This window comes from Taudactylus pleione, unplaced genomic scaffold (genome assembly GCF_031769625.1).
Source record: "Taudactylus pleione unplaced genomic scaffold, aTauple2 ptg000490l, whole genome shotgun sequence".
Classification (NCBI taxonomy): Eukaryota; Metazoa; Chordata; class Amphibia; order Anura; family Myobatrachidae; genus Taudactylus; species Taudactylus pleione.
The window spans coordinates 4,026,780-4,170,958 of record NW_028284892.1 but is presented as its reverse complement, the minus strand read 5'-3'; the positions used below and the strand labels follow the sequence as shown (position 1 = coordinate 4,170,958).

The 144,179-nt window shown below is 45.8% G+C and overlaps 2 protein-coding genes across 3 annotated transcripts in view; one reads left to right on the top strand and one right to left on the bottom strand.

Annotated features, from left to right (window-relative positions):
* The first annotated feature begins 68,182 nt into the window (after positions 1-68,182).
* CA14 (carbonic anhydrase 14) lies at positions 68,183-132,787 on the top strand. The gene is made up of 11 exons (XM_088449617.1): positions 68,183-68,368; positions 84,574-84,594; positions 91,502-91,681; positions 99,898-100,040; positions 106,306-106,401; positions 108,347-108,413; positions 122,518-122,675; positions 124,315-124,438; positions 127,011-127,028; positions 127,648-127,732; positions 131,516-132,787. The coding sequence occupies exons 1-11, from the start codon at positions 68,284-68,286 to the stop codon at positions 131,523-131,525; spliced, it is 987 nt and encodes a 328-aa protein (XP_088305743.1). The 5' UTR covers positions 68,183-68,283; the 3' UTR covers positions 131,526-132,787.
* Positions 132,788-141,184: 8,397 nt separating this feature from the next.
* Positions 141,185-144,179, bottom strand: part of APH1A (aph-1A gamma-secretase subunit) — an 11,765-nt gene continuing 8,770 nt past the window's right edge. Inside the window, exons 6-7 of one of the 2 annotated variants that reach the window (XM_088449674.1) lie at positions 144,116-144,179; positions 141,185-143,231 (exon numbers count right to left, since the gene is read on the bottom strand). The exon at positions 144,116-144,179 is cut by the window's right edge and continues 60 nt beyond it. In XM_088449674.1, the coding sequence (XP_088305800.1) occupies positions 143,167-143,231; positions 144,116-144,179 (129 nt within the window). In that variant the 3' untranslated portion in view covers positions 141,185-143,166. The remainder of the gene's footprint in view (positions 143,232-144,115) is intronic. The other variant, XM_088449675.1, reaches the window with a different exon arrangement.

Genomic DNA, 144,179 nt, shown 5'->3' with positions numbered 1-144,179 from the left:
AGACAGGGAGGGAGACTATGGGGTCAGTTCAATTAGATGCGATGACCTCGTGTGTGCGAGTCATCGCGGCAGTGGCTGCAGCCCCATAGGGCTCTGAGCAACTTGAATCCAGGCTCGGACCGGGTAGAGAAGGGTGCGAGATGCGGTGCCATTGCTGACGTTTAAACGCCGTTGCAACGGCACATCGCAGCCTTTGCACCTAATTGGATTGACCCCAAAGAGAGGAGGGAGGGAGGAGACAGAGAGTGAGACCGCTAGCACACACACTACCTGTAGCTACATTATGTTCCTGACAGGGGTGCCGCTATACTACATTGGTTGGCTGGGCAATGATTGACAATCTCTAAGCCCGGTGGGCATGTCACGGCATTAGGCCCCTCCCCCTACCCATACACCCGTGATTCGTGGCATTATCATTGTGGGAGGCGGCTGTTAGAGATCATCAGTCATTGCCCGGCCACCCACTGTAGTGTAGAGGCGGAGAAAAGCTGTCTCCCTCTGGAAAGACTTCAATCAAAAGTCTACCTGGTGAGTGACAGACTGTGATGCTGCCAGGAGCCGGAACAGGGAGGGTCCAGAGTGGTCCAGTTCAGTACAATGTTTTCTGAGTGTGGGGGCCCTCAATGTGTGGGGGCCCCTGGACGACCGCCCCATCCACCACGCCAATAATCTGGACCTGGCTGCAAGTGTACTTGGACCAAGTAATGTTGCCCTGTTTGTCACCTGAAGCCACTGACTTTCTAGATTCCCCATTCATGGATGAAGAACTGGATGTTGCACTTACTTATTTCCTAGCCTCCAAGGCTCCTGGTATTGATGGGGTATCAATTGAGGTTTATAAGAAATCCCGGCAATTGTTTGTTCCACGCCTCCTTGAAACATATAATGCTCTCATGGAAATTGGCTGTCTTCCTCCCTCCAAGTCTGAAGCCCTTATTGTAGTGCCTCCCAAGCCGGGATAGGATCCTTTGCTTCCAGAACAGGGCCGGCACTTCCATTAGGCAGCTTTAGGCAGCTACCTATGGGCGCCGTGTCCTGAGGGGCGGCTCTCTGAGGCTGGGAGACCAATTTAAGAGAGCCTTAGATGCTGCTGCTATACCCGCTCTTTCCCGTCCGAGGCCACCTCCCTCCCAAACCGTAGTCCGCGACATCCAGTGTGATGGATCTAACATCTGGCCGGCATAATAACAAACCATGGCTCAGAGGAGGGCTTCACTAGCCCTCCCTGCACGGCATACACATAGTTTCTCTGCGCTATGTGACGTCTTGGCCACCGGTCAGCGCCAAGAAGGAAGATACCCCCACGCTTCTTCGGTTTCAGTGAGGGCTGCTGCTCTCCTACCCAACTGTGCAGTGTGCTCTGAGGTGTAAGACTAAAGGTGCCCACACATATAGCGACATTTTACACGATTTGGCCGATTTCGACGAATCGTGACGTCGAATCGGGTAAAAAAAGTACAAATCGGGAGTTTATACTCATGAGCACGATGCAGATGCGCATCCCCGCTCGTCGTATATCGCATCTTCTGATCTGCCGTGCTGTAGGGCAGATTAGCCAACCATGAACACGATGGAAGCCGATCGTGAGGGTTTTTTTCCTCACGATGAATCGTACGATTAATCACACAATGCGGAATTTGACTGACAGAAGCCTGGACACGCCCCATCGCCATCTTGTGCAGCATCGTGTATGGAGCAAGACTTTGGGAGCCTGCACACTGGATGTTTGTTTTGTTGTATATTTGGTGAGTATTTGTACAGTTTGCAACCACACTGACCACCAATATGTGCTCCCCACTGCCCACCAATGTGTGCCCTCAGGTAATAAATGCATGACCCAGCCACCGCCCGCCGTATTGAGGCGGGCGGTGGCTGGGTCATGCATTAAGCTCCCCCACTGCCCACCAATGTGTGCCCCAGGTAATAAATGCATGACCCAGTCACCGCCCGCCGTAATGAGGTGGGCGGTGGCTGGGTCATGCATTAAGCTCCCCCACTGCCCACCAATGTGTGCAATACATCAAAAAAAAAAAAAAATAAACACGTATTTTACCAAAAAATCACCATACATTACATTTAAAAACACACATTATTTAAAGCTGGGGGTCTTCTACCTTTTGGTCTCCAGCTGTTGTGGAACTACAGATCCCAGGATGACCTGCCACCCACCTTTGAAACTGTTTTTAGGGCATCCTGGGATCTGTAGTTCTACCACAACGACAGGCCCAAAGGTGGAAAACCCATACTGTCAAACAAAGAAAAACATTATATTACCAAGCAATAAACACATAACATTCCTGTAAAAGAAAACATGATTAGAATACCATAACAAACCTTTAAAAACCTGTAAAAAAGAAAATATGAAAACATTAAAAATGTGAACTATAACATAACATTTAACAAAACTATATACACAAATATTTAAATGTCCTTTTTTTTCTTATTTATAGATAATGTCCATGGATTCGGAACGTGATTTCGTTACAGGATTCATTGAAATCCTGAACTCGAAAGAGTGTCTGTGGAAGATCAGTTCTCGGAAGTACCACAATAAGTCGCACAATGTGGCCGCACTAGAGGAACTGTTGGTGTATTCGAAAAAATACATATCTGATGCAGACCTGAAAACTGTACGGCAAAAGATTCAAAATCCCAGGACAGTGTACATCAAAGAAAAAAAGAAGGTGGATGACTCCAAAAAATCAGGAGCGGCTACAGATGAAATATATACTCCTGCGCTGTGGTACTACCAAATGATGTCATTCATCAGTGAACAAGAGCCTCAAAGGGAATCAATCATCTTGATGTCTGAGCGTGAGGGAGATGAGGAGGTTGCAGAAGTCTTGGTAAGTAGTGACACAGTTTAAACCAAAATCCTTAATGTTTTTGTTGTTAAATCCCAAATGTCCAATTTAGTCAGTAGTTCACAGACAGTCCCCCTGCCATGGTACAGCACCTGGTCCATTGAAATAGGTCATGTACTCCTCCCTCACTTCTTTGGCACGTGCGGTGGATGTTATTGTGGGTTGGTGGTGCAGACACAGATGTCAAATGTTCAATGTCCTCCAGGAGTCCTACATCTTCTGCTCTAGCTGGGACAGGTCCTCGTTGAGTAGATTTTCTTCGCAGAAAGTTGTGCAGCACACAGCACGCCATCACGACCCAGTCTATCTTCTCCACATGTAGATTGATGGTGGTGTGAAAAATGCGGAAGCGGTTGCTCATTATTCCAAACACATTTTCCACAATGCGCCGTGCCCGGGATAGACGGTAGTTGTAGATCCTTTTCTCTCTGGTCAGGCCCCTGTGTGCAAATGGCTTCATCACATGTTCATGTAATGCAAAAGCCTCGTCTGCAACGAAAACGTAATTTAGGCCGTGCTTTGTCTGGTCCAGTGAAGGCGGGTTGAGGGTTTTGTTGGCGAGTCTCTGGTAGAAAGCCGTCTTTTTGAAGGACCCACCATCCGAAGCACGGCCATTCTTGCCGACATCCACAAACAGAAATTCGTAGTTGGCATTCACCACTGCCATGAGAACGATGCTGAAGAATCCTTTGTAGTTGTAGTAGTATGATCCGGTGTTGGCAGGTGGGTTGATGCGGATGTGTTTCCCATCAATGGCTCCTACGCAGTTAGGGAAATTCCAACGTTGTTCAAAATCTTGCGCGATGCTGGTCCACTCCTCCTCGGTGTTAGAAAACTGTAAAAATAGTAAAAAAGGGGTTAAAACATGACTATAATATTTTTTATATCTTTTTTCCCAATATAGACTCCCACCCAAGACCCTGATTTAGCATCCACACCGGACCTCAGTCTGATCGGTGGTGACAGTGATCCGGAGAATAGCACACAAGTGGAAACTCAACTTCCACCTGGACCCTCATCTTCTCAACAACCTCAAAAAAAGAAAAAAAAACAAGGCAGAAAGGAGAATGCAGGATAGAATGCAGGTAGGTAGCACACACTTGCAGGTAGAATAAACTTTGTATAAGGCAAGCCAAATACAAAGAGCACAGTAGCAATGTACAGGATTCAGCAGGAATACACCTAGCCTCATCTAGTAGCAGAGCAGAATGTACACAGAGTTTAAAGGGTCCCTGCTGTTTATACTCCCTAGATAGCCCCTCCCATTGTTATGGCTATTTAAATTTCCCACCAATAGTCAAGAGCCTGTTTTATTTTTTTTTTAAACTCACGATTTGTTATGGCCAATCTCACGATGCGTACGATCCGATAGAACGTGAGATCGTAAGACAGATTGGGTGTATTTTTTCCAAAATCGTGATCACGACGGCAAGGGAGCTCCTGTGAAAGTTCATGAGGAAATTGGCCATAAAATCGTATCGTGAGCACATCGGTATGTATGTGGGCACCTTTACACTGCCGGCTGCTGCTGGTCGGGGCCACAGCGCACAGGAAACAGAGAGAAATTCTTGCAAGACAGGCGAGTAGGAGGGTATAGTGGTGCCCAGTGGGGTGTCAGATTGGCAACAACACGCACTGGCTGTTGAAATTATATTATACACACAATATATATATATATATATATGTGTGTGTGTATATGTATATATATATATAATGTATGTGTGTGTATATATATATATATATATATATATATATATATATATATATATAGTGTATGTATATATATATATAATATGTATGGATGTGTATATACTATGTACATATGGATGAGTGTATACTGTATATGTAATTATATATATATGGACGCACGGTCAGCACTGCACTTATCGGAGCTGCCGGTCATGCTGCCTCTGAGTGACATAATGCACAGGGTGCATTGTGCCATGTTACGGGTCTGTATATATATATATATATATATATATATACAAAGCCATACCAGGGCACAATTCATCCTGCTCATTATGTCACTCATAGGGAGCATGACCACATATATACACGCATATATGTAGTGTTCACTCTATAAGGCCCTCATTCAGAGCCGTTCGTTAGCATCAGTACGCTCGTTGCGTTCCGATGTTGTGAAACCGCGCATGCGCCGGTGTAACACTGCGCATGTGCGTATGGCAGATTGCGAGCTTTTTTTGTCTCGTTCGTCAAATTGCGAACAGGAAGTGACATGTGAAATGTGATTGATAGAACAGGCCGTTTTTGGGCGTTGACGGGGGTGGAGATGGGAAAACGCAGGCGTTGCGAGGCATTTTTGGGGCATACATAAATTAGCTCATGCGAACGTCAAATGTGTTCGGACCAAGTTATACGTCACTGGCTGATCCTCTTTCCGTTCAAACTGCTCGCACAGCTTGGGGTGTGGATTACTCGACCACAATGTCGATGGGCTTGTCCTCCGGTCCGGGCCTTCTCGATGTTTCATCGATTTATCACGGCTTGTCAGAAAAACAATCAACTTTGAATTGAAAACCAGCTTGTAATGTGTTTTGAAAATAGTTTTTTGGGTTAGCACAAAACCGTACGCAGGTGAAAATCTCAGCTGCTAATTTCTGGATTACACAATCAATTAGCGTACATTTTTAGGAATGTTCTTTCCAATTTTTGGGGGGTTTTGTGATATTGTAACAATAATGTCATCATGCTTGTGTGTATTTTACCATTTTGCTTTGGCCCGGAGAATTTGCATCCTTTTGTTCCTTAAAGAACCCCTTTTTTTTTAAACCTTTGGTTTTTTTTTTGGTTTTCGTTTTTGGCTTGTGGGCCAGGATTAACTCTAAACCATTTTTCAAATAATGTCACAATACAATTACATTAGTCAAATTTTTTATTTCATCAACACATTTTTAAAGTTTTCATGTGCATTTGGAAATTATAGTTTTTGGTCATTGTTTGCCAATAATAACGGAAAGAATTATGCAAAACATATTGCCAGTTTTGGCAAACTTAAAAAAACACATTAAAAACAATTCACAAGAAAGGAGAGGGAAGTTTTGGCCCTAAAGGAATATGGGGCAAGCACAGAAGGAGTGTGGGAAAAGTAGCCAGTGCTGTCATCGTTTTTTTCCCCATTTGGCTGGGGTAGGGTGGGCGCCAGACCGGGTCCGGGATATCCTCTGGCTGGCCTGTCCAGAGGCAGATGTTGTGGCCTCTGGACTAGGCACAGGGCTAGGCACATTTGGAGGAATGGCTGTTGTTGGGCCAGAGGTGGAGGATCCTGATGTTCCGGCAGGAAGGGAGGTCGGCTCCACCATGTGCTGGCGAACGAGCTGCTCCAGGGCATTGGCTATTCTGATGTTGGCCCTGGTATTTTCAGCCAGGGCTTGACCAATGGTCACGTTGGCCGCAGCATTTTGCTCCAGGGCCTCAGCCACCCGTAGCAGACTGGCGTCCATCCTCTGCAGAATCTCCGTATGGTAATCCGATTTAAAATTGAGTTCTGTGAGGAGTGCCACTGCCTACGAGGGGGATTGCCCTGGACTGGCTTCTGCAGGGTGCTCAGCCGGATGTACTGGTTCCTCCCCTGCAGAGCCAGCAGAAATTCTGCAGCCAAGGCTCCCCTCTGGAGCAGACTCATCCGCCTGTGTCTCTGTGAGAAAAAAGAGAAAAGAGTCACATTAGAATCTACATATTGTCACAAAAACATTTCAGAGTTGGTTACATCACAACAATTACCTGGGACAACATGAGGAGCCGCAAAGTCTGGCATGTCCGTATCCATGTTGGACACGCCAAACACCTCCACATCCTGCACACACCCCTGTGCCAGCTCTTCCAAATCAGTCAGCTCCAATGACACAGGGGTGGGACCCCCACCTGTCCCCATTGCATGCCTAGCCCTGTCAGCCAGTTTTTGCTTCAGGCGATATTTGAAGTCTTGCCATCTGTGGGTGAAAAAGTTGGCATTATTCCTGCATTATTTGGCCCTGTATCCACTTTTTCTTTTTTTTATACTTACCGGCATTTGACATCCCGGGCTAGATGGACATAATCACCCACCCTATTGACAGCACTGGCTATCTCCTCCCACATTCTCCACTTCTGGCTTACACCCATATTCCTGTCTGCCTGTGGCAGGATGTCCACACACTTCTGAACCAAAACCTCCATCTCCTTTCTTGTGAATTGTGGCTGCCTTTTCTTTTTGCCAGCTTTGGCCGGAATATTGGGCCCAGCAGCCTCTTCCATGTCATCCTCAACACCTATTTACATTAAATTAATTAAAATTTAGATGTCAATCTTTCACTATATTCTGGTTCTAAATAATCCTTGAATAGAAAAGAGAGAAATACTTACCGGCCGCCTCTTGGCCATTGTTTGGCTGGTCTGTAGCCATTTTGCAAGAAAAAACTTGAACTACACCAGACCGTTTGTGTTTTTCCGTGACGTATTTATACATGCGTCCTTATTATTCGACCGCATCATTGATTGTGCGTTCCTATGATCCGTCCTTAATTTGAGCGGGAAACTAAACACTATTTATGGCTTTTGGCGACTCGAGTCGAGGTGGCGGGTGTGGTTTGTTGGAGGTTTCGTGGTTAGGAGTGTATTGTTGGAGGGAGTAGTGTTTGGAGGTGGATTTTTGGAGTTGGTTCGAGGCGTTTTTTTAAAAAAAATTTCCGTTCGCATTTTTTGGTGTGGTTATTTTATTGGTTGTTTATTTTTGGAGTAAGTTTTCTCCCGCCATCCTTGTTTAAATTATGGATCTACAAAATAGTTTATTTTTTTCTTAAAATATTATGTATGTTTTTTTTGTAGTTTTTTTTTGGCTGTGCCCCAATGACGTTTTTGGACTGTGACTTATTTTTTTTTTTTTAAATCTCTTTATTTATTAAAAGGTAGATAACAGGTAAATACAAAAAGAAAAAAAGAAATAATACTAACATACAGCCAATAAAAAAGAAACAGAGCAATTATAACAGCAAAACTACCATATTTTCTTGCTTTTGATATTGAAAAAATGAAACATAAAGAAAAAAACAAAAAACAAACAACAATAGCATCTAAAAGATATAATTAAGAGTGTAAAATAAAAAAAACTGATATAACAGGGGGGAGGGGGACACCAGGCAGCAGAGTTGAACAAAAGAGAAGGCAAAAAAATAAATAAATAAATACAGAAAATAAATAAAAGAGGCTCCAAGAATTCAAAAATGAAGGTCAAACTAGACCTGGAAGGGTCCTATTAAAGTAAGAATACCAGGGGTTCCATACTTCATGAAATTTTGGTATTTTGTTATGGAGAAGAGCAGTGATATATTCCATGGAAGCAGTGTACCAGATTCTATTGAGTAATGCAGGCATGGGGGGAGAATATATTTTTTTCCAATTAATTGCAATCAAAATTTTAGCAGCGTTAAATACATGACCACATAGTCTGTTGTAGGGTTTAGAAGTGCCAGGAAATGGTTTACATAGCAAGACATGTAATGGATCTTTAATAGGTGCAGAATTGAAGATATTGCCTAGAAGCGATAAAACTTCGTCCCAGTACGTTGAAATCAGTGGACAGTCCCACCATATGTGGAAGTAGGAACTTTTATTTCCACACTGACGCCAACAAAGATCTGATGTCAATGGGTAGATGGAATTAAGTTTTTCAGGAACCATATACCATCTGATATAAAGTTTATAAACCGTTTCTTTAAGGTTGGTGTTAATAGATGTCTTAGAGACCAACTGACGAATATCTGACCACTCCTCATCATCTAGATTCCTACCCAGGTCAGTCTCCCATGCTAGTTCAAATGGTTCCTTGAATTCAGTGGGAGACCCAGATAATAGAGAATATAAAATGGAAATAGCTCCTTTACGAGCAGGGTTGTAAATACAGAGTCGCTCAAAGGAGCTGAGTTCCCTGAAGGATCGTATTTACTGAGGGAATTGATAAAACTAATTATCTGTAAATATGCAAAATAGTAATTCGGTTGCAAGCCATATTTCTCGCACAGTTCCTCAAAAGTATGAGGGGCAAAATCCCCAACAACATGTAAAACTCTAGTGATACCCACCGCTACCCAGGGTAGCGAGTAGGGACCTACACAACCCAAGGGAAACTGAGGGTGTCTCCAAAGGGGTGTCAAGGGGGATGGGTACGAGGCTAAGTCTAATCGTTTATTCACTCTGTCCCAAATACTCAAAGTGGCCTTGACACATGGAACCTTATGCACCGAGGCTGGTCTCAGATGTGGAGGGAGCCATGGGAGAAAGCCCACCCTCTGGTCCCCAATCAAATCGCTTTCAATATCCACCCATTTTTTATGTCCAGGGTTTAGATGCCAAGACATAATGTGACTAAGCTGTGCAGCAAAATAATAACGTTCAAAGATAGGGAGGCCTAAACCACCGTTAATGGAGGTCTTAGCTAAACAATTTCTGCGAGTACGAGGTTTTTTACCCTGCCAAATGAAAGTACCACATAGCGACTGAATGGTGCGTAGAAATTTAGTCGGTATAGCGATTGGGATCGTTTGGAATAAATAAAGCAGTCTGGGCAAAACATTCATTTTGATAGAATTGATACGTCCAGTCCAGGAAACACAGAGGGGAGCCCATCTGGCCAAATCCGCTTTGATGGATTGCAAGATAGGGGTATAGTGAGCTGCATACAACTGGTCATACAGTTTGGTTATCTGGATACCAAGGTAAGTAAGAGACTTCGGTCGCCAGAGATAACCAAAATTAAGTTCCAGTAAATTAGAAGCGGAAGGGGGAAGGTGAAGTGCCAATGCCTCCGATTTTGATCCATTTATTTTATAGCCTGAATATGTACCGTACAAGACTACTTCAGCCTCCAAATTGGGAAGTGAGGTCAGAGGAGAGGAAAGAGTCAGCAATACGTCGTCCGCAAATAGTGATAATTTTTATTCCTTATTTGAAATAGAGATACCTTTAATATCAGGGTTTTCCCGTATCTTGGCCGCCAGGGGTTCGATGCTTAAGGCGTAAAGTAAGGGGGAGAGGGGGCAGCCCTGTCTGGTTCCATTATTTATTTTGAATGTCGGGGATGAGAGTCCATTAGTGGATACTATTGCAGTTGGATTGATATACAATGCTTGACCTGCCTGCAGGAAACCACCACTGAGACCATACGCCTGTAACGCCTGGAACATAAAAGGCCAGGACAGCCTATCAAAGGCTTTCTCTGCATCCAATGATAACAATACTGCAGGTGTTTTAAATCTATTAATATATGTGATCAGATTAACTGTACGCCGAGTATTGTCCAGAGCTTGTCTGGTAGGCACAAAGCCAACCTGATCTATATCAATGAGCTGCTGAAGGTACAAATTAAGTCTGTTGGCCAGTATTTTAGAAAACAATTTAAGGTCATTGTTAATCAAAGAGATTGGTCGGTAATTAGCACAACAGGTAGGGTCTTTTGTGGCTTTGGAATTACAATAATAACCGATTTAAGGGTATCTCTATGAAAACTTTCCCCCTGTAAAATTTTATTAAAAAGAGTGAACAAATGGGACGACAATACACCTGAGAAAGATTTGTAGTAAGAAGCAGGAAGGCCATCTGGGCCAGGGGCTTTAGAAGGTTTTTGGCTGTTCAGGGCGGTGGTTAGTTCTTCAATTGAAATTGGGGAATTCAGTTTAGATATACAGGAACTACTCAGTTTGGGGAGGTTACAAGAATCTAAATAGGCCTGTAAATCAAGCGAATTTGGTACAGGTATATGGTCACCATCTTGCAAGTTGTACAGGGATTTGTAGAAAGAATAGAAAGACTCATTAATAATTACTGGATCATAGCTAATAGTACCCTTTTTATTCCTAATGGATGTAATTGTTTGGGTCGCTCGTTTAGCACGCAAGCGAGCCGCTAACAACGTATCAGATTTATTTCCTTTCTCATAAAATCTCTGATTCAACCATCTAAGAGATCTTTCTGTCTGTTCAGCCAGTAAGGACTGGAGCTCCCCCCGTACAGCCTGGATCTGGACATATACAGAATGAGAATGGGTAGATTTATGAACACTTTCAAGCTGTTCTAACTTGGCGTTAAGTTCAACAATCTTTTCAGAATTTTGTTTCTTTCTATGGGAAGCATATTTAATCACTGCACTTCTCACTACTGCCTTGTGTGCTTCCCAAACTGTGGGGAAACTAACATCTGGGGTAATATTCAATTGAAAATAATCCTCAATCTGAGCCCGGAGATACTCTTTAAATTTAGGGATACGAAGAAGCGCTTCATTCAGTCTCCATGAGGGACGGCCCTGGGAGATTGGAAGGGGTCAAACTGTGCTACTACTATAGAATGATCTGACCATACATTAGAAACCAAATCTACATTAGTCAGAGCCTTTAAAACCTCACTACAACCCATTAACATATCAATGCGAGAGTAGGATCCATGAGGATGCGAGTAGAAAGTATAATCCCGAGAGGATGGGTGACGCGCCCGCCATGTGTCAAAGAGACCAGCCTCGGCCATGTGTCTACGTAAAGCACCTGATGGGTGACGTTGAGGAAAAGCTCTACGTGGACCTGATCTATCTAACTCAGGAGATAAAATAGTGTTAAAATCCCCTCCTAGAATTACCATACCTCTGCGCGTCTTTTGTAAATCAGAGAAGAGCGCACGGAAAAATCCTGCTTGACCTGTGTTAGGAGTATATAAATTAACTAAGGTTACAATTTGGTGGCCAATTTGACCTACCAATATGATATAGCGTCCCTCATTGTCACTTTTAGTAGAGAAAATTTGGAGAGGAACAGAGGAGCGAACCAATATGGCTACCCCATTTCTTTTAGTAGAGTGTGAAGAATATTCAACAATTGGGAATCTACGAGATATCAATGAGGGGTGAGAGTCTCTTGTAAGAAAATAAAGTCCCCCCGATGAGCACTAATCATTTTGTACATAAGTGAGCGTTTTTGAGGAGTGTTGAGGCCCTTCACATTAAGCGAGAGCACGGTTAGAGACATAATGAAAGGTAACAAGGGGTAAACAGTAGACCACAAATAAAACAATCAGTAACAACGCTGCCAATTAAATAAAATAAAAGTGAATTGGTGGTTAGGGGAATGTGGACAGATCACTCCCCAACAGGGAGATCAAGGTTCACAGTAGAAGAGCCCTTTAGGGGAAAAAGGAAAGATCCGTCTCAGTAAGAGAATGGATCCAATGGGCTCGGGAATTTGGGAGATTTTGGGAGAAAAAAGCTACGGAGGAACTCTCACTAGTCCCACTGAGTACAAAGGGGTTGGCAGAGAAGGACGGTCTACATACCGGCCACTCGGAAACATTAAAACAAATATGACCCATATAATAGGTCACTATACCTGTAACATTTCAAACTAAACTCAAAAAATGGCCATAAAACATTATGGGAAGGAGATAATGGCAGATAACCCTGAAATAAAAAAACAGTAGTAAACTACAGAAAGGGCAGTGCAGATAAAAAAACAGTGTTACCATATGCATACATATATAGATTTCAAGTAGGAGAGATATCTTGACTACGAGAAGAGGGAGGTGGAGCAGAGACAGTAATCTTCAGCCTATGTATGAGTTCTTTACCCTCTTCAGGGTCTCGTACCGACACCGAACGATCTCCGACATCCACGATCAAACGGAAAGGGAAGCCCCACTTGTATTTATAGCCATTGTCCCGTTGGGCCTTGGTGACTTCCCGCAGGTCCCGGCGTTTGAGAATGGTAGAGGGTGCTAAGTCCTGAAAGATCTGCAAATGACTATTTTCAAAAAAAATATGAGGCGACTGCCTACTAACAGAGACAATCAAATCCTTAGTTTTGAATGACAAAAAATTTAGAATGACATCTCTAGGTGGATCACCATCTTTAGGCTTAGGACGAAGAGCTCTATGGGCTCTCTCAATGAGGAGAGATTGTTCTGTAAGGGTAGGAACCATCATCAGAAAGAGTCTATGCAAGTAAGGCTCCAATTGTTGAGAGGAAACAGACTCAGGGATATAACGAATCCTAAGATTGTTCCTTCGTTCTCTGTTTTCCAGGTCTTCATTTTTATCACGTAGAAAAGCAAGCTCCTTGTATAGAAAGTCTGTGTCCTGAGATATTTCTCTTAGGCCTCTGGTGTTAGATTCAACTTTAGTCTCCACCTCAGAAATGCGTCCGTTAAGTGTAGCGATCTCATTTTTAAGGTCCACAGATAGTTAGTGGAAATTTGCGGTAAGAGATTTACTGAGGTCAGCAATCATGGATTGGATGCCACTTTTAGTAGCAAAAGTGTGTCCAGGTGAGAGATCAGGGCCTTGAGAGCCTGCGGGAGAGGCCGGAGGAGATTCCGACAGTTGACGTGAGTCAGAACGAGGGAAGTGTTTTTTGATACCTTGTTGGGTACTTTTTTTACCTCCTTTAGCTGAAGACTTATGCATGGTATAGGGCAAACACAAAAAAACAGACAAAAAAAACAAAACAAACAATACAGGTATAGTGAGGTATATTCCGGGTGAGCAGGTTATGAATAAACTAATCCATGAGCACTGGTACTAAAACAGCAAAAAAATCCAGCATAGGAGAAAGGAATATCAGAGTTATATTATAACAAGTGCACACAAAGTCCCGCAAATCCACCAGATGGCGATATTACTTCAAAAAATATGGAAAGCAAGAGCTGTTGCTGTATAATATATATATGTAAGTTAATCCTACATCAACAAAGTCTTCAAAAAATACAAATGGATGCAAAAATAGTGGTCTTCTATTTGATAATGAGGGTAGCCAGAGTCAGTGGCAACTTATGCAGACCCTTAAATATTGTTATAAGAAAGTCCACAGGAGAAATGCTAGTAACTAGTAGGACACTGTATGCACATTAAACAACTCACAATACTGAGAGATGAAGGGAGCAATATATTTACTGCAGGGCCATATATATGTAGATGGCATAATCTTCAGCACCATGCTCGACTGTGTGCCTTGTGAGGAGACAGACCAACACACCTTATGCAGCCAGGGATCACAGTCTGGAAACAGAGACCGACTGCAGATTATACAGCCCAGCCTCTCACAACGGGGTTACTCAGCCCACTAACCAGGAGGGTATTCCAGGGGCACAACAGAGCACAGTACCTGAGATTGCTGCAGTAGAGGGTAGAACCCAGCAGCGTCTGCAGGGCGACCTCAGTACTGGGGTCCAGAATCTTAGCGCCGGGGCTGAGGAGCCTTAGTGAGTCAGCCGCCCAGCACAACAACCTGATCACAGGAGGCAGTAAGAGCAGCAGGTGGGAGACAGAATGTGGCTGTTCAGCGCGACGGAGAGGCAGAGTGCGGAGGTCCTCGGCATCAGGAGACGCTACACTGAAGAAGGAGGCCGGGACCCAGTGGCGGCTGCAAAACTAGCCCAGCGTCGGGGGAGCAGGATCCTAGCACAGAGGACCGGAAGCTGCCGCAGACAGTGCGGATAGACGGACGGCAGCAGGTAGGAGGCAGACAGGCAGCCAGCAAATGCCGTAAGCCAGGCTGCACATCGCGGTGTAGCGGTATGGTGCTTCCGGGTGGGGTGAATCCAGCGGCGTTGGCTTAGACCGCGTGTCAGGCCTGGGGCCGAAGATCGGTCAGGCAGGCACCAGGGAACCTCCAAATCAGGCACCTTCGTGTGCAGAAGTAGCTGCCCAGCATCAATGGAGCCCAAAACTTAGATAAAACCAGAGGATTGGTACTTTATAAATGTTGTAGAGCTGGAGCTATTCAGCAACGCGTCCTCTCAAGATGGCTGTTAAGCCACACCCCGGACTGTGACTTATTTATCGTGTATTGGTAAGTTTTGATTATAACTGGATTTTAAAATGTTCATGTATTGTTCTTCGCATATTTTGGACTCAGTAAGGTTTTTTTGGGGTTTTTTGGGGATGTTAAAAATGCGAACTATTTACCGCACTTTTGTTTGCTTCTTCCCCCTTGTAAAAATGCGAACTATTTACCGCACTTTTGTTTGCTTCTTCCCCCTTGTAAAAATGCTAACTATTTTGCGCACTTTTGTTTGCTTCTTCACCCTTGTAAGAATGCGAACTATTTAGCATTCTAATTTTTTGGAGTTTTGTTTTTAGCAAATTTTTAAAGTCCTCTCAATGTAGGTTTTCAATTTTTCAAAATGTGTGCTCCCCCCCTATATTTTTGCCCATTTTCAACATTATTAAGATTACAAAATGACCACCCAAAATTCTTAACTAATTTTTTTCTGTTGAAATGTAGATTGTTGCTATCATGACAATACCCCGGCATGTAAGCATCTTTGGATTTTAACGGAAAGATAAGTATTTTTTTCTAAATTTTATTTTCAACATACATTACGTACCATTTCAGGTTGATGTTGGTCGTATTATTTTGGCCATGCTGCCGGAAGCCGACCAACCTCAATCTAGTCCCAGGCGTAGGCATCGTAGGCGTACAAGGCCCCAGATATATAGAACACGTGTCACCCTTTTTGGAATGCCAGATGATGAGGTGTTAAGGCGCTACCGTCTTCCGCCACAAATCATCATAGACACTCTCTCATTAATAGAGTGATCTTGAGCGGCAAATTGACAGTCCTACAGCAATACCACCACTTACGCAATTAATGTCGGTGTTACATTTCTGTGCCTCAGGATCCTTTCAAACCACGGTGGGAATAGTTGCCGGAATCTCCCAATCCTCCTTTTCAAGGATCCTGAGGGCAGTGATGGAGGCCCTTTTCAAGCACCTCCATCATTTTATTAAAATGCCTTTGGATATGGGTTCCCTTAGTGTGGCGAAGGCCAATTTTTACCAAATAGCTGGCTTTCCACACATCATAGGGATTGTGGATGGTACTCACATACCACTTCAGTCTCCAGCACGGCTGGAGGCCATTTTTAGGAACCGATAACACTATCACTCACTGAATGTAATAGTGGTATGTGATGCCTCCCTCCAGATCCTGTCCCTGAATGCAAAATTACCCGGGAGTGCACATGACTCATTCGTCATCGGCAATCAGGGATTTGGCATAAATTAAACAACCTACAAGCTGGTGATGAGTGGCTTCTGGGTAAGTGGAGACCTTTATTAGATACCAATGCAAAGCTTGATACACAGTGATCCTGATTTTGTAAATTCTTTTTCACAGGAGACAGTGGCTACCCTTGCACGCCCTGGCTGCTCACTCCTTATTTGGCTCCCACACCAGGCCCACAAAGTGAGTATAATTCCGCACTTACAGCCACCAGGCAAGTGGTGGAGCGCTGTATCAGCCTTTTAAAAGGCCGATTCAGATGCCTCCACCGCTCTGGTGGCGAGCTCAGGTATTTGCCGGATATGGTTTCGAAAATTGTGGTCCTGTGTGGGATATTTCACAACATCGCCATAAGGAGTGGTGTCCCAATGCAGCCAGAGGATGCCTTGCCTGAGGATGGCCCCCCGAGGTTGGTCGGAGGTCAGTATGTGGGGGGGGCCATACGCGATGATGTGGTGGCCAGATTTTTTAGGTAATTGTCCCAAATGAAATTATATGACACAATGTAGACATGTAATAATTATTTTCAAAAATTTTTACATTTTTTTTATCTTTTTGTGTTTTAATCAATAATATTTTTTGGACAAACGATGACTACTACCTGATCCTAAAAATTTACATCATGTGGACACATTGGATCATTTGTGGAATCATGTTGGCATTCTTCTTCGTAAAACAGTTCTTGATGGGGTTTTTTTTGGTTTTTTTAGGTGTAGGCTGTATATTTGAGAGTGTTTTCACTGTGTGTATTGATTGTGAAAAATCACTTTGTGTTTCTTATTTGTGATTAAATTTTTTTGTTACGTTTAAAAATTACATGCAAGTGTAACCTGGTTCAAAAAAGGAATACTTGCTTAATGGCTAATCCTGTAATGAATAAAAATGATCAGTATTTTACCATGCTTTGGGGCTAAAAACAAACACCAAAAGGTATTATGGTGAATCAGTATGTTTTCTAATCTCGGCCTAAGCAGGTTACATTTAATATTTACCTTACCCCCAAAAAAATTTAAACAACAAATGCTGGTAATTCTACAAACCTCTTGGTATTGTTAGGTGTTTAATGTGCCAGCTTACATTATTCAGCTTTCTACAATCTAAGTATCGAGGACCACCAGCAGGCCTATAACATGGCCCCTCAGCCTCTGCACACAAGCTGCTACCTCGGTCAGCCGCCTCTGGTCCTCTGTGGGTTAAAAAATTGAGGTGCTTAATAAAATTAAACCTTCATTTTGGTTTACAAACAACTTCAAAAGCAAATTCGAGTTTACAAAAAGTGACAATTTTTTAAAACATTACAATTCCAAACCAAAATTCTTTGCCAAAGAAAATTTTAAAAAATGACTCAAAAAAAAAACAAAAAAACAAAATGGAGAAGTACGCCAAAAACTACATTTGTTGGTACCGTAAACAAGAGATACAAGTATGAGTGTTTGGACATGTGTGATATGTGTAAGGGGAAAACATCATAGACATTTTTAAACAAAGATATATATAACAAACATTAGAAATAACTAAAAAGTGAAAAATGCACAGGCAAAGGATAACATCCACCAAAAACCAAAAAAAAAAAAATTTTAAAAGGGAAACATACCGTTCACAATGACGGCTGGACCTGTAGCCCCACCATCGTCCTCCTCGGAGGTAGGCCAATGCAGATCTGATGTAGGAGGGGTTATTTCTGAAGGTGGTGAGGGGGTGGAAAAGAGAGGGGTGGTTGGAGGGGAGGGTGATGAAAAGAGGGGGGTTGAGGGGAGGGGGAATTTTGAGGGATGGGAAATATCCTAGAGGGAGGGGCGACCAGGTCTGGCCAGGCTGGGTTGGAGGGTGAATTAGGGGTAGGTTGGGGAGAGGAGGATTGGCTGGGAGTTGGGGATAGGGGACAAGGCCGACGTCGTCGCTGGCGATGACGGCGTAGTCTGCACTCTGCCCCTAAATGATGGATAACAATTTAAGTTTTGTTTAATTTTTTGCCTTTAAAAAATCCCCCCAAAAAATAAAAAAAACGCAAACCAGAAAACATGCACACGCAGATATGTACTAAAAAAAGAAACAAAGCAAGAATGAAAACAGGCACACGCAGATATGTACTAAAGAAACAGGGCAAGAATGAAAACAGGCACACGCAGATAGGTCCGCAAAAAAAACCATGAAATCCAACAAAAAAAGACTTACTTTCAGCTATACGCTGTCTAAAACATGCCAGCAAGCGTGGCGTGCGGCGTTGCAGATCGGACCACCTGCGCTCGAGCTGGCCGATCTGTCGGCGTGAGCCGAAGGAGCGCAGGCGGCGGCGAACCTCCGCATAGGCGGAACGCTTCTCTCTATTGTTGATGGGGGGAGGCTGGCTGGTTATCCGCCGGTCCATAACCTCCGTAAGTACAAGAAGCTCCCGCCTGGTGAACGCAGAGGCTCTCATGATGGCAATGGTGTATTTTTAAAAAATTAACAGGAACCATTCTATTGGTTAGTGTAGGAGTCATGTGTTCTGCAGGCTAAAAAATCTAATGTGAGTTATGATAGGCTTAATGCAGTGACATGCGTTAGCTAATTTAAATAAAGAAATGAAACAAGTAAAATATGCGTAAGACAAAACAGGGAAAACAATAGGATAATTGGATAAAACATGTATATTGGATAAAGTAAACCATTGTTTAAACCGTACGTATTCTGCGGGGGAAAAAAAACACGGACAAGAGTAAAGTTTATTGAAAATGAAAAAAAAAATATTGGCAAACATGTGAAGAGCAATTAAGTTAATTGATATATTGATTGGCATGCTACGATTGAAGTAGGTATGCAGAATGAACGAGCAGGTAATCGAAATCTGACAGGCCCACTTCCGGTTTGTACTTGTGCGAGCATTCCCTGCAAGCAAATTTGGAGATGTACGGTCGCAATTTGGCTCGCTCGTTAGCTAGAGGAGGGGTTGGGAGACTATGGGGCGGAAGATTAGCTGCGTACGAAATTACGAGCGAGCGCTTGAATTTACATTTTTCGGCACGTACGCCGAACGTGCGAACGGCCACTTGCGTCCGGGTCTGAATCAGGGCCTAGGTGCAGAGTGCTGTAGCGATACATCACATCTATAATTTTGTCTAGGTTTTCTGTTCCAAATCAACCTGTTTTATATTTATTTTTTTGTTTTTGAAGTTACGTTTATTCCATTTGACTTGCAAATACAGTGTTTTTGACAATCATTTTGTCTTGTAAATAATTTTTATTTTTAGTGGTAGTGATGGTGGGGGGGGGAGAAGACTGAAGTTTTGCCTAGGGTGACGGGAAACCTTGCAACGGCCCTGTTCCAGAATCATATAGACCCAGTTGTCTCCTTACCACAGATGATAGAATCCTGGCTACCAGGCTTAGTTCTGTGATCAGAGGTTTTGTACACTCTGACCAGTCCGGCTTTATGCCTGGGAATCCACTGTCCAGAACCGTCACCGCCTGTTTTATCACCTCCAGATGGCTTTTCTGGTCTCCGCATTAGTTGGTCTAAATCCCATATTCTCCTCTATCTGGTTCCCTACCTGTGCTACCACCCCCCTCTTGTCCTTTACAGTGGAACTCAAATTTTCATTATTTAGGAGTTGTCACTCCTCAAGGTGGCAGATTATATTACCCATTATATTACTCCCATCACGGCCCAATTCAAGCAAAGGGTATATGTATGGAAATATCTCCCCCTTTAATGGTGGCATTAAAGCCCTACTATTTATATGTCCTTCAGCACTCATCTGTGTATATCCCTAAACAGATTTATTAGCTATTGAATGTATCCTCTACTTTATTTGGGGCGAGACCAGGCCTAGAGTTGTGTCACAGCCACTGTGTCAATCCCCTTCCCGATTTTAGGCTCTACTATATATCATTGCAGCTTGTCCATCTAGGAGGCAGGAAGATCCCTATTCTTCTGACACTGTCCTTGAGAAACTGTGGCAGCCACAAATCTGGGAAAGCTATACCAGGCCAGGAGGCCAGTGTCCAGTGCTGCATGTGGCAGGGAGGACCACCAATCTCCAAGAGACTTTCATGCAAATTAGCTGCTTTTATAGAGAGCGCTCAAGAAGTGAGCTAGTGCCCTGAGTGAGGGCTAGGTTTGTTTATTATGTTCTGTTCATTTTGTTTCACCAGTAGAACTGAGATGGTGCCAGCACATGCCCTAAACCACCCTGTTCTGGGTGTGATGACTCCTCAGCGCTAACCTGTCATTTCCCACTGATTCCCCACATGTGTCACTGTGTAATATCAGTGGGAAGATGATGATGTGGGGTATGGGGCAGAGAGCTGATGTGCCGCACGGCCATCACCAACTGCCGCCCGCATGCCACGTTCATATGTACACAGCATTCTCCATGGTCAGGTGCCCGCTGCATGAGCCGGGTATAAAGCCCCAGCGCACGGCCATATCACTGGCATTTCTTCAGTTGACAGTTGCTGGCACTAGAGAAAGGCCTCAAAAGCGACAACTGGTTTGTATACTATTGTATACTACCAGCAAGTTACCACTGACCGGAGCCGAGCGCACTATCCCATCTGTGCTGTTATTATTGGAGCATCTACCTCTTACCTCACTTTGACCATCACCAGCTGCCATGAGCCAGAGGGAGTTGGCCCAGCTCATTGGAAATGAGGGTAAGTACAATGTTAGTCTCAGTCTTTAGCAGCTGTATTAGGAAGTGGGAGGAATGATGATGGAGGTGTTAGGTCAGAGTACTGTGTTACTGGGGGCACCTCCCATGCTGTTACTCAGTTACTGATCAGGAAACGCTCAGTCCTCAGATTGTTTTCTAATACGAGAGGGGGATTATGGGTAATATGTTAGGTGAGTTCACAGTAAATCTACATTCAGCAAATATGAGGGGAGAGTGGTGACTGCTCCAATGGCCGACAGAAGGCTGAGCCCCAGGTTATTACACTGATTACCCCTCCTAGATAGGCTCTGGAGATGACCTGTGTCCTCCTTCCCCATGTTATAGCCTGATGAGCTCTCACAGCTTAAATATAGTTTTGGCTGCATTTCTCTTCCTTATAGATTTATATTATATGTTTGATAAAACACAAATATCATACTAAAAGGATCTCTCTGTTACCATTCTAGCTGGCAGCCTCTTTTCTATAGATAACTATATCAATATATTTCCAGTTGTGCTTAGAGGATAAATATTCGGGGCCTCTATCTTCACACTTATGGAGAGATGCATCAAGCCTTGAAGAGAGACAGGGGGAGATGGACTAAGCCTTGGAGAATGAAAAAGAGAGAAAGTACCAGCAAATCAGCTCCTAACTACCATGGTACAGGCTGTGTTTGAAAAATGTCAGTTAGCAGCTGATTGGTTGGTACTTTCTCTTTCTCCACTTTATCTCTCTCCAAGACTTAGTACATCTCCCCCATACAGTGGAGAAGTTTCCCAAAGCAACAAACCAGCTCATAACTGTTATTTATCTAGCACAGTCTATGAAATGACAGGAGCTGATTGGTTTCTTTGGGCAAATTTTCCACTTTATCTCACTTGGCTTCTTACCTTTCCCTCTTATACTTTGGAAAAATGTTTGAGTTTGAAATATATTTAATTTTTACATGTCACCTATGGCTATCTATTATATCTGCAATATATGAAATATCTTTTCAGCTGGACCAAACCAGATCACTGGAACATGGCTTAGATCAGGGCGCCTGAGGCCATCAGCAGGAAGGACACCATCAGGAAGACCATCAGGAAGGCCATCAGGAGCTCCATACTCAGGATGACCATCCCCAGGAGTAACATCATCTGGAAGTGCAGGAGATGGACCTAGTGAAAGCCATTATGCAGCAATTGCACAAAGAGTAGAGATCCTCGCACTGAACACCGAGCTGAGAGTCGTTCGTCCTCTTTTTCCAACCTACAGAAGATGCACTGTTGGGGAAGGGGAAGCAGGAAACTCCTGTACCATCTGCCTCTCACAGTTTCAACTTGGAGAGGACATTGCCGTGCCATTCTGCCGCCACGTCTTCCATTTAACATGCTTGAGAGAATGGCTTCGGATTAACAACATTTGCCCCCTGTGCCGCACACGGTGCTTTGACTTCAACAGCTTCAACCAGCATCATCTGTAAGAGTGAAAGAGACAAATCAGCAATCCAGGCATCTACTGCTCTACAACCCCGGCAGCATGAGGACATCATCACTGGTGACAGCTGAGATCGTTGGACAGGGAAGTACAGAGCTCTTTGAATGTATCCTTTGAATACTAGCGTGGTTTGCTCTTCTCTATTTTTTTTCATACTTCTCTACCCTTAATTTTTTTTTTTGTCCTGCTTGGTCTATGCCCTCTTGGTCTTTCCCCTCCTTTCTTGCTTTTGTGATGATTTCCCACCCCAGGTGCTTTGCTGTGTTGCCAGCCAGGTATCTGACCTACATGAGGGTTCCCCCAGTCTAGGGCACACCCTCCTGCGGCCGCCTGATGCTGAGGTAATTGGTCTGGGGCTGGTCCAGCTCTCAGCTCTGTGTATGCCTCAGGAAGCCCACTGCCGGAGGCCAGGATGGATGCACACTGTACTCACGGGTTGGTGCGGCGGTGACAACCAACGGCCCAACTGTGTTGGGAAAGGGACCTATTTTTCTAATAGTCCTTATGGTGTTTTGATGCCCAGAAACAGAGGTCTATAGACGAGATGTTTCTGGGTGTCCTGCACCTCTTGGGCCCGGGGATAGGGGTCCGGCTACCCAGTGCTTTTGGGTGTTGCATTGGCTTTGAGCACATAAGGGGATGTTGTGGCAGACCCCCCAATCACTACTATGGTGGTGGCTTTAAATAGCTCGACGGCAAATGCTGCCCCTGGGGAGATTTTGCAAACTGTCAAACAGAACAGGGGTGTTCGGCGGTTCCGCTTCTCTGCCCTCTCCTGCACTTGCTCCTGCACAGGGTCTTGAACTTGGCTGAAGTTTTGTCTATTTGTGCTTAATGTCTGTACTGTGGTCCTGTCTGTCTGTCTGTATGTTTGTCTTGTCCATGTTTGTCTCCCCTGTCCATCCTACTCGGGTAATACTCGCCACTTTCCGCAGTGGGGGTCTTGAGGGATTTTTTTTTTACCTGACTAGACGGACTTAATTCGGCCCAACCATACAGTCCCTCAGCAGGTTTTTGTTTTTACCTCTTGCCGAGTTATTGTGTTTTTTCCTGAACTACCCTCCCCCCCTTTTTTATCCCCACCCTGTCCCTCCCATTCCTCCCCTTTTACCCCTCATCTTCCCCCTTTTTGTTCTCTACTGTTGTTAGGTTTAAAATTAAAATTACTAATTAAAAGTTTGTTGTTTTTTAATGGTTCATTTGGAACACCGTTTTTCTGCTTAACTAAATACAAAAAGTTTTTCATTTTTATATAGTTTTGAATTTAATATTTCCTACCTAATAACATTCTTTATTATACCCTACCTAACACCAGTCTTTAATATAACCTACCTAATAGGCTTTTATATTACCTACCTAATACCAGTCTTTAATATAACCTACCTAATACCAGTCTTTAATATATCCTACCTAATACCAGTCTTTAATATATCCTACCTAATACCAGTCTTTAATATATCCTACCTAACACCAGTCTTTAATATAACCTACCTAATACCAGTCTTTAATATAACTTACCTAACACCAGTCTTTAATATAACCTACCTAATACCAGTCTTTAATATATTCTACCTAATAACATTCTTTAATATAACCTACCTAATACCAGTCTTTAATATATTCTACCTAATAACATTCTTTAATATAACCTACCTAACACCAGTCTTTAATATATTCTACCTAATAACATTCTTTAATATAACCTACCTAATACCAGTCTTTATTATATCCTACCTAACACCAGTCTTTAATATAACCTACCTAATACCAGTCTTTAATATATCCTACCTAATAGGCTTTTATATTACCTACCTAATACCAGTCTTTAATATAACCTACCTAATACCAGTCTTTAATATATCCTACCTAATACCAGTCTTTAATATATCTTACCTAATACCAGTCTTTAATATAACCTACCTAATACCAGTCTTTCATATAACCTACCTAATACCAGTCTTTAATATAACCTACCTAATACCAGTCTTTAATATAACCTACCTAATACCAGTCTTTAATATATCCTACCTAATACAAGTCTTTCATATAACCTACCTAATACCAGTCTTTAATATAACCTACCTAATACCAGTCTTTAATATATCCTACCTAACACCAGTCTTTAATATAACCTACCTAATACCAGTCTTTAATATAACCTACCTAATACCAGTCTTTAATATATTCTACCTAATAACATTCTTTAATATAACCTATCTAATACCAGTCTTTAATATATTCTACCTAATAACATTCTTTAATATAACCTACCTAATACAAGTCTTTAATATAACCTACCTAATACAAGTCTTTAATATAACCAGTTGGTGTTGGTTATTGCATCCACTGAGCGGACACCGCCCGCAATGCAGTATTTGGTTGTTTGGTTTGCATTGTTGGGCTGCTTAAATTAAAATTAAAATTAAATTCTTCAAATAAATAGCTGACCTGTTTTTAAATCCATTTACTGTCTCCGTGTGTTTATTTTAGATAAGCTTTGGTTATGTATGATGATCACACACCCACCACACACTTCAGCTGTTACTAGGTTTAGAATAACAGAGGGCTTGAATGAGCCAGGAGTGGGTTAAACCAGAAGGCCGGGGACTGGCTTGGGTAATGATCACATGCAGTTGGTTAACCTATTACACAGTTTAGGGGTGTGGCTGGTGCAGAGTTTATTTGTGTTGGGTTGCAGGCTTTATATTAGATTATTATTGTTTTACTTGTGTATAAATGTGCGCTATGTAATAAGTTGAAACTTTGTCAACACTGTGGGCCCGATTCAGAGCCGCCCACTGTGCACGCGCCGCGTCCGGCGTGCGCGAGCCCCGCTGACCGACTGACGTTCAGTCACTATGGGGCTCGCAACAAGACGGGGCGGCTGTCGATGTTGATTGACAGCTCACCCCGTTTTGTGGGCGGTTAGGGGGGGTGGCCGGACAATCGCAGGTGTTCCCTTAGGAACGCCTGGCGTTTGTAGGAGGGCTGACTGACATCACTACTGATGCCAGTAGTGGACTTCCTGCTCTATTAGTGCAGGAAGTCCACTCAGGCTTGAGGCAGCTAGACCCTACCCCAGGGTCTTGTCGCAAGCCCAATGGTTTCGATAATCGCGACGGTCTCCAGCCCGCTCGCACAAGTTGTGGGTGGTCACCCACAGTTTTGCGAGCGGCCGGAGACTAAAAAATACCCAGAAAAAACCCGCCCAGATTCAGAGCGAGCACCCGCCAGCAGCGAGCGGCTCTGAATCAGGGCCAGTGTTCCTACCTTCTATCATAGAAAATGGGTCGTAATTGAGTAAAGACACAAAATCAGGTTTATAAGATTATATAAATGAACAGTTTATTGATAAACAATATAAATATATATATATATGTGTGTGTATAAACAGACAAGGTATATACTCAGAAAGATATACTTAGGTAAGATTTATATTCAATGCATCGATCCCTGGGGAACCCCCTTTGTCTCAATAAGACACCAGATTGAAGAACGTGGATACTAGACATCATCCATCCATACTGGCTCCAGTCACAAAGGCCTAACATGTGTCTCATGAATATTCCTTTTATCCCCTTGAAATTAGGGGAGGTGTCTTCCCAGAACACATACATTAATATCCCACTTTAATTAGCAATAGGGGGCAGTACTGCCTCAATCATAAATAATAAATATTAATTGGGGTGTGTACCTTACTGAACTAGGCCATGGCTATGGTGTCTTGTGAACCACCTGATTGAAGTTTATACCCCCAATAACCACCTATCTGCGCATGTCACTAAATGCCCTACGCAGATTTGAACAACAACGTCGTAGAGCAAGATCGCCTTGTTCTAGCAACAGAAGCATCTGCACAGCTTACATCACCAGAAGCATGAGGGACAAGGGTCACAAAACAACTTCCATCAACCCTACTGGTTACAGGCTGACAGCAGCCCATAGAGAGTTTAATATAAACATTGTATCATGTATCAAAATATTAATAATGGAACCTGACATTGATCATTCTCAATTTGTAATAATAATAATATAGCATTAGCCACTGGGAGTTCCTGCTCCTCCTCTCCCCTGATATATGGCCGTTACTGGTGGTCAATGACAAGGTGAATATCTCACCACAGGTCCATAGCACCCACTGACACAGTAAGAATGTCAATTCCCATATGCCCATGGCCTGAGGATAATATACCATAGAAGATCAGGCCTGTGATACATTATTCATGATGTAGGCGTGTATGATTGGTCCACACACGCACATGTGACCACAGGACTTTGTTTATGCAGCTCATCAGGTCTCAGCCCCTGAGGGGGAGATGTATCAAACCTTCTAAAGAGAACAAGTGGCGGCATTGCCCATAGCAACCAATCAGCTACTTTCAGAGCTCTTATTTATGAGCAATCTAAAAACTGATAGCTGCAATCTGATTGGTTGCTATGGCCAACACTTCCATACTCTCTCCCTAAGTGAATTATGTCAGTAGTGCATAATTTGGGGCCAATGTATCAATTACCGGCAACGAGCCCCAATAACCTTTATATGTTTATCGCCACTTATTGCGATAAGAAATAAAATGTAATCATGTACTAATGCTGTATAGCCAGGAAAAGCTCTTCTGGAAAGAAAAGGCTGCGCCGGTGAGGAAGCCGCTGAGAAGAGCGTCAGTGTTTGTGATAATCTCCTTCCATGCAGAGTAATGTGCGCAGGCACCGGGCCAGGCTCAGGCAATGCACCAGCAGCCATCTTACATGTGTCCACCTGCAAAGAAGCTGCCATAGCTACATCCTGGATACTTCTGGATATCATTTCAAAAATAAATATATATATTTAATATATACATATACACACACACGCCAGTCAACAAGGGGGTACAGGCAGTAATGTGTGGCATAGAGGTAATACTGATGTAGGGGGCCTGAAATGACAAGGGGGCTCGCTGCTGCCGACGTTGATGATCCTGGTTGCGAACTGTGGGCCTGATTCAGAGCCGAGAGCACTCCCACTGACATCACTTGTGATGTCAGTGGGGCCGGCCTCAGACGGTAGGCGTTCCAATGGGAGCGCCACCGTCTGGGCAGCCACGCCCCCGGCACGCCCACCAAAGGGGGTGGGCTGTCAATCACTATCGACAGCACGCCCCCCTTGTAGCGAGACCCATAGCGACGGCTTGCCCGTCGCTATGCGGGTCTCGCGCACGCGCGTGACGGAGCCGGCTCCCTCGTGCGCATGCGCACTTGGCCAACATCGACCCGCTTGCGAGCGCTCAGCGCTCGCGAGCGGGTCTGAATCAGGCCCTGTGTCTTATATATATATAGGCTTGTCTGCCTGTGAATAAGCAGTTCATGGCTAGGATCTCCAGTTCAGGCAGCAGCAGGCCCCCCTGTAACCAGCTCCGGCAGCCGTGTGCCCCCTGTCACTAGTAACAGGCCCAATCATCAGCACTGGCAGCAGCTGGCCCCCCTGTAACCAGTTCCGGCAGCCGTGTGCCCCCTGTCACTAGTAACAGGCCCAGTCATCAGCACTGGCAGCAGCAGCCCCCCCTGTAACCAGCTCTGGCAGCCGTGTGCCCCCTGTCACTAGTAACAGGCCCAATCATCAGCACTGGTAGCAGCAGGCCCCCGTGTAACCGGATCCAGCAGCCGTGTGCCCCCTGTCACTAGTAACAGGCCCAATCATCAGCACTGGCAGCAGCTGGCACCCCTGTAACCAGGTCCGGCAGCCGTGTGCCCCCTGTCACTAGTAACAGGCCCAATCATCAGCACTGGCAGCAGCAGGTCCCCCTGTAACCAGCTCCGGCAGCCGTGTGCCCCCTGTCACTAGTATCAGGCCCAATCATCAGCACTGGCAGCAGCAGGTCCCCCTGTAACCAGCTCCGGCAGCCGTGTGCCCCCTGTCACTAGTAACAGGCCCAATCATCAGCACTGGCAGCAGCAGGCCCCCCTGTAACCAGCTCCGGCAGCCGTGTGCCCCCTGTCACTAGTAACAGGCCCAGTCATCAGCACTGGCAGTAGCAGGCCCCCCTGTAACCAGCTCCAGCAGCCGTGTGCCCCCTGTCACTAGTAACAGGCCCAATCATCAGCACTGGCAGCAGCAGCCCCCCTGTAACCAGCTCCGGCAGCCGTGTGCCCCCTGTCACTAGTAACAGGCCCAGTTATCAGCACTGGCAGCAGTAGGCCCCCCTGTAACCAGCTCCAGCAGCCGTGTGCCCCCTGTCACTAGTAACAGGCCCAATCATCAGCACTGGCAGCAGCAGCCTCCTGTAACCAGCTCCGGCAGCCGTGTGCCCCCTGTCACTAGTAACAGGCCCAATCATCAGCACTGGCAGCAGCTGGCCCCCCTGTAACCAGCTCCGGCAGCCGTGTGCCCCCTGTCACTAGTCACAGGCCCAATCATCAGCACTGGCAGCAGCAGGCCCCCCTGTAACCAGCTCCGGCAGCCGTGTGCCCCCTGTCACTAGTAACAGGCCCAATCATCAGCACTGGCAGCAGCAGCCCCCCTGTAACCAGCTCCGGCAGCCGTGTGCCCCCTGTCACTAGTAACAGGCCCAATCATCAGCACTGGTAGCAGCAGGCCCCCCTGTAACCGGCTCCAGCAGCCGTGTGCCCCCTGTCACTAGTAACAGGCCCAATCATCAGCACTGGCAGCAGCTGGCACCCCTGTAACCAGTTCCGGCAGCCGTGTGCCCCCTGTCACTAGTAACAGGCCCAATCATCAGCACTGGCAGCAGTAGGTCCCCCTGTAACCAGCTCCGGCAGCCGTGTGCCCCCTGTCACTAGTAACAGGCCCAATAATCAGCACTGGCAGCACCAGGTCCCCCTGTAACCAGCTCCGGCAGCCGTGTGCCCCCTGTCACTAGTAACAGGCCCAATCATCAGCACTGGCAGCAGCTGGCCCCCCTGTAACCATCTCCGGCAGCCGTGTGCCCCCTGTCACTAGTAACAGGCCCAATCATCAGCACTGGCAGCAGCTGGCCCCCCTGTAACCAGTTCCGGCAGCCGTGTGCCCCCTGTCACTAGTAACAGGCCCAATCATCAGCACTGGCAGCAGCTGGCCACCCTGTAACCAGCTCCGGCAGCCGTGTGCCCCCTGTCACTAGTAACAGGCCCAATCATCAGCACTGGCAGCAGCAGGCCCCCCTGTAACCAGCTCCGGCAGCCGTGTGCCCCCTGTCACTAGTCACAGGCCCAATCATCAGCACTGGCAGCAGCAGGCCCCCCTGTAACCAGCTCCGGCAGCCGTGTGCCCCCTGTCACTAGTAACAGGCCCAATCATCAGCACTGGCAGCAGCAGCCCCCCTGTAACCAGCTCCGGCAGCCGTGTGCCCCCTGTCACTAGTAACAGGCCCAATCATCAGCACTGGCAGCAGCAGCCTCCTGTAACCAGCTCCGGCAGCCGTGTGCCCCCTGTCACTAGTAACAGGCCCAATCATCAGCACTGGCAGCAGCTGGCCCCCCTGTAACCAGCTCCGGCAGCCGTGTGCCCCCTGTCACTAGTCACAGGCCCAATCATCAGCACTGGCAGCAGCTGGCCCCCCTGTAACCAGCTCCGGCAGCCGTGTGCCCCCTGTCACTAGTCACAGGCCCAATCATCAGCACTGGCAGCAGCAGGCCCCCCTGTAACCAGCTCCGGCAGCCGTGTGCCCCCTGTCACTAGTAACAGGCCCAATCATCAGCACTGGCAGCAGCAGCCCCCCTGTAACCAGCTCCGGCAGCCGTGTGCCCCCTGTCAATAGTAACAGGCCCAATCATCAGCACTGGCAGCAGCTGGCCCCCCTGTAACCGACTCCGGCAGCCGTGTGCCCCCTGTCACTAGTAGCAGGCCCAATCATCAGCACTGGCAGCAGCAGGCACCCCTGTAACCAGCTCCGGCAGCCGTGTGCCCCCTGTCACTAGTAACAGGCCCAATCATCAGCACTGGCAGCAGCAGGCCCCCCTGTAACCAGCTCCGGCAGCCGTGTGCCCCCTGTCACTAGTAACAGGCCCAGTCATCAGCACTGGCAGCAGCAGCCCCCCCTGTAACCAGCTCCGGCAGCCGTGTGCCCCCTGTCACTAGTAACAGGCCCAATCATCAGCACTGGCAGCAGCAGGCCCCCCTGTAACCAGTTCCGGCAGCCGTGTGCCCCCTGTCACTAGTAACAGGCCCAATCATCAGCACTGGTAGCAGCAGGCCCCCCTGTAACCAGTTCCGGCAGCCGTGTGCCCCCTGTCACTAGTAACAGGCCCAATCATCAGCACTGGCAGCAGCAGGCCCCCCTGTAACCAGTTCCGGCAGCCGTGTGCCCCCTGTCACTAGTAACAGGCCCAATCATCAGCACTGGCAGCAGCAGCCCCCCCTGTAATGCCCCCTGTCACTAGTAACAGGCCCAATCATCAGCACTGGCAGCAGCAGGTCCCCCTGTAACCAGATCTGGCAGCCGTATACCCCCTGTCACTAGTAACAGGCCCAGTCATCAGCACTGGCAGCAGCAGCCCCCCTGTAACCAGCTCCGGCAGCCGTGTGCCCCCTACCACTAGTAACAGGCCCAATCATCAGCACTGGCAGCAGCAGGCCCCACTGTAACCAGCTCCGGCAACCGTGTGCCCCCTACCACTAGTAACAGGCCCTATCATCAGCACTGGCAGCAGCAGCCCCCCCTGTAACCAGCTCCGGCAGCCGTGTGCCCCCTGTCACCAGTAACAGGCCCAATCATCAGCACTGGCAGCAGCATGCCCCCCTGTAACCAGCTCCGGCAGCCCTGTGCCCCCTGTCACTAGTAACAGGCCCAATCATCAGCACTGGCAGCAGCAGGCCCCCCTGTAACCGGCTCCGGCAGCCGTGTGCCCCCTGTCACCAGTAACAGGCCCAATCATCAGCACTGGCAGCAGCAGCCCCCTGTAACCAGCTCCGGCAGCCGTGTGCCCCCTGTCACCAGTAACAGGCCCAATCATAAGCACTGGCAGCAGCAGGCCCCCCTGTAACCAGCTCCGGCAGCCGTGTGCCCCCTGTCACCAGTAACAGGCCCAGTCATCAGCACTGGCAGCAGCTGGCCCCCCTGTAACCAGCTCCGGCAGCCGTGTGCCCCCTGTCACTAGTAACAGGCCCAATCATAAGCACTGGCAGCAGCAGGCTCCCCTGTAACCGGCTCCGGCAGCCGTGTGCCCCCTGTCACTAGTAACAGGCCCAATCATCAGCACTGGCAGCAGCAGGCACCCCTGTAACCGGCTCCGGCAGCCGTGTGCCCCCTGTCACTAGTAACAGGCCCAGTCATCAGCACTGGCAGCAGCAGCCCCCCCTGTAACCAGCTCCGGCAGCCGTGTGCCCCCTGTCACTAGTAACAGGCCCAATCATCAGCACTGGCAGCAGCAGGCCCCCCTGTAACCGGCTCCGGCAGCCGTGTGCCCCCTGTCACTAGTAACAGGCCCAATCATCAGCACTGGCAGTAGCAGCCCCCTGTAACCAGCTCCGGCAGCCCTGTGCCCCCTGTCACTAGTAACAGGCCCAATCATCAGCACTGGCAGCAGCAGCCCCCTGTAACCAGCTCCGGCAGCCGTGTACCCCCTGTCACCAGTAACAGGCCCAATCATCAGCACTGGCAGCAGCTGGCCCCCCTGTAACCAGCTCCGGCAGCCGTGTGCCCCCTGTCACTAGTAACAGGCCCAATCATAAGCACTGGCAGCAGCAGGCTCCCCTGTAACCGGCTCCGGCAGCCGTGTGCCCCCTGTCACTAGTAACAGGCCCAATCATCAGCACTGGCAGCAGCAGGCACCCCTGTAACCGGCTCCGGCAGCCGTGTGCCCCCTGTCACTAGTAACAGGCCCAGTCATCAGCACTGGCAGCAGCAGCCCCCCCTGTAACCAGCTCCGGCAGCCGTGTGCCCCCTGTCACTAGTAACAGGCCCAATCATCAGCACTGGCAGCAGCAGGCCCCCCTGTAACCGGCTCCGGCAGCCGTGTGCCCCCTGTCACTAGTAACAGGCCCAATCATCAGCACTGGCAGTAGCAGCCCCCTGTAACCAGCTCCGGCAGCCCTGTGCCCCCTGTCACTAGTAACAGGCCCAATCATCAGCACTGGCAGCAGCAGCAGCCACATCACCCGCGGGTTCGAGTCCCGCCCCTGCGCCTTCAGACAGCGGGAGTGAGCCGTGAACGTGCGGCGCCGTGGACGTGCGGCAAGAAGAGCATTCCTTGCTTGGCTGTTGAGCAGGTGGTTTTTTATTTATTAATTACCTTATTGCACCTTTATTCCTTCAAGAAAACCCCCGAATCGCGACCTTGAAGGGGCGGAGCTTATTGTAAGGGGCGGAGTTTTAGAGGATCTGGGCGTGGCTATGATGAAAAATTACTTTTCTCTCTCTGTACATGATGACTATGCACAGGGCCAGTCACATATAGCACATAGCACAGCCTGAGTGACCCCACTAGGGCAGCCAAGAAATATAAGGGAGAACAGAAAACCACTTATTTCAAAAATCCATGTTAGAGATGTCTACTCACAAATGACAGTGATAATTGTACAGTGACACTATAAGTCCTGTCATCTGTGCTTTAATGTATAGGAACGTATAGGGGAGCACAGGTCGTGTGCGGACATACAGGAGCACACCTGAGTGTATACAAACAGCGGTGGCAGTAAGACTTGCAGGTCACTGTAACGCCATCTCATACACTCCGCTGTGGAGACACTCAGGGGAACGTTCTTTCAGTATGGAGAAGCTGAAGACGCGCAGTATGGCCAGGCACGCGCAGAAGCACACAGGGTCGGAGGACGCACGTCCGGGAGTGCGAGGTCCTAGTGCCGCCGGATAGAAAGAGCGCTGTGCGCTCTCTCTCTCGACAGATTTGTCTGGATCTAACACTCCTGAAATAAATCACATTACCTGATAATCAGTAATACCATTATCGGAGATGTTGGTAAATGCAAATAAAAGTATACATTATTCCCAAGCACAGAGGCACAAAGCTAGCTCGTCATATTTAAGGGTAACAAAAATAAACAGATGCTTTGAAGGTAAAGTTGAGTGAAGGTACAGTTGCCTTATAAAGCAAAACCCCCATATTTGAAAGGACCTCTTTATTTTAAATGTAAGTTAATCCAAAACTCACAAATATATATGAAAGATGTTCCTTGAAATTTTCCTAAATAATAACAAAAAAGCATCCAGTCCGGCGCCTCCTTACATATGAAGTCATATCTGGTGCATTTCTGGTGGTGCAGGCAGTTGTACATGAAAGGTGAAATCTGATTGGATGTCACCATCTCAGTGTGAAACATACAGTTTTTCCAGGGAAGCAGAGAGGTTTTCAGCAAAGGTGATGTGGGGTCATTATATATCAATGAGTGGTCGAAATGTAATGGTAATGTAAATGCACACGTTATTTCCTAGCAATTTTTGGTGGTACTCTACTAAATTAGACTATTAATAGGAATCTGTCTAAAATAGACAAAATCCAATGGGTTGTGATAGTCAAGTTCTGAGATTGTAATACCATCTTATTGTCTTTAGGTGGCAGTGTGATCAAGCATAACAGTATGTACCAAGTGCAGGTAATGGTGGGTACACACTACACGAAATGCTCCCTGAGCGATATCGTGTAGTGTGTCCCCGGCAGGCTGTGCTCAATGTCGTTCATGACATTGAGCACAGCCGCTGAACGATATCATTAACGATATCGTTCAGCGCCGGGCTCTCTCGCCCATTCCCTGACATGCAGCAACGTGACGAGGTCGGCAGGCTGTGCTGCATGTTCAGGCGATGGACAATGTCGGAAACGACCAGCGGGAGTGCGCATCGCTGGTCATTTCCGACATAAAAGTGCACGATTTGTGCACGATTACTGAGCGATTGCACGATTACGATGTCGTAATCGTGCAGTCGCTCAGTAATATCGCCCAGTGTGTACCAACCATAAGGCTCCAATTCCTTTTTTCCAAAGATTGCAGAAAATATTCCTGTCACTTCTATAACAACAGTGCCGCAACTAGGGGGGCAGAGGGGGGGCTAAGGGGGCACACAGGACTTGAGGGGTGATGAGAAGAGGCTGCCAGGTAGGGCGGCCCCAGGTAGTTGCACGTGTGGGTCTGGGCCACACGCCAGGACCTGCAGACAGCCGCCTACATCCCGACCTTGACACAGGGCAGCCACTAGTCTAAAGTGATTCCGGTCGCAAACCAACCAGAGCTTGCGGACCGGTAGCCAATTAACAGTGGCTGCCGGTCCGCGAGCTCCAACCGGTTCGTGACTGGCGCCACATTAAATGACAGTGGCGCTGACCGATCCCTGTCTGAGCTCACCCACCACGCAGCCCAGGCAGGTAAAGGAAGGAGCTGGTTTACTGGGTGATCCCATGTAAATTCCGATTTTAATAGTGTTTCCTCTGTCAGTTCTGGGGGGCTGCTGTCACTGAGGGGCATCGCTGTGGCATAATGTGTAAGGGGCATTACTGTGACATAATGTGTAAGGGGCATTACTGTGGCATAATGTGTAAGGGGCATCGCTGTGGCATAATGTGTAAGGGGCATTACTGTGGCATAATGTGTAAGGGGCATTACTGTGACATACTTTGTTAAGGGGCATTACTGTGACATAATGTGTTGTAAAGGGCATTACTGTGGCATAATGTGTTGTAAGGGGCATTACTGTGGCATAATGTATTGTAAGGGGCATTACTGTGACATACTTTGTAGTAAGGGACATTACTGTGTCATAATGTGTACCCTTAAGGGCATTACTGTGACATAATGTGTTGTAAAGGGCATTACTGTGGCATAATGTGTTGTAAGGGGCATTACTGTGGCATAATGTACTGTAAGGGGCATTACTGTGGCATTATGTATTGTAAGGGGCCTTACTGTGGCATAATGTACTGTAAGGGGCATTACTGTGGCATAAAGTACTGTAAGGGGCATTACTGTGGCATAATGTATTGTAAGGGGCATTACTGTGGCATAATGTACTGTAAGGAGCATTACTGTGGCATAATGTACTGTAAGGGGCATTACTGTGTCACAAAGCCACACATCCTTTTGTGCTCTATGTTGTTGTTTTTTTATTGGGGGGGTTCGCCAAATTACTGTCCTGCCCCTGGTGACAGAATCCTAATTTCGGCCCTGATAACGATAAGAGGAAAGGTACATCAAATAAAAATGGGGACATTTAATGTGAAGATTGTTTCTACATCCATTTCTATGAAAACATTGTTATGTAAGACGGTGCAAAGTCCATGGTGTGGCTTAATTACCCCAAAACATGTTCATTCACTGGCTGATTCGCCCTATATATATTTTTTGTACTGCATACATTTACTACCAGCCTTATTTCTGTCACTATTGTACATTATTTTATTTTGTATTCTAGTTTGATTTTTTTGTACTTGTGCATATTCAATTCTGCCTTTTCCTTTGTGTTCATATTTTTACACTTCAGTTCATAATCACACCTATTACACCCCTGCAATTATATGTTATCATATTTTATATGTTGTATTTCACTACTTATAGTACCTATTTATTTATTGTAACTATTTATACATAGTGCTCATTCCCACATAGGTTATCACTCAGCACCCCCTAATGCATTGTCCTCTGTACACATACTAGGAAAGTTCTGCTTTAGGAATTGATTATTACATCCTTACTTTATAAGCCTAGGCCTTCAGGGGGGGAGCAGTCGGGAAGCCGACAGACGGAATCCCGACCGTCATCTTCCCGACTGTCTAATCCCGGCAAGGGGTTAAATGACAGGCGTCGATATCCCGACACCTGTCATTTTACCTACACCGGGAGCCCGACACCCGGCCTACCGATCGAAGGTAAGCCGGGCGCGGACAGCTGCGGGGGGAGGGTTAGGTTTAGGGTTCCCAGGGGGGATTTAGGGTTAGGTACCCCCCGAGGAGTTTAGGGTTATGCTAGGGGAAGGGGGGTTAGGGTTAGGCACCCCCCGGGGAGTTTAGGGTTAGGCTAGGGGAAGGGGGGTTAGGGTTAGGCACCCCCCGGGGAGTTTAGGGTTAGGCTAGGGGAAGGGGGGTTAGGGTTAGGCATGGGGAAGGGGGGGTTGGGGTTAGGCTAGGGGAAGGGGGGGTTAGGGTTAGGCTAGGGGAAGGGGGGGTTAGGGTTATGCTAGGGGAAGGGAGGTTAGGGTTAGGCACTTGGAGGGGGGATTAGGGTTAGGCACTTGGAGGGGGGATTAGGGTTAGGCACTTGGAGGGGGGATTAGGGTTAGGCACTTAGAGGGGGGATTAGGGTTAGGCACTTGGGGGGGAGGTTAGGGTTAGGCACTTGGAGGGGGGATTAGGGTTAAGCACTTGGGGGGGAGGTTAGGCTTAGGCACTTGGTGGGGGGATTAGGGTTAGGCACTTGGAGGGGGGATTATGGTTAAGCACTTGGGGGGAGGTTAGGCTTAGGCACTTGGAGGGGGGATTAGGGTTAGGCACTTGGAGGGGGGATTAGGGTTAGGCACTTGGGGGGGAGGTTAGGGTTAGGCATTTGGAGGGGGGATTAGGGTTAGGCACTTGGAGGGGAGGTTAGGGTTAGGCACTTGGAGGGGGGATTAGGGTTAGGCACTTGGAGGGGGGATTAGGGTTAGGCATTTAGAGGGGGGATTAGGGTTAGGCACTTGGAGGGGGGATTAGGGTTAGGCACTTAGAGGGGGGGTTAGGTTTAGGCACTTGGAGTGGGGATTAGGGTTAGGCACTTAGAGGGGGGATTAAGGTTAGGCACTTAGAGGGGGGATTAGGGTTAGGCACTTGGAGGGGGGATTAGGGTTAGGCACTTGGAGGGGGGATTAGGGTTAGGCACTTAGAGGGGGGATTAAGGTTAGGCACTTAGAGGGGGGATTAGGGTTAGGCACTTGGAGGGGGGATTAGGGATAGGCACTTGGAGGGGGGATTAGGGTTAGGCACTTGGGGGGGAGGTTAAGGTTAGGCATTTGGAGGGGGGATAAGGGTTAGGCACTTGGAGGGGAGGTTAGGGTTAGGCACTTGGAGGGGGGATTAGGGTTAGGCACTTGGAGGGGGGATTAGGGTTAGGCATTTAGAGGGGGGATTAGGGTTAGGCACTTGGAGGGGGGATTAGGGTTAGGCACTTGGAGGGGAGGTTAGGGTTAGGCACTTGGAGGGGGGATTAGGGTTAGGCACTTGGAGGGGGGATTAGGGTTAGGCATTTAGAGGGGGGATTAGGGTTATGCACTTGGAGGGGGGATTAGGGTTAGGCACTTAGAGGGGGGGTTAGGTTTAGGCACTTGGAGTGGGGATTAGGGTTAGGCACTTAGAGGGCGGGTTAGGTTTAGGCACTTGGAGGGGGGATTAGGGTTAGGCACTTGGAGGGGGGATTAGGGTTAGGCACTTGGAGGGGGGATTAGGGTTAGGCACTTGGAGGAGGGATTAGGGTTAGGCACTTGGGGGGAGGTTAGGGTTAGGCACTTGGAGGGGGGATTAGGGTTAGGCACTTGGAGGGGGGATTAGGGTTAGGCACTTAGAGGGGGGATTAGGGTTAGGCACTTGGAGGGGGGATTAGGGTTAGGCACTTGGAGGGGAGGTTAGGGTTAGGCACCCCTAAGGGAGGGTTAGGGTTAGAATAGGTTAGGGAATACTTACCTTGGGACGATCAGGATTTTCACCTCTGCCGGGATGCCGCTGTCTGGATTTGAACCGCGGGCCGGCGGTCAATCATACTGAATCCCTTCAGGGGAAAGCACAGTCTGTTTCATTGTCTGTTATTGTAGCCAAAGCATCCCCCCTTGTTATATTAAAATAACTAAATATATATATACAGTATATTTCAGTGAAAGTGGAGTTGGGAGGCCACGTCCGGGCATCTGCTTCCATTGAGCATGTGAGAACTGGACAGACAGGCACTGAGGACTGACAGACAAAGTAAGTCTTCTCCTGACAGACTGGGGGAAAACATTATTTTAGATAATCTAGGTTGCCGTTGGGTCATAGTGAATAGCCCAGATAATAACGTAGTGGTACCATATCTTGGTGGCTAAAGATGACTAAACAATGACTTTGGATACTGACCTATAAAAGAGACAGTAAATGATGACAATGTATGATAGTGACTCAATAGCAAAACCAATAAATAACACTCATGAGGGGTCTATGTACTAAGGGCCTGATTCAGAGTCTCTCGCTCCGAATCAGGGCCAGACTTTTTTGGGGGGGGAGCGGCCTCTTGGCCGCTCGCATAGCTGTGGGTGACCACCCACAGCTATTGCGAGCGGCCAGGATGATGGTCGCGATGGTCAAGACCATCGAGCTTGCGACGAGATCCTTGTGGTAGGGTCTCGCCCATCGCAAGCCCCAGAGAGCTTTCACTTGTGATGTCAGTGGGGCTGCCCCTAAACGGCAGGCGTTCTCATGGGAACGCCTCCGTTTGAGCAGCAACCCATCCGGCCCGGCCACCACACGGGGCGAGCTGTCACTCAACATCGACAACTCGTCCCCTTTTGTGCGAGACCCGGAGCGACGGAGTGCCCGTCGCTAGCCGGGTCTCGCGCATGCGTACGTCAGAGCCGGCTACGTCGTGCGCATGCGCTGTGGGCCACCATCGACCCGGTTGAGAGCGTTCAGCACTTGCGACCGGGTCTGAATCAGGCCCTAAGCCTTGGCGTAGATATAAAGTGGATGGAGATAAAGTCCCAACCAATCAGCTTCTAACTACCATGTCACAGGATGTGTTTGAAAACTTATAGTTAGGAGCTAATTGGCTGGGACTTTATCGTCGTCCATGTTATATCTCGCCAAGGCTTAGTTAGAACCTGGCTGTGTACTTGCAGCATGGTAAATGTGACACTCTGCTGTAATAAAGGGGTAACATGGGCTTACTGTACCAGAGGCATCACTCTTATATGTACTTAGTGGGGAACCACCTGAAATACATGTGGCACAATACAGGTGACATTGGGCCTGATTCAGACCCACTCGCAAGCGGCTGTCCGCTCGCAAGTGGGTCGATGTTCTGCACTGAGCATGCGCACGACGGAGGGAGCTCCGTCGTGCGCATGGGCCAGACGCGACGAGCGAAAGACTTTCCTTCGCTCGTTGTGTCTGATCAAAGGGGGCGTGCTGTCGATGTTGATTGACAGCACGCCCCCTTTGGTGGGCGTGCCGGGGGCGTGCCTCCCTGACGGGGGCGTTCCTAAGGGAACGCCTACCATCAGAAGCCGGCCCACTGACATCACTAGTGATGTCAGTGGGAGTGATTTTGGCTCTGATAGAGCCAAAATCACTCCGGGCCTTGCGGTTGAAAACCTCAACCGCAGGCTCCGGCTCGCAGTTTCGATGGTCGCGATGGTCAAGACCATCGCGGCCATCAAACTGCACGCTCGTATAGGCTGTGGGTGGTGACCCACAGCTATACGAGCGTCCAGGAGGACGCTCCATAGTTATGGAGGACGGCCCTCATTCAGAGCGTGCGCTCTGCTCAGAGCGTACGGCTCTGAATGAGGGCCATAGACGGGATAGAGAAGCTAGCAGCTGCTGAGTGTACAGTAACTGTATACTAGTCTGACTGTAACGTAGCAGCACCAGAGCAGACAGCGACACCTAGTGCAGGAAAGAGGAACTGCATGGGTTGTGACAGGTGCAGGGAGCTAGAATGAACACTAATGATGTGGGTAGTACACCCAGCTCTTGCAATAACTGCAATGTTGCGATATGCACCTTGCGACGCGACGGCCGATCCGAGAGGCCGACATATCGGGCGGTCCCCACACAAAGGAGCGATCCGCTACGCGACCGTCCTATATGCCGGCAACCCCCTCTCGCACCTGCATAGCGCTGCATGGGATCGTACATTGCATCTCCAGATCAAGTGAACACACACACTTGCCGATGTCATGCCCACACATGGTACGATATAGCAGAGATATCGTATCAATCTGTCGGATCGGCTGCTATATCGCACCGTGTATGGGGGCCTTAAGTGTTCTCACACCAAGGAATACTGTTTCTTGAACAAGAAATAAGGGTGGATAAATACAAGGGAAGAGTGGCCTAGTAGTGGTGTGTCCCAGTTGATGGGGGCTATCACACACATGTACCGATGATTCTGTAGAGCAACTATCGGACTGACTGATTACACTGTAATGTGGCCCTGATTCAGAGCCGGACGCTCTGACAGAGCGCTCGCTCTGAATCAGGGCCGGGCTATTTTTTTATGTTGAACGGCCTCCTGGCCACTCGCATAGCTGTGGGTGACCACCCACAGCTATAGCGAGCGGCCAGGAAGATGGTCGCGATGGTCAAGACCATCGCGACCATCGGGCTTGCGACGAGACCCTTGTGGTAGGGTCTCGTTGCCGCAAGCCCCAGAGAGATTTCGCCTCTAACAGAGCCGAAATCTCTCCCACTGACATCACTCGTGATGTCAGTGGGGCCAGCCCCGAATGGAGGCGTTCACATGGGAACGCCTCCGTTTGGGCAGCCACTTCCCCGGCCCGCCCACCAAAGAGGGCGTGCTGTCACTCAACATCGACAGCACGTCCCCTTTGGTACGAGACCCGGAGCGATGGATTGCCCGTCGATATCCGGGTCTCGCGCATGCGCACGATGGAGCCAGCTCCGTCGTGCGCATGCGCACTGCCCCAGCATCAACCCAGTTGCGAGCGCACAGCGCTTGCGACCGGGTCAGAAATAGGCCCTGTGTGCGTGGCATTACTTGCTGATTGTGCAAGGCTAATGCTGGGAACACACTTGAACGATATATATATCGTTGTATTATCTTTCTTACGCATGTCTATGGTATTTTAAACAATCGATGGTTTAGTGTAATTTAACGCGGACTCTATGGTGTTATATTTAAAGCACAATAATAAAGTGTATAGTCTTTACACCAATGTCATAGTAAGTTTAGAATCTAAGGGGCCAATTTACTAAAGTGAGAGTCTTTAGAAGTGGAGATGTTGCCCATAGCAACCAATCAGCTTCTACTTAACATTTAACTAGCACCTTCTTGAAGATAATAGCTAGAATCTGATTGGTTGCTAAAGGCAACATCTCCACTTCTAAAAACCCGCACTTTAGTAAATGTACCCATAAGCTAAACTTCACTTCTAAAAACTCTCACTTTAGTAAATATGCCCCTAAGGATCTCTATATCCCTAGGATATTAGTAATTAGGAGGATACCCATCCATAAGGGGATGTACAGGAATAAGTAAAGTGACATACCAGCGTATTATGTGAATGAATGACCTGAATGAGGTTATTCTCCCTTCTCTATATAAGTGTAAATGGATAAGTGCCTTTCCTGTACTAGCAGATACAGAGATTTATGTGATGTGTATCTCAATGGGAAATGAATGATCCCAGTGCGGACATAGCTTCAGTGTTTGCGGATCTTCTACAGATACTCAGATTACTCCTATTTCTATCTATAATCCCCTCACTAATTACACAAAATAACACAGACGCAACGAAATGGCAATTAGCGCTGCACAATATAACAATGGTAAGAAAGACGACATGAAACTGGCCAGACATGATAAGGGGATGTACAGGAAGAATTGTAATTACTCACATCACATGGACGAAGCAGTCAGCAACATGGATTACTAGATAACCCATTGTTTCTGTATTGTACACACACAATTATGTTGTGTACTGTCTGTAGGGATCATCAGCAGCGTCTTATGGCATGTGCACATGCTCTATGTACTTTGTCGTATTACATGTTGTTTGTGTTTGGACTGAGGGGTGTGCATGTGTACATATATATATATATATATATATATATATATATATATATATATATAAGCAAAATCAGGTGTTTGTACCAGCAACAGCAGCCATTATCATATCTACCTTCTCTGGGGGACGCCCCCCACACCTGGTGAGGCAGTACCTGTACTGTTTGTGTTACATCCATCTCTAGAGAACTGCAGTAGGTATCTCTGACATACCACAGGCTATGCGGCTGTCAGTGCAACTCACAATCCTACTTTTCATGGTCATACTGTGCTCTTCAGCATTTGAGGGATTCCTGCAAGCTAAGGTTGAACTACACATACCAGCATGCACTGCCAGCCTAGATGGCACTGACTTGAACATCATGCTGGTGTTAGTACATTCACAAGCAGCAACGTGGCACTCCAGCCAATGGCTGCCAGTCCATGCTGGGACATGTACTTCAATAACAGGAAAACATATATTTTAATTGAATTCACCCCAATCTCTATTGTTCAGTGTATTCCATTGGGAATTTCCCCTGTATTTTCTACTGTGTTCCACTGTGAGAATCAATCAGAGCTGATGCAACTGGCCCGCCACTGACTGAGGGTAACCTAAACTGGCCAGGTTTTCCTGTTGCCCCTATCCAACCACAAATGGGCTGGGTTGGAATACCTTTTTCTCTCAGCCTAAACAGTCTCTCCCGGACCCAGCCAAAGAGATCTTGGGGTTTATTTACTAAAGGTCTATTTAAATGATTTTTGATCGATTAACAATCGATCAACATCGATGTTGTGTTTCTGGCGCTAAATCACACATTTACTAACAGGCAATTTTTTATTTTTATTTTAGAAGTATTAGTAAATGTTTGATTTAGCCCCAGAAACACAACATCGATATTGAACGATTTTAATTGAGTTTCATCGATTTTATATCGACCTTTAGTAAATGTATCCCTTGTCTTTTTTTTGTATCTCTTACATACTAAACTCGCTGCGCTTCAAACATGTCAAGACCTTAAAACAATCTGAAACCTGAGATCAAGATAAACTGTTACCGGCGTTGTCAGTCCTCGCACATGATTGGCTGCATCTCTCATCCAGGCACTCTCCCAGAGAGATGAAAATAAATGGATGGGAGTGCGGCACTGGGCTATTATGGCACTGCTGGGCAGCGCATATATAAGTGTCAGGGGGGTGGGTGTGCCTGAATAAAGGACAGGGCCGAGATACTTCCGCCATCTCTGGTCGAGGATCACGATTTGATTCCAAAAATTAATTTTAGGTCTCCAGGGGGTAGGTATATTTACTAAAAATCGATTTTGGATTCTGTTAGATTTGACATTTGATTTTGGTTTGATTTCCATTCGATTTTGATATTGGAGATTTACTAAAGCCAAAATCGAATGTCATATCGAACAGGAAACGGAAATTCGCTCAAAATCGAATATAGGCAAAACATCAATGTTTTCCCATAGTCAAATATAGGATCCCTTCATGAACTAACATTCCATTTGCAAATCGAACTCAAAATCCCCAAATGAAGAGAATAATGAGAGACAGTCGATTTGAGCTTCTAAACTCCGATCTTTTGGTTGGAAATTGATTGTGATGTCTTTAAAAGTTCCCAAAAGCATGTGGGGCAGTCTGGCTGTAGGAATAATGGCTGCTCAAGGCTATGCTATGCTGTGCACCTACCTGTGGTATCAGGGGCGTAACTAGCTCCTTGGGGACCCCATAGAATAGGTGCAAACAGTCCCCCTCCCCCAGGCAAACAAACATTTAAAAAAAACAAAAAAAAAACAGATAAGCATATTATATATTTTTTTTAAACTTGTATTTTATTGATTCAAAAGCATCTTTTGACAAAAAAAGCAATTCAATACAATATAAAGTATTATAGAAATACAAGCAGGAATATAAATAACATAGAATATACAAGACAAATGACAGAATACCTCATTAAATCAATCAAACATAAATTTGAAATAAAACAATGTAAAAATAAACAAAAACAATACGTAGAACATAAAACAGAATGGTGCTATGCGGACTGGGGTTCCCCGGCTAGTGTTATGGGAGGGTCATTATCTATTAAGCGCCTCAGATACCACGAGGTTGATGAAAAGCATTTGACAATAAACCGTTGGGTTTGCACAGGGAGTATAGTTATATAACTTTCCCAAGTGTTAAAAAATGTAGACACTGTAGATTCTTTACACAAAGTATATTATATCTATGACGAAATTATAAATCACTTTCACTTTTCTAGAGTGTGCACAAGTGTTTCCAATTTTTCCCCCTGTTAATTAGTGAGCATGTGATACATTTGGCCCAATAGGAAGTAATGAGGAAGTTGAGTTAAATTTTTTAATTCCATTTTGCATTCCATTTTTAATGGGGATTTGAGGTTCGATTTTGGAAGGGATTTCATAAACTGAACACAAAATCCCTTCCTACAATAAACCAAAATCGGATTTGATTTCAAAATCGAATGCAAAATCGAATAGTAGTAAATGAGGGATTTATTAATGGATTCTGAAGTTCGATTTAATTTCGATTTCAGTCGATTCTATAGATTCCTAAAATTGAATACCAAATCGAACTTTAGTAAATTTACCCCCAGATTCCCATATGTGACACACTGAATTTGAAGCCATGTTATTTAGATTAAACGTTAGTTTCCCCTCTGTAGAGGTTCCCCTCCCAACACACAGATTTGGGATACCAGTGTTGTCAATAGACAGTTTTAGGTGCTAACATTACCAGTCACAGTCTCATCTAAATTTAGGGCAATGACCTCTATGTAACTTGCTCTTTCCAATGCACGACTTGTAGGAATAGTCTGTCACCACGTCCGTTTCAGCCGACGGAATATGCTGTACATCTTGCATGCATTATTGTATAGGAGTCTGGATGTATATATATCATGTATTCTCCCCGCAGCTATGTAAGATGTTCCACATGGATACTGTACAGTACTGTTATATTAGGGTTGCTACATTTAAAAAATAAAAACCGGGACACATTTGCGGGGATCCCGTCGACACAGTCAACTCGCACCGCACCCTATTACATAAACCCTATCATATGGGAATTATAATGCCGTGAAAGCAAAATACAGGCTGTACATAGACATTAGTGGCGGGCAAGACGCTGAAGCTCCCGAGCCTGTCTCTTGCTGCCGGCAGGTTGTTACGTGCGCGCTGGCCTGACCGTGAGAATTATAACTGGCGGTGGCTGTAGTGTCAGTCTCTGGGTGTGGGTCTACTACGACACCAATCCGTAATAAACAAATGTAGATAGTTCCTCAAATGTAATCTCTTGGGTATCAACCAGTCCAACCACCTGTAACAAGCTGCCTCCTCCTCCCCAGTCACTGACACTGGAATGTCCACACAATGGTAATCCAATAAAGTGATTAAAGACATTGCACAGCTGGGGAGACAGGACTGACACCGTGTGTATATATGTGTGTGTGTATACATACACACATACAGGGCTGGTGCTAGGGTGTTCGGCAAACTATAAACTTGTGCCTCCTCCCATTTTTTTTAAATAAAAGGACGTAGTCTCACGAAAGGGGGGTGGCCATACAATAGTACCCCCTAATTCAAATTATGCCACGCAATCTTATTCACATTACACCACACAGTAGTGCCCCTTATTCTTGATACGACACACAGTAGTGCCCCTTGTACACAATGCCCACAGTAGTGCCCCGTGTACACAATGGACCTGATTCAGCAAGGATCGCAATTGCAAGGCTGCATGCAGGCTATAGATATATGATGTATGCACGCAGGCTATAGATATATGATGTATGCACGCAGGCTATAGCTATATGATGTATGTACGCAGGCTATAGATATATGATGTATGCATGCAGGCTATAGATATATGATGTATGCACGCAGGCAGCTTTGCAATTGCGATCCTTGCAGATATGATAATGCACAGGAGGCATCACGCCTCCTGCTGCTGCATTACTTATCCGAGCTGCGTTATCCAACGCAGCATCGGATACTCTGCGGGAACATCAACAAGCTAAGTGACTCATGGGGTCACGCAAGCCGACTGCCGCAAATGAGAGGAAGAGGCCAGGAAATCTCTGTCAGCCGACGGAGATCCTGGTCTCTTCCCTCTCCCCCCCCCCAATGTTGGTGACAGCACCACCCCCTCCCCGCCCACAAACTGTCAATCAATGACAGTCTGCGTGCGGAATCGCAGACCCGTTCTACACATGTGAACACATAGGGTCTGATTCAGAGCCGGACGCTATTTGCACTCGCTCGTTCAGAAAAAGGGGCTGGCTATTTAAATTGACCGTTCGCTCTTTGCGGTCTGTTGACGCCTCTATGTCTGAACGAGCGAACGAAACATGCGCTCGCTATTTTGTAAAAAACGCCCCCTGCCCGCTCGCATCATACGTCATCTCCGCTATTTATTAGATTAATCGAGTACATTGAACGGCGTATGAACTGCTCGCTATTCTTGTGGTAGCATTTTCCTACCGCAATCATGCGAGCAGTTCAGGCTAAAAGACACCCAACTGACGTGGTCGATGACGCTGCTTTATTAATTATGCACACCCTTAAAACGCCCGTTTTGACCTTTTGGCACGCCTGCGTTCGGATCTCCACTCCCCGTTTTCAAGCACCTTCCCCTGTTACCACCCACAAACGCCTCATCCTGTCACTCAAATTAGCAGGCATTCGCTATTTTGCGAGCACACGATTTCCGACCACACTGACTAGTTCGCGCATGCGTATTACAACAACTCATACGCATGCGCAGATGTGCGAACATCGCTCAGTGCGAATGAGCGGCCGCTTCCGAGCGGCTCTGAATCAGGCCCATAGAGGCGTCAACAGACCGCAAAAAGCGAACGGTCAATTTAAATAGCCAGCCCCTTTTTCTGAACGAGCGAGCGCAAATAGCGTCCGGCTCTGAATCAGACCCCCAGTACCGTGCAGCCATGCAGTGTATCTGTACTGAGTACCGTGTAGCCATGCAGTGTATATATTTGTACTGAGTACCGTGCAGCCATGCAGTGTATATATCTGTACTGAGTACCGTGCAGCCATGCAGTGTATATATCTGTACTGAGTACCGTGCAGCCATGCAGTATATATTTGTACTGAGTACCGTGCTGCCATGCAGTGTATATCTGTACTGAGTAACGTGCAGCCATGCAGTGTATATCTGTACTGAGTAACGTACAGCCATGCAGTGTATGTATCTATACTGAGTAACGTGCACCCATGCAGTATATATCTCTACTGAGTACCGTGCAGCCATGCAGTGTATATCTGTACTGAGTAACGTGCAGCCATGCAGTGTATGTATCTGTACTGAGTACCGTGCAGCCATGCAGTGTATATATGTACTGAGTACCGTGCAGCCATACAGTATATGTATCTGTACTGAGTACCGTGCAGCCATGCAGTGTATATGTGTACTGAGTACCGTGCAGCCATGCAGTATATATGTATACTGAGTACCGTACAGCCATGCAGTGTATATCTCTACTCAGTACCGTGCAGCCATGCAGTGTATATATCTGTACTGAGTACCGTGCAGCCATGCAGTGTATATAGCTGTACTGAGTACCGTGCAGCCATGCAGTGTATATCTCTACTCAGTACCGTGCAGCCATGCAGTGTATATATCTGTGCTGAGTACCGTGCAGCCATGCAGTATATATCTGTACTGAGTACCGTGCAGCCATGCAGTGTATGTATCTGTACTGAATACCGTGTAGCCATACAGTGTATGTATCTGTACTGAGTAACGTGCAGCCATGCAGTATATATCTGTACTGAGTACCGTGCAGCCATGCAGTGTATATCTGTACTGAGTAACGTGCAGCCATGCAGTGTATATCTGTACTGAGTAACGTGCAGCCATGCAGTGTATATATCTCTACTGAGTACCGTGCAGCCATGCAGTGTATATATCTGTACTGAGTACCGTGCAGCCATACAGTGTATATCTGTACTGAGTACCATGCAGCCATGCAGTGTATATATGTACTGAGTACCGTGCAGCCATGCAGTGTATATATATGTACTGAGTACCGTGCAGCCATGCAGTGTATATATCTGTACTGAGTACCATGCAGCCATGCAGTGTATATATGTACTGAGTACCGTGCAGCCATGCAGTGTATATCTCTACTCAGTACCGTGCAGCCATGCAGTGTATATATCTGTACTGAGTACCGTGCAGCCATGCACTGTATATATCTGTACTGAGTACCGTGCAGCCATGCAGTGTATATCTCTACTCATTACCGTGCAGCCATGCAGTGTATATATCTGTACTGAGTACCGTGCAGCCATGCAGTGTATATCTGTACTCAATACCGTGCAGCCATGCAGTGTATATATCTGTACTGAGCACCGTGCAGCCATTCAGTATATATCTGTACTGACTAACGTGCAGCCATGCAGTGTATATCTGTACTGAGTACCGTGTAGCCATGCAGTGTATATATCTGTACTGAGTAACGTGCAGCCATGCAGTATATATCTGTACTGATTACCATGCAGCCATGCAGTGTATATCGGTACTGAGTACCGTGCAGCCATGCAGTGTATATCTGTACTGAGTAACGTGCAGCCATGCAGTGTATATATCTGCACTGAGTACCGTGCAGCCATGCAGTGTATTTATCTGTACTGAGTACCGTGCAGCCATGCAGTGTATATCTGTACTGAGTACCGTGCAGCCATGCAGTGTATATATGTACTGAGTACCGTGCAGCCATGCAGTGTATATATCTGTACTGAGTACCGTGCAGCCATGCAGTGTATATATCTGTACTGAGTACCGTGCAGCCATGCAGTGTATATCTCTACTCAGTACCGTTCAGCCATGCAGTGTATATATCTGTACTGAGTACCGTGCAGCCATGCAGTGTATGTATCTGTACTGAGTACCGTGCAGCCATGCAGTGTATGTATCTGTACTGAGTACCGTGCAGCCATGCAGTGTATATCTGTATTGAGTACCGTGCAGCCATGCAGTGTATATATCTGTACTGAGTACCGTGTAGCCATGCAGTGTATATATCTCTACTGAGTACCGTCCAGCCATGCAGTATATATCTGTACTGAGTACCGTCCAGCCATGCAGTGTATATCTGTACTGAGTACCGTGCAGCCATGCAGTGTATGTATCTGTACTGAGTACCGTGCAGCCATGCAGTGTATGTATCTGTACTGAGTAACGTGCAGCCATGCAGTGTATGTATCTGTACTGAGTAACGTGCAGCCATGCTGTATATATCTGTGCTGAGTACCGTGCAGCCATGCAGTGTATTTATCTGTACTGAGTACCGTGCAGCCATGCAGTGTATATCTGTACTGAGTACCGTGCACCCATGCAGTGTATATATGTACTGAGTACCGTGCAGCCATGCAGTGTATATCTCTACTCAGTACCGTGCAGCCATGCAGTGTATATATCTGTACTGAGTACCGTGCAGCCATGCAGTGTATATCTGTACTCAATACCGTGCAGCCATGCAGTGTATATATCTGTACTGAGTACCATGCAGCCATGCAGTATATATCTGTACTGAGTAACGTGCAGACATGCAGTGTATATCTGTACTGAGTACCGTGCAGCCATGCAGTGTATGTATCTGTACTGAGTACCATGTAGCCATGCAGTGTATATCTGCACTGAGTAACGTGCAGCCATGCAGTATATATCTTCACTGAGTACCGTGCAGCCATGCAGTGTATATCTGCACTGAGTAACGTGCAGCCATGCAGTGTATATCTGCACTGAGTACCGTGCAGCCATGCAGTGTATATATCTGCACTGAGTACCGTGCAGCCATGCAGTGTATATATCTGTACTGAGTACCGAGCAGCCATGCAGTGTATATATCTGTACTGAGTACCGTGCAGCCATGCAGTGTATATATCTGTACTGATTACCGTGCAGCCATGCAGTGTATATATCTGTACTGAGTACCGTGCAGCCATGCAGTGTATGTATCTGTACTGAGTACCGTGCAGCCATGCAGTGTATGTATCTGTACTGAGTACCGTGCAGCCATGCAGTATATGTATCTGTACTGAGTACCGTGCAGCCATGCAGTGTATATCTGTACTGAGTACCGTGCAGCCATGCAGTGTATATATCTGTACTGAGTACCGTGTAGCCATGCAGTGTATATATCTCTACTGAGTACCGTGCTGCCATGCAGTATTTATCTGTACTGAGTACCGTCGAGCCATGCAGTGTATATCTGTACTGAGTAACGTGCAGCCATGCAGTGTATATATGTACTGAGTACCGTGCAGCCATGCAGTGTATATCTCTACTCAGTACCGTGCAGCCATGCAGTGTATATATCTGTACTGAGTACCGTGCAGCCATGCAGTGTATATATCTGTACTGAGTACCGTGCAGCCATGCAGTGTATATCTCTACTCAGTACCGTGCAGCCATGCAGTGTATATATCTGTACTGAGGACCGTGCAGCCATGCAGTGTATATATCTGTACTGAGTACCGTGCAGCCATGCAGTGTATATCTCTACTCAATACCGTGCAGCCATGCAGTGTATATATCTGTACTGAGTACCGTGCAGCCATGCAGTGTATATCTGTACTCAGTACTGTGCAGCCATGCAGTGTATATATCTGTACTGAGTACCGTGCAGCCATTCAGTATATATCTGTACTGAGTAACGTGCAGCCATGCAGTGTATATCTGTACTGAGTACCGTGTAGCCATGCAGTGTATATATCTGTACTGAGTAACGTGCAGCCATGCAGTATATATCTGTACTGAGTACCGTGCAGCCATGCAGTGTATATCTGTACTGAGTACCGTGCAGCCATGCAGTGTATATCTGTACTGAGTAACGTGCAGCCATGCAGTGTATATACCTGCACTGAGTACCGTGCAGCCATGCAGTGTATTTATCTGTACTGAGTACCGTGCAGCCATGCAGTGTATATCTGTACTGAGTACCGTGCAGCCATGCAGTGTATATCTGTACTGAGTACCGTGCAGCCATGCAGTGTATATATCTGTACTGAGTACCGTGCAGCCATGCAGTGTATATATCTGTACTGAGTACCGTGCAGCCATGCAGTGTATATCTCTACTCAGTACCGTTCAGCCATGCAGTGTATATACCTGTACTGAGTACCGTGCAGCCATGCAGTGTATGTATCTGTACTGAGTACCGTGCAGCCATGCAGTGTATGTATCTGTACTGAGTACCGTGCAGCCATGCAGTGTATGTATCTGTACTGAGTACCGTGCAGCCATGCAGTGTATGTATCTGTACTGAGTACCGTGCAGCCATGCAGTGTATATCTGTACTGAGTACCGTGCAGCCATGCAGTGTATATATCTGTACTGAGTACCGTGTAGCCATGCAGTGTATATATCTCTACTGAGTACCGTGCTGCCATGCAGTATATATCTGTACTGAGTAACGTGCAGCCATGCAGTGTATATCTGTACTGAGTACCGTGCAGCCATGCAGTATATGTATCTGTACTGAGTACCGTGCAGCCATGCAGTGTATGTATCTGTACTGAGTAACGTGCAGCCATGCAGTGTATGTATCTGTACTGAGTAACGTGCAGCCATGCAGTATATATCTGTGCTGAGTACCGTGCAGCCATGCAGTGTATTTATCTGTGCTGAGTACCGTGCAGCCATGCAGTGTATATCTGTACTGAGTACCGTGCAACCATGCAGTGTATATATGTACTGAGTACCGTTCAGCCATGCAGTGTATATCTCTACTCAGTACCGTGCAGCCATGCAGTGTATATATCTGTACTGAGTACCGTGCAGCCATGCAATGTATATCTGTACTCAATACCGTGCAGCCATGCAGTGTATATATCTGTACTGAGTACTATGCAGCCATGCAGTATATATCTGTACTGAGTAACGTGCAGACATGCAGTGTATATCTGTACTGAGTACCGTGCAGCCATGCAGTGTATGTATCTGTACTGAGTACCATGTAGCCATGCAGTGTATATCTGCACTGAGTAACGTGCAGCCATGCAGTATATATCTTCACTGAGTACCGTGCAGCCATGCAGTGTATATCTGTACTGAGTAACGTGCAGCCATGCAGTGTATATCTGCACTGAGTACCGTGCAGCCATGCAGTGTATATATCTGCACTGAGTACCGTGCAGCCATGCAGTGTATATATCTGTACTGAGTACTGTGCAGCCATGCAGTGTATATCTCTACTCAGTACCGTGCAGCCATGCAGTGTATATATCTGTACTGAGTACCGTGCAGCCATGCAGTATATATATCTGTACTGATTACCGTGCAGCCATGCAGTGTATATATCTGTACTGAGTACCGTGCAGCCATGCAGTGTATGTATCTGTACTGAGTACCGTGCAGCCATGCAGTGTATGTATCTGTACTGAGTACCGTGCAGCCATGCAGTATATGTATCTGTACTGAGTACCGTGCAGCCATGCAGTGTATATCTGTACTGAGTACCGTGCAGCCATGCAGTGTATATATCTGTACTGAGTACCGTGTAGCCATGCAGTGTATATATCTCTACTGAGTACCGTGCTGCCATGCAGTATATATCTGTACTGAGTACCGTCGAGCCATGCAGTGTATATCTGTACTGAGTAACGTGCAGCCATGCAGTGTATATCTGTACTGAGTACCGTGTAGCCATGCAGTGTATGTATCTGTACTGAGTAATGTGCAGCCATGCAGTGTATGTATCTGTACTGAGTAACGTGCAGCCATGCAGTATATATCTGTACTGAGTACCGTGCAGCCATGCAGTGTATATCTGTACTGAGTAACGTGCAGCCATGCAGTGTATTTATCTGTACTGAGTACCGTGCAGCCATGCCGTGTATATCTGTACTGAGTACAGTGCAGCCATGCAGTGTATATATGTACTGAGTACCGCGCAGCCATGCAGTGTATATCTCTACTCAGTACCGTGCAGCCATGCAGTGTATATATCTGTACTGAGTACCGTGCAGCCATGCAGTGTATATATCTGTACTGAGTACCGTGCAGCCATGCAGTGTATATCTCTACTCAGTACCGTGCAGCCATGCAGTGTATATATCTGTACTGAGTACCGTGCAGCCATGCAGTGTATATCTGTACTCAATACCGTGCAGCCATGCAGTGTACATATCTGTACTGAGTACCGTGCAGCCATGCAGTATATATCTGTACTGAGTAACGTGCAGCCATGCAGTATATATCTGTACCGAGTACCGTGCAGCCATGCAGTGTATATCTGTACCGAGTAACGTGCAGCCATGCAGTGTATATCTGTACCGAGTAACGTGCAGCCATGTAGTGTATATATCTGCACTGAGTACCGTGCAGCCATGCAGTGTATTTATCTGTACAGAGTACCGTGCAGCCATGCAGTGTATATCTGTACTGAGTACCGTGCAGCCATGCAGTGTATATCTGTACTGAGTACCGTGCAGCCATGCAGTGTATATATCTGTACTGAGTACCGTGCAGCCATGCAGTGTATATATCTGTACTGAGTACCGTGCAGCCATGCAGTGTACATATCTGTACTGAGTACCGTGCAGCCATGCAGTGTATATCTCTACTCAGTACCGTGCAGCCATGCAGTGTATATATCTGTACTGAGTACCGTGCAGCCATGCAGTGTATCTGTACTGAGTACCGTGCAGCCATGCAGTGTATGTATCTGTACTGAGTACCGTGCAGCCATGCAGTATATGTATCTGTACTGAGTACAGTGCAGCCATGCAGTGTATAGCTGTACTGAGTACCGTGCAGCCATGCAGTGTATATATCTGTACTGAGTACCGTGTAGCCATGCAGTGTATATATCTGTACTGAGTACCGTGCTGCCATGCAGTATATATCTGTACTGAGTACCGTGCAGCCATGCAGTGTATATCTGTACTGAGTAACGTGCAGCCATGCAGTGTATATCTGTACTGAGTACCGTGCAGCCATGCAGTGTATGTATCTGTACTGAGTACCGTGCAGCCATGCAGTGTATGTATCTGTACTGAGTAACGTGCAGCCATGCAGTATATATCTGTGCTGAGTACCGTGCAGCCATGCAGTGTATATCTGTACTGAGTAACGTGCAGCCATGCAGTGTATTTATCTGTACTGAGTACTGTGCAGCCATGCAGTGTATATCTGTACTGAGTACCGTGCACCCATGCAGTGTATATATGTACTGAGTACCGTGCAGCCATGCAGTGTATATCTCTACTCAGTACCGTGCAGCCATGCAGTGTATATATCTGTACTGAGTACCGTGCAGCCATGCAGTGTATATATCTGTACTGAGTACCATGCAGCCATGCAGTGTATATCTGTACTGAGTACCGTGCACCCATGCAGTGTATATATGTACTGAGTACCGTGCAGCCATGCAGTGTATATCTCTACTCAGTACCGTGCAGCCATGCAGTGTATATATCTGTACTGAGTACCGTGCAGCCATGCAGTGTATATATCTGTACTAAGTAACGTGCAGCCATGCAGTGTATGTATCTGTACTGACTACCGTGTAGCCATGCAGTGTATATCTGTACTGAGTAACGTGCAGCCATGCAGTGTATTTATCTGTACTGAGTACTGTGCAGCCATGCAGTGTATATCTGTACTGAGTACCGTGCACCCATGCAGTGTATATATGTACTGAGTACCGTGCAGCCATGCAGTGTATATCTCTACTCAGTACCGTGCAGCCATGCAGTGTATATATCTGTACTGAGTACCGTGCAGCCATGCAGTGTATATATCTGTACTGAGTACCGTGCAGCCATGCAGTGTATATCTGTACTGAGTACCGTGCACCCATGCAGTGTATATATGTACTGAGTACCGTGCAGCCATGCAGTGTATATCTCTACTCAGTACCGTGCAGCCATGCAGTGTATATATCTGTACTGAGTACCGTGCAGCCATGCAGTGTATATATCTGTACTAAGTAACGTGCAGCCATGCAGTGTATGTATCTGTACTGACTACCATGTAGCCATGCAGTGTATATCTGTACTGAGTACCGTGCAGCCATGCAGTGTATATCTGCACCGAGTAACGTGCAGCCATGCAGTGTATATCTGCACTGAGTAACGTGCAGCCATGCAGTGTATATCTGTACTGAGTACCGTGCAGCCATGCAGTGTATATATCTGTACTCAGTACCGTGCAGCCATGCAGTGTATATATCTGTACTGAGTACCGTGCAGCCATGCAGTGTATATCTCTACTCAGTACCGTGCAGCCATGCAGTGTATATATCTGTACTGAGTGCCGTGCAGCCATGCAGTATATATCTGTACTCAGTACCATGCAGCCATGCAGTGTATATATGTACTGAGTACCGTGCAGCCATGCAGTGTATATCTCTACTCAGTACCGTGCAGCCATGCAGTGTATATATCTGTACTGAGTACCGTGCAGCCATGCAGTGTATATATCTGTACTGAGTACCGTGCAGCCATGCAGTGTATATCTCTACTCAGTACCGTGCAGCCATGCAGTGTATATATCTGTACTGAGTACCGTGCAGCCATGCAGTGTATATCTGTACTCAATACCGTGCAGCCATGCAGTGTATATATCTGTACTGAGTACCGTGCAGGCATGCAGTATATATCTGTACTAAGTAACGTGCAGCCATGCAGTGTATGTATCTGTACTGAGTACCGTGTAGCCATGCAGTGTATGTATCTGTACTGAGTAACGTGCAGCCATGCAGTGTATATCTGTACTGAGTACCGTGCAGCCATGCAGTGTATATCTGCACCGAGTAACGTGCAGCCATGCAGTGTATATCTGCACTGAGTAACGTGCAGCCATGCAGTGTATATATCTGCACTGAGTACCGTGCAGCTATGCAGTGTATATATCTGCACTGAGTACCGTGCAGGCATGCAGTGTATTTATCTGTACTGAGTACCGTGCAGCCATGCAGTGTATATCTGTACTGAGTACCGTGCAGCCATGCATTGTATATATCTGTACTCAGTACCGTGCAGCCATGCAGTGTATATATCTGTACTGAGTACCGTGCAGCCATGCAGTGTATATCTCTACTCAGTACCGTGCAGCCATGCAGTGTATATATCTGTACTGAGGGCCGTGCAGCCATGCAGTATATATCTGTACTCAGTACCGTGCAGCCATGCAGTGTATATATCTGTACTGAGTACCGTGCAGCCATGCAGTGTATATCTCTACTCAGTACCGTGCAGCCATGCAATGTATATATCTGTACTGAGTACCGTGCAGCCATGCAGTGTATATCTGTACTCAGTACCGTGCAGCCATGCAGTGTATATATCTGTACTGAGTACCGTGCAGCCATGCAGTGTATTTATCTGTACTGAGTACCGTGCAGCCATGCAGTGTATATCTGTACTCAGTACCGTGCAGCCATGCAGTGTATATATCTGTACTGAGTACCGTGCAGCCATGCAGTGTATATCTGTACTCAGTACCGTGCAGCCATGCAGTGTATATATCTGTACTGAGTACTGTGCAGCCATGCAGTGTATATCTGTACTGAGTGCCGTGCAGCCATGCAGTGTATATATCTGTACTGAGTACCGTGCAGCCATGCAGTGTATTTATCTGTACTGAGTACCGTGCAGCCATGCAGTGTATATCTGTACTCAGTACCGTGCAGCCATGCAGTGTATATATCTGTACTGAGTACCGTGCAGCCATGCAGTGTATATCTGTACTCAGTACCGTGCAGCCATGCAGTGTATATATCTGTACTGAGTACCGTGCAGCCATGCAGTGCATATATCTGTACTGAGTGCCGTGCAGCCATGCAATGTATATATCTGTACTGAGTACCGTGCAGCCATGCAGTGTATGTATGTGTACTCAGTACCGTGCAGCCATGCAGTATATATCTGTACTGAGTACCATGCAGCCATGCAGTGTATATCTGTACTGAGTACCATGCAGCCATGCAGTGTATATCTGTACTGAGTGCCATGCAGCCATGCAGTGTATATCTGTACTGAGTGCCGTGCAGCCATGCAGTGTATATCTCTACTCAGTGTATCAATTCATTATTAGCTAGAAGCTAATGATAATAAACAATGTTGCACAAGACACTTATTATGCATTCAATTTAAATTGTCCTAAAGCTCACTGTGTCAGATCTTAATGTTGAAGGGGTGAGAGAGGTACATAAGATATAAGCCACCCGTGCTGGGATTCTGCTCAGCCAGTGGCGGATCCAGCGGAGGATGCGATCAGGGCGATCATCCCCCGTAACACACAGCCACTGTACACAGTACTGGAAGCCTGAGTGATCTGGTCAAGTTACCTCCATGCATGCCGCTTGGAGCCTGGGGAATCGAGGACATCCCGCCCGCTCCATGCTGCAAAAAAGTGGGGGTTTTTTCAGCCTAAGGGGGTGTGGCCACGCCTCCCACAATTAGACCACGCCCCCTTCCCATCTATCCGCGCCGGCTCTCCAAGGACCTGGTTACAGGGACAAGTAGGTTACTGGGGAGTATGGACCTCATTCAGAGGCGGTCGTTAGATGCAAGCGGTCGTTCTGAATGAGGGCGGCCGCTTGCATCTTGTAGTGCCGCCTCTTGGTCGATCGCTAAGCTGTGGGTTTACCAGGGACCTTACGACGAGACCCTAAGTCTGGGTCTCGGCACTCGCAAGCCCCATGGAGCTTCCTGCTCGCTCCCCACTGACATCACTGCTGATGTCAGTGGGTCCGCCCCCAAATGGCAGGCGTTCCTTTGGGAACGCCTCCTTTTGGCCGGCCACGCCCCCTGGCCGCCTCCCAAATGGGGCGTGCTGTCACTCACCATCGACAGCTCGCCTCCTTTGGTGTGAGACCCCTAGCAACGGAGAGCCCGTCGCTAGCCGGGTCTCGTGCATGCGAGATATGTAAATCTCAGCCTTCCCTGTGTCCTCCACGATGCGATGGACCGTACGAGCGGTGCTGCGCTCACTGTCAGGATTCGTGGTCTGTGCATTTGCGATGGTGATTGTAAACATTCCAACATCGGTCTCGCCATCAACATTTGCTGTAGCTTAGGGTCTACTTTATTCTAATCCAACTAAACACACAAAATACATTGGTGCACTTTTTTATTGTTATTTTTTATCATTATTATTATCTCTAAAGCACAACAATAATACTTATGATAGATGACACTGGTGATCCCTATATATAATACAATTTGCCTATTTGTGATTTTTAAACACAATCATAATTCTAGAATTTCAAATGGTTTTAACATTTTAAAACTTTGAAAGCTTCACAAATAATTTGTCCACCATGCAGATAAAAAAATGTAATCTCCCACTTGCAAGTTCAAAAAATGTAATCGCCCACTTGCAAGTTCAAAAAGTTTATTCTCCCTCTTACAAGTCCAAAAAATTTTTATCTCCCATTTAGAACATTTAAACTCACTGGGGTAAATTTACCAAGCATGGGGTTTGTAAACCGATAGGCATCGCCGCGGATTGCAGAATACAGAATCCGCTAAAGAAGAATCCGCTTTTAAAAAAGAATCTGCCAGGACCATTGATCCCCATTGGTTAGTAAAGCCCTATCCTGCAGCGGTTTACTACGATCTGTGCACCATTCTATTTTTACAAAATGGTAAAAAAAAAAAGTGTGGGGACGCCTCCCAAATTGTTAACCAGCCCTAGTAATTAAAGCCTAGGATGATAGTGGAATAATCAGGGGGACAAAAAGTGTGGTGTACCCCTGAAATTCCACTACTAGCACAAGGGCTGGTGGTAAAATTTTGTGGGGGGGGGGCAGTCAGTGTGCGTCCCTCTGCCACAATGCCAACTGGCCACAGTACGGTCAGAGCCGGAATGGAATCCCTAGGCCACAAAAAAATGCAGACTGCACCCCCTAGGGACAGCCAGCCCTGCGCCCATAACACTAGGGCTATTACTCACATTTATGTTTGATAATAGAGTCAATGGCCCTCATTCAGAGCCGCACGCTATTTGCGGTCGTTCGTTTAAAATCAAGGGGTGGCTATTTAAATGATCCGTACGCACATTGCAGTGTGTTCACACCTCTAAGTCTGAACGAACGAGCAAAACATACGCTCGTTTATTTGTTAAAAACGCCCCCTGGCCGCACGCATCCTACGTCATGTCCGCTATTTATTAGATTAATCGAGTACATCGACCAGCGTATGAACTGCTCGCTATTCTTGTGGTTGGTGTTTGCTACCACAAATTTGCGTGCAGTTCTGGCTATAAAATAACCCAGTAACGTGGTCAATGACGCTGCTGTTTTAAATATACACACCCATAAAACGCCCGTTTTGACCTTTAAGCACGCCTGCGTTCGGATCTCCACTCCCCATTTTCAAGCACCTTCCCCTGTTACCACCCACATACGCCTCATTCTGTCACTCAAAATAGCAGGCACTCGCTATATAGCGTACAAAGGATTTTCGGCCGCACTGACTGGTTCGCGCATGCGTACTAAAAAGCGTACGCATGCGCAGATGTGCAAACATCGCTCGGAACGAGCGTACTGCCGCTAACGAGCGGCTCTGAATGAGGGCCAATATTCTTACTTAATGCACCTATAAAGAAAATATTACAATAACCACAGTTCTTGCTCACTATATTGAAAAATCCTATAATAAAACACCCGAGACACCTCTTTTACCAATTTATTACTTATAAATACTTTGGGAAAGGTCCAAATAAGCATCCTTGTGCAATACTGACATTTGTGTTTTTAAGTGTTGCATATGGATTAGCTTAAAACCTATTTAAGCAACATAGGGGTGTTTTTTGTTTTTATTTCTGCTTTGGTCTCCGATTGTAGCAGAACAAGGTTACCTGCGTATAAGTGTTAGAAATAAATATATTTCCTAATTAAAGTCAGCCAGGAGTTGGGAAATAAAAAATTGTCTTCAAGGGTCGTTGTGACAAATAGCTGCTTTTTTTGTAATCCTATAAAAAGATCCATCAACAATTACCTGACATAATGATTTTTGTCATTATTTGATAGAGTTTGAGCTATCAGCCCTTCACTGGTGTACAGCCGTGCCTCCAACTTTATGCTTATTCCAGTATCAGCCCTTCACTGGTGTACAGCCGTGCCTCCAACTTTATGCTTATTCCAGTATTAGTCCTTCCCCTGGTGTACAGCCGTGCCTCCAACTTTATGCTTATTCCAGTACCAGCCCTTCCCCTGGTGTACAGCCGTGCCTCCAACTTTATGCTTATTCCAGTATTAGCCCTTCCCCTGGTGTACAGCCGTGCCTCCAACTTTATGCTAATTCCAGTATTAGCCCTTCCCCCGGTGTACAGCCGTGCCTCCAACTTTATGCTTATTCCAGTATCAGCCCTTCACTGGTGTACAGCCATGCCTCCAACTTTATGCTTATTCCAGTATTAGTCCTTCCCCTGGTGTACAGCCGTGCCTCCAACTTTATGCTTATTCCAGTATTAGCCCTTCCCCTGGTGTACAGCCGTGCCTCCAACTTTATGCTTATTCCAGTACCAGCCCTTCCCCTGGTGTACAGCCGTGCCTCCAACTTTATGCTAATTCCAGTATTAGCCCTTCCCCTGGTGTACAGCCATGCCTCCAATTTTATGCTAATTCCAGTATTAGCCCTTCCCCTGGTGTACAGCCGTGCCTCCAACTTTATGCTAATTCCAGTATTAGCCCTTCCCCTGGTGTACAGCCGTGCCTCCAATTTTATGCTAATTCCAGTATTAGCCCTTCCTCTGGTGTACAGCCGTGCCTCCAACTTTATGTAATTCCACTATTAGCCCTTCCTGTGGTGTACAGCCGTGCCTCCAACTTTATGTAATTCCAGTATGCGCCCTTCCCCTGGTGTACAGCCGTGCCTCCAACTTTATGCTTATTCCAGTACCAGCCCTTCCCCTGGTGTACAGCCGTGCCTCCAACTTTATGCTTATTCCAGTATTAGCCCTTCTCCTGGTTTACAGCCGTGCCTCCAACTTTATGCTAATTGCAGTATTAGCCCTTCCTCTGGTGTACAGCCGTGCCTCCAACTTTATGCTAATTCCAGTATTACCCCTTCCCCTGGTGTACAGCCGTGCCTGTGACTGTATGCTATTGCCAGTCCCAGACCTTCCCCTGGTGTACAGCCGTGCGTGTGACTGTATGCTAATGTCAGTACCAGCCCTTCCCCTGGTGTACAGACGTGCGTGTGGCTGTATGCTATTGTAAGTACCAGCCCTTCCCCTGGTGTACAGCCGTGCCTATGACTGTATGCTATTGCCAGTACCAGCCCTTCCCCTGGTGTACAGCCGTGCCTGTGACTGAATGGTATTGCCAGTACCAGCCCTTCCCCTGGTGTACAGCCGTGCCTATGACTGTATGCTATTGCCAGTACCAGCCCTTTCCCTGGTGTACAGCCGTGCCTGTGACTGTATGCTATTGCCAGTACCAGCCCTTCCCCTGGTGTTCAGCCGTGCGTGTGACTGTATGCTATTGCCAGTACCAGCCCTTCCCCTGGTGTACAGCCGTGCCTGTGACTGAATGGTATTACCAGTACCAGCCCTTCCCCTGGTGTACAGCCGTGCCTATGACTGTATGCTATTGCCAGTACCAGCCCTTTCCCTGGTGTACAGCCGTGCCTGTGACTGTATGCTATTGCCAGTACCAGCCCTTCCCCTGGTGTACAGCCGTGCCTGTGACTGTATGCTAAAGCCAGTACCAGCCCTTGCCGTGGTGTACAGCCGTGTCTATGACTGTATGCTAATGCCAGTACCAGCCCTTCCCCTGGTGTTCAGCCGTGCGTGTGACTGTATGCTATTGCCAGTACCAGCCCTTCCCCTGGTGTACAGACGTGCGTGTGGCTGTATGCTATTGTAAGTACCAGCCCTTCCCCTGGTGTACAGCCGTGCCCGTGACTGTATGGTATTGCCAGTACCAGCCCTTCCCCTGGTGTACAGCCGTGCCTGTGACTGAATGGTATTGCCAGTACCAGCACTTCCCCTGGTGTACAGCCGTGCCTATGACTGTATGCTATTGCCAGTACCAGCCTGGTGTACAGCCGTGCCTGTGACTGTATGCTATTGTCAGTACCAGCCCTTCCCCTGGTGTACAGCCGTGCCTGTGACTGTATGCTAAAGCCAGTACCAGCCCTTGCCCTGGTATACAGCCGTGCCTATGACTGTATGCTATTGCCAGTACCAGCCCTTCCCCTGGTGTACAGCTGTGCATGTGACTGTATGCTAATGCCAGTAACAGCCATTCTCCTGGTGTACAGCCATGCCTATGACTGTATGCTATTGCCAGTACCAGCCCTTCCCCTGTTGTACAGCCATGCGTGTGACTGTATGCTAAAGCCAGTACCAGCCCTTCCCCTGGTGTACAGCTGTGCGTGTGACTGTGTCTATTGCCAGTACCAGCCCTTCCCCTGGTGTACAGCCGTGCCTATGACTGTATGCTATTGCCAGGAGCTTATATCTTATATACCTCTCTCACCACTTCCACATTAAGCTCTGACACCGTAAGGTTTAGAACAGCCGTGTACAGACATGCTTATGACTGTATGCTATTGCCAGTGTGAGCCCTTCCCCTGGTGTACAGCCGTGCGTGTGACTATATGCTAATGCCAGTGTGAGCCCTTCCCCTGGTGTACAGCCGTGCGTGTGACTGTATGCTAATGCCAGTGTGAGCCCTTCCCCTGGTGTACAGCCGTGCGTGTGACTGTATGGTAATTCCAGTGTGAGCCCTTCCCCTGGTGTATAGCCGTGCGTGTGACTGTATGGTAATTCCAGTGTGAGCCTTTCCCCTGGTGTATAGCCGTGCGTGTGACTGTATGGTAATGCCAGTGTGAGCCCTTCCCCTGGTGTACAGCCGTGCCTAATTTTAGTACTAATCAGAAGCACCATCAGGATTTGCACCAGCCCCATGCTAAGTGCAGAATCTCTATCACTGTGTGGCCTCCAATGTATGTGGTTAAACATGTGAGTCCAATACCCCTCCTGCAACACGCCCGCGACACATCCATCAGGCGTAATATTCCTGTGCGTCTGCATAGCCACCTCCCCGGAACGCCCCAATACATTCCAGAGTCTGTGCGGCTCAATTACTCCTGCGGCTCTGAGCGCTAACACCATGGGACGCATACACCATGTGACTCTTTAGGGATTTAGACACACGCGCAGTCTAATGGGCAACTTATGTGATGATCTCCATTGTGTGCGACTGTTCTGTAGGTCACAATTACGGCCACTTCACTAACATCCCTCTGTATTCTGTGTTGGACGCTTCTATGCGACCACACCGCGCCCGGCCATCTGCTTTCAGTAGCAGCCATCATCCCAATCATCAGCATGTGCACCGGCTCTGTTCCTGCGGCAGGAGATCCGACATCGGACGGATCCCCGCAGGCGCTCACCTCTGACCGCAATCTGTCTACACGCCCACAGGATCTCCGTCGCTGATAGAAATTACCCGGCCTCCTTTACTCATCTGCGGCGGCCACCTGCGTGACCCCATGATCACTCAGCTGGACGATGGAAACGCAGATGATCTGATGCTGCGCCCAATGACGCAGCTCAGATCAGTAATGCAGCAGGAGGAGTGACATGTCCTGCTGCATTATCATATTACGCAAATGCGTCCGCAGCTGGATCACCACCATAGGCTGCTAAAAATCGGGAGACCCATCCGCATTCAGAATTGCGTGAAACTTTTAATTTGTCCCTATCTGTGTCGTGCGCTGTGTATGTGTATAGAGTGTGTGACACCCCGCCAGGTAGGGTAGAGTAGCACAAGGGCTGGTGGTAAAATTTTGTGGGGGGGGGGGCAGTCAGTGTGCGTCCCTCTGCCACAATGCCAACTGGCCACAGTACGGTCAGAGCCGGAATGGAATCCCTAGGCCACAAAAAAATGCAGACTGCACCCCCTAGGGACAGCCAGCCCTGCGCCCATAACACTAGGGCTATTACTCACATTTATGTTTGATAATAGAGTCAATATTCTTACTTACTGCACCTATAAAGAAAATATTACAATAACCACAGTTCTTGCTCACTATATTGAAAAATCCTATAATAAAACACCCGAGACACCTCTTTTACCAATTTATTACTTATAAATACTTTGGGAAAGGTCCAAATAAGCATCCTTGTGCAATACTGACATTTGTGTTTTTAAGTGTTGCATATGGATTAGCTTAAAACCTATTTAAGCAACATAGGGGTGTTTTTTGTTTTTATTTCTGCTTTGGTCTCCGATTGTAGCAGAACAAGGTTACCTGCGTATAAGTGTTAGAAATAAATATATTTCCTAATTAAAGTCAGCCAGGAGTTGGGAAATAAAAAATTGTCTTCAAGGGTCGTTGTGACAAATAGCTGCTTTTTTTGTAATCCTATAAAAAGATCCATCAACAATTACCTGACATAATGATTTTTGTCATTATTTGATAGAGTTTGAGCTATCAGCCCTTCACTGGTGTACAGCCGTGCCTCCAACTTTATGCTTATTCCAGTATCAGCCCTTCACTGGTGTACAGCCGTGCCTCCAACTTTATGCTTATTCCAGTATTAGTCCTTCCCCTGGTGTACAGCCGTGCCTCCAACTTTATGCTTATTCCAGTACCAGCCCTTCCCCTGGTGTACAGCCGTGCCTCCAACTTTATGCTTATTCCAGTATTAGCCCTTCCCCTGGTGTACAGCCGTGCCTCCAACTTTATGCTAATTCCAGTATTAGCCCTTCCCCCGGTGTACAGCCGTGCCTCCAACTTTATGCTTATTCCAGTATCAGCCCTTCACTGGTGTACAGCCATGCCTCCAACTTTATGCTTATTCCAGTATTAGTCCTTCCCCTGGTGTACAGCCGTGCCTCCAACTTTATGCTTATTCCAGTATTAGCCCTTCCCCTGGTGTACAGCCGTGCCTCCAACTTTATGCTTATTCCAGTACCAGCCCTTCCCCTGGTGTACAGCCGTGCCTCCAACTTTATGCTAATTCCAGTATTAGCCCTTCCCCCGGTGTACAGCCGTGCCTCCAACTTTATGCTTATTCCAGTATCAGCCCTTCACTGGTGTACAGCCATGCCTCCAACTTTATGCTTATTCCAGTATTAGTCCTTCCCCTGGTGTACAGCCGTGCCTCCAACTTTATGCTTATTCCAGTATTAGCCCTTCCCCTGGTGTACAGCTGTGCATGTGACTGTATGCTAATGCCAGTAACAGCCATTCTCCTGGTGTACAGCCATGCCTATGACTGTATGCTATTGCCAGTACCAGCCCTTCCCCTGTTGTACAGCCATGCGTGTGACTGTATGCTAAAGCCAGTACCAGCCCTTCCCCTGGTGTACAGCTGTGTGTGTGACTGTGTCTATTGCCAGTGGTGACACCCCGCCAGGTAGGGTAGAGTTGTTAAGTGAGGTTCAGGTATCTTACTAGAAGGAATAGATGGTTGGTCACTCTCTGTATTAGCTCTTACGAGGGTGATCTTCACAGCAGAGGAGGAGTTTGATTCTTCACCCAATGAATTATGCCAATTAGTGTCAAACAAGACTCTATTTATTGACAGTATTAACTCATTAGCACAGTTGAAGTAATGTTAGGGATATAGTTACAATACATTCATAAAATAAATATATGCAAAAGGTATTTCTGGATAAGTAACATACACATAACAATGTAGCAAGGTTTATTATACTGGAACTCGGCAAGATCCAAAGTTTTCTTCAGTTATCACCTGTTGGATCTATGTGACCCTGAGGACACAAAACTGGTTTGACAATACCAATGCAGGTTACCTTAACCAAACTTTACCACATTACTAAATACCATTAGTTATAATTTAAACCACCTAAACGGCTTATCTAGACCGAACCACTAGTAGGTTGGAGGGAACAGGAACAACGTAAAAGGCATTTTTGCATAAAACCCTTTAGGACTACTATAAACTTAATTTAGTCAATACTTTCTCTAGTACAATTCCCCCCGCTGGATCTGTAGAGGTGGTGCACATACTGTACGTTGCAGATCTGATTCTCAGATAGTGTGTCCAGGGGAAGTGGCTATTATTAGTTGTCCCTGCAGAGGGCCTCGAAAATCCCAAAACTGCTGGCTCTGGGCCTGATTAAGAGCTGGATGCAATTAGCGCTCGCTCGTCCAGAAAATAGGGGTGGCTATTCAAATCAACCGTTCACTCTTAGCGGTCTGTTCACACCTCTAGGTCTGAAGGAGCGAACAAAACTTGCGGTCGGTTTTTGAAAAAATACGCCCCCTAGCCGCTCGCATCCTACGTCATGTCCGTTATTTATTAGATTAATCGCGTACATCGACCAGGGTATGAACTGCTCGCTATTCTTGGGGTTGGTTTTTGCTACCACAATTTTGCGAGCAGTTCTTGCTATAAAATAACCCAGTGACGTGGTCAATGACGCTGCTGTTTTAATTATGCACACCCATAAAACGCCCGTTTTGACCTTTAAGCACGCCTGCGTTCTGATCTCCACTCCCCGTTTTCAAGCACCTTCCCCTGTTACCACCCACATACGCCTCATTCTGTCACTCAAATTATCAGGCATTCGCTATTTTGCGAGCACATGAATTTCGACCGCACTGACTGGTTTGCGCATGCGTATAACGATCCGTACGCATGCGCAGTTGGGCAAACATCGCTCGGAGCGAACGAGCGGCCGCTTACAAGCGGCTCTGAATCAGGCCCTCTGTTTGTGGCAAAGAAATTATTCTTAAAACAGTCTTTACTATCTCTTTTCTGCCAGCACAAGACACTGTGAAAGTTGCACTTGGCGTATCACTGTACTTTAAGGACTGAGGGTCTGATTCAGAGCCGGACGCTATTTGCGGACGGTCGTTCTGATAAAGGGGGTGGCTATTTAAATGAACCGTTCGCTCTTTGCGGTCTGTTGCCGCCTCTATGTCTGAACGAGCGATCAAAACATGCGGCCGGTTTTTTGAAAAATACGCCCCCTGGCCGCTCGCACCATACGTCATGTCCGCTATTTAATAGATTAATCGAGTACATCGAACAGCGTCTGAACTGCTCGCTATTCTTGTGGTTGGTTTTTCCTACCGCTATCTTGCGAGCAGTTCTGACTATAAAATAACCAAGTGACGTGGTCGATGACGCTGCTGTTTTAATTATGCACACCCTTAAAACGCCCGTTTTGACCTTTAAGCACGCCTGCGTTCTGATCTCCACTCCCCGTTTTCAAGCACCTTCCCCTGTTACCACCCACATACGCCTCCTCCTGTCACTCAAAGTAGCAGGCATTCGCTATTTAGCGAATAAACGATTTTCGTCCGCACTGACTGGTTGGCGCACGCGTATTACAATCCGTACGCATGCGCAGATGTGCGAACATCGCTCATAACGAACGAACGGCCGCTTACGAGCGGCTCTGAGTGAGACCCTGAGAACTATTCAGTGACTTTAGCGAGTCTTTCAGTACAGTATTATTGGCTGCTTTGCGCTACTAATGGTGTCCTAGGAACAGATGTAACTATTCTGATTATACAGAGACACTATGGCCTGGGGAGATGAGCTAGTCTCTGCTGTGAGCGCTGGCTGTTACTGTGTAGCAGTGGGGAGGTAGTGCTATAATGCAGGGCTGTGATTAGTGTGAGTACAGGCCTCTCCAGGCGTCACCTTTGTCCGGAAATGAGGATCAGCTAATAAGATCACCGCCCTCCTTCATATCAGCTCTGACACCGGGCTCCCTGCTCACTTCCCTGCACCCCGTGTAGGAGGGAGAGTCTGCCTCAAGGCCGGCCTCCATATAGAAGGCCGGCCTCCACTCTCCACCTCCAGCCACAAGCGCTGTACATCACTGCCGGATCACAGGCACACCGCCAGGAGCTTTATCAGCCAGTTGTAATGTGCAGCGCTACCGATTCCTGATGTTACTCCGGCGTCCGCAGAGACTCCGGTGAGCGTTGCTGCGCGAGTCCTTCCGTCCTCGCCGCCCTCTCAGGGCTCCCTGTAACCGACGTAACTGTCTTACTCCGCCCCCTACCGCTGGTTCCAGCAGCTTCTGTGTCATGTGACCTGCTGCTGACACCGCATATTACCTGCACCAGTACATATAGGTATACGGGTAACTGCCCCCGGTCTCTGGTGGGGCATCAATTTATCAGTCAGTTACAATATGGTTTATATTGATTAGTCTTTGCCACATACCCAGAGCACACTGTATTTACATATTCTATATACAGAATTTACATATAGGACACAACATGCATGAGTACACCAAGGTCTGGGGTACCACAAGTGTGTTTGTGCAGAGCGTGTGTCTGTGTAGTGTGTGTATAGAGCAAGTGTTTGTGTAGAGTGTGTATTTGTGTAGCTTTTGTGTCTATGTGTGTTTGCATTACAATGCCACAAGCCTCTGATAAAGAGTAGCACATACTGGGATTGGGGCTAGTACAGCTGATTGGCCCTCAGCAGACTCTGCCCTCTGTCTCCCTTGGACCACCTTAAAAAGAGCTGAGTGGTGCTGAGTTCTCAGTGCGAGTCTCAGTGAGGTGGGGGCCGTTGCTGGACCTAGAACTTATCTGCAGTCCCGTGCACAATCAGTGTGTCAGCAAAGCCAGTGTAGAGACACAGGACACTTACAGCTCAGCAGCGGATATGTCTGTGCACAGCACCTGTGGGGTCTATTGGCTGCCGGGTTACTCTGTGCTCATCCTGAGCATCTGTCAGTCTGCGGTTGCTGGTGAGTAGACAGTATATTATGAATTTATATTAAATTGGGTTCTCGCTGACCTTGACGCTGCAGATTTTTTTTTTTTGTCGCCTTTGGATTCAATAAGGAGATCAATGGCAGTAGCAGGAATACCTGGTAACTCTTTCACTGCCTCCAGCATAATGCAAATGGGCATGTATGTATGGGGGGGTAATACCCCATTCACTGTGGACCTTTGCCGATGGTGCCCAGTATTGCCCACTTTCATATTTTTGAACTGATATTTCCACTTTATCTTATTTTTCATTCATGAGTCCGAGAGATTAAACTTTTTTTGACATTGCAAGCGGGATAAAACATTGTTTCGAAATATTAACGACACTTTGAAATTTGAGAGTTACGATTCTGTTTATAAAACACACAAATGGATAGATTGTATTACAGTTACGACGCTACCCGTCTTCATCGGTCAACAATGTCTCATATCAGTATCTGGTTGTGCTTTAATGATAACCAAAACTAATAATAACAATAATAATATTAAAAAAAGCGCCACAATATTGTTCGTATGTTAGACTGTTGTACTGAAATTTTAGAAAATCCAAATTTCTACGTCTTGTGTCATTTTTTGTGTCGAATTTCTAGCTTGTGTCAATTTAAGCCAATGTTAGCTGTTTGGACCCGTATTGTATAGAATGTGGCCTACTGTGGAGACCTTTGGGACCTTTTTGCCGCTATAGGGGAAACAGACTATAATTTACAACTTTTTGGCTTGTAACCCTTGAAATTATAAGCTGCAATGTGGAATGAAGCCACAACACAGGTGCTTAGTTGAACATGATATCAATTGTGTTTTTTATGTTAGTGTAATTCGTTTCAATAGATTAGGGGGGTAAAATATTCATGTGTAGTTTATATTGTGTGGTAAAAGGACAGGATGAAGCTGATATGGAGCCAAATGGCCCCTGTCCAGTCTCTCAGTAATGCTGCTGCTTTGTTTTATGTGGGGGCTGTTTCATTTGGGCAGAGAACTGTTTACAATCACAAATCGTAAATCGGGATCAGCAAAAAAGCCTCCTGAGCGTAATAAGCCAGCGACACACAATATAATAGATTACAGGAGCCTCACGTGATTCCTCCAGAGAGCTGTACAATTATGCTACGTTCACATATGACTATCTCACCACAGGACATTCAGTTGTCATAATGATAATAATTACAATGAATGATCTAATTGAATAACTAAATGCAAGCCTCCCCAATGTCCTGCTTCTAAAGGACTGTCTTGTTATCCCACACAGTCCGGCATGGGACTGTTGGGAGGTATGTCCCCTTTACTCAAGGACCCGATGCGGTACGTCCTTGCATCTGTTGCATGCGCAGTGGCGTATCTATAATGGGTACAGTGTGTGCAGGGCACACGGGCCCCCCCGGGTCCAGGGGGGCCCCGCACTGCACACACTGCACCCATATTATTTTAGACTTACCTGTCCGTGGTCCCACGTCAGGTGTCTGCGCTGCTCAAAACACCAGAAAATGGCCACCACGGCCATTTTTCCGGTGTTCTGCGCATGCGCAGTAGACTCCGGGCACACTCTAGTGCCTGAGTCTACTAAGGCTCCGGTGGCTGGCTAGCCGCGTCAGTCGGCTGCCGGCCACCGGGGAGAGAGGAGGGGGCCCCGCACAGGGAGTGCACACGGGCCCCCTCCTCTCTTAAGATGCCCCCGTGCGTGCGTAACATCTGGGGTTATTTCAATGTTTTCATTTACATGCAAACATGATGTGGATAAACCTCATTTGGTGGCTGTGTATGAATCCACCTATCCACACAGTATTTCTGCACCGCAAGTCTGCAAAGCCATCACTCACACTGTGCCTGCTCAGTTATATAATCAATAGTCTGAGGGTGCCTACACACTTGGCGATGTGCTCACGATCCGACATTGTGTAAGATTTCCCCTTGAACTCTCCCCAGCAGCTCCCTGGCAGTCGTGGGCACGATTTGGTGTTAAAAACTGTCCAATGTGACAAACGATCTATCGTGCCTCCTAACTATTCCAGTGCATCGTGACTGAGATTGTCAGATCTGCCCTATCTCAGGGCAAGTTCAGGGTGGGTTGGGGGCTAGTGGCTGCACCAAATACTTCTTCTCAGCTCAGTGTGGCAACAAATGCAGTGTGTAGCTATAGACAAGAGATACTGGCCCTCATTCAGGGGTGATCGCAAGAAGCGAGCGCTCGCTCTGAATGAGGGGGGCCGCTTGACTTTTCAAGTGCGACCTCCTGGTCGCTAGCTAAGCTGTGGGTTACCACCCATAGCTTTAGCGACCGACCAGGTTGATGGTCGCGATGGTCAAGGTCATCGCGACCATCGAGGCTTGCAACGAGACCCTAAGGTTGGGTCTCGGCAACCGCAAGCCCCAGGGAGCTTCCTGCTCTGATCGAGCAGTAAGCTCCCCACTGACATCACTGCTGATGTCATGCGGCCGCCCACAAAATGGCAGGCATTCCTTAAGGAACGCCTCCGTTTGTGAAACCACCCCCCCCCCCCGCTACGCCTACAAAACGGGTCGAGCTGTCGATCAACATTCACAGCCGCCCCTTTTGTACTGAGCTCCGGAGCGAGAGATTTTCTCTCTCGCTCTGGGGCTTGCGCCCGCACAGTGCGGCCGCTGCGCGTGCGCAGGGCCTAAACATCGACCCGGTTGCGAGTGCTCAGCGCTTGCGACCGGGTCTGAATGAGGTCCACTATCCCTATATGATGCTTATAGCCTAGCAGCGCCACTGCCTGGTCAGAGCACCTGTTGGGCCTACTGGGTGCTCTAGGGCTTATTCTGGGCATTTGTCAGTCTATGGTTGCAGGTGAGTAGCAGAGTGTATTTCAATTTATATAAAATTGGGTTCTCACTGTCCTTCACGCTCCATAACGCAGAACATACCCAATTTATCACAGTAGTGGGAACTGCAGTCATTACACAAACCTGGGACTGACACTCCAGCAACATGCAAGTAGCGCAAATGTTCTGAGGGCAAATGTAAATGTTTGTGGCGACACACAGCCCTGGGCATGATACAAGCCTCAGGTTGGACATTTAGGAGGCAATTAATTAGCCGCGCCGCCCAATTGAATTAGCTGCTGGAACCCTGCGCGGTAATTACCAGAGGCGGGATTTATCATTGCATCCTCAAGAGCTCCGAGGAAAAATCTGCGCTGAAATGTTGGTTCTGCATTTTAATAAACGCAGCGAAACACATTGATTCCTCATTTTACGTGGAAGCAATGGGTTAGTGCGTGTTATCCAAGTGATCACGACGTGGGGAAAAGACTAACTCATTGAATAGCTGTTCCCCCCAATATGCAATCAGTTAGCTGTGGGGTATATCCAACAGCCAATTGAATTCCACCTTAAGAAACCCTGGTTATCCTTTGTACCGTAATTAGAACTAGTAGCTGATAGAGCACACGTGATAGATGGGGGAATAGAGGTAACAAGTGTTGTGGTGTTTGGTGGTGATTACATTCTGTGTTCTCCATTTAATAAGTTTTTTATTCTAAATGTCTCTTGACCATAGCAATTGGTCATAGCTCCCAACCTTAGGCAGCAGGGTTAGTATCTTGTACTGTCACAGTACCGGTTTTCTTATTTCCATTCTTTGAATAAAGCATTTTATTTATTTATTTTTAATATGGTGAGTTAGTCCGGCAGCAGCTAACCCAATACTAAATGGAATGCAAACGATTATCTCTGTGACTTATGTCAAGTTAAACTTATGCAAATTGGTTCAGTGCGTGCCCACAAACAAGCCGCCTGCATATGTACAAAGGCTGATTTGCGAGAATCTGACTCACCCGTTTATGTCTGGAAAGTCTCCTGGAGCTAGTAGACACCCGCCGAACTAACCGAGCGAAAGTGGGCAGTCCGGACAGCCGATGATGCAGGTAATGCCAAATCGCGTCATTGTGACCCCGCTTCACAAGGCCGCTAATTTTGACATGTGTAGCATGGGAATGACATTCCCATAGTATTCCCATAGTACTCCTCGCCGCTGAGCCGACCTGGAAGCCAGGAAGTCTGCAAATATGCTGTATGTACTTTTCTGTACTACCCCCTCCTCACCATCATCTGTATGTCCTGTTCTGTACTACCCCCTTCCCACCATCATCTGTATGTCCTGTTCTGTACTACCACCCCCCCACCATCATCTGTATGTCCTGTTCTGTACTACCACCCCCCCACCATCATCTGTATGTCCTGTTCTGTACTACCACCCCCCACCATCATCTGTATGTCCTGTTCTGTACTACCACCCCCTCCCCACCATCATCTGTATGTCCTGTTCTGCACTACCCCCTCCCCGCCATCATCTGTATGTCTTGTTCTGTGCTACCCCCATTGGTACCGCCCATGATCTGTACTGTATGTCCTGTATCGCATACACACAATGACTTACCTCATGCAGGCCATCCTTTTGTGCTTCTCCACTCCTGTCTGCCTCCGTTTCGTGGCCTCCACCATTCTTCTGCAGTGCTGACTTGCGGCTCTTCCAGTCTCTGACCAGCAGCACCGCTGGATCATTACAGCACGTCCGCAATGCTCTGGCTCCTGCTGCTGAAATTAAAAAAAAAAGTTTAGTGCACATGTGACTGGCGTAAGTGATGACTTTCACCTGGAAGTGCGGTCACTCCCCCTGGCTACGCCACTGTATATATGGCCGGTCAGGCCATGTTTTCTTGTTCTGGCAATGTAAACAATAATTGGGCATCCATGTATGTTATACAGGTTGTTCCAACATCTGCCTCCAGGTGGCGCTGTTGCACAATGGCTATAAGTATGACGTAATATGGCAAATGAGCTTCAAGGGTCTCAGAGCTGCCAGCAGCTACTGGCTGGCACGGTGGCGCGTGTCTTAAGTCCTGCCTCTGGGACGCCACATCACCCGCGGGTTCGAGTCCCGCCCCTGCGCCTTCAGACAGCGGGAGTGAGCCGTGAACGTGCGGCGCCGTGGACGTGCGGTAAGAAGAGCACTCCTTGCATGGCTGTTGAGCAGGTGGTTTTTTATTTATTAATTACCTTATTGCACCTTTATTCTTGCCATAAAATCGCGGAACTTGGAGGGGCGGAGCTTATTGTAAGGGGCGGAGTTTCGGGAGGACCTGGGCGGGGCTATTATGGAACATTACTTTTCTCTGAGCTCTTTTCTTTTCAGCAGAGCTCAGAGTGATGATGATTATGCACAGGGCCAGTCACATATAGCACATAGCACAGCCTGAGTGACCCCACTAGGGCAGCCAAGAAAAATAAGGGAGAATAGAAAACCACTTATTTCAAAAATCCATGTTTGAGATGTCTACTCACAAATGACAGTGATAATTGTACAGTGACACTATAAGTCCTGTCATCTGTGCTTTAATGTAATGCGCTGTGTAATGATAGAGGTTATTCACGTTCCTTTGCCAAGTTCTGGTTCCCATTAATGGAAAAATATCCCATACACCTAATTTATATATGCGGGTCATAAATACGTTACTGTCCCCACTAATTATACAATAAGAAGTACCCCAAATACCGCAGTTACCTGCTTCTTGTCCGTGCCCACGCATACCCTGGCATAGTGATCCCTCCTCACCATTCCTCAAGACCCCGGGAACTGGAACCCAAAACATAGCGGCCCTCTCAGCCCCAGAGCTGCAGAGCCCCCGCTCAGTCACCAAATCCCCACCCTAAAGGCAGTATATATATATATATATATATGGGATGTATTCTCATCCTCTTCTATAGGCCATTTATGGCATAAATAATGTACATAGCTGCTCTGAGACGCACATACGACTGATCAATTGTGGGAGCCTGAGGGCTGGTACAAATCCGCGCTGGTGATAATCATTCTGCAGCGGTCGGTAAGAAGGTTACATGAGGTGGAGTTATTATACTTCCTGTATTAGAGAAGTTTCTATTGTATTATATTCAAGCCTATTAGTGTAAAAGACTGTATAGAAGTGTGTGATGTAAGCTGGCACATGGGCTATTGGGGCAGAGGGGCGCACATCTCGCCATTACTCCAACTTACCATATACGGGCAGCTGTGATTTTTTTTTTTAGTAAACATATTTTAAATCCTCCATTTTGTTAGTGCAAATGTGTTCACAGCATTAGGCCCAATATGTATCTTTTTTTGGGTAATAAGAATAAGAGACATATTAAATAATAATTAAACAAGCTCACTAACTATCTCCCATTAATACATTGCATGACAGATTATTTTCATGGCCGGCTGTGACCAACTAAAGCTGGGGACACACCCGGCCGAGCCGCCGATCTATCTCACGATTTGTATGTAGTGTGCTATGTGCATACACACTTACCAATCGTTCGGCCGATGTGTCTGCACTGACATCACAACTGGGCGGGAAATGTCTGTCACCGGCGGGTCCCACCAGCTAGTGTACGGGCGGTCTGCGGATTGCCCGTACACACAGCCAGAAGTGCCAATATATCTGTAAGATATATAGGCATCGGATAGGGCAGATGCGATATGTCTGTGAACGACACCATTCACAGACATATCGTCTGTACACATCCGTCGGTGCACTACAATTCTATCGCCCATTCAATGGCGATATATCTGTCAGTGTGTACACAGAATTAGAGGAACGTTTTGTTTTGTCTACAGAAAATCTTTCCAGTTTATATGTAGGCCACTTGATAAAGAAAAAAAAATATGAAATTAGCCTCATTGTTATTTTAAGAATTTTATGTTCAAAGGGGGTATGGATCATTAGATCTACAATAAAAAGGTAGACAATGTTTATGTACACAATACAAGTTAGACAGGCAATATTTCGACAGGGTCTGAAGGTCGACACTAAATGTCGACTGGTAAGAAGGTTGGCAAGTACAGAAGGTCGACAGGGTCATTAGGTCGACACATGTTTTGTTTGTTTTTTAGCCCTAACCATCCCTCCTGGTGCCTAACCCTAACCGTCGGGGTAGGTGCCTAACCCTAACCCTCCCTCTTGGTGCCTAACCCTAACCGTCGGGGTAGGTGCCTAACCCTAACCCTCCCTCTTGGTGCCTAACGCTAATCGTCGGGAGAGGTGCCTGACACTAATCCTCCCTCTTGGTGCCTATCGCTAACCGTCGGGGTAGGTGCCTGACCCTAACCGTCCCTTGTAGTGCCTAACCCTAATCCTCCTGGTGCCTAACCCTAACTCTCCCTCCTGGTGCCTAACCCTAACCCTCCTGGTGCCTAACCCTAACTCTCCCTCCTGGTGCCTAACCCTAACTCTCCCTCCTGGTGCCTAACCGTCGGGGTAAGTGCCTAACCCTATCCTTCCGGTAAGTGCCTAATCCTAACCCAACCATTTCTGTACGTGTCGACTTTCTTACCAGTCAACCTTTAGAATGTCAACCTTCAGACTGTGTCGACCTATTGCCTGTTTAACTTGTATTGTCTACCTAAACATTGTCTACCTTTTTATTGTAGACCTAATCACCGGATACCGTTCAAAGGATAATGTTGATATTTTAAGCATAATGCTAACTTTTTCCACTTTTTATCTGGGTATACTATCTGATATATTGGTCGAACTTGGGAGCAGCACTGGATTGCAACGACCATCGTATAGTGTGTTCCCCCAAATCCACGCAATCATCGTTTGATGAATTTGGTGGCCCCATCTTCCCACATCGGATGAGTTGCACATGGGACAATGTGATGGAGGACGGGGTGTAGTTACATTAAGCATGTAACGATATATCACATCAGCATACGGCGGATCAGTGTGTATGGTGATGTGATATATCGTTACATCGCATCGCCATGTCACTGGGCACATTGTTGAGGTGTGTACCCAGCTTAAGACCGTTGTGTAGTGGTGTGATCTCAGGGCAAGTTCAGGGTGGGTTGGGGGTTAGTGGCTGCACCAAATACTTCTTCCCAGCTCAGTGTGGCAACAAATGCAGCTATAGACAGAGATACTATCCCTATATGATGCTTACAGTCCAGCAGCAGCTCTGCCTGGTCAGAGCACCTGTGGGGGCTATTGGGTGCTCTAGGCTTATTCTGGGCATTTGTCAGTCTGTGGTTGCAGGTGAGTAGAGAGTAACTGTATTTATATAAGAATGGGATCTCCCTGTCCTTCAAATTTCAGAATGTTATTTGTATGCAGTAAGGAGATGAGTACAGAACTATCTGTCACTGCCTCCAGCTTACTGCGTACATAGCAGAGGTGCAGAGCGTACCCAATTTCTCATTGTTGTGGGAACTGCATTCATTACACAAACCCGGACTGATACTCCAGCAAAATGCAAATGTAAATGTTTGTGGCGACACACAGCTTTGCACGTGATACAAGCCTCAGATTGGACATTAAGAAACCCTGGTTATCCTTTGTACCGTAATTAGAACTAGTTAGCTGAGAGAGCACACGTGATAGATGGGGGAGTAGAGGTAACAAGTGTTGTGGTGTTTGGTGGTGATTACATTCTGTGTTATCCATTTAATACATTTTTTATTCTAAATGTCACTTGACCATAGCAATTGGTCATAGCTTCTAACCTTAGGCAGCAGGGTTAGTATCTTGTACTGTCACAGTACCGGTTTGTTATCCATTCTACCAATAAAGCAATTATTTTTGAATATGGTCAATTACCCAGTAGTACTTAACACAATTCTAAAGTAGTTTTGAACAATTGGTTCTGGGACTTATGTTGAGTTATCTGAAAAATGTTGCGCCCCCAAACTATATATCCTGTATTATACTCTCCCACTTCACCTGTCTGAGATGTTCTATGTCCTGTATTGTACACCACCCATTTATATGATTTTGTGTTGTGTCCCCACACCACATCTGTATGCCCTGCAATGTGTTCCCCCCACTCTATCATTTGCATGTCCTGTTCTGTGCTCCCCCCATCATTTGTGTGTCCTGTTCTGTGCTATCCCATCATCTGTATGTCCTGTTCTGTGCTATCCTGCCATTAGCTGTATGTCCCGTTCTGTGCTATCCTGCCATTAGCTGTATGTCCCGTTCTGTGCTATCCTGCCATTAGCTGTATGTCCCGTCCTCTGCTATCCTGCCATTAGCTGTATGTCCTGTTCTGTGCTATCCTGCCATTAGCTGTATGTCCTGTTCTGTGCTATCCTGCCATTAGCTGTATGTCCTGTTCTGTGCTATCCTGCCATTAGCTGTATGTCCTGTTCTGTGCTATCCTGCCATTAGCTGTATGTCCCGTTCTGTGCTATCCTGCCATTAGCTGTATGTCCCGTTCTGTGCTATCCTGCCATTAGCTGTATGTCCCGTTCTGTGCTATCCTGCCATTAGCTGTATGTCCTGTTCTGTGCTATCCTGCCATTAGCTGTATGTCCTGTTCTGTGCTATCCTGCCATTAGCTGTATGTGCTGCTCTGTGCTGTCCTGCCATTAGCTGTATGTCCCGTTCTGTGCTGTCCTGCCATTAGCTGTATGTCCCGTTCTGTGCTATCCCATCATCTGTATGTCCTGTTCTGTGCTATCCTGCCATGAGCTGTATGTCCCGTTCTGTGCTATCCTGCCATTAGCTGTATGTCCCGTTCTGTGCTATCCTGCCATTAGCTGTATGTCCCGTTCTGTGCTATCCTGCCATTAGCTGTATGTCCCGTTCTGTGCTATCCTGCCATTAGCTGTATGTCCCGTTCTGTGCTATCCTGCCATTAGCTGTATGTCCCGTTCTGTGCTATCCTGCCATTAGCTGTATGTCCCGTTCTGTGCTGTCCTGCCATTAGCTGTATGTCCCGTTCTGTGCTATCCTGCCATTAGCTGTATGTCCCGTTCTGTGCTGTCCTGCCATTAGCTGTATGTCCCGTTCTGTGCTGTCCTGCCATTAGCTGTATGTCCCGTTCTGTGCTGTCCTGCCATTAGCTGTATGTCCCGTTCTGTGCTGTCCTGCCATTAGCTGTATGTCCCGTTCTGTGCTGTCCTGCCATTAGTTGTATGTCCCGTTCTGTGCTATCCTGCCATTAGCTGTATGTCCGGTTCTGTGCTATCCTGCCATTAGCTGTATGTCCCGTTCTGTGCTGTCCTGCCATTAGCTGTATGTCCCGTTCTGTGCTGTCCTGCCATTAGCTGTATGTCCCGTTCTGTGCTGTCCTGCCATTAGTTGTATGTCCCGTTCTGTGCTGTCCTGCCATTAGCTGTATGTCCCGTTCTGTGCTGTCCTGCCATTAGCTGTATGTCCTGTTCTGTAGTATCCTGCCATTAGCTGTATATCCTGTTCTGTGCTATCCTGCCATTAGCTGTATGTCCCGTTCTGTGCTATCCTGCCATTAGCTGTATGTCCTGTTCTGTGCTATCCCATCATCTGTATGTCCCGTTCTGTGCTATCCTGCCATTAGCTGTATGTCCCGTTCTGTGCTATCCTGCCATTAGCTGTATGTCCTGTTCTGTGCTATCCTGCCATTAGCTGTATGTGCTGCTCTGTGCTGTCCTGCCATTAGCTGTATGTCCCGTTCTGTGCTATCCTGCCATTAGCTGTATGTCCCGTTCTGTGCTATCCTGCCATTAGCTGTATGTCCCGTTCTGTGCTATCCTGCCATTAGCTGTATGTCCTGTTCTGTGCTGTCCTGCCATTAGCTGTATGTCCCGTTCTGTGCTATCCCATCATCTGTATGTCCTGTTCTGTGCTATCCTGCCATTAGCTGTATGTGCTGCTCTGTGCTGTCCTGCCATTAGCTGTATGTCCCGTTCTGTGCTATCCTGCCATTAGCTGTATGTCCCGTTCTGTGCTATCCTGCCATTAGCTGTATGTCCCGTTCTGTGCTATCCTGCCATTAGCTGTATGTCCTGTTCTGTGCTATCCTGCCATTAGCTGTATGTCCTGTTCTGTGCTATCCTGCCATTAGCTGTATGTCCTGTTCTGTGCTATCCTGCCATTAGCTGTATGTCCTGTTCTGTGCTATCCTGCCATTAGCTGTATGTCCTGTTCTGTGCTATCCTGCCATTAGCTGTATGTCCCGTTCTGTAGTATCTTGCCATTATCTGTATGTCCCGTTCTGTGCTATCCTGCCATTAGCTGTATGTCCCGTACTGTGCTATCCTGCCATTAGCTGTATGTCCCGTTCTGTGCTATCCTGCCATTAGCTGTATGTCCCGTTCTGTGCTATCCTGCCATTAGCTGTATGTCCCGTTCTGTGCTATCCTGCCATTAGCTGTATGTCCCGTTCTGTGCTATCCTGCCATTATCTGTATGTCCTGTTCTGTGCTATCCTGCCATTAGCTGTATGTCCTGTACTGTGCTATCCTGCCATTAGCTGTATGTCCCGTTCTGTAGTATCCTGCCATTATCTGTATGTCCCGTTCTGTGCTATCCTGCCATTAGCTGTATGTCCCGTTCTGTACTGTCCTGCCATTAGCTGTATGTCCTGTTCTGTAGTATCCTGCCATTAGCTGTATATCCTGTTCTGTGCTATCCTGCCATTAGCTGTATGTCCCGTTCTGTGCTATCCTGCCATTAGCTGTATGTCCTGTTCTGTGCTATCCCATCATCTGTATGTCCCGTTCTGTGCTATCCTGCCATTAGCTGTATGTCCCGTTCTGTGCTATCCTGCCCTTAGCTGTATGTCCTGTTCTGTGCTATCCTGCCATTAGCTGTATGTGCTGCTCTGTGCTGTCCTGCCATTAGCTGTATGTCCCGTTCTGTGCTATCCTGCCATTAGCTGTATGTCCCGTTCTGTGCTATCCTGCCATTAGCTGTATGTCCCGTTCTGTGCTATCCTGCCATTAGCTGTATGTCCTGTTCTGTGCTATCCTGCCATTAGCTGTATGTCCTGTTCTGTGCTATCCTGCCATTAGCTGTATGTCCTGTTCTGTGCTATCCTGCCATTAGCTGTATGTCCCGTTCTGTACTGTCCTGCCATTAGCTGTATGTCCTGTTCTGTAGTATCCTGCCATTAGCTGTATATCCTGTTCTGTGCTATCCTGCCATTAGCTGTATGTCCCGTTCTGTGCTATCCTGCCATTAGCTGTATGTCCTGTTCTGTGCTATCCCATCATCTGTATGTCCCGTTCTGTGCTATCCTGCCATTAGCTGTATGTCCCGTTCTGTGCTATCCTGCCCTTAGCTGTATGTCCTGTTCTGTGCTATCCTGCCATTAGCTGTATGTGCTGCTCTGTGCTGTCCTGCCATTAGCTGTATGTCCCGTTCTGTGCTATCCTGCCATTAGCTGTATGTCCCGTTCTGTGCTATCCTGCCATTAGCTGTATGTCCCGTTCTGTGCTATCCTGCCATTAGCTGTATGTCCTGTTCTGTGCTATCCTGCCATTAGCTGTATGTCCTGTTCTGTGCTATCCTGCCATTAGCTGTATGTCCTGTTCTGTGCTATCCTGCCATTAGCTGTATGTCCTGTTCTGTGCTATCCTGCCATTAGCTGTATGTCCTGTTCTGTGCTATCCTGCCATTAGCTGTATGTCCTGTTCTGTGCTATCCTGCCATTAGCTGTATGTCCTGTTCTGTAGTATCCTGCCATTATCTGTATGTCCCGTTCTGTGCTATCCTGCCATTAGCTGTATGTCCCGTTCTGTACTGTCCTGCCATTAGCTGTATGTCCCGTTCTGTGCTATCCTGCCATTAGCTGTATGTCCTGTTCTGTGCTATCCTGCCATTAGCTGTATGTCCCGTTCTGTGCTATCCTGCCATTAGCTGTATGTCCTGTGCTATCCCATCATCTCTATGTCCCCTTCTGTGATACCCTGTCATCTGTATGTCATACTTCCCTACTCTCCTGGAACGTCCGGGTGGCTCCTGAATATCTAGTAGAGCTCCTGGCCGCCTGGAAGAGTGGGCAAGTCTCCTGGAGCTGGCCGGCACCCGCCGAACTAACCGAGCTAACGTGAGCAGTCCGGACAGCCGATGATGCAGTTCATGTCGATTTGCGTCATTGCTACCCCGCTTCACAATGTACCCCCCATCATCTATATGTCATGTTTCGTGCCACGACTCCCCCATCATCTGTATGCCCTCTTCTGTGCCAACCCCCCATAAATCTGTATGAGCTGTATTGTTCTAGTCCCCCCCCCCCCCCCATTATTTGTATGTCCTTTTCTGGCCATCTTCTGTATATCTTGTTCTGTGCTGCCCCCATCATCTGTAGGCCCAGCTCTGTGCTTCCACCTCATCATCTCTATTCTGTACATCTGTATGTTCTGTTCTGTGCAACCCCATAATCTGTATATCATACTTGCCTATTCTCCTAAAATGTCTGGGAGGCTCCCGAACACCGTACATAAGTGGACGGTCTGGGCAGACGATGACGTGATTCGCACTGAATTGTGTCATTGCGGCTCCGCCCTTCGGTTCACAATGCCAGTAATTGCAGCGTTGTGTAGTGGGGGAAACACCACAATTATGCAATTGCGTCATCACACCCACCGGTCCACCCACTTTCCTGTGACACGCACCTCTTTCTGGTAGAGCCGACCAGGAAGCCAGGAAATCGGCAAATATGTCCTGTTTTGTGCTATCCCTCCATCATTTGTATGGGATGCAATTGGGAAACCGGATGACGTGATACCGACAGCCGGCTTCCCGATTGCTTTATCACGGCGTGTGTTAAATGACAGGCGTCTATGTCTAGACGCCTGTCATTTTCCCGACACCGGGAGACAGGCGGTATTTCATACCGATTCCATTTGTATGTCTTGTCATGTCCCATATACAAGTTAACTTACCTCATGTATGCCATCCTTGTGTGCTCCTCCACTCCTGTCTGCCTCCGCTTCACGGCCTCCTCCAGCAGGCTTGCCTACCCTCCCGAATATCGGGTGCTGCCCCCGGCCCCCCCGGAAAGGAAGGTGACCCTCCCTACCACCCCCCAGATTAATGTAGAAATCCCTGCAGTGGGGGGGCCCCGCCCCCTACTTTACAATTACGTTTTTTAGGCATTGTGAAGAGGGATCGGGGCCATGATGACTCGATCACGTGGCTCCGCCCTGACCCTAATGGATAATCATTAGCCAGCCATGCCCCCCCCCCCCCCGTTGTGCGCAGACATTCAGCTGCCTTCTTCCTGAATGTCGGCAAGTATGCCCTCCAGTCTCCTGCAGTGGAGTGCTGACATTCGTCTCTTCCAGTCTCTGATCGGTAGAAACGTTGCATCATTATATGCATGACGCTGACAGGAGCTCTGGATCCTGCTGCTGGAAAAAAAGGTGTAATGCACATGTGACTGGTATAGGGGATGATTTTCAACTGGAAGTGCAGTCACTCCACCTCTACCCCCTTGGCTGTGCCACTGCATATATGATCAGCAGAGCTGTAATGTGCCGACTTTTTTGGTGCCCTGTGCCAGAGAGAGCATTGGTGCCCCCCCCTCCCAATTTTTAAATAGGGACATAAGATGTGTGCACCTGAAAAAGGGCCATGGCCTCATGGGGAAGGGCCAGGGAAGAGATAGGGGAGGCCAGGAGAAGCTGGGGATAAAAGAAGACTAAGCTACAAGAGTAATAATGATAATAAACAGGAAAATTTACAGGTCCAAACAGCGCGCCCTGCCCCCCGGTGCCCTGTGCCATGGCACTGGTTGCACCACCCTAGCTACGGCCCTGATAACCAGACAGGTCCTGTTCCCTTGGCAATGTAAACAATAATTGGGCATCCATACAGATTATTTCTAAAGGTGGTTCCAGAATCTCCCACCAGCTGGCGCTGTTGCACAATGGCTATAAGCATGGCTATTGACTGGCACGGTGGCACGTGCCTTAGTCCTGCCTCTGGCACGCCACATCACCAGCGGGTTCGAGTCCCGCCCCTACGCCTTCAGACAGCAGGAGTGAGCCGTGAACGTGCAGCGCCGTGGACGTGCGGCAAGAAGAGCACTCCTTGCGTGGCTGTTGAGCAGGTGTTTTTTTATTTACTAATTACCTTATTCCTGCTATAAAACCTCCGAATCGCGGACCTTGGAGGGGGCGGAGCTTATTGTAAGGGGCGGAGTTTTAGGGGATCTGGGCGTGGCTATTATGAAAAATTACTTTTCTCTCTCTCTACATTAAGCAGAGCTCAGAGTGATGATGATTATGCACAGGGCCAGTCACATATAGCACATAGCACAGCCTGAGTGACCCCACTAGGGCAGCCAAGAAAAATAAGGGAGGACAGAAAACCACTTATTTCAAAAATCCATGTTAGAGATGTCTACTCACAAATGACAGTGATAATTGTACAGTGACACTATAAGTCCTGTCATCTGTGCTTTAATGTAATGCGCTGTGTAATGATAGAGGTTATTCACGTTCCTTTGCCAAGTTCTGGTTCCCATTAATGGAAAAATATCCCATACACCTAAGTTATATATGCGGGTCATATATACGTTACTGTCCCCACCAATTATACAATAAGAAGTACCCCAAATACCGCAGTTACCTGCTTCTTGTCCGTGCCCACGCATACCCTGGCATAGTGATCCCTCCTCACCGTTCCTCATATCCCTGGGAACCGGAACCCAAGACACAGCGGCCAGAGGCGTAACTAGGTAATTAAAGGCCTCATAGCTAAAGTTTGTAACAGCCCCTATGTACCACCCAATGGTGAAAAATGTATATAACACATGTAACTTTGCCAAGGAAGATCGGCCCCTGACATGGCAAGGGTAAGAAAAAAACAATTGTGTGTATATGGTGATAATCACTCTGCAGCGGTCAGTAAGAAGGTTACATGAGGTGGAGTTATTATACTTCCTGTATTAGAGAAGTTTCTATTGTATTATATTGAAGCCTATTAGTGTAAAAGACTGTATAGAAGTGTGTGATGTAAGCTGGCACATGGGCTATTGGCGCAGAGGGGCGCACATCTCGCCATTACCCCAACTTACCATATACGGGCAGCTGTGATTTTAGGGAACGCATTTTTCATCTGTCATTTTTTTTTTTTAGTGCAAATGTGTTCACAGCATTAGGCCCTATATGTATTTTTTTATATGCGAATAAGAGCAATATTAAATAATAAACTAAGCATGTTCAAAATAGCTCACTAACTATCTCCCATTAATACTTTGCTTGGCTGATTATTTGCATGGCCGGCTGCGACCAACTTAGAGAAACATTTTGTTTTGTCTACAGAAAATCTTTCACACGCTATTGTGGCTGTCAGTCACCAGAAGGACACCGCAGAATGATGGACACCAGGCTGGTTTTTTTTATAACTTTAGAGCAATTTGCAGTTATTATCTTTTGGTAATTTTTTTTTTATCTTGTTGTTTGTTCCAGGTGTCTCGTGGGCCTACACAGGTAAGAGATACTTTCATTTCCTCTTCATCTTATGGAATTGTAACACTAAGGGGTATATTTATAGAGTTTTTAGAAGTGGAGATGTTGCCCATAGCAACCAATCAGATACTAGCTATTATCTTCTAGAAGGTGCTAGATACATGTTAAGTAGAATCTGATTAGTTGCTACGGGCAACATCTCCACTTCCAAAAACTATCACGTTAGTAAATATACCCCTAAAAGTTCAATGAAAATAAAAGTACAGTTTGCTGTATATGAATGTATGAGAATAGCATTGAAAAATGTGCTGGATTTTAGGTCTACACAGTAGAAGAATAGAACAGAGACCCTCCGAAACATAAAGCGTATACGCCTCGCCAGATACTTACCTCCCAATAAAATATTTGCTGTATCGCCCAATGACTCCTAGTTGTGTTCATGCCTATTAATCATATTTGTCTAGTCTCCGGGAATGCCAGGTTAGGGTGAGGCACTGAGTGGGCAGGGGCGTGCTGAAACGTCATCAGTGCCTCACTCGCCTGAAGGTGCGGATGACATCATCAAGTCATGCCCACCTCAGCAAAATGGATGTCTCAACTATGTGTAGTTGACAGGAACGGTTTGAAAGGCATTCGTATTTACACCAGCATGGCGTCTCAGCTAGTAGGCTCCACACGGATCGACATAATCACCTTACTGTAGGATGACGCCCAGATCATCTTGCGGCCTCAGGAATTGGAAAATACAGTAGTTATGCTTACGCTGGTGATGACTCTGGTATTGTCCCTTCCTCTTGCAGGCAAATTCCAACTGTCCTACGTTCTGGTCTAGACAGCAGAACCCCTTCAGGACACAAGACTCAGATTTCCACAATAATTAATTTTTTTTTATTCACAATTTTCATCACGGAGATAAAACATAAATCAGTCATTTACTAAATCACATCGCTAAGTTAGCGGAGCAATAATCGGGCACCTCAGCGAATCTGTTGCCGAGCGGAAAAAGAGTTCACCTACCACTTTGCTGGGATAGTCTCTCCATATGTGTGCCCAAATTGTAGGTGTCGCACTTGTAAAAGAAGTATAATAAAGTTTAAAAACAGATCAACTTTCTAAAAAAAAATAAAAAAAAAAGTTTAAAAAATAAATAATTTATCAAATATTTTTTTTCTTTATAGACTAATGGGGGGAGATGCATCAAAACTTCTAAAGGGCTAAAAAACCCTATCAGGATAAGACTTTTTTTTTTTTTGCTTTGAACAATACAGGGAAAAATATTACTACCAGCAATAACATAAAACGTAGCATGGTGACGCTTATTCTACACATATTACATGTACCTGTCAGGCTGGCGAGAGTGGGAGAAAACCATTACAAAACTGCTTTAGGTGGGAGATGTATCAAACCTCTAAACAGGACGAGTGGATAATTTGCCCGATAGCAACCAATCAGCCATTAGCTATCATTTTATAGAATGTACTAGATAAATGATAGCTGTAAGCCAATTGGTTGCTATGGGGAACTTCTCCACTTGTCCTCTTTAGATGTTTGATTCATCTACCCCCAGGGGCGTTTCAAGAGAGGAGAGGGCCCGTGTACAGTCTCTGTCCGGGGCCCCCTCCTCTCTCCTGGGCACCCAGCTGTGCACTGAGCGCCGCGCTGCACCGGTAGACTCTGGCCAGAGTCTACAGCGCATGCACAGGTCACCGGGAAAATGGCGCCGCGGCCATTTTCCCGGTGATTTCCCTACTGTGCATGCGCCAAACGCCAGGAAGATGGCCGCGGTGTCCATTTTCCAGGTGATTATGGTAGCGCTGATACCGGCGCCGACGTGGGACTCCGGTGGCGGAGTGGTATGTATTAAAAATATGAGTGCAGGGTGTGCGATATGGGGCCCCTCTGGACCCAGGAGCCCGTGTGCCCCGCACACCCTACACCCATTATAGAAGCGCCCCTGTGTACCCCTATAGCATTTTTGTGATGGTTTTATTTCATTCTCGCCATCCTGACCGGTACGTGTAATATGCGTACAGTAAGTGTCACTGATAGCAATGTTGTCGCAGGTAGTAATTATTATTTTTGTTCCCTATTGTTCGTACCAAAAATAAGCCCTATCCTGTTAGGGTTTTCGCCCTATTGTAAATATGCTTCTAGTTCTGGTCGTACAAGGTCTGATGCTGGGACTTGTAGTCCCACAGCAGTTGAACTCCGCGGCCAGCAGGTGTGCTTTATAGCATATTGTCGGAGACTGTACAGAGATAATTAGATCGCTGCCCAAGAGGTTCTGCAGCAGCCGAAGGCTGACAGCTGCAGTGGGCCAGAGATGTCCTTTAAGCCAGACATTCCTTATCTCACCCCAGTATAGACAGAGGATGCTTCTCACTATCTGACCTTAGATATTACAATTCCCTGGACTATTTTGGAGCCGCATCTATATTTAGGACACCCTTGTGAAGGTGAATTGCTCCTGGAATGGGCCATAGACATGCTGCATCAGTGCAGGCATTCTTGGGCCAATTATATCATTGTTGAGGGAGCTGCTTCTCCTGGGGTCAAGGGCGGGGTAACTGAGTCCATACAGGGAGAGGGGCCAGCTTCAGTGGCTTTGTAATGCGGGGATGATTTCCTGAAACCAAATTAACATAGGAAGAAAGGGTTTTATTGAAATGCAAATAGGCCTCTGTCTTTAAGTTGTAAACCCCCCTCCCATTTATCCCTTACATAATGTCATTTTAAACAATGCAAGGATTGAAAAGCAGCCATAAAACCATGCTGGGAAGGAACGGGGGTGTACTGTAGTGATACCTTTTAGTGTCAGTTTTTCCCATGGAATTTCCATGTTGTAGACACTATGGGGTATATTTACTAAAGTGCAGGTTTTTAGATGGAGATGTTGCCGATAGTAACCAATCAGATTCTACTTATCATTTATCTAGCACCTTCTAGAACATAATAGCTAGAATCTGATTGGTTGCTATGGGCAACAACTCCACTTTTAAAAATCCGCACTTTAGTAAATATACCTCTAAAGGTGGGTACACACCTGACAGATATATCTGCAGATGATGGTCGTTCATACACACTGAACGGCCATCATCTGCGGGTCCCGGCGGGCGGGGGCGTTCCCGCCCCCCTCCTCGCGGCTGCCGCCCGTACACACCTGCCGATGAACAGATATGTCTGCAGACATATCTGTCCTTCGGCTGTGCAGCACAGCCAATGCGATATGTCGGTGAACGCCGACGTTCACCGACATATCGCGGGTACACACTGCCCGACAGGCAGCAGATACATTGGCCAATCAATTGATCGGCCAATGTATCTGTCAGTGTGTACCCAGCTTTAGAAACACTATAGGGTTTTGTTGAGTTTCATGTGGCCTTGTCCTGTTTTATATTAGGACACGAGATAACATTCTCCATTATATTTTGAAAATATTTCATGATGGAAACTATAAGTTATAAAAAGCCAAATCCACCTAAATGATCACCCCATACATGTAAATAGTTTTCTCATTCATTAGACTGGCAATAGCTATTATAGGGACATAGTGAACAGTGCAAATTAAAGTTATGTAATTTTAGCAACCAGTCATATTCTATTTAATTGTCCCAGTGTATTTTCGAAAACAAAAGCAAGCATCTGATTGGTCAACTGGCTGTGCACCAGTTTTCAGTAATGACCCTCAATGTGTTTTCTATAGCTGCTGTAATTTCTGGGTCTGTCACTAGGTAAACTGAGATCGCTGTTCCAGGCAGAGGGTGTAGAGGGGAAGTATAATTTAGGGAATTTCAGTATGAAAATGCAAGATTTCTTGTGCAAAATTCCACTGGCAGAATGGTTACACCCAGAGCCGTAAATAGACTTTTTGGTGCCCTGTGCCAGAAAGAGCATTGACGCTCCCCTCATTTTTCAAAGGTACTTAATGCACCCAAAAAAGGGCCATGGCTTCATGGGGAAGGGCCAGGGAAGAGATAGGAGAGGCCAGGAGATGCTGGGGATGAAATAAGAGGAAGCTACAAGCAAGAATGATAATAAACAGAAATTTGACATGCCCAAACAGCGCCCCCTGCCCTGTGGTGCCCTGTGCGTTGGCACCGGCCGCACTACCCTAGCTACGGCCCTGGCTACACCCCTCTTTGTTCCTTTGAAGGGTAACTGGACTAAAAAAAATTGCTACAGTCCAAACTTTTACTTCAATGGTCACAGATGTTGCTATGGAAGGTCACTTATTAATCTTTAACTGGCAGTGACAGTATGTTTCTTAGTTTTCAACAGTCAATTTCATCCAGAAACCCTCTTCCAAATATTAGGGGTTACTGCAGTTAGATTTGGTACCCAGTATATTCTCTTTAAATAGGTAAAATTATTATTATTATTTTTTTTTAATAATATTTTTATTATTATTACACAGTTTAAACAGAGAATACATTTCTCTACATAACATATAAAGATATAATAATTCAATGACATAGTAATACAAAAAAGGCTAAGATGTATATCATACAGTAAAAGACAGATTCTCCACTTATTAGTCAGCAACTTATGAAAATAGTACATGGAAGGTAAAATTATTTTTAACATCCTAGAGCACAGGTTCTCAAACTCGGCCCTCAGGACCTCAAACAGTGCATGTTTTCCAGGTCTCCTCACAGAATCACAAGTGATATAATTAGCTCCACCTGTAGATATTTTAAAATATGTCGGTAAGTAATGAATACACCTGTGCACCTGCTGGGTGACCTGGAAAACGTGACCTGTGTGGGGTCCTGAGGACCGAGTTTGAGAAACACTGTTTTTGAGTATAGGTGACCTTTAAAGAACTCCACCTATCAATAAGTTTAGGCAGTAACCAGTAGCGTAGCCAGCTGTTAACAGGAAAGGGAGCGAAGATGGAAATGTAGACGCCCAATGCTTCGACAGGGAGGACCACCTTTGGTGGCGCGACATGGTGCCTTCACAATGTACACTGTACGTTAAGTCAACACCGGGACCTGGCTGGATTGAAGGCGGCCGTGGCACATCAGAGAGCAGCGCAGCACCACCTACATGATCTACTGTGCCGGGCTCCGCTCAGGTAATGCAACCCCAGCCTGTAGTGTCAGGGCTGGCTGCGGAGCCTCCTGCGTTCAGCGCATAGGCACGATTTTCTTCAGGTTCTCAGCAGGGGGAGTGACTGTATAAGCACTCTAACCCTCCCCTCTCCCTAACCCTTACCCTCCCCCCCCCACTAACCCTTACCTTCCCTTAGTGGTGCCTAACCCTAAAACTCCCGGGATGGTGCCTAACCCCAAGTCCCCCCCCAAGGGTGCCTAAACCTAACCCCCCCTTCCCGCAACCTAAACCTAACCCTCCCGGGGGGTGCTTAACCCTAACCTCTCCTTCCCCTAGCCTAACTCTATCCCTCCCCGGGTGGGAGCCTAACCTTAACCCCTCCTTCCCCAAGCCTAACCCTAACCTCTCCCCGGGGAGGTGCCTAACCCTAAGTCCCCCCCGGAGGGTGTCTAAACCTAACCCTACTCCCTCGCGGCTCCAACCTAACTATTCCCAATTTACCTCGTTCGGGATGCCGGGCGTCGGGATTTCAGCGTGGGGCTAAAGATAGGCGTCGGCATTTTGACGCCTATCTTTAGTCCCAGGTCGGCCTTTCCGAGCGGCAGTAATTACTGCTGGCATTCCGGGCGGCAGTAATTTAACCGCATCCCCTCCACCTGTCCTCTATAGAAGGGTTGATACAGTATTACTGGGCAGCATTTCATGAGAGGAGTTTATAGACTCTAATTAAGTCTATAGCAGATTGATCTCTATTTACACCAGCCGTTACGTAGATCAGAATACAGCAGCATTCATCTGCTGTTGTTCTTTTAGGGTCCATTCATCATCCTATAAATAACGTATTTTTGTGTAATTTACATAACATTTTTATTTTATAGTGACAGCCCCATTCATTAACCTAGTAACGGAGAAAAGCGGAAAGCACTTTTAATACTCTAATTTACAAGGATTTATTATATAATATTTTGGGGAAAAAATGGGACTGTGCAATCATTATTATTATTATGCTTTATTTCTATAGCACCAGAAGGTCTGTAGCGCCGTACATAAGTCTTGCTCTTTACATAATAGCTTGCCTGTAAATGCACACCTGCAACTTTAAAGCTTTTGAAATATCTTTATTATTAATCCCCCATTCTCTGTACATGTACTTTGCTTGTTGTCACTGCTAATTGCACCTACACTCTTTCTATGGCTGGGAGAGTCACTGACTCGGCAATGTGCTACCAGTTGTGGTGCTTCTTTTAGTATGGAGCGAGGAGCAGATAAAAATAGAGGAACACGTGGCAGGACACGTATGTGTGTATGTTATCACATCACTGCTATATGATTTATAGTACTGAAGGTCAAGACATGAGCTGCATTAAGGTGACTGGGGTTCAAGATACTATTAGAGAAGATACGTAAAAAAATAAAATGTAACCTTAAACCAGGTGCATTATTGAAAGTGATAGTGTTTAATATGGAGGATCAACGAGCTGCTCCACATAATGTAAGTAATGTGATGGGACGGGGCATTGCTCAATTGTAATGGGGACAGGGGTTGGGGTACACTGACTGAATACATGCCCCAACACGTCACGCTTCCGAAACCTGGCTATATTGAACTTGAATACATAAAATAAATATGTATAAATATTAGATATGATCCAATTTCTCAAACTGCTGTAATTTGGGGCTGTTTGATTTGGGTTCAGCTGCCGAACTCGTATGTCGGTGGTCGAGCTCCAAGCTCAGATCCGTAGCTCGCAGTTGAAACAAAAGACGTTAAGATACAGTAAGCAACGAATTGGCTGCATTTATAGTATCATTCATGTTTATTGAACCAAACTGTAAATGTTACTGTTTCTCATCTGATGATATTATCTGACAGGCGACCACGGCCAGGAGCATTGGGAAGTGTCATACCCGGACTGTGGCGGAACTGCCCAGTCTCCTATCAACATCAAGACCTCTAACGTCTCCTATGATGAACGGTTACCTGCCATAGAGCCAGCAGGATACAGCACGCCGGGTCCCTCTCCGTTCAGTCTCACCAACAACGGTCATACGGGTAAGCTGAGGATATTTTAGGGTTCCAGACTGGTATTTATAGTGTCAGGTCTCACCCTAACATAGCCAAGAGGATTTAGGTTGTGCCTTCCATGCGCTTTGTAAAAAAAGGTCCGACGTATGTAGTATAAATTGCAGGAGGGTACAAACGGGATGTAGTTAGCATTCAGGATCCTGAAGGTTCAGAATACCGGCTCCCGACATCCCGACAGGAATATAATATTCACCAACATGCGTTGGGATGTTGAGGGCTGCCATCAGAAATTGTGGGGCCCGGTACTGACAAAATCGGCAGCCCCCCCCTTACCCTAGGGTAAATTGGGGCAAAGTTGGGTGGAGCTGTGAATAATGTGGGTGGAGCTACAGCGGGAGTGGGACATAAATTGGTGCGTAAACCAGTTTCAAAATTCTCCAAGAACGGGCTGTGGGGTTGTTATTATATGAGCATCTACACCCATAAGGGAGATAAGGTCACTCACCATTTGTAGCACACCTCTTCAAGGTGAAGGTGATGTGGGTCCTCAGGGTGAGAGGCAGGGTATGTTCAGTTTGGAGGAGGATGAGATGTGCAGCTCACTCAGGACAACACTCAGCACCCACACAGCCAGGTGCCCCATTTCTGCCAGCAGGACTTTCCTGGTGTCGCCTCAGTCCTGCAATTGCCAGAAGACCTGAAAGTACCCACTGAATATTGATCCGGCACTCAGTCTCCTCTAGGTGACCACACACTGACTGCTGCTGTCAGAATGTGTCACTTCACTCATAGTATAGCGACTCGCAACTGTGGTGATCTCGGTGACCGGCATCAAGTCAGTATGTGAGAGGTCCGTGGCCGCCCACCCGGACGGACTCTGGACAGCGCCTACACTGCTACTGACGCCCGGGTTCTCCGCCCTCCCTACGTCCCTGCCCTGACTTTGCCCCTTCCCCGGTTGCTTACCAGGGCACAGAGCAGCACGTGTGCAGGAAGAGTGGGCAGACTCAGGAACTCCATGTATCTGATATTCACCTGGCGCATTGGCAGCCCAGACATAAGAAACAACGCAGGGGGTATTTCAAATATGGCACCAGCCGCGAGCTCTGATTGGCTTTCGGCCTGCCCCATATTCGAAATGCAGCCAGCGCTGTGTCTGTGTCACTTTCTCCATGCCTGGGCTGCCAGTGCGCCAGATGCAATTAGCTGGTGTCCCGGCACAGATCTAAACTGCTGCCACCCGGGTCCCTCTCCTGGCGCGGGACTCCAGTCCCGGCAGTCCCCCCCTGATGGCGGCCCTGATGTTGACTGTCGGGATTCTGGAGTCAGCATTGTCACCTTTGGGAGTCTGACCTCTGGGATCGTGTATCCAACCCGGTACAAACATTCCTATAAATAAAGGTGGAAAATTCAGTTTATATTGTTGGTGCCCTACCTAATTAGTTCTTATGGAAAATATTACAATCCTGAGATCTTTAAATTGGAACATCCAGTGTCGGGCTTGGGCATGAAGGGACCACCAGGGGAAATGCAGTGGTAGAGGCCCATGATTAAGGGGTGTGGCTAGTCACCATAGAGGGGGTTGCCGACCACCAAAAAGGCTTGGCCAACCAGTACACCATTACACCCATGTTCTTCCATGTTCCTGCTCTACCTGGTAACTGACCCTCTAATAGAGTAATAAGGTATAATTCAAGTGTATGGTCTGGAACCTGACATTAGAGGAGGGGAGGGGGCCCTCAAGCTTTCCCCTGTACCCCTGTTGGCTAGTCCGACTCTGGGAACAGATATATAAAATGTACTAAAAGTCACCTGTGTTTTGCTCTCCACTGGGATATTGTCTGCTATTTTAACTATTCCTGTAACATACCAAGTTCAGGATAGGCCCCTGTAACCTATACCCAGTAGAGGCAGCCATTTTGTGGAAGACGAACCAATATTTATCAGAATGCAGAGTGTCTCTAGTCTCTGGGGTCACTAGCTGCACTTCATGCCTCAGTGAGGTCACTGATTCTCACTGGATCCAAGTGAATTGCTAGTCTACACCTCATGCCTCAGTGAGGTCACTGGTACACAGTGAGTTGCTAGGTTGGACCTTATACCTTAGTGAGGTCACTGGTGCTCAGTGCGTTGTGGGGTTGGACCTCATGACTTAGTGAGGTCACTGGTTTCCAGTACATTGCTAAGTTGTACCTCATGCCTCAGTGAGGTCACTGGTTCCTAGTGAATTGCTAAGTTGCACCTCATGCCTCAGTGAGGTCACTGGTTCCTAGTGAATTGCTAAGTTGCACCTCATGACTTAGTGAGGTCACTGGTTTCCAGTACATTGTTAAGTTGCACCTCATGCCTCAGTGAGGTCACTGGTTCCTAGTGAATTGCTAAGTTGCACCTCATGCCTCTGTGAGGTCACTGGTTCCCAGTGAATTGCTAAATAGCACCTCATGCCTCAGTGAGGTCACTGGTTCCTAGTGAATTGCTGAGTTGCACCTCATGGTTCAGTGAGGTTACTGGTTCACAGTGAACTGCTAAGTTGCACCCCATGCCTCAGTGAGGTCAGTGGTTCCTAGTGAATTGCTAAGTTGCACCTCATGGCTCAGTGAGGTCACTGGTTCCCAGTGAACTGCTAAGTTGCACCCCATGCCTCAGTGAGGTCAGTGGTTCCTAGTGAATTGCTAAGTTGCACCTCATGGCTCAGTGAGGTCACTGGTTCCCAGTGAACTGCTAAGTTGCATCGCATGCCTCAGTGAGGTCACTGGTTCCTAGTGAATTGCTGAGTTGCACCTCATGGCTCAGTGAGGTTACTGGTTCACAGTGAACTGCTAAGTTGCACCCCATGCCTCAGTGAGGTCAGTGGTTCCTAGTGAATTGCTAAGTTGCACCTCATGGCTCAGTGAGGTCACTGGTTCCCAGTGAACTGCTAAGTTGCACCCCATGCCTCAGTGAGGTCAGTGGTTCCTAGTGAATTGCTAAGTTGCACCTCATGGCTCAGTGAGGTCACTGGTTCCTAGTGAATTGCTGAGTTGCACCTCATGGCTCAGTGAGGTTACTGGTTCACAGTGAACTGCTAAGTTGCACCCCATGCCTCAGTGAGGTCAGTGGTTCCTAGTGAATTGCTAAGTTGCACCTCATGGCTCAGTGAGGTCACTGGTTCCCAGTGAACTGCTAAGTTGCACCCCATGCCTCAGTGAGGTCAGTGGTTCCCAGTAAATTGCTAAGTTGCACCTCATGGCTCAGTGAGGTCACTGGTTCCTAGTGAATTGCTAAGTTGCACCCCATGCCTCAGTGAGGTCAGTGGTTCCCAGTGAACTGCTAAGTTGCACCTCATGGCTCAGTGTGGTCACTGGTTCCTAGTGTATTGACATACTTTGTTATTAATAAAATAGATCACTGAGTGATCGTGGCGTGCATGTCAATGTAATGAGTTTGGTTTATTTGGAAATATACACCCCTCATTTAAAATATAAAACACGGGTTCCACCCTACAATTTGTACAGCTTGCTGTACAATTTTTCCCTGCAATTTATGTTACATAGATATAAACTGATTTATTTTTTAAATATTGTGCCTGGAATAAACTCATCTTTCAGCGTTTGGAGCGATTTGAAAAGATGGTGCATAGGCGCGTGGTGAGAGAAGACAGGTGCCTCACCGAGGGGATCAGGGCAGCGCTCCTTGTCCAGGGTGGGAAGTCGCAGTGAAGTCACCAGTGATATACGTGCTGGGACATAGGGCTCGGTGGTTGATGTTGGCACAGGCGGAGGAGGATGAAGCTCCGCTGGCCGGAGTCCGAGCAGTGGGAGGACGGATAAGAGGCTCTGTCGAGAGATGCTGCCATGGGGACAATTGTCACTTTGAAAAAAGCAGAATAAAGTGTCAGAGGGGACGAGGGAGGGGAGGGTGATATACAGCGGTATTGAAAGATGAATAGAATGAAAGCTGGGATTGGGGGAGAGGCATGAAAGGGTGATAGCAAAGAGTGAGGATGAGAAAGAGACTATTGAGGGAGAGTTGGTGAGAAAATTCTTACAGGGACAGAGAAAGAGGGAGGAAAAGGAGTTCTAGATGTGGGGAGGGCAGTTGTCCTGTGGACAGCGAGAGTGTAATGGTAAGTGTGGTAATAAAGGCGAGGGACGGGGCCAGTGAGGGAGAGATACAAGGGCCAGGGGTAAACACACAAAGTTGGTCTAACAAAGAATTATCTTGATAGCCTCCATATTTTTGGGCCGGTCTGGCTGAATTTCAAACTGGCTTGAATGGTTCAAGTATCTTTTATAGAGAGGAAGTGTGTACGGTTCTAGATTAGGGCAGATATTATAGTAACAAGTGAGCGAGCATGATTCTAGAATAGGGCAGGTAGAGAGAATGTGTACAGTTCTAGATAAGGGCAGTTATAGTGAGTGTGTACAGTTATAGATAAGGGCAGGTAGAGTGAGTGTGTACAGTTCTAGAAAAGGGCAGGTATAGTGAGTGTGTATAGTTATAGATAAGGGCATGTATAGTGAGTGTGTACAGTTCTAGATAAGGGCAGGTAGAGTGAGTGTGTACAGTTCTAGATAAGGGCAGGTAGAGTGAGTGTGTACAGTTCTAGATAAGGGCAGATAGAGTGAGTGTGTACAGTTCTAGATAAGGGCAGGTATAGTGAGTGTGTACAGTTCTAGATAAGGTCAGGTAGAGTGAGTGTGTACAGTTATAGATAAGGGCAGGTAGAGTGAGTGTGTACAGTTCTAGATAAGGGCAGGTAGAGTGAGTGTGTACAGTTCTAGATAAGGGCAGGTAGAGTGAGTGTGTATAGTTCTAGACAAGGGCAGGTAGAGTGAGTGTGTACAGTTCTAGATAAGGGCAGGTAGAGTGAGTGTGTACAGTTCTAGATAAGGGCAGGTAGAGTGAGTGTGTACAGTTCTAGATAAGGACAGGTAGAGTGAGTGTGTACAGTTTTATAGATAAGGGCAGATAGAGTGAGTGTATACAGTTCTAGATAAGGGCAGGTATAGTGAGTGTGTACAGTTCTAGACAAGGACAGGTAGAGTGAGTGTATACAGTTCTAGATAAGGGCAGGTAGAGTGAGTGTGTACAGTTCTAGATAAGGGCAGGTTGAGTGAGTGTGTATAGTTCTAGATAAGGGCAGGTAGAGTGAGTGTGTCCAGTTCTAGATAAGGGCAGGTAGAGTGAGTGTATCCAGTTCTAGATAAGGGCAGGTAGAGTGAGTGTGTACAGTTCTAGTTAAGGGCAGGTAGAGTGAGTGTGTACAGTTCTAGTTAAGGGCAGGTAGAGTGAGTGTGTACAGTTCTAGTTAAGGGCAGGTAGAGTGAGTGTGTACAGTTCTAGATAAGGGCAGGTTGAGTGAGTGTGTATAGTTCTAGATAAGGGCAGGTAGAGTGAGTGTGTCCAGTTCTAGATAAGGGCAGGTAGAGTGAGTGTATCCAGTTCTAGATAAGGGCATGTATAGTGAGTGTGTACAGTTCTAGATAAGGGCAGGTAGAGTGAGTGTGTACAGTTCTAGTTAAGGGCAGGTAGAGTGAGTGTGTACAGTTCTAGTTAAGGGCAGGTAGAGTGAGTGTGTACAGTTCTACATAAGGGCAGGTATAGTGAGTGTGTACAATTCTAGATAAGGGCAGGTAGAGTGAGTGTGCAGTTCTAGATAAGGGCAGGTAGAGTGAGTGTGTACCGTTCTAGATAAGGGCAGGTAGAGCGAGACACCAGGGTTCTGATTGTAGATAAAGGCAGTTAGTGTGTACAAGTACAGTTCTAGATAAGGGCACACAGAATTAGCATGCACAGTTGCAGATAATGGCAGATAAATTAAGCATGCACAGTTCTAAATAAGGTCAGACAAAGTAATTGTGCACAATTCTAGATAAAGGCAAACAGAGTGAGCGAGCATGGCTCCAGAAATGACAGACTGAGAGACCGTGCACAGTTGAAGTTAAGGGTCGAGTGCGCACATTTGTAGATAATGGTAGGTAGAGTGAGTGTTCACAGTTCTAGATAAGGTAAGATAGAGTGAGTGTGCACACTTCTAGATAAGGTAAGATAGAGTGAGTGTGCACAGTTCTAGATAAGGTAAGATAGAGTGAGTGTGCACAGTTCTAGATAAGGTAAGATAGAATGAGTGTGCACAGTTCTAGATAAGGTAAGATAGAATGAGTGTGCACAGTTCTAGATAAGGTAAGATAGAATGAGTGTGCACAGTTCTAGATAAGGTAAGATAGAGTGAGTGTGCACAGTTCTAGATAAGGTAAGATAGAATGAGTGTGCACAGTTCTAGATAAGGTAAGATAGAGTGAGTGTGCACAGTTCTAGATAAGGTAAGATAGAGTGAGTGTGCACAGTTCTAGAAAAAGGAAGGCGTGAATAACACAGGGTAGGCAGAGAAAACGTGCCCAGTTCTATATACGAGCAGATAGAGTGAGTTAGCACTGTTAGCGATTAGACCAGTTATAATAAGCGTGCATGGTTTCAGAAACGGACAAATTGTGCAGGAAAATGGCAGATACAGTGAGTGAGCATGGTTCTAGAAAAGAGCAGAGAGCGTGTACAGTTCTAGATAAAGGCAGACAGTGAGCAGCACTTTCTAGGAAAGGACAGATAGAGGGTCTGATTCAGAGGTGAACGCTATACGATGTTTTTGCAGTTGGGCTTTTTGTTTTGTACTGCGCATGTGCCTGAACTGCGCTGCGCATGTGCCGCAATGGATTTAAGACGGCGGTCGTAGAGTGGATTTGGACCCAGACTGATTGACAGGTAATGAGAATTTGAGGGAGATAACAGGGGTGGCGAGTCACACGCAGGCATGTTGCGTTTGTTTCAGGGGTGTGTCGCGGCCAGCAACTGCGTCCTTGTATGCAGTGGTGCCAGCGCCGGCCTCTTAGTTCCGAAGGACATTCTGAGCAACCATAGGGCTGCCCAGAGCATCGATGATGCGTCGTTGTATGCAAGAGGCGGATCAGAAACGCAGTCGCTGGGCGTCTCTATACAAATCCCGGGCAGCCGTGACATTAGCATATCATCTCAATCCCGCTGCGTACAAAGACGCATCGGCGGCAGGCCACGTCTGAATCATGCCCAGAGTGAGTAACTACAATACTAGATAAAGGTTGATATTGGCAGGAAGCAACTCAGTCAAAAGATGTGACGTTCCTGTTTCCAACCTGCAGGCGGAGGAGGACGACGCTCCGCTGGCCGGAGTCCGACGCTCCGCTGGCCGTCCCGGGCCGACGCTCCGCTGACCGGAGTCCGGTAGATGCGCCAACCCACATAATTAGGTTGATTGATTTTACAGGGGTCTTTCCAAATACCCTGAAGTAGTCGTGCTCTTTAAAATGCTCTTGGCAGACACATGAGTACCCTGTGCAAATAAAAAACCAACGCGGTTCTATCATTTTTGCAGATGGAACATTACCCCTTCTAAAAGTGACTCAGAATGATAGGCCGGGTGCAGAAGAGGCAGCGAGAGAGTTAAGCCCGGATTCACCTCCTGTGCAGTCACGCTCCCTACACTCACATCATATTGCTGCTCTGTCCTGAGAAATTGTAATCATTAGCATTAATAACACAGGAACTTGGCTTTCAGGGATCATAAGGTTCAGCGAGGCAAAAGTTTCCCAAACAATCCCCTGCTCACTGTTCTAAATCCATTCTAGATTACCGCTAACACAGTTTCAAGACTTTGAAACAGTTGCCAATGTTCCACTACTAGTTATCAGATAAATAAATTGTAAGCTCTTCAACCAAGAGAGCATTCCATGAGGCCACCAGGTGACGTAGCTGAGTTTCCTGTATGTGCTCGGTTGCCCAGCATACACTTTACATGCTCATATACATCTACACATGGGGCTAGAAAGGCGTAACTGGGCGGTAATGGGGCGTAACACAGGCAAAGTTTAGCAAGGACGCACTGATGAAATTGCGGGCTATGCCGTGCATGTTTGGATGGACCTCTTGTACCAAGGCTAGGGCTGGCACAAGTACGCACTGATGATGATGACGGCTATAAAACGTTTGATAATAGGGTCGGTGCGGGCGCTAAAATTCGGCATACAGGCAAATGTCCTTTGTATTCTCCTTGCATGGAATGCGAGCGTAATTACAGCTGACTCACATTCATGCGCATATTTTATCTTTACATGAATCTGTGTGAAAACACTATACGTCTGCTCTGGCAGAGAGACTACAATAAGGGGTGTTAGGGATAGTCTGCAAAGTGCGTTCGCTTTCTGATGTGAATATTCTGCATTTTGTTCCAGTTGTGCTTTCCCTACCATCATCCATGCGCCTCCACGGGCTCCCTAATAATTTCACAGCCGTCCAGCTCCACCTACACTGGGGTAACACGTCTCTACGAGAAGGGTCAGAGCACCAGATCGATGGGAAGGTGTACCCGGCAGAGGTAAGATTTTAGGGCAACTATGTGCTGCCATATCACACTGGCCCACTACAGTGGAGAGAACTCAGGATAGATTCATAATAATGGGTATGGCGGGTATTTGGCCACCTTGTAGAACCTTTTTTGGTTATGTCTGTGGCCCACAAACAGCTAATGAGCCTGCGTAATGTTTTCCTTGATAAACACAAGCTAGAGCAAAAAATAGGGCTCCCAATCCCGGGATTTTGGGATTTTGGCCTAAAAATGGCCGGGATTGAATCCCGGGATTGGAAGCCTCCAATCTCAATTCCGGCATTGGCCATAAATGTTTTCTTTTTTTAAATGCCGAGCACCTCCAGCAGAGTGCTCAGACGCTGCCTGGCTCCCCCTTCCCCCGGCTGGCACTGCACAGCGGCTTCGGGGCACCGCCCACCTACCTGTCTACAGGACACCGAAAGTTCTGCCGCCGAAAGTCCCGCCGGTAAATCACTGTGGGCAGCATATTTTTTTTTAAAACCAGGCCAATCCCGGGATTTTAAAAAAAAAGCCCCGGGATTGGCTTCCCTACTAAAAACAAAATGATAAACACAAACTACAGCTAAAAAAAAAAAATGATAATCACAAACTACAGCTAAAAAAAAAGCAAAATGATAAACATAAATTACAGCTAAAAAAATAAAATGTTCAGGCGCCCAATAATATTAGTCTGTATATATAGATACAGAGTGACAGCTGTATATATGCAGCAATATAGAGGACAGCAGCTATATAACAGAATAAAAAATATATAAAGTGCAATAGCAGTGTAAGGAAATATTAAAAAGGTTATTTATTAGCTAACAAGCAGTAATAATAATAATGATAAACTCTCAGGAGTTGAGAAAAATAGTCAATCTATAAAAGACAGTACATCATGTGTACCTAATATAGATGAATACAATATGCATTAAACAGACCGAAATGAGGAATGTTTTTTGCTCTAGCAAATGTCTTAGAACTGATCCGGCTGGCTCGATGGTAACACCATGAGATGCACTAGTCACATACGGCCGGCCCATAGCCCCGTCCACCGTGAGTGGCTGTGACTATAGCCGCTGTGCTTTGGAAAAGACAAGAGGCAAGAGGAGAAGGGATGGATCAGATAAAAAGAGCCAGTCCGCCCCCAAAAGCCCAAAACCTGAGGTGAAATCACCGCACAGGAAGTAAGCAAGAGGTCCAGAACAGAGACAAAGAGCTCAGGTCATACTTACCTATTTTCTAGCCAGGTGGGAGGTGTGGAGGGCTTGGTGAGGCCAAGTGGTTGGTGAGAGAGCGTGACAGTGCAGGTACGTCATGATTGCCCCGATTACCGGCATTGTAAAGTGGGGATGGGGCCATTGTAGTTCAGCAGTGTTGTATTCTGTACTGTAAAGGTTTGGGATATTATACTGGCATTATTTAATGTGTGCTTTCTTTTTGTCCTGTGTACAGTGTTGCAGTGGCATTGTATAATTGCATGTGTTAGTTGCATTATAGAAGAAGTTCACTTAGTCTTGTAGGTAGTGCACCACACCTTGCCCAGGGGTAGGATACAGAGCATGGGGACTGCTTTGGCCCTGATACATGAGACTTGGGGGGGGTAGACTATACCCGGTGGAGCAAGACTCAATAGTAGCGCCAGCGGTAGAGGAGTTCTGTATCCCCCAAACAGGTATCAATGCAGGATGACACTGCAACTCAAAAACACCTCCAGCGTCTTTTGCTGAATATCATGGTTCCCTAGTGATTCCATGTATGGGGGAAGGACAAGGGTCATTCTGAAGTGCGTGGACACCGCCTATATACTGTGTGAGCATTGACCATAGGGTGCCTGAGGCACTTGTGCCAGACAGATGTGACAGATCTAGGTCCAGGACTGACAACAAGATCATAAAGAAGAGTACCAAGCGTCCGTCTTTCCCTGCCCCCCACTCTTACATATGTACAGGCACCCCTGCGTAGGTGCAATAACACTATAAGTGGGCAAATGCAAGGAATCAACGTCATAGTCTATTATGGGACCCAGCATCCCTCCGATCTGGTAGATATAGATATCAGCTCCATGCCAGAACATCTGAGCTTCTCTATGGGAATGGCTGATTGGTAAATGATAAGCTTGCTATGGGGAAAAGGCAAGGTTCTCAGCTCTGTGTCTGGCTGCTGTGAGCTCTGAATCTGGCGCTGCTGGGTTGAAGCCCTGTGACCGGGTATGTAATGAGTAGTAAAATACTGCCCTTGACGCGTTTCACTGCTCTTAGCAGCAGTAGCAGTTTCCTTAGAAGGCATATGCTTTCAACCCAGCAGCGCCATACTCAGTAGAGAGAAGGAGAAGGGCTGGGGGCATCATGCCGCCAGCATAACGAGAACAGGAGGGGGGGGCGTCGGTCCTCTCAGGTACAGCATTTTCTGCAAGGTCACGCTCCTTGCCTGTGAACCCATGCCCCCTTTGGTGGTGCGCTAGTGTCCGTGTTTCTGCTTTCTCTGGTTGGGATGTATACGGCTGTTCCCAAATAAACTGTCCATTTACACGACTTCCATGCACTCAGGATGACCTGTGTTGTCTGACTTTCATGTGAGGCTTACGCTGGCCAATTAACACATTTATTTATTTTATCTAGCTGCTCGCACCTCATTTAGGACTGTTTAATGTCTAGCATAGTGCATTCGGGATGTAGTCAACTTACTGGCACCCGGAATGCCGACCGCCAGAATCCCGACACGGAAAGCCCGATTTGGGACTAAAATAGGCATCTAAATCCCGTCGCCTATCTTTAGCTCGGCACCGAGATCTCGACAGTCGCCATGCCGAAAGAAGGTAAGTGGGGAATGTTAGATGTTAGCCGAGGGGGGGGGGGGGGGCGAGAGGTAAGTTTAGGGACCCCCTGGAGAGGGTTAAGATTTGGCTAGGGAAAGGGGGGTTAGGGTCAGGCACCACCGGGGGGGAGGATAGGGTTCGTCATCCCCCGGGAGGGTTAGGCTTAGGGTATGGGAGGGGGGGGGTTAGGGTTAGGCACCACCGGGGGGAGGATAGGGTTCGGCATTTCCCCGGCAGGGTTAGGTTTAGGGTGCGGGAAAGGAGGGTTAGGGTTAGGCACCACCGGGGGGGGGGGAGGTTAGAATTAGGCACCACAGGGGGGAGGTTAGGGTTAGGCACCACTAAGGTTAGGGTTAGGGTACTTACCAGCCCCAGTCGGGATGTAGAGCGTTCGGGCTTCCGGTGTCGGTATTTCTTCCGGCGTTACATACCGATTCCATGCATTCAACTATATTACTTAAAAACTGATGATATTTATTATCATGCTGTACTGTTATTATATTTGACTACTGTTCTCAACTCTTGGGAGATTTTTTTAATTATTATTTTTATTATTATTATTTTTATTTATTATTTTTATTATTGCTGGTTAGCTAATAAATATAAATTTTTTAATATTTCCTTACGCAGGTCTTGTACTTTAGATTTTAGTAATACACCTTCTGTCTATAGTCCTGCATCAAACGTTTGTTTGTATTTATTTCTACAAAATTAAGCATAGAACCGATGAGTGAAGGATTAAACCTCTCCCTAGGAATTCTGGGTAGAGATATGCAAATTACTGAAATACTTGTTGCTCGACTACAATTGGCTTAAGGTTAAGGCTTAAATTCTTATTGCATGGTTTGTAGCATTAGGCAGAGTCCAGCTCAAGAAAATCTTTTCTCTGTTGGAAAAGTTTATCCGTCCCCAGCCTGCCAAGCGGCCAGGGGGTGAGACTATGAAACGCTAACATGGCCGGAGATACTAATAGCATGAGAAAGACACGAAGAGAGTCTGTAATTTTATTATATTAGTTGGATGTACTTCAATTCAGTTAATGAAAAAGATTTTGCTGGGTCAGGAAAAATTTGAACGAGACACAGAATGAAGCTGCCTGGGCCGGGCCTGGACTCCGAACAAATGATTAGCAACAAACATGTGACGTTCTTTATGATTAAAGGATAGAATCCGCCATTTACAGAAATGGCTAAAGCTGATCACACGGGAGGTAAGTTACTTGAAGCGCAGCGCAAAACTCCTTGGTTCAGCGTCAGTACATTTGGATGGTCCGCTTAGCGCACAGTAAGGGGCTGATTCTGATTCACACGCAAAATGGCTGTAGTTGTGGCAGCTGCAGAAGCCTGATTTAATACTGTATGCTAATGTAAGTATCCGTTCAACTAATGCGGGGTGTGCAAGCAGGAAGTTGTGGCACCAATTGATATTACGTCAGCATCCCCTATTCTCAACATTAATATCTACATGTGCACCAACCCCTTGCTAGGTGCTAGAGATCCGTCTGCAACAGGCTTCCCTTCCCCATACACGACTCAGAATCGCACGGAGCTTTTGATACGCGCCCACGACACACCCACAAGTCACTTTGTCACTGCCCAGTTCCTGCACCAGAAAGCCCTATTTCATGGAAATACAGATGCGGCCAAGTTGTGTCCAACTCAGAATAGGATGGACATACTAAAATACACATAAAGTCGCTTCTGCGCATGCACTGTTGCAGAACTTGCCATTTGCACCCGTGAAGAGAGATCCCTGCGACTAACTATCCACACTGGCGTGCCTCCTCTGTACACACTTACTCCCCCCAGCTTGTGCCCTCTACCTGTCTAGACTTCTGGTGGTGCACTTGTGTAAATTCAAGCACACAGCAGGTGCAAAGCTGGTTCCACACCGCATACCGGATGCGTTGCGCTTTGCAAACGACTTCCAGCATGTGTGTGGCTGCAATGCAAGATCACTTTCAACATGACTGGAGACCTGTTAGTATAGTCAGGAGATGACCATGCAGGCAGGCTAATGGTGGTGATCTGCGATCATCTTCCGAATGTGTTGACCCTGATTTCCAATAATGATATAATTGATTCCATAATCATCGGTATCTGAAATTTGGGTAATTTTCTGGCCATACACTCTGCGATATTGACCCAGCTGCCCAATATTGACTGTGATATCCTGTGTCCCGCATCACTAGGTACAGTCATAGGGTCTGACGCAGATTTGAACGCTAATCGTAATTACTACCGCATTGCGTGTAAGAAAACAATGCATACTTTTGCTCAAATGCACATTTGTACGAATCTGGTGCAAAGGATCATTCTGAAACTAGGCGCATTTACGATTACGTACAACTCTGCACATTCCACCGAAAAGCCCTCGCTGGATGTAGCCTATGGAAAACGCCTAGTTACAACCCAGTTCTGCTAATTCAGATGCTAGTGGAAATGCGACTGACATGCGTATGACCGTGCATAAGCCTAGTTGCAGAGCCAAAACACACAACATACGCTCTGCTAACGGACTTGCGTTCAACTTGGAATCCGCTCCGTCCAGTGGGTGGGCCAATCAGATTGCAAGGGTCCTCGTGCCACCTGTTGACTGATGACCAAACATTTGCGGTAGATGGGACTTCCCAACTGACTGATAAAATCAGGTGTGGTTCTAATAGTCTACTTTGGTCAACTCGGGTGCCCACAGCTCCCAATGATCTGCCAAAAGCTATCAAATCAGCAATCAACACCAGTGTGTGTAGATAGCTTCGGGCTCTTGGTATTTTATTGGGAGGTGAGATATTTAGTCTTGTGTTCAAGTGCACTTGTTATTTCTATGTAGAAAAAGGTTAAACTGATTGTATTCGCAGTGGGAAGTTGTCAATTTTCTAGTTCAGTAACCGCTGCAGGATTATAAACCTGCAGGCTCTCTGCTGCTGGGACAGAGGAATGTGCTTACTGCCTGCGGCCAACGGCCCCGTAGGGCTTCTGAACACAACAAACAAAGGACCCTTCATAACTCAGACAGCAGAGTCAGCAAAACTTCACCCCCGGCCCATGTGCAATCCTAATACAATAACACAGGATTACGCCATTGCTACATTGTAATGTATGGACTAATCTATCTCTGATGTATTAATAATGTGTCAGGGTCTCTCATTGCGCCACTTAACCACAAATTCTTTTTCACCAGGGCCTCCAATATTACTTATGGATTGTAAACGTAGTCGTACAGTGTGATATGTGACAATTAGATTGCAAGCTCATCAGGGCAGGTTTTTTTTTTTCTTATACTGTTACATGGTCATTTCTTGGAGACTATTAAACCATCAGAAAAATGCCTCTAGCACTGTAACTAAAATATATACTAGATTGCAAGCTTTATGGAACAGAGTATAAATGTGGTTGTGGTCTTTGGAATGAAAAATAATAGAATTTTATATATCCATCCTTTTTGTTCCCAAACCAGTTACACATCGTCCATTACAACTCTGACAAATTTTCCACCATCAGTGATGCTATAAACAAACCAAATGGGCTGGCGGTTCTGGGAATCTTAATTGAGGTGAGAAACGCGTTGTGCATGGCTTTCTTTTTCCTCCATTTACTTGCCTATGAGGATCCAGAATAATTTAATTAAACTAATGTACTTGTTACTTTCTCATGCCTATTTTTCTTGTTATCTTCCATTTTGTTAATCGTAAACGCCACGCGTTTTGAGCCACAGTATACACCTGAAAAGCAGTGATAGGAGGTGAAGAAAAAGCACTGATGGCAGTGAACCTAATGCTTATTATGCCATTTCTTAATTATCATTCAAAGGGGTTTTGGTTACCTTTTTATTAATATTAATTTTCTTATGAGCATTTTATTTATTTTGCACCTGCACACTCCACAGTGCTGTACAGTTATTGTAAGATCCCTTTTGTGTTTTTTTTTCAATGAAAAAAAGAGAGAAGCCATTAGGATTAGGTAATATACTTAATAAAAGTTGCAGGAAGACACGTTGAAAGCCAATAGGTTGAAATAATCAGGACTTGGAGAACCCCCCTTGACTAGACCTGTTTTGTATTTGTCGGCGGTAAATGAAATAGCAAAATAAAATGATTATTTCACCCGTGGTGGGATCACCAGTAACACAAGACCGGTTTAGAATGTTGACAGCTGCCCCATGTAGACGTAGATGGCCTAATACAAAGCTGCACCAAGCTTGTTCTGCAGACAGATCTCGTGGTTCATCGCATGGCTCATGTTGCGGGGCTTAAGCAACTATTGGCAATTATGGGCAACTGAAAGTTGTACAAGTCACAGTGGCATCTCCACTTGTGGCTGAATAGTTATCACTGGGTGGCAGTTGGGCGTTTGAATAACTGGCTAAGTATTTTGAGGGTGTGTAAGCGGAATTGCGGGCTATTCAGAAGTGGGCATGCGCAGAAATCCTTCTGATTCCAGACAGATCTCTTGTGCCAAGGATGGCTGCAGGCATTTCAGCATCAATCCCAACCTTTTATAATCTTAAGGGGCAAACACACTAGACGATGTGCTGAAAGATATTGGTGAAAGATATTGGTGAAAGATATTGGGTGTACACACTGAAAGATCTCGTTAACGATATCGTCCAGTGACGTCATCCTGCTACATCCCTGAACAGGCACTTACTGACTATGGCCCTGATTCAGAGCCGGACGCTCTGACCAGAGCGCTCGCTCTTAATCAGGGCCCTCCTCCATTAAAATGGAGCGTCCTCCTGGACGCTCGTATAGCTGTGGGTCACCACCCACAGAATATACGAGCGTGCAAAAAGATGGTCACGATGGTCTTGACCATCGCGACCATCGGACTTGCGAGGGAAACCCTGCGGTCGGGTTTCCCAGCCACAAGCCCTGGAGTGATTTTGGCTCTATCAGAGCCAAAATCACTGCAACTGACATCACTAGTGATGTCAGTGGGGCCGGCTTCAGACGGTAGGCGTTCCAATGGGAACTCCTCCGTCTGGCAGGCACGCCCCGGCACACCCACCAAAGGGGGCGTGCTGTCAATCAACACCGACAGCACGCCCCCTTTGGTGCGAGACCCCGAGCGATGGAAAGCCCATCGCTCGCCGGGTCTCGCGCATGCGCACGACGGAGCTCCCTCCGTCGTGCGCATGCGCAGTGGGGAACATCGACCCACTTGCGAGCGTACTGCCGCTCGCGAGTGGGTCTGAATGACCCCCTATATCGTTAGATTGGCCTGCATGTGTGCACGACAGCCAACATCGTTAATGACCCGCGGGAAAGTGCATCATTAGTCGTTTGGCGCATATACACTGCACAATATGAACGAGATATCGTTGAACGATATCATTATCGTTCACTTTTATCGTTTACTGTGTATGTCCATTTACTGTAGGTATTTAATGGGAGATCGGAATCTGTGTTTACATTCCTACTTTCCTGTTGTTTTGGATTATACATTTTCCACTGATCTGATATATGTCATGTTTTTCATCTTAAACCCACATAAAACAGATAGGGTCTATGGAGAATACAGGATACAGCAACATTCTTAATTATCTGGATAAAGTTCGCTACGCAGGTAAGAAAATATTCAAGAAATATTTACTCCATCCATGGAGGTAAATTACGAAGTGCAATATGACTGCACCGCAGTGCACATCATATTTGTACGCCATACAGTACAATACAGATCTATAAAGCTCCATGTATTTATATTACATAAATATTATACAGATGTGCCCACATACATCTATCCTCCATGCTCTACAAGTCGCGCCACACATAACGCGGGAGCTCCGTGTGCCTAGATCTCCATGCTTCTGTACTGCAGAGCTATAGCATACATGTACATATATATTACAGATCTATAACATCCATACTCGTGTATTGCAGATCTATAGCATACATGTACCTATATTACAGATCTATAACATCCATACTCGTGTATTGCAGATCTATAACATCCATGCACCTATATTACAGATCTATAACATCCATACTCGTGTATTGCAGATCTATAGCATCCATGCACCTATATTACAGATCTATAACATCCATACTCCTGTACTGCAGATCTACAGCATACATGCACCTATATTACAGATCTATAACATCCATACTCGTGTATTGCAGATCTATAACATCCATGCACCTATATTACAGATCTATAACATCCATACTCGTGTATTGCAGATCAATAACATCCATGCACCTATATTACAGATCTATAACATCCATACTCCTGTACTGCAGATCTACAGCATACATGCACCTATATTACAGATCTATAACATCCATACTCGTGTATTGCAGATCTATAGCATCCATGCACCTATATTACAGATCTATAACATCCATACTCCTGTACTGCAGATCTACAGCATACATGCACCTATATTACAGATCTATAACATCCATACTCGTGTATTGCAGATCTATAACATCCATGCACCGATATTACAGATCTATAACATCCATACTCGTGTATTGCAGATCAATAACATCCATGCACCTATATTACAGATCTATAACATCCATACCCCTGTACTGCAGATCTACAGCATACATGCACCTATATTACAGATCTATAACATCCATACTTCTGTACTGCAAATCTATAACATCCATGCACCTATATTACAGATCTATAACATCCATACTTCTGTACTGCAGATCTATAACATCCATGCACCAATATTACAGATCTATAACATCCATGCACCTATATTAGATCTATAACATCCATACTCCTGTACTGCAGATCTATAACATCCATGCACCTATATTACAGATCTATAACATCCATGCACCTATATTACAGATCTATAACATACATGCACCTATATTACAGATCTATAACATCCATGCACCTATATTACAGATCTATAACATCCATACTTCTGTACTGCAGATCTATAACATCCATGCACCAATATTACAGATCTATAACATCCATGCACCTATATTACAGATCTATAACATCCATACTTCTGTACTGCAGATCTATAACATCCATGCACCAATATTACAGATCTATAACATACATGCACCTATATTACAGATCTATAACATCCATGCACCTACAGTGCCTTACACAAATATTCACCCCCTTGGCTTTTTACCTTTTTCGTTACATTACAACCTGTAGTTTGTTTGTTTTTTAATCTGAATTGTATATGATGGATCTGCACAAAATAGTTTAATTTGGTGAAGTGAAATAGAGAAAAATGTATATAAAAAAGAATCTGTATAAATAAAATTCTGAAAATTGTCATGTGCATATGTAATCACCCCCTTTGCTATGAAGCCCCTCAAAAGTTCTGGTGCAGCCAATTACCTTCAGAAGTCACATAATTAGTGAAATGTATCCACCTGTGTGAAATCTCATGATATCAGTAAAAACACACCTTTTCTGAAAGGCCCCAGAAGCTGCAACACCACTAAGCAAGAGGCATCACACCATGAAGACCAAGGAGCTCTCCAAACAAGTCAGGGACAAAGTTGTTGAGAAGTACAATTCTGGGTTGGGTTATAAAAAAATATCCAAATCTTTGATGATCCCCCGGAGCACCATCAAATCCATCATCATCACCAAATAGAAAGAACATGGTACCGCAACAAACCTGCCAAGAGAGGGCCACCCACCAAAACTCACTGACAGGGCAAGGAGGTCATTAATCAGAGAGGCAGCACAGAGACCAAAGGTAACCCTGAAGGAGCTGCAGAGTTCCACAGCAGAGACTGGTGTATCTGTGCATGTGACCACAATAAGCCGTACACTCCATAGAGCTGGGCCTTATGGAAGAGTGGCCAGAAAAAAGCCATTACTTAGTCATAAAAAAGACACTATTTGAGTTTGCCAAAAGGCATGTGGGCGACTCCCCAAATGTATGGAGGAAGGTGATCTGGTCAGATGAGACTAAAATTGAACTTTACGGCCACCAATGAAAACGCTATGTCTGGCGCAAACCCAACACATCCCATCACCCCAAGAACATCATCCCCACAGTGAAACATGGTGGTGGCAGCATCATGCTGTGGGGATGTTTTTCAGCAGCAGGGACTGGGAAACTGATTCGAGTTGAGGGAAAGATGGATGGTGCTAAATACAGGGATATTCTAGAGCAAAACCTGTTTCAGTCTGCCTGTGATTTGAGACTGGGACGGAGGACAGCAGGACAATGACCCATAGCATACTGCTAAAGCAACACTCCAGTGGTTTAAGGGGAAACATGTAAATGTGTAGGAATGGCCTAGTCAAAGCCCAGATCTCGATCCAATTGAGAATCTGAGGTCAGACTTGAAGTTTGCTGTTCACAAGCGGAAACCATCCAACATGAAGGAGCTGGAGCAGTTTTGCCTTGAGGAATGGGCAAAAATCCCAGGGGCAAGATGTGGCAAGCTCATAGAGACTTATCCAAAGCGACTTGCAGCTGTAATTGCCGCAAAAGATGGCTGGATAAAGTACTGACTTTAGGGGGGTGAATAGTTATGCACGCTGAAGTTTTCTGTTATGTTGTCCTAAATGTTGTTTGATTCACAATATAAAAAAAATACACAACTTCACAGTTGTAGGCATGTTCTGTGAATGAAATGATGCACACCTTCACACAATCCATTTTGATTCCAGGTTGTGAGGCAACAAAACCTGAAAAATTTAAAAGGTGTGAATACTTTTGCAAGGCACTGTATATTACAGATCTATAACATCCATGCACCTATATTACAGATCTATAACATCCATGCACCTATATTACAGATCTATAACATCCATGCACCTATACTACAGAACTATAACATCCATGCACCTATATTACAGATCTATAACATCCATGCACCTGTATTACAGAACTATAACATCCATGCACCTATATTACAGATCTATAACATCCATGCACCTATATTACAGAACTATAACATCCATGCACCTATATTACAGATCTATAACATCCATGCACCTATATTACAGATCTATAACATCCATGCACCTATACTACAGATCTATAACATCCATGCACCTATATTACAGATCTATAACATCCATGCACCTATACTACAGAACTATAACATCCATGCACCTATATTACAGATCTATAACATCCATGCACCTATATTACAGAACTATAACATCCATGCACCTATATTACAGATCTATAACATCCATGCACCTATATTACAGAACTATAACATCCATGCACCTATATTACAGATCTATAACATCCATGCACCTATATTACAGATCTATAACATCCATTCACCTATACTACAGAACTATAACATCCATGCACCTATATTACAGATCTATAACATCCATGCACCTGTATTACAGAACTATAACATCCATGCACCTATATTACAGATCTATAACATCCATGCACCTATATTACAGAACTATAACATCCATGCACCTATATTACAGATCTATAACATCCATGCACCTATATTACAGATCTATAACATCCATGCACCTATATTACAGATCTATAACATCCATGCACCTATACTACAGAACTATAACATCCATGCACCTATATTACAGATCTATAACATCCATGCACCTGTATTACAGAACTATAACATCCATGCACCTATATTACAGATCTATAACATCCATGCACCTATATTACAGAACTATAACATCCATGCACCTATATTACAGATCTATAACATCCATGCACCTATATTACAGATCTATAACATCCATGCACCTATATTACAGATCTATAACATCCATGCACCTATATTACAGAACTATAACATCCATGCACCTATATTACAGATCTATAACATCCATGCACCTATATTACAGATCTATAACATCCATGCACCTGTATTACAGAACTATAACATCCATGCACCTATATTACAGATCTATAACATCCATGCACCTATATTACAGAACTATAACATCCATGCACCTATATTACAGATCTATAACATCCATGCACCTATATTACAGAACTATAACATCCATGCACCTATATTACAGATCTATAACATCCATGCACCTATACTACAGATCTATAACATCCATGCACCTATATTACAGATCTATAACATCCATGCACCTATACTACAGAACTATAACATCCATGCACCTATATTACAGATCTATAACATCCATGCACCTATATTACAGAACTATAACATCCATGCACCTATATTACAGATCTATAACATCCATGCACCTATATTACAGAACTATAACATCCATGCACCTATATTACAGATCTATAACATCCATGCACCTATATTACAGATCTATAACATCCATTCACCTATACTACAGAACTATAACATCCATGCACCTATATTACAGATCTATAACATCCATGCACCTATACTACAGAACTATAACATCCATGCACCTATATTACAGATCTATAACATCCATGCACCTATATTACAGATCTATAACATCCATGCACCTATATTACAGAACTATAACATCCATGCACCTATATTACAGATCTATAACATCCATGCACCTATATTACAGAACTATAACATCCATGCACCTATATTACAGATCTATAACATCCATGCACCTATATTACAGAACTATAACATCCATGCACCTATATTACAGATCTATAACATCCATGCACCTATACTACAGAACTATAACATCCATGCACCTATATTACAGATCTATAACATCCATGCACCTATACTACAGAACTATAACATCCATGCACCTATATTACAGATCTATAACATCCATGCACCTATATTACAGATCTATAACATCCATGCACCTATACTACAGATCTATAACATCCATGCACCTATATTACAGATCTATAACATCCATGCACCTATACTACAGAACTATAACATCCATGCACCTATATTACAGATCTATAACATCCATGCACCTATATTACAGAACTATAACATCCATGCACCTATATTACAGATCTATAACATCCATGCACCTATATTACAGAACTATAACATCCATGCACCTATATTACAGATCTATAACATCCATGCACCTATATTACAGATCTATAACATCCATTCACCTATACTACAGAACTATAACATCCATGCACCTATATTACAGATCTATAACATCCATGCACCTATACTACAGAACTATAACATCCATGCACCTATATTACAGATCTATAACATCCATGCACCTATATTACAGATCTATAACATCCATGCACCTATACTACAGATCTATAACATCCATGCACCTATATTACAGATCTATAACATCCATGCACCTATATTACAGAACTATAACATCCATGCACCTATATTACAGATCTATAACATCCATGCACCTATATTACAGAACTATAACATCCATGCACCTATATTACAGATCTATAACATCCATGCACCTATATTACAGAACTATAACATCCATGCACCTATATTACAGATCTATAACATCCATGCACCTATACTACAGAACTATAACATCCATGCACCTATATTACAGATCTATAACATCCATGCACCTATATTACAGATCTATAACATCCATGCACCTATATTACAGATCTATAACATCCATGCACCTATATTACAGATCTATAACATCCATGCACCTATATTACAGATCTATAACATCCATGCACCTATATTACAGATCTATAACATCCATGCACCTATACTACAGAACTATAACATCCATGCACCTATATTACAGATCTATAACATCCATGCACCTATATTACAGATCTATAACATCCATGCACCTATACTACAGATCTATAACATCCATGCACCTATATTACAGAACTATAACATCCATGAACCTATACTACAGATCTATAACATCCATGCACCTATATTACAGATCTATAACATCCATGCACCTATATTACAGAACTATAACATCCATGCACCTATATTACAGATCTATAACATCCATGAACCTATATTACAGAACTATAACATCCATGCACCTATATTACAGATCTATAACATCCATGCACCTATATTACAGAACTATAACATCCATGCACCTATATTACAGATCTATAACATCCATGCACCTATATTACAGATCTATAACATCCATGCACCTATATTACAGATCTATAACATCCATGCACCTATATTACAGATCTATAACATCCATGCACCTATATTACAGAACTATAACATCCATGCACCTATATTACAGATCTATAACATCCATGCACCTATATTACAGAACTATAACATCCATGCACCTATATTACAGATCTATAACATCCATGCACCTATACGACAACTATAACATCCATGCACCTATATTACAGATCTATAACATCCATGCACCTATATTACAGATCTATAACATCCATGCACCTATACGACAGATCTATAACATCCATGCACCTATATTACAGATCTATAACATCCATGCACCTATACTACAGAACTATAACATCCATGCACCTATATTACAGATCTATAACATCCATGCACCTATATTACAGAACTATAACATCCATGCACCTATATTACAGATCTATAACATCCATGCACCTATATTACAGAACTATAACATCCATGCACCTATATTACAGATCTATAACATCCATGCACCTATATTACAGATCTATAACATCCATTCACCTATACTACAGAACTATAACATCCATGCACCTATATTACAGATCTATAACATCCATGCACCTATACTACAGAACTATAACATCCATGCACCTATATTACAGATCTATAACATCCATGCACCTATATTACAGATCTATAACATCCATGCACCTATACTACAGATCTATAACATCCATGCACCTATATTACAGATCTATAACATCCATGCACCTATATTACAGATCTATAACATCCATGCACCTATATTACAGATCTATAACATCCATGCACCTATATTACAGATCTATAACATCCATGCACCTATATTACAGATCTATAACATCCATGCACCTATATTACAGATCTATAACATCCATGCACCTATACTACAGAACTATAACATCCATGCACCTATATTACAGATCTATAACATCCATGCACCTATATTACAGATCTATAACATCCATGCACCTATACTACAGATCTATAACATCCATGCACCTATATTACAGAACTATAACATCCATGAACCTATACTACAGATCTATAACATCCATGCACCTATATTACAGATCTATAACATCCATGCACCTATATTACAGAACTATAACATCCATGCACCTATATTACAGATCTATAACATCCATGAACCTATATTACAGAACTATAACATCCATGCACCTATATTACAGATCTATAACATCCATGCACCTATATTACAGAACTATAACATCCATGCACCTATATTACAGATCTATAACATCCATGCACCTATATTACAGATCTATAACATCCATGCACCTATATTACAGATCTATAACATCCATGCACCTATATTACAGATCTATAACATCCATGCACCTATATTACAGAACTATAACATCCATGCACCTATATTACAGATCTATAACATCCATGCACCTATATTACAGAACTATAACATCCATGCACCTATATTACAGATCTATAACATCCATGCACCTATACGACAACTATAACATCCATGCACCTATATTACAGATCTATAACATCCATGCACCTATATTACAGATCTATAACATCCATGCACCTATACGACAGATCTATAACATCCATGCACCTATATTACAGATCTATAACATCCATGCACCTATACTACAGAACTATAACATCCATGCACCTATATTACAGATCTATAACATCCATGCACCTATATTACAGAACTATAACATCCATGCACCTATATTACAGATCTATAACATCCATGCACCTATATTACAGAACTATAACATCCATGCACCTATATTACAGATCTATAACATCCATGCACCTATATTACAGATCTATAACATCCATTCACCTATACTACAGAACTATAACATCCATGCACCTATATTACAGAACTATAACATCCATGAACCTATACTACAGATCTATAACATCCATGCACCTATATTACAGATCTATAACATCCATGCACCTATATTACAGAACTATAACATCCATGCACCTATATTACAGATCTATAACATCCATGAACCTATATTACAGAACTATAACATCCATGCACCTATATTACAGATCTATAACATCCATGCACCTATATTACAGAACTATAACATCCATGCACCTATATTACAGATCTATAACATCCATGCACCTATATTACAGATCTATAACATCCATGCACCTATATTACAGATCTATAACATCCATGCACCTATATTACAGATCTATAACATCCATGCACCTATATTACAGAACTATAACATCCATGCACCTATATTACAGATCTATAACATCCATGCACCTATATTACAGAACTATAACATCCATGCACCTATATTACAGATCTATAACATCCATGCACCTATACGACAACTATAACATCCATGCACCTATATTACAGATCTATAACATCCATGCACCTATATTACAGATCTATAACATCCATGCACCTATACGACAGATCTATAACATCCATGCACCTATATTACAGATCTATAACATCCATGCACCTATACTACAGAACTATAACATCCATGCACCTATATTACAGATCTATAACATCCATGCACCTATATTACAGAACTATAACATCCATGCACCTATATTACAGATCTATAACATCCATGCACCTATATTACAGAACTATAACATCCATGCACCTATATTACAGATCTATAACATCCATGCACCTATATTACAGATCTATAACATCCATTCACCTATACTACAGAACTATAACATCCATGCACCTATATTACAGATCTATAACATCCATGCACCTATACTACAGAACTATAACATCCATGCACCTATATTACAGATCTATAACATCCATGCACCTATATTACAGATCTATAACATCCATGCACCTATACTACAGATCTATAACATCCATGCACCTATATTACAGATCTATAACATCCATGCACCTATATTACAGAACTATAACATCCATGCACCTATATTACAGATCTATAACATCCATGCACCTATATTACAGAACTATAACATCCATGCACCTATATTACAGATCTATAACATCCATGCACCTATACTACAGAACTATAACATCCATGCACCTATATTACAGATCTATAACATCCATGCACCTATATTACAGATCTATAACATCCATGCACCTATATTACAGATCTATAACATCCATGCACCTATATTACAGATCTATAACATCCATGCACCTATATTACAGATCTATAACATCCATGCACCTATATTACAGATCTATAACATCCATGCACCTATACTACAGAACTATAACATCCATGCACCTATATTACAGATCTATAACATCCATGCACCTATATTACAGATCTATAACATCCATGCACCTATACTACAGATCTATAACATCCATGCACCTATATTACAGAACTATAACATCCATGCACCTATACTACAGATCTATAACATCCATGCACCTATATTACAGATCTATAACATCCATGCACCTATATTACAGAACTATAACATCCATGCACCTATATTACAGATCTATAACATCCATGAACCTATATTACAGAACTATAACATCCATGCACCTATATTACAGATCTATAACATCCATGAACCTATATTACAGAACTATAACATCCATGCACCTATATTACAGATCTATAACATCCATGAACCTATATTACAGAACTATAACATCCATGCACCTATATTACAGATCTATAACATCCATGCACCTATATTACAGAACTATAACATCCATGCACCTATATTACAGATCTATAACATCCATGCACCTATACTACAGATCTATAACATCCATGCACCTATATTACAGAACTATAACATCCATGAACCTATATTACAGATCTATAACATCCATGCACCTATATTACAGATCTATAACATCCATGCACCTATACTACAGAACTATAACATCCATGTACCTATATTACAGATCTATAACATCCATGCACCTATATTACAGATCTATAACATCCATGCACCTATACTACAGATCTATAACATCCATGCACCTATATTACAGATCTATAACATCCATGCACCTATATTACAGAACTATAACATCCATGCACCTATATTACAGATCTATAACATCCATGCACCTATATTACAGAACTATAACATCCATGCACCTATATTACAGATCTATAACATCCATGCACCTATATTACAGAACTATAACATCCATGCACCTATATTACAGATCTATAACATCCATGCACCTATACTACAGAACTATAACATCCATGCACCTATATTACAGATCTATAACATCCATGCACCTATATTACAGATCTATAACATCCATGCACCTATATTACAGATCTATAACATCCATGCACCTATATTACAGATCTATAACATCCATGCACCTATACTACAGAACTATAACATCCATGCACCTATATTACAGATCTATAACATCCATGCACCTATATTACAGATCTATAACATCCATGCACCTATACTACAGATCTATAACATCCATGCACCTATATTACAGAACTATAACATCCATGAACCTATACTACAGATCTATAACATCCATGCACCTATATTACAGATCTATAACATCCATGCACCTATATTACAGAACTATAACATCCATGCACCTATATTACAGATCTATAACATCCATGAACCTATATTACAGAACTATAACATCCATGCACCTATATTACAGATCTATAACATCCATGCACCTATACTACAGAACTATAACATCCATGCACCTATATTACAGATCTATAACATCCATGCACCTATATTACAGATCTATAACATCCATGCACCTATATTACAGAACTATAACATCCATGCACCTATACTACAGATCTATAACATCCATGCACCTATACTACAGATCTATAACATCCATGCACCTATATTACAGAACTATAACATCCATGCACCTATATTACAGATCTATAACATCCATGCACCTATATTACAGAACTATAACATCCATGCACCTATACTACAGATCTATAACATCCATGAACCTATACTACAGATCTATAACATCCATGCACCTATATTACAGATCTATAACATCCATGCACCTATATTACAGAACTATAACATCCATGCACCTATATTACAGATCTATAACATCCATGAACCTATATTACAGAACTATAACATCCATGCACCTATATTACAGATCTATAACATCCATGCACCTATATTACAGAACTATAACATCCATGCACCTATATTACAGATCTATAACATCCATGCACCTATATTACAGAACTATAACATCCATGCACCTATATTACAGATCTATAACATCCATTCACCTATACTACAGAACTATAACATCCATGCACCTATATTACAGATCTATAACATCCATGCACCTATACTACAGAACTATAACATCCATGCACCTATATTACAGATCTATAACATCCATGCACCTATATTACAGATCTATAACATCCATGCACCTATACTACAGATCTATAACATCCATGCACCTATATTACAGATCTATAACATCCATGCACCTATATTACAGAACTATAACATCCATGCACCTATATTACAGATCTATAACATCCATGCACCTATATTACAGAACTATAACATCCATGCACCTATATTACAGATCTATAACATCCATGCACCTATATTACAGAACTATAACATCCATGCACCTATATTACAGATCTATAACATCCATGCACCTATACTACAGAACTATAACATCCATGCACCTATATTACAGATCTATAACATCCATGCACCTATATTACAGATCTATAACATCCATGCACCTATATTACAGATCTATAACATCCATGCACCTATATTACAGATCTATAACATCCATGCACCTATATTACAGATCTATAACATCCATGCACCTATATTACAGATCTATAACATCCATGCACCTATACTACAGAACTATAACATCCATGCACCTATATTACAGATCTATAACATCCATGCACCTATATTACAGATCTATAACATCCATGCACCTATACTACAGATCTATAACATCCATGCACCTATATTACAGAACTATAACATCCATGAACCTATACTACAGATCTATAACATCCATGCACCTATATTACAGATCTATAACATCCATGCACCTATATTACAGAACTATAACATCCATGCACCTATATTACAGATCTATAACATCCATGAACCTATATTACAGAACTATAACATCCATGCACCTATATTACAGATCTATAACATCCATGCACCTATACTACAGATCTATAACATCCATGAACCTATATTACAGATCTATAACATCCATGCACCTATATTACAGATCTATAACATCCATGAACCTATACTACAGATCTATATTGTCCTTGTCACACAGTGTACTGTACAAACTCATCAGCTCTCAGTCCTTTCCAGTGAATAAAAGCAGTTTATTTATTTGATAGTTGGCAACGTGGAATAGGTTCCTGAATGTCCTGTAATTTAGAAAGAAGCTACAAGAATGTGACAGAAAATAACAAACTCTTCTCACAAATACACGCTGAGCAATGGAATAAAGCTCCTATTGGTGCTGTCTCTGTATCTGCCGGCTCACTCAGGGCTCCTGTGTCCCCTCTGCTTTCCCTCTCTCACTGACCTCTTTCCAATGTATTTTCTTCTCCTGTGTTCTCTTTCCCACTTTCCTGTATTCTTCCACTGTTCCTACTCACATCTGTACTGTACCGGCCCCTTCCTTTCTGCTGGCGTGCTAATCTCTCTGTTACCTCTACACCAATGGTTCTCTGTTTCTACATGCTAACACTAACCCTCCCCCCACCCCATCCTAACCATAACCCTCCACGTTAGTGTTTAAACCTACCCCTCCCCCCTTGGTGTCTAAAGCTACCACCCCCCCAGTGGTGCCAAACTCTAACCCACCCCCGGGGGTACCTAACCCTAACCTCCCCCTCCCCTAGCCTCACCTTAACTACGCCCAGCCCCCCCATCCCTCCGCCGTGACGCCCAAACCTAACCCCCCCAGTGGTGCCAAACCCTAACCCACCCCCGGGGGTACCTAACCCTAACCTCCCCCTTCCCTAGCCTCATCCTAAAGTGACGCCTAAACCTAAATTCCGCCGGGGCTAAGTGCTAACCAGCCCCACTCTACTTATGTTCGGCATCCTGGCTGTCGGGATTCCGGCTCGGGATGTCCTATTCCGGCGCCAGTCTTCTAGCCGGGCAGTGGCATTCTGGCGCCGGGATTTCTTCAGCCGGGATGACGCATGTCGGTATGCTAACTACATCCCCATAGGAAGGCAGCGACTTAGGGATCAGGTAAAAAATGATTGAGAACCACTGCTCTAAACCACAGTTGCCTACTCTCCCGAAATGTCAGAGACTCCCGGATTAGGGTGCCATCTTCCTGACTCCTGAGAGAGCCGGCAGTTCTCCCAGGTGGGCACTTATCCTATGTAAATGGCATCACCCAGCATCGCCCACTTCAGTGAACACTGAGTGGATGGTAATACACTGACGCAATGAGCATGATCCTACGCCATGACATCACACAATGGTGACATGGACAGCCCCCATCTCTTCTGTTCACACCTCTGCTCTGCATCCTCTGGAAGTGAGGTAGTTAGAGTAGGCACTAATGGTGGTGATGTCCCCTGCAGGTCAGACAGCACAAATTCCCTCCTTCAATGTGGAACAGCTGCTTCCTGAGAACATGGAGAAGTATTTCCGATACAGTGGGTCCCTAACGACACCCCCCTGCTATCAGAGTGTACGATGGACTGTCTTCTGCAACGCAGCTCAGATCTCAGTCTCTCAGGTAAGTGAATGATATCATCTACCTACCTATGCATTTATTAGCGCCTGTCACCTACAGACAGTGGGAGCGGACATGTTGTGGGCCGGCGTTCCTCTCCATGCATCCTATCAAAGCCTGATTAAGACCCCATAGAGCCCTAGTCAGGAGCCCGGGATGCCTAAGGGATGATTCTGGCTCTGTTATCAATTATTTTTTTCTTAAAACATGGTAATTATCTCTGTATTGCTATCGCCAGACTCTGAACTGAATTAAGGGCCTGATTCAGTGATGGATGCAAATGTCGTCGCAACGGCATCTTGGCACGCAGTGGCTGTGCGATAATATACACATGTCGCTGCCACTGGGATCTGCATTGAGATGCCCACCGGCGAATTCGCAAATCCGACGCTTGTGTACAAGGATGCATCCATCGGAGGCACATCGGTTGATCACTGGACCTTTGTGTAACCCTATTGCTGTACAGAATGGCTGAGGGAACGAAGATGCCGGAGCCTTAACAGCTGCATTATGGGATTGCAGACGCAGGCTAGGACACGCCCCCGAAATGGTTGAAACATGCCTGTGTTTTACAGTGCGATCTGGGTGCGATATTAGCGCCCACGATGGCATTGCAGAATGCGATTACATCGTCAGGAAAAGAGGCCGTCCCTGTGCTTCCAGTACTTCCGGGGCTACTGCGCACACGTGGTCCCGCCGACCGCACGTGCACAGCGCCCATTTCCAGGGAGGGTTGCGGGGGGTATCATCTGCCGGCTGAATCCGCAATGTGTAGCCCATAGGATACAATGGGCTACCGGCATCATCAGATGGCATTACCTGCGGGGGCCAATCTCTGGAATGCATCACATTCCAGAAGCTGGTACATATGGCAGCATCGCATCCCCCTTAGGCACCTAGGGGGGATGCGGCTGTCGGCGGGAATTGAGGGATCGCAGCAGGTATGCTTCTGTGATACATCTGGAGGACACTTAATAAAAAATGTGTGTTTTTTCGGGGATTAAGCCACAAATATACATTGATAAATGGGCACCTATATAAGACATTGGAATTTGTGTAAAATAAAAATATATAACACTAACTGCAATTTTATTTTATAGCACACTGAGAACCCCCTTCTCCCTCTAATGGAAAATCAGCAGGATGCCCAATAAATTGCAGTTTAAGTGACACTATATTCTGCTTATTAATAAGGCAGATACATAGAGATAATGAGGCCTGTGTCCTCCCTGTAATGTAACACTGTAGGGGATTGTTTGGTTGGGATTGGGGGCAGCGAGAGGCTAAAGCCGCTGTGTACACAAATATAAATGTGCTAATTAATCTACTTATCTACGTATAAAAGATGGAATTGTTTCTCTGATCTCATGTGACAGGAATTGTTGTTTGATGAAAGGTTTCCTTTAGACAATTGGTTTTATTTTATGTAAATGATTGTTTCCATTGCAGGAGGATTTTAAATGACCAAATACTACATAGGCCCATCGAGCTATGCGTCATGGAGGCAGCCATTTTATGAGTCTGTCGGTTTACTAGATCCCTAGTGAAGCTATACTCCCATGATCACTGGCACAGTCCACAAAATGGCCGCTTTCTAGAGGCAGGTGCACGTCGTATCATGTTCTCTCATTTGTGTTTGTAGATGCAGAAATTAAGTGCAACACTTTATGCTACCCAAGCCAATTCACCTCCAGGCTTACTGCAAAACAACTTTCGGGACCCCCAGCCGCTGAACCAGAGGACCATATACTCCTCCTTTGAAATAAGTGAGTGTATATCAGCAGTATATTGTACCTTTGTTTGTTAATTAGATTTAATTTCACATCAATACTTAGCGTATGTAGCCAGATACCTCTAAATATCCAGCTGTGGTGAGGGCAGATATCACTACATCTCCAGCTGTGGTGAGGGTAGATATCTACATGTCCAGCTGTGGTGAGGGCAGATATCTACATGTACAGCTGTGGTGAGGGCAGATATCTACATGTCCAGCTGTGGTGAGGGCTGATATCTACATGTCCAGCTGTGGCACGAGCAGGTATCTCTACATGTCCAGCTGTGGCGCGAGTACGTATTTCTACATGTCCAGCTATGGTGAGGTATCTGCATGTCTATCTGTGGTGAGGGCAGGTATCTACATTTACATCTGTGGCGCAAGCAGGTATCTCTACAGGTCTAGATATGGTGAGGGCAGATATTTCTACATGCCTAGTTGTTCTGAGGGCAGAAATCTACATGACCAGCTGTGGTGAGGGCAGGTAGCTACATGTCCAGCTGTGGTGAGGGCAGGTATCTACATGTCCCACTGTGGTGAGATCAGGTATCTCTACATGACTAGCTGTGGTGAGGGCAGGTATCTACATGTACAGCTGTGATGAGGGCAGATATCTACATGTCCAGCTGTGGTGAGGGCTGATATCTACATGTCCAGCTGTGGCACGAGCAGGTATCTCTGCATGTCCAGCTGTGGCGCGAGTACGTATTTCTACATGTCCAGCTATGGTGAGGTATCTGCATGTCTATCTGTGGTGAGGGCAGGTATCTACATTTACATCTGTGGCGCAAGCAGGTATCTCTACAGGTCTAGATATGGTGAGGGCAGATATTTCTACATGCCTAGTTGTTCTGAGGGCAGAAATCTACATGACCAGCTGTGGTGAGGGCAGGTAGCTACATGTCCAGCTGTGGTGAGGGCAGGTATCTACATGTCCCACTGTGGTGAGATCAGGTATCTCTACATGACTAGCTGTGGTGAGGGCAGGTATCTACATGACCAACTGTGGTGAGGGCAGGTATCTACATGACCAACTGTGGTGAGGGCAGGTATCTACATGACCAACTGTGGTGAGTGCAGGTATCTACATGACCAACTGTGGTGAGGGCAGGTATCTACATGTCCAGCTGTGGTGAGGGCAGGTATCTACATGACCAGCGGTGGTGAGGGCAGGTATCTACATGTCCCGCTGTGGTGAGAGCAGGTATCTCTACATGACCAGCTGTGGTAAGGACAGGTATCTACATGACCAACTGTGGTGAGGACATGTATCTACATGTCCCGTTGTGGTGAGATCAGGTATCTCTACATGACTAGCTGTGGTGAGGGCAGGTATCTACATGTCCCGCTGTGGTGAGAGCAGGTATCTACATGTCCTGCTGTGGTGAGAGCAGGTATCTCTACATGACCAGTTGTGGTGAGGGCAGGAATCTACATGTCCCGCTGTGGTGAGAGCAGGTATTCTACATGACCAGTTGTGGTGAGGGCAGGTATCTCTACATGACCAGCTGTGGTGAGGGCAGGTATCTCTACATGACCAGCTGTGGTGAGGGCCGGTATCTCTACATGACCAGTTGTGGTGAGGGCCGGTATCTCTACATGACCAGCTGTGGTGAGGGCAGGTATCTCTACATGACCAGTTGTGGTGAGGGCAGGTATCTCTACATGACCAGCTGTGGTGAGGGCCGGTATCTCTACATGACAAGCTGTGGTGAGGGCCGGTATCTCTACATGACAAACTGTGGTGAGGGCCGGTATCTCTACATGACAAGCTGTGGTGAGGGCAGGTATCTCTACATGACAAGCTGTGGTGAGGGCAGGTATCTCTACATGACCAGCTGTGGTGAGGGCAGATATTTCTACATGACCAGCTGTAGTGAGGGCAGGTACTGTATCTACATGTCTTCTTATGGTGAAATCACATATCCCTACCTTCCCTCTTATGGTGAGGTCACATATCCCTACCTTCCCTCTTATGGTGAGGTCACATATCCCTACTTTCCCTCTTATGGTGAAATCACATATTCCTACCTTCCCTCTTATGGTAAGGTCACATATCCCTACCTTCCGTCTTATGGTAAGGTCACATATCCCTACCTTCCCTCTTATGGTGAGGTTCACATATCCCTACCCTCCCTCTTATGGTGAGGTCACATATCCCTACCTTCCCTCTTATGGTGAGGTCACATATCCATACCTTCCGTCTTATGGTAAGGTCACATATCCCTACCTTCCCTCTTATGGTGAGGTCACATATCCCTACCCTCCCTCTTATGGTGAGGTCACATATCCCTACCTTCCCTCTTATGGTGAGGTCACATATCCCTACCTTCCCTCTTATGGTGAGGTCACATATCCCTACCTTCCCTCTTATGGTGAAATCACATATCCCTACCTTCCCTCTCATGGTGAGGTCACATATCCCAAATATTCATATGAATTCCATAATGTTGAGGTCAGTATATTCTTAATTTTGTGTATAGTGATGGATATGATATTTTGTTGTTTTACTGTAACTATATAGAAAGGGAAATTAATCACACTTTTCTTTTTCTTTTTTTCAGAACCAGCCTTGTCTTTAGGTACTGTCCCTTTATTATATCTATATTACATGTAAGCTGTGGCAAATCACATTTCAGAGCATACATTGCTGGCTTAGGTGGAAAGGGCTGGGTGAGGCTTATATGTATAGGTGCTACAGTAGGACTATCTGTAAATGTAACCATAAGAATGATCCGCTGACATTTTAAATACGTCCCCTGGATACTGCACTGTGGAAGAAAGCCTCTTGTGCTATCGCCACCTACAGTATCTGCCGATGCCAATTTGCGTTTGTCTCAAGTGCTCCCAAGGCGTCCAGACACATTCAAATCATATTGGGCAGCAAATTAATTCGCAATTTTGTTTCTAAAAACAAACAAAACATTTTTCATTTTGCATTTATTACTACACCTTTCCGACTGTATATTTATTGGACAGTGTAGTTTGTAATCTATTCTAGGACATGGTTTAAATACACACTCTGTATTTTTATATGTATAATGCGTGCTTAAATCATAAACAGGATATACCAATATATCTTAAAGTATTTTATTTCAATAGGATTCCATAAAATGTCATCAGAACACATATATGTTACCTACTGTATATCCCGTATGCACCTAACCCTGGAAATAATTTCTGCCTTTTTCTCCTATTAAGGTGAAATTCTCGGCATCATTTTTGGAACACTGGGGGGAGTACTGTGTGTCTCCTTGCTTTTGCTCTTTACTATAAAGAAAATCAGGTAGGTAATCTTACGTATATAACGCTCTACCGGGGATACGGTCAATATCCTGACTGTCGGGTTGCCAGCGCTTAGAAATACAGACACTGGAATCCCGACACCCGCCATTTGCCAGAATGCCGGTGGTCGGGATTTCGGCACCGGATTTCTCGCTTAGAATCCCGGCACCGGAATCCCGCCACCTGCCAGAATCCTGGTGCTGGCATCCCGAAGGTAAGTAGCGGGGTTAGGGGGAGAGTTAGCATTAGGCACTAAGGGGGGATGGTAAGGTTTAGGGTGTGGGGAGGGGGAGGTTAGGTTGAGGCACTAGAGGGGAGGTTAGGTTTAGGCAGCGGTGAGGGTTAGGCAGAGGTTTAGGGTAGGGAGAGGGGGTGGGTTAGGATACCTACCGACAGTTTTCGGTATTCTAACCTTGTCGGGATCCCGGCATCAGGATTTTGACTGCGGGGACCCCGTACCCAACTACTCTACCATGTTAGCCACTGTAAATGTTTCTGAAATAGACCCTGTGCTTTCACCCACCCGTCACACACCAGCCGCTCCCCCAGACAGCCAATTTTGTGCCTAATATTGCTGAAAAGGCAGTATCACCATATAGTAATAATCTACTCAGCTACATAAGTCGAATATAATCAAAGCTATATCTACAAAAAAAAAAAAAGTTCAAATTTGAGGTAAAATATGAGGAGTTTCTGTGTTTTTTTGTTTGGGGGGTGAAGGTTACACCCAATTCCTGGAAACATTTGACAGCTAGCCACATTATTTCATTAGAAGTGACAGGGCTAATTCATTTAAGTTGTCTTCTGCAGACTGAGTGTGAAGGTTCAGCCATCGTTGTTTATGAGATAAACACTGTAGCACAGCTGCCGTGTCTTTGTACGCAGCGTCTGGGCTACAATATGCAAAAGCCGCAGGAGGCGTCTAAAGTAATGAGATGACCAAATGCCGGCTTCCCTGATCTGGTCTTCCCATCCTTCTCCTGGATGAAGATCTATCAACCTGTTTGGATTCTAAGCTATCTATGAGCTGGGCAGTTGCACAGATCTAAGAATCTACGCGACAACCTAGTCACGAGTTGTTACATTAAGAACCCTCCAAGTAGTAAGAAACCGACAGCTTCGTTCCTTTGCGGCTCATTTAAAGCCCGCACATACATGACACATACTACATCTGTTTGTGATAAATATGGCCAAGAAATGAAAACCAAATATATCAACTGCAATACTCCAGGAGTCGTCTATTGCATTATGTGCAGCTGCGAGGTCGAATACGTAGCATGACTTCCAGGGAAAAAAATGAATATGGGAATCAGAGGAGGGGGTGTGGTCACGGAACTTCTCAGAAGAAAGAGTGCATGAACCTTTCGCGTGGGGGCCCTGAAACCACAAGGCCTCAATGATTTCATAAATTACGATGTCTTTTTGTAAAAATACATTTGCTAAATATATATTTCCAGGAATTTCCCATCCACCTACCCTATGAGTGGGTCGGCTAAGGCTTACCCTTTCCCATACTCACCTATTAACTTACTAACTATGCAACTTACTATCATCACTTCACAGTTTATGTGATTAAACAGCTTCTTAGTCCTCTAGTTGTTTTCACAAACCCACTTTCATACTAGGGAACTTTATGCTGTCCCCCTACTTATTTTGTAACACCCATTTACCCAACACCCCCATTTATGCATCCCTTTACACTTTATAGATCTGATCACAATTTCTGTTTGTTTTATGGTTTTCCACGTGTTTTTTACACTTAAATGTTTTATTTTGATCTTTATCATCTTATATACATTGTGATTTTGTGGGGTAATTAGCTCGGTAGATGAGTGGATTGGTTCAGTGTTTAGGTGCTTGAATGAGGGTCCACACACACAGCTTCCGTGAAAAAATCAAATAAATGGAGCTTTACTTGTCAGCAAGAATCAAAATGGAAAACAACAAACAGCCTAGCCCCTATTTAGGGCGTCTAACTCACTTCTTGACCCCTGACTACCTTTGGGCAGCTAGTCTGCAAATAAAGTCTCTGCCTACTTCTCTGCAGGTCTATCACCGGGTCCAGTCTGGCTTGGCTGCCACAGCTACACAAAACAGTCAGTCTTGGTGGCCTTCCCTGTCTCCTACAGGTTTAGGCTCTTGCTTCCTTAGCCTGCAGCTTAGCTGCTTTAATGTCCTTCAATGTACAGTCTGAGTTTTCGGTCCTCCCTGCCTCCTGCAGGTCTGGACTCAGGCCCCCAATGGCTTCCAGGCACACTGGGCTCTGTAGCTGCCAGTCCTCCTTGGACTGATTCCATATGCAGCCTGACTGTAGGTCTGCCTCATTACCCCTCACCTGAGCTCTCTCCACAAGGCAGCCCATAGGTGTAGCAAAACTTACTATTTCTACCCTGTGTGGGCGGATCTCTCCTGCCCCACACAGAATCTACTGCTCACCAGCGCCATCTCTGGTGATGCTGCCACAACACATATTAGGCATCCACATCTCACGTGTGTATTTCCCCTCTATATCTCTTTATTGTCCCCTACTCAACATAATCATTGACTAATTTAACCTTGCATGATGTTATCATTACTATAATGTTTTTTGGTACTGCATCGCACTGTGCTGCACTGCTCAGCTCCTATCTACCTGTGCATTCTGTTATCCATCGTATAGTACCAACATTACTTATAACCAGCACATTTCTTATGATGATACTACTTGTGTCAGAATGAAGTATAATTTGATGCACTGTTCACCGCTGATTATTCATTTTGGTATCTATTACTGGGTAACATTATCATCTGTAACCAGCAAACCTTATATGACAGTGCTATTTGTGCCGCAATGCATTACACCTTGCTGCACTGTCTACCTCTGTTAAACTGAAGTTATTTAAGTGGAGATAATACTTTCCCTCGTTCCGGATCTACTTAAGCCGAACAAGAATTTGTGATTCATACATTTCCCAGGATAGTTTCCCTCTATTGCACATGTTTCACTATATTTTGGGTGGGACCATACTTGTACTTCCCAGCAGGGCGCTATATATCTGTGTCCCCACTTTAACATCTAATTAGAATTTTGACTTATAATATTTGAGTCACACCGACTATTATTACTGGGATAATGGCAATAATCTCACCTACTTATAGAATGTTCCCACTGTGTAGCTAGCTTTAGAGTAGTGTAAGCTTAACTGTTTCATTTTCCTTTCAAATGCCGTAACCATGCTCTGGACGGCATACATGCTGAGACTTGTAGTTCCACAGTAGCTGAAAAGCAACAGGTTGCATCATAATATTTAAATCCATTTTGGCTAAGGAAGGAATCTGTTCCTACTCTGGACAATGCTCTGAGATACAGGGTCTCTGCACTGAATGACTTCTAGCAATAGGTTTAGCTGATGATTTAGAAGAAATTGTTCGAGAATAAACCCAGCTTAAGAGATATAGTTTCATAAAAGTGTAATAACCGGTCTACAGATCACTGCATAGTATTAATTGCATTAGGATTCACCTCCTAGTCAGGCAGATAAGCACAGTCTGTAGTCAGCACAAGGGGTCCATGGGACTTTTCTGTTAGAAGTGTTTGTAATATGTAGTTTATCACATTGCTCCACCTGCAGTGTGCCTGGGGTTCTGCAGTCTCATTTAAGCGGATCTTGCATTACCAGATGACCCTGGTTAAAATCAAGAAGACCCCTGCAAAACTCTACATTTTGTGCATATATATATATATATATATATACACATATATATAAAATACATACACAATTTTTTTATTTATGTTTTTTTGCAGGAGACACTGAACCTAAACATAGGAAGGAACAGTTGTAGTAGAAATTAAAACTGTGAAGACTTAATATGGAGGATTTCTATTAAAATAAGTGTCTGCAACTCTACTACTGCTAATCCGATTTTGGAGCCAGTTTTAAGACTGTGAATATTTTCTGAATATGCTGCATCTACAACGCTGTGACGTGTAAGACACTGTCCTATCCTAGGAGAAGAACTGAATTCACCCCCTATCATACAGTGTTGAATACAATTGTAAAAAGAACTTTACTGCAAGTAGTGTGAGTGTGTCACCTTCCTCGCTGCTCTACAGGCTTCCCAATGACTCGAGAACGAAACTCTTTCAAAAAACTTCTGGTCATCTGAAACCTCTGGGTACCCAAACGGACTTCCTCTGCAGGACGTTCAGCAGCCGCAAAGTTTATTTTGGAGACTCTGTACCAAGTTCCGGTCAGGAATCTAAAAAACCAAACGCATGGACTTATTGAAGCCATGGAAAATGCTGGTCAGCGGATAAAAGTTGACTCCTGTACTTGGAAATGATGCTGTGTTGGTGGGGACATTATTCCTTACACTGTAAATTTTAACTTTTTTTTTTGTGTGTGTGTTTTAATGGTCAATTGTGAAGTTCCAATTTAGTTCTATATTGGTAAAAATCTCAGATTGCGGTTTTCCAACAGGCCTCCCCGTTCACCACGTGTTGTAGAACCTCTCCTACCTTATCTAGTCATGGACTTGGCCTCCAAAACAGGGCTACCTAAAGCCTCAAGTGCCTTTCAATTACATTTTTACATAACTCTTTTTGTCTAGCAGCTCTAGCTCATCATCTGAGTCCATAGAGTAATACATTACTGAAACGACCTTGTATTTTCCACTACCTCCAGCAGTATTAAACATTGAGATAATAAACCTATTCTGTGCCAGAAATTCTGCAGTGCCTACACTCGAGCCCAGAGAAACTTATTGTATGACATTTTCTTGTGTTAAAGACCTGCCACCTCTCTGCACTGGAGGCGGCCATCTTGAATCATTATGTAGCCTATCAATGCGCTGGAACCAATATTGTGCCTCAGACATGGCTGAAATGACAGCCGGCAAAATTGCTCCATCCACTGTGCATGCAAGTGACCGGTCCACGTTAATGCTGTGATTACCACAAAAGCGGATGTTCTTTCAGACCAGCTACTGGGCACTTCCGTATTCATCCATCTACCTAAATGTCTATTTCTGTTATTTTTGTAACATGCTGCAGTAATAAAAATGTTCTGATTCTGAATTTGGCTTTTAAAAACGAACATACGAGATATCAAAGTACACCTTATTGGGCAAAGCTGGAAAGCTGTGGGTGTGGCTTGGCACAGGATGGGAGGAGCCTATCAAACACCATAGACTATATTTACTAAACTGAGGCTTTTATAAGCCACCACTTCTTGCCCATTTGGAGCTGAAAATTCAAAGCAGCACAAACATTCAGTGGAAAGCACGACGGGCTTCACACAGGATGTTAGTGTAGCTTTAAATTTTCAGCTACAAGCCTCCGCTTTGTATAATATAGGCGCATGAGCCTTAGATAGTAGCCTGCGAGTTGCAGACAGGGGCACAATTCTGGCCAGTAAGCCCACATTTCTTATAACAGCAATAGTTTAAAAAAGGGCAAAACCTGGTTGATTATGCCCTTTAAATTTTAGACGCTTTAATAATACAGACTGACTGACCAGAATCGCTCCCGTACCTGCACCTGGATGGCTGTTACACATCTGCTGCTTTCTCCAGCTTGGAAAGCCGGCAGTCATATGAGCTACAAAAGCTGCTGCAGTTAGAACAGGGAGATTATGCAGTTTCTGCCTCACTAACATACACAAATGGGGGGAGAGACTCAGTGCTAATAAACATTGCTTTATAGCATTACGCATCGCTATACAGAGGAGATTTATACCGTTTCAGAGATCTCTGCAATAGGAACCTCTAACTCAGTGGTTCACATACTTGGGGATTATGTACTAAAGCCTTGGAGAAAGATAAAGTGGACAGAGATAAAAGTATCAACCAATCAGCTCCTAACTCACTTTGCAGGCTGTGTTTGAAAAATGACAGCTAGGAGCTGATTGGTTGGTACTTTATCGCTCTCCAAGGCTTAATACATAGACCCCTTTGTCCTAAAGGCACCCTAACAGTCCAGGTTTTAAGGATATTTGTACAGGAGAGATGTGGGCATTTTAGGCCAATGAGAAACAGGCTTGCATTTAATGAGAATATGAAAAATAAAACACACACTTGTCTATATCTTCTCCCCTTCATGTCGGTTTAGCCACACTCTTATACATAGGAGATGTCATTATCTCCCTGGGTTCACTCAGTCTCCCTCATCTCCTCTGTCTCGCCTCTCTGCTGTACACCTAGGAGATCACTTACAGAACAATACTGCCACATGCTCCCAGCAAACGAGCTCTCAGCTCACAAGACGAAGAAGCTGGTGGGTTCCTCGACTTCTGCAAACCTATCGGCAAAAACATCCTGGCACTAACCAGGAGTCGGGGCCGCACTCTTACAAGTCTACTGTCACTATCCAATGAGTGCTGGGGTGTTGGCAGTAACTTGGCCCCAATATGCCAGCACTCGTATGGGTGTGACAGTAATGAACCAATAGACAGTGAGCATGAACCAGCTGAGAGTTAAAGTCATACCCTGCAGCGCTCACACATGGCAGTATCACTATGGTGGAGATAATGTATCTACCAGAACGTAATAGAGTATGTACAGTGGATGCACTGTGACCATACAAATGAAGATAAAAAAAACATCTTTAATATGTTACAGAGGAGATTAAACCCTACCATTATTTCTACTTCAGGGTCCATAGGGTATCCACAGGATACCTTGGGGTATAGGTGTGACGTCAGTCGCAGGGCACCAAAGAGTTAAGCTTTCAGCCTCCCAGGATGCACTAGGTCCCCCTCCTATACCCCGCCCCCGAGCCAAGGCATCCCAGTTTAGTTTGGTGCCCGGCCGGAGTCGGGTGCACCTGTTGGAGTGGGGGCTAGAAGAGCCCCTGAAGCTTTTTCTTCATGCAGCTGTGGCTGCACATCTGGATGAACAGCAGGGACAGTCAGTCCTGACGTCCATGCAGTCTTCCCTACACCCCGCCGGTACCAGAACGCCGGTACTGATCCGGGGATGCTGGTGGGCATCTGGGGTCACAGCTAGCGGTGACCCCAGATGTTCCGGACCATGGCCGGATTCAAGGGGGACAGAGGTAAGCAGCGGGGTCCCGCGGTGGGTCCCCGCTGATCACATGGTCCTAAGTCCCCAGGCAGGGGGCTCCCTGGGGACTGGCTGCAGCGTGGAGCCAGGCGACCAACCTGCGCTTCCACTACCCCCTGGGACAGCGGACCGCAGCAGAGCGGTAGCGCTGCGGCGTCCCAGGGGTTAAATGCATGCCAGGGGAGCGCGCCTTCCCTGTCTCACAGCCGGCGCCTCCCCCGCTGCACACAGCCCTCTCTGCACTGTGCTGACTGGCCCTGTGTCAGCGCTCCTCCCCCAGGCCAGCCTTCTCTCTGCTCCTCGGCGGCCATCTTTTCAGAAGCATGGTGAACGCTGCTGGAAGCCTGCATTGGAAGCATCGTGGTCTGGGTCCCCCCCGCATACCTCTCCTCCGCTGTGGTCAGGTCTGTGTATGCAGCGCTGTGTCCTACCAGGCCCTGTGTCTGTGTAGTTGAGTGATCAGCGCTGTTAGTGCAGGAATTGATTTTCTTTGCATTGTATGTGACTGTGCTAGCGCTGCTGCCTGTAACTTTTCTTCTCAAGACTGTCAGCTTTATTACTGTCCCTGTTCTTTCTGCTAAGCCCTTGCGGTGCGGTGCTGCAGGGTGGTCTCTCGCCTATTTAATATATAATTGGTGAGAGGGGTCACATACGTGGTGCCATCATGTCTGAAAGTGATTTTCCCCTCCGGCTACAGTGTACCACGTGTAAAGTACCGTTAGCGGAGGGGGAGGGTTAGCGCGGAGGGCCTTTGCCGGCAGTGTTTGTCCATGGCGCCGTCTCTTACGGTTACAGCACCGTTACAGGAGCCGCCCTGGGCTTGTTTCGCTCAGGCGCTAACAGCTTTAGTGGGCCAGTTAGCTCCGCAGCACGCGTTTACTCCGATGGGTTTGTCCCAGCAGTCTGTGGTGTCGTCACCCATGCAGGGTTTCCCACGACAATTGGTGGTACCCCACAGTCTCCCTATTTCCACGCTCCCGGTTTCTCAGGAGCCAGCGTGGGTTAACTCCCTGACAAGTTCTGTACAGCACTTGTTGGATGTGTTGCAAGGGGAGTCTGTGATGCGGCCTCATAAACGGCCGGTGGCGTCTCTGTCCGCTCCTTATGAGGATGACGAAGGGACGTCTGATGATGGGAAGATTCTGGATCCTTACGATCAGGAACCTCTCCATACTAAGGACGCTGATGCTAAGTCCAAAAGTATATATTCCTGGACTTATTCGGGCGGTCTGCACAGCCTTGGTGATTGAGGACGAAGTTCCCCCAGCGGCTAAGTCTAAGTATGCCTTTTTCAAAGACGTGAAGGGCGATGCCACATTCTTTCCTCTTTCGGGTCAGTTGGTGGACCATTTAGAGGAGGCATGGAAACAGCCTGGCAAAAGATACCAGCCGCAGAGACGCCTGGCGGTGGCTTATCCGTCCGCGGATAATTATTTTGCTAAGTGGGAATCCCCTCCACAGGTGGATTCTCACGTGACCCGTCTTGTCCGTAGTGCCACATTGCCGATGGCATCCATGTCCTCCCTTAAGGATGCTACGGACCGCAAGGTGGAAATCTGCCTGAAGTCCGCTTATTCCCTTGCGGGGGGGGGGCAGCACGGCCGGCTATGGCCATTTGCTGGGTTGCCAGAGCGATGGAGCGCTGGGCGGATTCATTAGAGGCTTCTTTTGATTCCGACTGTCCGGCCGAACAGGCGGAGTTGATTGGCAATCTCCGTGATTCGGCCACCTACATCAACGAGGCGGCTCTAGACATTAGTACTCTGGTGTCTAGAATTTCTTCAGCAGCGGTAGCTGCTCGTCGCACCTTGTGGCTGCGATCCTGGAAGGCGGACGCAGATTCCAAGAAGGGTCTGGAAGCGTTGCCGTTTACCGGAGAAGTTCTCTTCGGTCCGGATCTGGATAAGATTGTGGCCACGCTGGCGGCAGCCAAATCGGCTTGTCTCCCGTCAGCCGCTGCTCCTTCTGGGTCTGGACCATCGTCCTTTCGGTCATCTAGGGCCCAGGGCAGGCCCAAACCACAGTCGTTTCCTCGTCAGGCTGGCCCTAGAATATTGGTCAAGCCCCGGAAACAGGCATGGAATACCAGACGTCCGGCCCCCAAGCCAGATGACAAGCCTGCGGCCTGACGGTCCGGGCCTCCCTTTGGGGGATCCCAGGGTTGGAGGCCGCCTGCTGCAGTTCGCCCAGTGTTGGTCGGTCACTACGACAGACACTTGGGTTCTGGAGGTGGTCTCCCACGGGTACGCCCTCTCCTTCCGGCACAGACCCCCGGCTCGATTCTTCACCACGGGTCTACCATCAGACCGGAACAAGGCTACGTAGCTGCGGAAGGTATGGCACACTATGCTCCAGGCTGGAGTTATAGTGCCTGTTCCATTCTCCCAGAGGGGCCAGGGTTTCTATTCAAATCTTTTTTTGGTACAGAAACCCAATGAGTCGTATCGTCCGGTTCTCAACCTCAAAGCACTCAACAAGTCTTTGCGGGTACCGAAGTTTCGGATGGAGACCCTACGGTCCATCATTCTGGCGCTGGAACCTGGGGACTACATGGTGTCATTGGACATACAGGACGCTTACCTGCATGTCCCTATTCTTTTGCGCCATCAACAGTTCCTCAGGTTTGCAATCTGCAGCGACCACTTCCAGTTTCGGGCGTTACCTTTTGGCCTGGCGACAGCACCACGTGTTTTCACCAAGGTGATGGCGGTCATGGCGGCTTCTCTGCAGCTGCAGGGAGTCCGCATGTTGCCGTACTTGGACGACCTGTTATTGGTGGCAGGATCTCCAGAGCTCCTGTTACGCCACTTGGACCTGACCATTGCCCTGCTGCAACGGCACGGCTGGCTAATCAACTGGCAGAAGTCCACTCTAATCCCGTCTCGGAGGATTCTGCATCTTGGAGCCTTATTGGACTCGGGACAGCAAAAGATCTTCGTGACGGAGGAAAAGATCTCTGCTTTACAGTCAAGGGTGCGCAGTTGTCTGCACAGCCGCCGGGTGTCTCTACACTCGGCGATGAGGTTACTGGGCTCCATGGTGTCGGTGTTCGACATGGTGGAATATGCCTAGTTTCACTCCAGACCTCTGCAGCACCTGATCCTGTCAAAGTGGAACGGGCTGCCTCAGTCTCTGAAGTCCCAGACGATTGTGTTCACCCCGGAGGTTCGCCTGTCCCTTGCTTGGTGGTTACAGACGACCCACCTCAGCGAGGGACGTCCGTTCTGGGTTCCAAATTGGGTCTTGTTGACAACGGCCGCCAGTCTTCGGGGCTGGGGAGCAGTTTCGGGTCCACATCTGTTCCAGGGCAGGTGGACGCCGACAGAAGCGGAGCTTCCAATCAATATCTTGGAACTCCGTGCGGTCTTCAATGCTCTCCAGCAGGCACATCGGTTTCTCCAGGGTCACCCGGTACAGGTCCAGTCGGACAACGCTACCACCGTGGCCTACATAAACAGGCAAGGAGGAACCCGAAGCCGGGCGGCTCTCGTAGAGGTGTCTCGGATCCTGGTTTGGGCGGAGCGCAATCTTCCGGCCATATCAGCAGTCTTCATCCCGGGAGTGCTCAATTGGGAGGCGGACTTTCTAAGTCGCCAGGACGTTCATCCGGGGGAATGGTCCCTGCACCCGGACGTTTTTCAACTACTGGTGGACAGATGGGGTCTTCCAGAGATCGACCTCATGGCGTCCCGGCACAACAACAAGTTGCCGGTGTACGGGTCTCGCACAAGAGACGAAGGGGCGTCTCTGGTGGATGCTCTGTCCGTCCGGTGGACGTTCCGGTTCGCATACCTGTTCCCTCCGGTCTCCCTTCTTCCACGGGTAATCCGGAAATTCAAACAGGAAGGAGGGACGCTCCAGTTGATAGCTCCCGCGTGGCCCAGACGGCACTGGTTCTCAGACCTTCAGGGTCTGTCCGTGGACAGTCCTCTGCGGTTGCCGCTACGACCGGACCTCCTGTCTCAGGGTCCTTGTCTTCACCCGTACCTGACTCGGCTGTCTTTGACGGCGTGGCTGTTGAGACGGCCATGCTGAGGTCCCGGGGGTTTTCCAGCTCTGTGGTGCGTACCATGTTGCGAGCTCGGAAACCGTCTTCCGCGAGGATATACCATCGCGTGTGGCATACGTTCTTCCAGTGGTGTCGACCGAGAGGTTATGCACCGCGGGAGTTTCGTCTGTCTCGGATTCTCGCCTTCCTGCAAGCGGGACTAGATCATGGGCTTTGCCATGCTTCTTTGAAGGTACAGGTTTCGGCCCTGTCTGTCTGGTTTCACCGTAGGATTGCTACAATCCCGGATGTGCGCACCTTTATGCAAGGTGTTGTCCTCATTCAGCCGCCCTTTGTTCCACCTGTGGCGCCTTGGGATTTGGCTGTGGTCCTGAGGGCTCTCCAAGGACCGCCATTTGAACCACTGGGATCAGTGGATCTTAAATGGCTAACAGCTAAGACTGTTTTCCTTCTGGCTATTGCTTCGGCCAGACGTGTTTCTGAGTTAGGGGCTCTTTCTTGTAGACCCCCTTTCTTGGTTTTTCATGGGAACAGGGCAGTACTCCGCACTCGGCCCGAGTTTCTTCCCAAAGTTGTTTCCCAGTTTCATATTAACGAGGAAATCGTTGGTCCGGCCTTTAACTCACCGGGTCTTTCCGTGGGTGAGGCCTCTTTGGATGTTGTGCGGGCCTTAAGGACTTATGTTGACCACACTTCTTCGTTTAGGAAGTCGGACGCTTTGTTTGTCCTCTATGGCTTCCGTAAAAAGGGTTGGCCTGCTTCAAAGCAAACTTTGGCAGCCTGGATCCGTATGGCTATTTCTGAAGCTTATCTTCATGAAGGCCTGCCGGTTCCTTCTTCTGTGAAGGCTCATTCCACTAGGTCTGTGGGTCCTTCGTGGGCAGCTCGACGTGGTGCCTCTGCAGTCCAGATCTGCAAGGCTGCTACATGGTCCTCTGTCCATACCTTCGTGAGGTATTACAGGTTTGACACCTTCGACTCTCAGGATGCTTCCATCGGGCGGCGGATTCTCCTTTCTGCATAGGAGCGTCCCCACCCTTAAAGGATACTGCTTTGGGACATCCCCAAGGTATCCTGTGGATACCCTATGGACCCTGAAGTAGAAAATATGAGATATGGTAAGAACTTACCCTTGTTATCTCTATTTCTACGAAGTCCATAGGGTTCCACAGGACTCCCGCCCTGTCGCACCCGTGCTGCAGATGGGCTTTGCTCTGGTCACCGGTTTTCCGTCTCCCTCTGGTGAGAATGTGATTCTTGTATGTGTCCAGATCTTTGTTCTCTCTCTTCCTTCTCCTCCGGCCTATGGCTTGGTAACTAACTGAGATGCCTTGGCTCGGGGGCGGGGTATAGGAGGGGGACCTAGTGCATCCTGGGAGGCTGAAAGCTTAACTCTTTGGTGCCCTGCGACATACGTCACGCCTATACCCCAAGGTATCCTGTGAAACCCTATGGACTTCGTAGAAATAGAGATAACAAGGGTAAGTTCTTACCATATCTCATATTATTTGCCTGTTTGCTTATTCAGAATAGATGTGGCTCAGTGCACACTACCATAAGTGCTGCAAGTTCTATCACTTTCAACAAATCACTGACTCACATGAGTAAAACTGGTATTAGTGGTGCATGCCTCGGCAGGTTCCACTTACCTGCTCTATAAATTTATAAATAACATTCTATAACCGAGTATATGGGGAACATTCCTGGACTGCATACCCTAAATATATAAATATATATATAATTGCAGACACAAAAACAGACAAATCTCAGGTGCACAACTCCAAATTACTGATAATATATATAGATACACTAAAATTTTGCAATCAATAGGGGTTTTTAGCATAATCATGGCCAAGGTTATGGGCCTACCAACCATATCCAGGTAACCTCTTTAGGGTAGGTGCCTAACATACTAGGGTTCAACTCCAGAGCGCAGGACACCCCCAAACTGGCCCAGCCAAGCCGCCCCAGGGCACCACCATAGTAAGAAAAGTGCAGTGTAAAAGAGATAGTCAAGAGCATTTTAACCTTTCACTGTTTGTTTATTATACATGTACTTCACTTTTTTTATTGTCATTCTTTATATGCAGCTGTGGCTGCTCTTAACTATCTAAGTATAAATCAGATTTACTCTGTGTAATGTCTGCCACCATCGATGTAAGAAAATAATATTAACAACCCCTTAAGAGGAGATATAAATGCTGAATACAATGAGATAGTTAGGCACTTATGAACGTTGGTGCACAGGAAAAAGTTGCTGTAATTCATAATATTATGCTGTTTGCTTTCATTTACTAGTATCAGCTATGATGCTATTGTCTCTTATCCTTCCATTACCATGTGCGCTGGTGTTCTATGTGAAGAATGGAAAGCATGCGAGTCTATACGAACACAACCAAAACAACCAAGAAAATTGTCTTTATTGGAGAAATGTATTGCAGGCCTGTAAAAACAGTAGTGATTTGTACCTGTTGATTAGCTGCTCACAGAACGTGGCCCCGGATCCTGCAATGCATAGTAAGATAGCGGCTGCACCGATGAGAAACCATTTGGTTTCTCATAAAGGGACGCGTGAAACTGACTAGGGATCTCTGACCTTTTTCCAGTAACATGCACGGCCTGTAAAACCAGCCAGTAAAGGGATTAAATTCCAGTTCTTTCATCTCCACCCCAACAACAATACCAACAAGTCTGACAATCCCGGGGGTTGGAAAAACCTAAAACATACAGATGAATCAAAATAATGTCCCTCCCCGCATTGCTTTTTAGGTTTCCTATTTTACCTTCACTTCCTTTAATACAGGCCTGGTCAACCTGTGGCTCTCCAGCTGTTGTTAATACTACAAGTCCCAGCATGCCCTGCCACAGTTTTGCTATTAGGAAATCCTTAAACAGTGTCAGGGCATACTGGGATGTATAGTTTCAGAACAGCTGGAGAGCCTCAGGTTGGCCAGGCCTGCTTTAATAGGACAACTAATTTATATATATATATATATATATATATATATATATATATATATATATATATATATATATATATATATATATATATATAATTCAGTCCCTACTGTAAAGTATATGGATACTAGACGTCACCGATTCGTTCTGAGACCACATAAACCCACGTGGCTCTAGGGTCCCTCCAGCTGCTGTGGAACTAGACATTCCAGCATGCCCTGCCACGACTTTGATACTAGGGCATGCAAAAACGGTGGTAGGGCATTCTGAGTTGTGTCGTTCAGCATCAGCTGGAAGGCCACACTTTGAATACACCTGCTCTAGGGGGAATGCATTTATACAGGTCACAGAAATCCAAGGTCACCCCCATTATCTGTGAACATCTGCAGTAGGGAAGGGGGAACTTCTTGCTTATAATACACAAGTTTTAGTATTGACCACTGAAGCAATGCTATCAGAAATTGCTATTATTTACATCACTTGTGTATTATACTATAATAAATACTCCGGAAATTGGCTTAGAGAGAGAAAAATATTCAAGAAAATTAAGGATAACTCATTTAATTCGCAAACTGGAATAATTTCTCCAATTAGCCAACTATTTTTTTATGCAATTCAAAACAGATGTAATGATCTAGTGGTTTTAGGAAAAAAACCCAGTGGCCACAAAGTGCTCACGGCAGGTTTTACGGAGGTGCAGGTTATTATTTTAGGTCATACCCTCATAGCAGCTCCCCCCCAAACCAATATTAGATAGACAACTGTACAGATCACCCTACCTCTGACACATCAGGGGTTCCATAAGTACTGTTAATAGGTTAGTGCAGACCTATATAACCCACCGGGGTAGCACAATGACTTGCCGTGTATTAGTGTTAATCACGGAACGTCCGGAAAAATGATTTGAAACTGCTGTGATTTTCATTCCCTGAGGAGCAGCCTGTCCCGACTGTCCCTGGCCAGGAGGAGGGGAAAATGACAAACATTCTGAGGACCTTTATCAGCAGTACGTAGACGTTCTAGGATCAACCGTTCTCCGGAGAAACACTTCTCCGCCTCGCCAAAAGTAAAAAAAAGTCTCCTTTGTAGTGAATGAGAAAAACAAACAACACACAGGAGAAAAGCCGTAGACGTCTTGAGGATCCCAGTAGGGGGGGACAGCATGGGGCTTTGAGAGTCATGCTATCGTACTGGTTTGAATACATGAGCAATGCCAGATTGCTCCACAGCCTGAGTAGGCCCAGAGGCCGGCACGTAGGACGGAGGAACATGAGGTGAACAAAAAAATACACGGAGGAAAACAAAAAAGGTCCTTATGGTCTCGGGGGGGAGGTATACAAAAGGCAGCCGGCTTCTGGGAGAGAGGAGCACTTGAATGGTGACTCTTAATGTCTGTTCGGTGGCTGCACGGCAGCTGAGCTGGCCTCTCAGTCCTCATTGGGCACCTGAAGAGCAGAATATACCATAACCTGGTTACTCTCGGGTCGTTTGCCTGCAGAAACAAAACAGTTTCTGTTTTACCTATTATTATCCCGGGACCGTTTGGGGGGGGGGGGGAATTCTCCTGCAAAATCAAAGCGCTGGGGAACAGTGGGGTTACCAAAACCCCTGCGCTGCCCATGGGGGGACGGTATATGACCCAGACTGTTATAAAACCACCTGATGAAAGTACAAACACACCCACTTTTTTCCCACTGAGTAAATACCAGCCATGAATTGTAATCTGCCCTTGACAGAATAAAGCCATAGACCTGACTATCAGGCAGCGGAGGGGTTTTCAATGTACATGACGCTAAATAGTATATTTTAAAATTACTGATTATATAATACTGTACATGTACGGACACCAAATAAATGGGATCACCACCTAATTTCCCCCCTTGTGTTATATTTTAGCAGTAATCATTGACTGCTGAACACGCTGGAGCCACCATGCTCGGAACAGTTCATGCCCCCCCCCCCAAATCCCCCACCCAACCATGCACCTACCACGGATAGCACTGTATGAACCGCTACACTCTAATTGCATATTATCAGCTATACTATACAGTAACTTGCTGACAGTCAACCATCTCACAGCCAAGACCACGGACCCATACAGAGTCTGCAGTGGTAGCAATCAGAGCTGGGGCTGGGGGGTGAGGTGGGGAAATTAGGCAGAGATCCCTTTAAAACATTCTAGTAGTTGCACTTTGCCATTTCCGACCTCCTGGGGATAAGGAGATCCTGTTGCATTTGCCAAAATGTTGAGTGCAACAGAAAGAGTTTTCCCCTAGACAACTGAAAAGAAACTCTACAGGCAACTGTAAAATTGTGTGGCTTGTAACCATCATCAGCCCAATGTCAATCAGTACCCTGTAAAGGCCCTGTACTTACAAGCAAGGCATTTGCGTATGTTGCGGTGGTTGCCTCCAGCAGCCACAAAGGCCCACACACCCAT

Coding starts and splice junctions, on each gene's coding strand:
- CA14 (XM_088449617.1), top strand. CDS start 68,284: ATGTCTGTGCACAGCACCTGTGGGGTCTATTGGCTGCCGGGTTACTCT. Junction 68,369..84,573: donor CTGTCAGTCTGCGGTTGCTG/GTGAGTAGACAG, acceptor TGTTTGTTCCAG/GTGTCTCGTGGGCCTACACA. Junction 106,402..108,346: donor TTCTGGGAATCTTAATTGAG/GTGAGAAACGCG, acceptor CACATAAAACAG/ATAGGGTCTATGGAGAATAC.